Source organism: Tyto alba, unplaced genomic scaffold (assembly GCF_018691265.1).
Source record: "Tyto alba isolate M040663 unplaced genomic scaffold, T.alba_DEE_v4.0 Super-Scaffold_7, whole genome shotgun sequence".
NCBI classification, from domain to species: domain Eukaryota; kingdom Metazoa; phylum Chordata; class Aves; order Strigiformes; family Tytonidae; genus Tyto; species Tyto alba.
In genome coordinates this window covers 29,413,412-29,549,341 of record NW_024881328.1, presented here as the reverse complement: position 1 = coordinate 29,549,341, position 135,930 = coordinate 29,413,412, and the positions used below count along the sequence as shown (strand labels likewise).

General features: G+C 49.7%; 1 protein-coding gene across 1 annotated transcript; it reads right to left on the bottom strand.

The window, feature by feature from the left end:
- Window positions 1-32,408: 32,408 nt before the first annotated feature.
- NRP2 (neuropilin 2) lies at window positions 32,409-123,035 on the bottom strand. Its single transcript, XM_042784050.1, is given in 18 exon segments — window positions 32,409-35,930; window positions 36,554-36,622; window positions 53,172-53,192; window positions 55,645-55,741; window positions 57,665-57,927; window positions 67,694-67,846; window positions 70,387-70,503; window positions 74,284-74,320; window positions 74,322-74,429; window positions 75,553-75,902; window positions 76,190-76,334; window positions 84,812-84,967; window positions 85,999-86,168; window positions 88,019-88,174; window positions 88,743-88,973; window positions 93,217-93,398; window positions 110,428-110,605; window positions 122,621-123,035. Coding segments are annotated over 18 exon segments (2,811 nt in total). The 5' UTR covers window positions 122,694-123,035; the 3' UTR covers window positions 32,409-35,625.
- Between the last annotated feature and the right edge of the window lie 12,895 nt (window positions 123,036-135,930).

The window sequence follows — 135,930 nt, the reverse complement described above, 5'->3', positions numbered from 1 at the left end:
CTGGTTTTGTTGGGTTTTTTGTGTTCCACCCCCCAACCTGTTTAATGCCTTGTTTAATCCTGCAGAATTTAATTTTTCTGTTAACTAGCATTTGCTCAGTGGAGCCAGTCAGTTTCTTCTGTTATTAATCTCATTTTTTCTGCTCTCCCTTGTGTCCTACTGTTTAATTTATTTTGTGTTTTTTTTTTTTTTTTCCTCCTCCTCCTTTTTTTGCCATGTATTTTGCCCATTCCATACAATGTTTTTGTCATGTCTTCTCCATCTACTTTCCCTTCAGGCTGCAACTGAAATTGTTGCTGAAGAGATTCTGGTAAGCAAAACTAGATTCCTAGAACTCAGAATTATTCCTTGTCAGACCTTATCCTCTTCAGTTGGCTCCTTTATCTCTACCAGCTCTGGCCAGGTCCAAGGCCTTGCTTGGCAGAGCTACTTCTAATACCCCTAATTAAGAAATTAGAATCAGTCAAGGTCTTGTACAAATATATATGTTGTCTGAGGTAGGCCCTTTCAAAGATGATAGAGATGAAGAGCTTGACAAATAATCTCTCCCAGAAAAATTCAGCAATGCTGTTGTGATATTTTGCATGCCCTGCAAATCTGGCTCCCTGTAGCAAATTTCCTGTGATGACATGCCAAAAAGATGATGCCTTTATCAGACACCATTTCCCATTAAAAATGCTTAAAAAGCTAGCAGTTCTGCTCGTATTGGTTCCTGGTTTGCTGTGATGTCGGCTGCTTTCACATGGCCCTGTGCTATGGGGAGCAGAGCGTTTCACAAAGTCCGTGCTGTGTCGCTTTGAGCATGTCCCTGCTTTTGGGCAGACTTTGCCCACAGGCAGCACTACTGCCATCTGCCTTTGCCAGGTGACAGAGAGCAGGGCTAGTGGGTGGCAGCTTAAATATTACTCAATTAATTGAATACTTTCAGGCACTCTCTTCCTTAATTTTCCCTCAGTAACATGGGATATTTATCTGCAAGCTTTCTACCTGTCTCTTCCTGCTTCTGGGATTTTATGACCAGTGGTCTTAACCAGTGCCAGAATCTGTATCGAGCTGCTCTAAGCTGAGTCTATAAGAGGCAAACAATGCATGGAGCTTCTAGTGGCTGTAAATGAAATCTAAACTGTACAGAAAATGATGGAGCATACCAGCAGAGAAGTGCAAGTGACTCAGTGTGACTGAATCTGATCAGCATCTGTGGGTGATACAAAAGACACTGTCCTTATCTTTCAGTCATGGTGCCTGCATACATTTTGGAAGCCCATCTCCCAGGCTCGCCATTGTCCCATGCTCTGGCAGCACAGCTGGCTTCACCGTCACCCTGCATACTCTCTGCTCCACATCTTCCTCCTTGTCTGCGTGCTGCCCAGTGGCTCTCTCCTCTGGTGCACGCCCTGCAGATTTTGCTGTCCTACACCCCAACCTTTTCCAGTGGATCCAAGTTCTTACTAGCAGTTCTCTCCGGTCTGCTTTCATCTCTTGTCCAAAGCTCCAGTTTGCAATCCATGGAGCTATGACAGACAGTAATTTTCATCCTCTTGCTGCCTTATCAGCCTCCCCTGCCCATGTTGCTCACCCTGTCCTATATGGGTGAGACTCCCTGGATGGAAAACGGGTGGCTTTTAAACACCATGTTCCCTCCGTGTTACTCTCTGGTTCTGTAATTGAAATGCAGCCTGTGGTGCATAACTTCTTTATCAAAACTACAAACCAAAATCATCTTTTTACTTTGGTCATCTCTAATGCCTTAAAAATAAATCCACTAATTCATATAATTCATTACTCACCCTTGTTTTCCTTCTGCCTCCTGTTTTTCCACTAGCTGTTTGAGACTTGATTTGCAGTGAAAGGGTGTGTTTGATGGAATGGATACACCGATCAGAGCAAGCGGCTTCAACCTCTTGTACTCGGAGTATTAAGTTTTATGGTTTTCCCAGTGCTATAAAACCAACACATGCTATTTTATTTTTCATTTTGGACATCATTCTGTTTATTTTTCTTGCAAGGTTTTATACCAAGATAAGCATTCTCAGAGGTTTTTGTTTACTCTGGGAAAATGGCTTGGCAAAGGAAAGTATTACTGTGCAAGGCTTGCATTGTGAAATTGGTTTAGGGCTGGAATTTTTATGAAGGATGCCAGACTGTTAACAATCAAGAATTAAGTTTTCTACTTCTATTTTCAAACAGGTAATTTGCTAATTATTTACCCAGGGATTGTTCCTTGCTAATGGCCTATCTGAGTCTGAGTCCATGGCATGCTCATAACAATCCTGCTGTCATGATCTATGCAGGAGAGAAATGCCATTCCCTGGGGTAGAAGTGGAGAAGGCAGGCAGTGGTCTGAGATCTGCCCTGCTCTCCTCTGCGATCACCACAGCTGCCTTGCTGGTGGATGCATACAGCATGCAGTGGCCAGGAGAGACACAGTTTCTCTAAAGGACATAAGCTAGTGTTAATGCTGTTAACCAGAGGCCTGTTTGCCCCAGCTGCAGAGCAGGACTCGGGTGGATGCCTGCTGAGTTGCTCTCTGGGTGGAGGCAGCCCGCTTGCGCCCACATGAATGAATGTGCAATGGTAGAAGAGCATTGTCATCACAAATTCAAGTATGGCTAACGCAGGACTATAATATATTGATGCTTGAGATTCAGGCTATCTTCTGCAACCTAAGACCAGGACCTGAAAGCCATGGTTTTGAATAATTTTAATTTTACAGCTGTAGTCCATGCTGAATCTCAGACAGCACCACAACCCAGCAGCTGCCTGTCAAACTCACTCCCTGACGGTGAGAGAGCTCTCTGTTGGATCAGAAATCTTCAAATCAAACGGTTTTAATTTTCTCTTTTCTTCACTGATGAACACTTGCTGGCAGTGCAACACAGCTCCCCCATTTAGTGCCCATGTATCCGAACTACACCCAAACGGAGCTGTGTCCTCCAGACCAGCACTGGTGTTGACACTACCTCTGACCTGTGCCAGGCTGGCAGGGCTGGTTGAAGGGACCTTGGTCAGAAGTGTGGTCCCCAGCAAGCGTGTGGGAACTGCTGAACGTGGTGCCAGGCCCTGGGAAGGAGCAAGCAGCAAGAACCCAGGCAGACAACCAAGGGCAGGGAAAAGGTGCTGCAGCTTGCCGCAGAGGGTGATTTGACCTACTTGGTCCTTCAGCTTTAGTTTTGCATTCCTGGTTTTATTGCATTGCCCAAAGTCTGCAAGGAGCAGCAGGCTCTTGTAAGAGGTTTTTGTAATATAAGTATTGCCTGAGTTTTTAATAATCAACCCAAAGTTGTTTCTGACCTGTGCTGGGTTTATTCTAGAGTGGCCATGATGGCACTGCCGGCACAGTGTGAGCTGTGGGGTCGGGGCAGTGTAGGGGGTGCTGAGGAGCAGGACAGGGACCTCAGTTCCAATTGTTCTTTTCAAACCCAGAAATTACATCCTGCAATATGTGATACAGTCTGTGCAGAGGCTCACATGTGCAGAACCGATGCTCCCCAAGCAGCGTGAGATAAGGGAAAGCGTGGGGAAGTGGAATATCTTTATTACTTTTTTCAAGGGGTGATTCTCTTTCACTTTTCATTTCCTCTTGTGTTTCCTTTCTGTATTTGTGCTTTAACATTAGGTTTGATTCTGTCTTGATAGCATTCAGGTAAAGGCTTACATATTTCATCAGGATTGTCTCTTTTGTTTTCAGGGCTGAAAGTCCCAAACAATATGAAGCAGTCACAGCCACGTACATGTCTGGAGTCCTTTCATCTGCTCCAAACAGGCACTTTCCTTTATTCCTATTCGCCCTCATTACTTAATTTCCTAAAGAGGCTGCACCTCTTTAATGCCTGAGTGATGTATGTCAAAATGTCTCGCTAGGCTCTTCTACTATGTGATAATTCAGTATATCCTGTTTCCAGAGCTGAGGAAATACATTTCCTTCACTTTAGCTCATTACTCTTTAGGAAATTGCTTTTCTTCAATTATCCTGACAACCTGGATTTTGACAGCTCCAGACTCACTGGGTGAAGCTCCTGCAGTCTCTGCAAACACTTTTTTTCCTCGAGACTTCTCTGTCTGTCATCTGTCATGTCCTTCCTAGAAAGGACCTTTTATTTGGGACTTTCCTTACCTCTGCCAATGGAGGCTGTGTGTCAGGACACAATTTACAATGCTGATCCTGAAGGTTTGCAAAAAACTGGTTTACTGTCCCCTCTATGATGAGGTAATGTGTTGCTTTGCAGGCTCATGGAGATCTCCATAGGTAAACTTGTATTACCCATTCCTGTGCTAATGTAACTTTTATGGCCAAGTTTTTATAAAAAGAGCGATCACTTGCGTTGTCTTGAACAGGATCTTAAAGAAAGCATTAGCAAAGATAAACTACAGGGAGCACTCCTCAGCACTTTCTAATCCAAGAGCCACTTAACCTATCCAGAGGAAAAAACAGAGATTATTTTGCAGAGAGCTGTCATGAGAGCTTTCACTTACAACCAAATACAGATGACCCCAAAATTCAATGGTCTGAACAGCTTTTCTTCCTCCTCCACGCTATTGTTTATGCACGTAGGAACATGGGCTTCCCCTTTCCCACACCTCGTGGTCCCCAAGCCCCCTCCCCAACAGCAGCTGGGGGAGCTGGCATGGCTCTCATGGTGCTGGTTTGCTCAGTAACTCCAGCAACTTCTTCCTGGTCCTTTCCCAGTGCTTGGAGATGTCCGCTGGTGTTGTCTTAGGAGGCTCAGGTCCAGAGGAGGGTGGCCTCAAACTGAGACACCTGGCTTCTAGTTTATCTCTTGACTAAATTAGAAATATCCTGTGTTCCTGCACATGCTTCTTGATGCTGTAGGCTGCTAATAGTGCCTTCCTACCTCTCGGGGACATCTTGAAGAGAAAGCATGTGACTGTAAGGAGTTCTGTCATGGTTTGAGCCTGGTAGGCAACCAACCACCGCAGCTGGTCACCGTCCCTTCCCCCTCCCCACCTGGGAATGGGGGCGGGAATTAGAGGGGTGAAGGGAGACTCGCAGGCTGAGATAGGAGCAGTTTAATAAAGGCAATAAAACGAGAACAATGACGATGATAGGGGAAAAAGAAGAATTATATAAACAGGCAATGCACAACGTAATTGCTCACCACCCGCTGACCAATCCCCAGCCCGTTCCCGGCCAGCGACCCCGAGATACCAAGATCCCACAATCACAATCCTGGAAGCGAGAGAGCTCCTTCCCAACCACCCCTCCTCTATACAGTGAGCATGACGTGCCATGATATGGAATATTTCACTGGCCATTTAGGGTCTGGTGCTCTGGCCGTGCTCCCTCCCTGCTCCCTGTGCCCTTGTGCACAGGCAGGACGTGGGGAGTCAGAGAGTCCTTGAAGTCTCGGTAGCAGCTGAAAACATCAGTGTGCTATCGGCATTCTTCTCATACCAAACCCAAAGCTAAATCCAAAACACAGCACTCATCTAGTCCCTGAAAAGGAATATTAACTCTATTTCAGCCCAAACCAGGACAAGTTCCCATGCCATGTGAGGGAGGAGGCAGCACAAATAGAAATCTAGACCAGTTCATAAGAAGAAAACACTATACCAACATCAGGGACTACTTATACTTAATGTGAATTTTGTATTTGAATCCTAGACCTTAGCAAACTTCTTTTTCCTTCAAAACTGTTCCACCCACATGAGGGTCATGACGCAAAATGCCCCATGTTTTTTCTAGGGACCGTCCTGATGCAGTCAGTCGTCTGCCTGCTGCAGAAATCCCATCTGCAAGCAGAGTGCTTCTCCTTGGTTTCTGTTTCCATCAGCTCTAGGTGACAAACTGTAGAATGGCAGTCCATGGCTCCCTCCAGGCTCTCTTGGGAAGTAAGATGTTCCTGGATTTTCCCTTTCACCATACCCCCCCAAGAATGACATGTTTTATGGCAAATTTTCCCCTTCTTTAACCAGCCCTTCACTGGTGACACCGGGTAAGATGCATTTATTGCTGGAGACCTGCAGACACACGTTGATGTTACTCCCTTCTTAACCACTGCTCTAAGCATGTATCTCATTTTCGGGTGTAATGAACCTCTCTAACCTTCTCCTTGTCTTATCTTCAACTCTGCACATTTTTTTGGCAGTTTCTCATGACAATCTGATGGGAAGGAAGCTTTGCCAAATGAGTGTACTGCTTGTTGACTGGTTTTTACCTCTTTTGTGATGAAAAACCTCCTACTGGGTATTCATCACCTGGGCTCTACTTCAGGAAAGAAGATGGACTGACCGGTGGCAGCTTCAGCATTAATGGGCTGTCAGGTAAGTGGGTCTCATGGTGGCACCAGCTGCTCTATTTTGCTGGTGTGGCTCTTCTGCAGGCTTCACCAACTTGCCTTGGTTTGGTTCTGGGTTATGTAGCTGTTCTGTTGATGCTTTTAAGGCAGCTTCAAACTCACAGGTGTGCTTTCTTGTTGACAAATCCATTGCCTGCAGTTAAAACCAAACACCAAACTGTGGCAGAAATTAATGGCACCTACAAATTATGTGTGCTTAAATATTGAGCTGCTTCATTTGCAAGTATAATCAGGTATTTTGGTATCTGAAGCCTGTGCCTCATGCATCTGCATATCTTAAGCACGTAAACAGCTGGAATTTGCTCCACAGACCTACTTGTGTTAGCAGACAGGCACGTTGGCTTGGCTGTGCACCGCGTGGTGGAGACATCTCCTCTGCATGTACAGTGTTGTACACCCAATGTTGGTGATCCCTGCCAAAAAAGCAGCTTCTGACCTTCCCCTGTCATCCAGTGACTTTGGGAATGGCTCTCTGCAGTTCTCTTCAGCACACCCAATTGTTGCTGAGGACCCAAGACTCAGCTGGGACCTCACACCAGCGTACCCTAGCCCAGCTGAGATCCTGCACCACAGCCAGAAGGTGAGATTTAGCTGCCTGGCCTTCACTGAGCCTAGCACAGCCTTGGCCACTTGTGAAGAGGACCCACATGCCCTCAGCCAAGGGTGCAGTTTTCTAGAGCCCACCAGGTCCTCTACACTGCCTCTGCTTTGCAGGACAGTGTGTGTGTGGTGTGCAGTTAAATCGAGCAGGGATGTGCTGCACTTCCTCTTTCTGTTGTTTCCTTTCGGCTAATCTCAAGTCATTTTGAAGGCTCATATTTTGATCTTGCCATATGCAGAAAACATGACAGCTCCAAACCCTCATCCCGGCAGCACCCAGGAATGCCATTGCTGCTCTTGCTGTCAGCACGCACGGCTATCTGTCATGTCTTGGGGCTCAGGGCAGCAGGCAGACCTCTCCCGTGATGCTCCCAGGCTGGCGGCGGGTCAGGCAGCTCCAACACCCTCACAGTCCTTCCAGCAGGACCTCACACTGGGGAATAGTGGTGGAGGTCGCTCCCTGGCCCCATGTGCACCTTGGAGATGGGCAGCAACAACAGCCGCTTCCTTGAGGGGCAGGGAGATGGCAGCGGGGCGGGGAGGGGGTTGCATTGCCAGCCGAGGCAGCAGCTTGGAGCAGCCAAGCCCATGGCAGTCCTGAGCTCTCACCCGTGGGGCTTCTGGGGCAAGGGCACACGGGGACTTCCTGGGGAAATGAAAATGCTGTTCTTTTGATCCAAAATGAGGTTTTAGGCACCTTGTCTGCCAGGTTGCTTTGTGGGTGGCTGGAAAGCCAGAGGATGATGGCAATGTTGGGTCCCTTGGGCTTGCTGCTGGCCTGCCAGGAGCTGGAAGCCCCAGGGACTGTCTCCAGGGCTTCAGCGTGGCGGCCGGCAGGGTGAGGGAACAGCACTGTCTCTTCAGTGTTATGAACGCGTGGAGTGCAGCACACAGCAAATCCTAATTTTAATTCCAACATTTGGTTGCTGGAGCAGCTGCTTGACCCACAAGCCCCTCTGCCCTCCATCCCATATGGGTATGGCCTGCGGTTCCTCCTGCAGCTGAGGCTGGTGATGTTTTCCGAGCAGAGCAACCCTGTGCTTGGCCAGCTGCTCTCCTTCTCCTACCCCATCTTCCTCACCTCTCAGAAAGAACCAAGGCTGCCATATCCTCCATGGTCCTGCTGTGGGCAGTGCCGTGCAAGGTTGGTGTTCACAGCCCGGCCCTTGTGTCGGATAAGAGGGAGATGCATTTCTGAAGCTAAATTGCTGAGAAAACACCAGGCTGAGCACGCAGGTGGGACAGGCAGAGCGAGCTGCTGTGGAGGCAGCTGCCCTGCAGGACAGACGGACCATGTGAAATCATTAGACAGGCGAGTGAGCTGTGATCAAATGGAGCAGAATTACCTGCAAATGCAAAAAAAAATCAAAGCATGTCAGGGAAAGCAGGAACACAGAAGGGATAAAGAGCTCAGCATTAGCCTCCTCTTGGGAAGAGCGTCAGGGCAATAATAACTCGCAGGGCTTTGATTTCTGGTGAACACCTACGACGTGAGTGATTTGTTCGCTGCTGTCAGAAGATTTTGTTGGGGGTGAGGAGACCAGGGTGAGAAGCCCACGCTCATCGGCTCTCTTCAGATAAGGAACCGTTTGATGTTGCAGCGTCTCTGCCATCCGAGCGAGGAGAGCTGATGGGCTGCTCTGCATGGGCACTTCAGTCCAGCCAGCAGCATGCAAAGTCTTTTATTATGGTTTGTTCTTACTATTGTAATTGTTATTATTATTTTCACTATTATTTGTTATTACAGACACCTGCCAAAACACACAGGCCATTTTTTCTGCCTTCCTAAATGCCAGAACCTACTTTGTTAGCCATGAATCTGTGGGCACGTATCTGGGCCACAGCCTACCCTGCCTGTGTGCTGGTGTGGGGGCATTCACAGGGGACTATTCGGTGTACAGTGGGCCAGGTGGGTGGCGGTGCATGTGTACACATCTGTAAGACAGATTGCCATCTCTTAATGGTCTTGCTCTTTCTTCCATACTGCAATGCCCAGACCAAGTAAAATCAAGTTCCAGTACACAGAGAAATACATTTCTCCATACCCCTTTGGATGACCAAGCCTTGGTGTCTCACGGGGCTGTGGGATGGGTGTGTTTGTGTCAAGTTCCTAATATATCTGTGGAAAGTCAGAGCTAAAAGACTGAAGTGGTGATGTTTACAGGTGCAGAAAAACTAAGACCATTTGGCATCCTCTGCATCAAAGGCAGTTTGGGAATCGGGTGCCCAATGCTATTCATAGGGAGAATCAGTGTATGTTTACATCCACGCCCCAGACCACCCAGACAAGGGTAACTGGGGTCAGGCTCTATTAAAAGCAAGGCAAGACATTGCAGTGATTTAGCTGGCATGGGGTTAAGCCTCAGGCCAGAAGAGATGTGTAGGTGGAGGGATCCATGATGCAGCCTCCATAAAACAAGCTCAGAGCCAGTGCTGCTATGGCAGGCGGGCAGCCAAGGCACAGGCAGGAGCACTGCTAGCAAAGCTCTTGCAGACCCTGATAAACGCCTTGCTGCTGTCTTGTCTGGTACGAAGGTGCATGGAGGAGGTGATGATGTCTGGACTCAGCTGATTCAGAAGGTGGAAGCAGCCAGACAAGGTCTCTCTCTGCTAGCACCTTGCTAGCTCGGCCGTCAGCCCTCCCCAGGCCCTTTCCAGGTGCAGGCACTGCATGTGGCACTGGCTCTGAAACACACCACACACGACGGCAGGAGCACGGTGAGGCTGCGGGAGAGCCTGGGTTGTGGATGAGGCTGTTAGTGCTCCTTCAGTCATCTAATATACAAGTCCTTATGAGAAGACTCTGGCTTAATCTCAGCTCAACTGGAAGAATGCCGATGACTGGAAATGTCATCAGCTGCCTGTGGGCCAGGCTGGCCCTGAGCTGATAAGGAGCAATGCAGAATAAAAATGTCAACACAAAATTGGAGGAACAGAGGCTGGTTGCATCTCTTCTTCATCCTGAAGGAAGCAGGTCCCCTCTGCTGCCAGTCCTTCCAGCATATGGGCTTTCCTTAAAGTCTCAGTGAGAAACTCTGCTTTCCCTTAGAAAGGAGAAAAGTGGCTGATCTCAGTGCTGCAGAGAAAAACTGAAACTCTTGCCCCCTAGACTCAAAGAAAGAGGGTAAGTAAACCCAACTTCTGTTGCTTTCTTTAACATTTTAAGGCAAATCTTGTGATGTTCTGGATTGGAAGCTTGTTTTCTTGAAGCTCTGGTAGGTGGTGGGGGAAGGAGGCCCAACCAGAAGGAGCGCTGACTCACCTCCTTCCCTGGCCACCTGGAATGTGGGCTTGGAGCACCACCCCAGCACTAGGTTTGGGCAGCAGCTCCTCTTGACCCACGCAAAGTATGCACTGAGGATCCCATAGGAACACCAAATACTGTGGTCCTTGGGCAAGGAGCAATGCCAGAAGTAACTATGTAACCTTCCCTCTCTGGAAGGAGAGGCATGTTAATTCTCCACAGGGAATAGAGTGCAAAGCTCAAACTTTGCGATTTCTGGAACAGAACAGTGTCTGAAAACCTCACCTGGGTCATGAATCTGTCTGCATCCCTTCTCCAAGTTTACAGAGCAAATAAAATCTAAATAAGTTCAGAGAACTGTACTTGCACAGCCAGCAGATTATAAGTAATTTACGAACTCATGAAAGCAACCTGTGAACATTTCCATCTGTGTTTTAGTGAGGAATCTTTGAAAGAAAGATAGGAGCTGGAGAGAAGAGAGGCAGAGCGATTTACAAAGACAGCAGCTGGCATCAAGGATGGCTTATGTCACCAAAGCACTGGGGTTTAGGAAGGAGGGAAGATGCATACACTCCTCGCCCCGCTGGATTCCTTGGCCAAACTCCGACCCTGGGACTTGCTGTCTCTGCCCAAGGCGCAGGAACCACCCGGGGTTGGTCTCCCCGTGCTCCACCCCACCAGCCCCGATGCCGGCCCTGCCCTGCCAGGGCCCGGGGAGCGGGCAGTGCAGCGCGACTGCGAGCCCCGAGGGTGGCGTGGTGTTTGCGGATGGTCTCCTAGAGGCGACTCCGTCTCCGGCCGGGCACGCGGGGCCAGCCCATCGCCAGCTGAAACAAACGAGTTTCGCCCGGCTCCCTTGTTGACAGCATGGGCTCCCGTGCCTGCATTTACGGGGTCACCTCAAGAGATTAAACCCCGCGACTTCTCCGCCTGCTCCTGGTTTCACCTGCGCAGGCGGGGGCCCCTGTGGGGCGGCTCCCGCTTTCCGGCGGAGCCCGCGGGTGTGGCTGAGGGCGGAGGGCCCCGGCCGCGGCGGTCGGGCGGCTGGGCGCAGGCCGCGGCCCGGCCCCGGCCCCGGCCCCGGCCCCGCTAGGGGGAGCTCGGGGCTCACGCACCGGCCGCGGCCTGCGCGCTCGGCCCGCCGCCACCGGGGGCTGCGGGGGGGGCGGCGGCGGCCCCGCCGAGCCCAGCTCCGGGCCCAGCCAGGGCCAGGCTGCCGCCCGAACGCTCCCGCGGAGCCCCGACAGCCCCTGCTCTCGGGAGCTGAAGACGGAAGCGCGGGGCTTGGGTGGCAGCCACCGAGGAGCGGGCGGAAAGCGGGTGTTGGGACGGCAGAAGGAAACGGTGCGGTGGGGAAGGCCAGCGTGAAAAATGTCACCCTCGCTGTCGGCCTCTGCCGCGCGTCTTTGAGGCGCTGTGGCGGAGGTGGGTTTTAAGGAGAGACGTGAAGGCGCACAGAGAGGTGGCCTGGCAGGCACGGAGCTCCTGGTGTGGGGATGTAGGAGAAAAGAGAAAAGCTTTGCTAGAACGCCTGCTTTTCGAATGGATAATTTAATCAGTGACATTAAGTCCTCCCAATTATTTCTTGCCATGGGTGCTGCCTATTTATTAATTTACTTCCTATAAATCCATCAAGCGGTTGTCACACGGCAAGTAAACAAAAGCACCCCAGAGTTTTGAGGGGACCGCATAAAAGTAATCAAAGAGGTTAATTATTGCTGTTAATTACTCGCTTTGCAGACTCGGCTGTGCACAGCACCACGTGGTGCCCCCGCTGCTGGGGAAGCCGGGGCGATGGGGCTGGAAATGGCAGCAGCAGGGGCCGAGGGCAGGGGAGTCCTGCTGTGGGCAGGACACGCGTGGAGGGACGGACGGTTGGCTGGTGGTAAATCCAAACCGGGACGAGGAGGCTTGTTGGAGGCCTCTGGACATCAGTGGTGTGACCGGGAGCATGTTTCCTTACCTTCCAGAGTGAATTGCTTAATCAGCCTTGACTTCCTGCTCAATCAGCCGGCTCCTCTGGCCGGGCAGCCTGGCCCGAGGGGCTGCGAGGGGCTGCCTGAGGAAAGACGGAGGTTCAGAGGCTGGAAAACTTTCCCTGGAGGGAGCCATGAAGGAAGTTTAAACTAATTTAGCATAACAAAGGAAAGGTTAAGAGGTGACTGGACCATCATCTCTAAATACTTATTTAGGAAAGCGACTTCTGGGAGCAGAGGGCTCTTTAATTTGGAGGACAAAGGCATAACAACATACAATGCCTGAAAGATGAAGGTAGGCAAAAAAAGGGACGTCTCCCTTGTTAATGCTTAAGGTTATCTACTAATGTACTCAGGGATGGTAGACTTTCCATCTTTCAATATCTTTAAATCCAGATTGAAGATCTTTTTAAAAGACATTCCTGGGGTCAGACAGAAATTATGGACTTGTGATTCTGTGGCCTGTGTCTTGCCGGAGTTCATATTAAATTATTTTATCTGATCCTTTGGCCTTAACATCTATACCTCTCCTTGCAGTAGCTAACAGCTGCCACAAACCTGCTAAATCCATCTGGTAGTTTGTAGATGACCGTGACATGATACACTTTGTGTCCACCTCACCCCAAAACACAGTCCTGGTGTACAGCCAGGGCTGCTGTGCCATTGCAGACAGCAGGGTGCCCCTCGAGCCCCCCTTTTCTCTCAAATGGATTTCAGTGATGCAGCTTTTCCCCCACACTAGTTTTCTGTCCAGGGAAGGCTGAAGTCTAGCTGCTGCACAATTTGACGTGATCATGTTTTGCGGTCTGGGCTCTGCAGTTTGCTGAGGACTATGGAGGTATATGGCATCATCTGCAGAAGCTGTATGGCTTTATTTCTGTTGAGCTCTGGCTACTCTGAAAAGTGACCGTACTGAAATAGTGGGAACCAATACCTGCTTTTACAGAAAACTCTACAGTTTGGGAGAAGGAGTCCTCTCTTGCCCCCAAGAAATGTTCAGGTTTCTGTTGGCTAAGTCTAAATTTGCCTGATGGGGGCATGTACCTAAAGCTCTCTGCTGCCAAATCCTCCTGATTTAAGGCTGCTGCATGGTTTGAATTTCTTCTCTTCGGAGTCCTTGAGTTGCTCAGATGAGCATTGTATTAATGCTGGGCTTTGAATTTGATATTCCTCCCTTGAATTGCTATGCTCTGTTGCCCAAGCATGCAGTAGTTCCTCAGCTGATGTAAATCAGTTTAGCCCAGCTGCCTTCACTCCTCTGTCACATACCCCAGCTCACGCCGTCTCCCTGCAGCCTGGCATCCCAAGGCAGCCACCACAGCAACCTCGTTTGCCCCCACAGGCCCTGCACAGGAAGGTTACATTTAGCTGGTGATGCCAATTAAAGCCCAGTCAGCTGGGGCAGAGCTTCAGGGGAGCTGTGCTCTTGTCATCTCAGACCTGGGGCCGGGACTGGGCTCTTTTATCTCCCACAGGCAGGTGAAGCGTTGCTGCCTGTCAGCCCCCTCGGCGCTGGGGGTGTGGAGGATTCGCCCTGGTGAATGTCGCCATGAGCAATACGTAAGAAGGCAGCGTCTCTGCACTAGGTCCTTGACTTCAGCAGGCTTCCTGGTGGATTCAGACTTCCAGCATGACTCAGGGTATTGCAGTGTATCCTTAAGATAACATCTTTTGCTTGCCAACATGTAGGCTGGCTGCCAAAGGTGGGGGAGGAGATCTGTTGTGAGTCTTTTGTATCTAGTCACAGTAAATACATACATGCTAAATTGATTGCACTTGCCATTCTCTTTCTCCACCAGGAATTGAAGGAAGGGAAGAAGTAGTTGCCCGTGGTCTGCCCCAAACCACTGCCCCCCACTGCTTGGTTCCCCGAGTGCCGGCAGCCGCCCGCCACTGCTGCAGCCAGCATGCACCCCATAAGCAACGGCGTCGGGATCCAGGTTTTGCAGCATGGTTCAAGATCTGTGACCTGCCAACCAGGGTGTTCTCCCACTCCGTGTCTGAACATGCTGCTGGATGAAAGAGGTGCTGGTGGCCCTGCTTATGGGTGAAGGCAAAGTGACAGGAGGGTGCTGCTGGGGGGGGTCAGCACTGCCTGCAGCGGGAGGGCACCCTGCCCGCCTCAGCCCGTGTCCTGCAGAGCTGAGCAGTGTGCTGGGCCAGCCCAGCCCCACCTCATGCCCTTGCTTCTTGCCTGCTTGCAAAACCCCAGGACAGCATCAGGTTTTGATCTACTGACTCGTTGCCAAACCATTAACTTTTCCAGTTTAAGCGCTTAATACAGTGGCCTTATTTTGAAGACTGCCAGCTGAGTTGCCTTTGCTTAGGACTATCATTTCCAACTGTTCTCTGGCAAGATGCTTTCTCAAATGATTTAAAAAAAAATAATCAAAGTTGTAACCACATCTGTGGCTGCCTTTATCTCTGGGAGCAGGGAAAATTAGCTCGGAGGCCATGAGGTGCTTTATGAAATGGAAGTCTTCTCCTGCAGACGGCACAGCTCCTGGCGGTGGAGAGACCAGCAGCTCATGTGGGGCTCACTGAAATTTCTGGCACTGGTGTTCTGCGGCTGAGTGAAAAGAGCAGCCTAAAAGCCACCTGATTTTTGCTGTTATCCTAAATCAGCTGTGGGTTCTCTTTATGCACATCATCCAGCTGTGCTAATACATTGGCAGGCCAGCCCAGTAAGGAGATCTATAGTGTTAGTGAGTGGTTTTACTTAAACGCTTCTCTTTTTCTATTAGTTCTTCCTAGGCTGCAATATCAGTCCTCCACCCTTTCCTAGCACAGCTGACAGAGGAGGAAGCAACATAAATTTTTGCCTTGGTGGAAGAGAACGGCAAAGGTACAGAGCATATCTGGAGCTGTCTTTTGTGCATTGCTCTTGAATTAGTGGGTCAAATTGTCCACTGGTGTAAAAAAACCCACTTCAATGGCATACCAATGAGGTTACACCAGTTTACTGCAGCTGAGGCTCTCTCCCCATCATCTGTAGGAAAAGTTGATTAGGTCCAGTGGATTGCTGACTTCTTTTATGAAGAAGCTGTAAAAAGTTCTTTTCTTCTGCTAGTGCTTCTCTCTGGGGAGTTGTTGGCAGAGAGAGGCAAGTCTCTCAGCAATAATACATTTCAAAGTTATTATGCCAGCAGAAAAGAAACACAAGGATTTGAACTTGGTAATATATATTTTTTTATGACAGGCCAGACCACTAAAAGGACCTGCCTCCCCCCCGCCATGCAGACCTCCCCGGGTCTGCATGATGCCTGGCTTGCTGTGCCGTGGGACGGTGGCGGCTGTGACCGGGACCCATTTCAGGGCTAATCCCTCGGAGGAGATCATAAACTTGGCTCTTGGATTCGGTGGCTCGGTCTTGCCACGGACCTGGCTCTTGCGCTGGCTGGGAGGGACAGAGATTTGGATGGAGCTTGCCTGGCCTCTGGGCGTCTCCCTTCTGGCTGCAGACAGACGGACAGGATCACCTTCTTCCCCCACCCCACTGCTATAACAAACCTAATGGTTGCGGTGATGTATATGGCTTGCAAATGATGCAGCCGAGCCCAAATCTTTTGCTGCTGTGGTAATAATAGTGCTTTCACATAGGAAATGAGTGAATTGTCAGCTGAGACCTCCTCTTTTTGTAATGATTAACCCTCTGCTAATGATTTGATATAATATTGGGCGACACTGAGTGCTACGATATTGATGTTTAATGTGGTCCAAAGCACGGGCTCAGGAAGCAATAAAGATTTACTCCAGCTAATGTGCGAGGGCCAGGTTGTCCCTGGGCCCTGTGCTAGCCGATGGCCTGACGTGTTCGCCGTGGTGTGGCAGCCTCGCCTAACAGAAGCTGAATTTCCGGCTAATAATTTAATGAAGGCTTCTCTGTATTTCCAATTACTGGAAAAAGCCATGATTCTTTTTTGCTACGTGTTATAAAATCAGCCCTTCATACTCCATGGAGAGTGGGAGAGTACCTCGTCCCTCTCTTTGAGCTCCTAATCAGTCCTGCAGCAAAGCCTGGCTGCCCCTCAGTGACATGCCAGGCTGTACAGAGGTGCTGCCCACGGGGCCAAGAGGCTGCTCCCAAATGGAGGAGGGTAGCAGAGGGAGAGCACCGTACCAGGGCACCCTCCTTGTCCCACGCACGGCTGAGGTAGGTGGAGCTGGCTCAAACTGGCACCACAAATAAGGTGGCGTGGGAGGAAAACTTGGAAGGACAAATGACTGTGAGTATTGATTCCTCCGGCTGCTTGCAGAGGGATTTCATTTAGCAACACTGCCAATGACATTATGTGCAGGATCTTGTCCATGGCTGGTTCGATGGCATTAAGAGAATTACTTTGGCCTAATGAATAAGAATAAGAATATTTCAGCCTCCTCCCTGGAAAGTAATGGTGGATCATCAAGTGTGCAGCCAAGTTCAGGTCTAGTCACTTGCCAAGTGAATGCAAATGACAGGTTGTTTTATTTAATGGAGACCATGGCATGTTGGCCAAAACTGTTGTATCTTGTCTCTGTGGATTGATTCCCCCTTCCTTCTAAATCAGACTTGTCTCTGCTTCTGACTGCTTTTTTTTTTTTTTTTTTTTCAAGCAGAAGAGATTTTTTTTGCTGACTCTTGCACTGAAATCTCTCTGTAGATTGCACCAAAACTCCTCAATCTGCTGTATTTTGTGCTGTGCTGTGGGAGGAGGCAGGAGCTGGCGTGCTGGCAGTGGTCATCCTGCAGTGGAGCTGGAGCTCCCTGTCTTCTTCCAGCTCGGAGCCAGTGAGATGCTCCATCAATGTCACTGCTGCTCCATCCCACCGAGGCTAAATGGACATTGTGGAGCCCCACACCCTGTCAGTGGGCCCTGGCACAGTGGCATGGGAGCACCTGAGCTATGATGCCCTTGGGTTTGGACAAACAACCACTTGCTTTCACAGCGCACCAACATCTCTGCTGTTTGCTCAGCCGGGTGCCTGCCAGCTGCTTCCCTCCAAAGCCCATCCCTCCTCCTCCAGCCCAGCTCGTGGAAACGCCGCTGCCCTCAGCCGCTGTTGTTAACAAGATGGTTGCAGAGGTAAAAGCCCCTGTGAAGGGCCGGCCCCTCAGTTGCTGTATGCCCACGCAGCTGAAATGCCAGGTGGGTGCACTGGGCCGCAGGGTCTGGGTGGTGCAAGAGCAAGGCTGCACCCCCAGCATGGCGCAGGATCCAGCAAACTGCGGCCAGGGGTGCTGGGGATGGGGCGTCCCATCTGATCAGGGCCTTAATTTCATGCTACACTTACAGTGACTCTTTGAACACAGGCCATTCCTCACCACGGCTCACAAATTAGATCAGCGTGAGACAAAATAATTACCATCGTGAACAAACATTTTCAGATGGGACGCGGCATTTTGCTTCAGACAACAGTGATGATTTGTAACAGTAATGACTGAGGGTGTTTTTTTCCCCAGTTCTTTCATAAAAAACAGAAAGTGTTTGCAAAGTAAACTGACATTTCAGCTACAGACCAGTCACCTTTCAAATGAAATGGCTGTGACTGCTCACCAGCAGTTAATCCTTGCACGGAGATTTTTGCTTAAAGAACTGGAGGGAGGTGGGGTTTTTATTTCTGTGTTCAGAATCAGGGTTCTGTCCTAATTAATTTTTTAGTTGACAGGGAGAACAGGTTTCTGTTTTGTTTCGCCAAGTGTTTTGATGTACGAGCAGAGGTGTCGCACGGGATGTATGTTTGCAAAAGAGGCTGACGGGAAAGATCAAAACTGATTTGTTATGTTTGCAGAGAAAGATGCTCTATATCCAGAAAACAGAGCAGGGAATGACTGAAGGCCCCAGGCACCAGCATTTTGGAGCTGAAATTGTGGCTATAAAATAGTGACCAAAGTCCTGTTGACCTTGCAGAAGCCATGATTTTGTGCCAGGTGTCTGTCATGTCCCAGTCCCAGTCGCTGACCTGCCCCGGACAACATAACTCAGCACAGCTCTGGGCCCTTCTCCTGTGGGATGAGCCCGAGGGCTTCTCCTGCATCAAGGCTGAGCCGAGCAAGGGCTGCTGGGCGATTCAGGAATGAGCTGGTCTGGGAGAGATGCTAGACAAGTCTCCGACCATTTGCAAACAAGCTGCAAAATCATGCTGACAATAGGCCTGCAGAGCAGCCTTTTGGCTGGAACCACGCCTGGAAAATGTATTTCCCCAGCGGGGACTTCAGCAGTTACAAGTCCCTGACTGATGTGGTCGAAGGACATGGCAAACACATGACCCGTTACCATGATCCGACAGGCTGGATCCTGCTAATGTGCTTGTTTAACCCTCTCTGACACCACCCAGAAGCTTCTGCCTCTGAGTGCCTCCAGTGTCAGCCCTTCCTGGTGCAAAACCCCCCATCCCTGCAGGCACGGGTGGATGGGAGCTCCCTGGAGGAGAGCCGGCCCAGCTGCTGGGAAAGCAGCAGTGGAGAGCATGGGAACAGGCGAGGAGCTGGCTGCGCTGCTCCCACAGAGAGCCCGAGAGCGACTGCTTGGCGCAGGGGCTCACCAGGGCGGTGGTACTGATGCTCCTTCCTTCTGAAGGCTGTCAGTCACTCTGGCTCTTTTTTTGCTGCGTAATCCTTCACTTGCAGCCTTTGTCTTTTATGGAAAACACTGCCAGGGTGGGTGGGCAGTGGCGTGGGGTCTATGCTGGGTTGGATGGAGGTACGATGGAGGTTGTGTTTGGGCTCCACAGCCCAGACCTGTGGTTTCTGAGCATGGCAGCGTGGCTCTGGGGATCGTGGGGAGCCCCCGTCCCACCCCGCTGCTTGCTGAGGACATTCACCTTCACAGGCAGGCAGCAGCAGTGAGCTGCCATAGGCCTTCACGAGCTGTCCTAACTTATCTCTGGCAGGTCTCTAAGAGCACAGCCCTCCTGGACAGATTGTCATCCACAGCCACACCATGGCTGGGCCTGAAGTTGGTGCCAGCGGAGGCGCTTCGGCTGAGGTGTACAAATGTGGAGCTGGGTGCTCTTGCCTCTCCGAAGAGCCATGGCACCGTGTCCCGATGTTGACATGACCCAGCACTGTGCCTGGTGAGTTCAGAGATGTTTTTACACAATTGGGGCTGGGAAGGATTGAAAAGGTTTTATTTTTCTTCCCCTTTTTAAACAATAAATAACGGCAAAATCCATCTCCTGCCTCTTTTAAAAACAGCTCCTCTACCTGATGGATAGATAGATATAATGAGATTCTCAAAGTCATAAATCTGCTGTGACTTTATTACCTGCATCTGTTGGAGATGATGTGAAGAGAACTTCATACAGAGAGGACTCTTGAAAGGTTACAAAGGGAACCAGTGGCCTTCAGAGAAATCTTCATCTAGAGAAAACAGCCAAGAAAACCCATGAAGAAAAAAGCACTTGAGCTGGATGAATAGGTGTCAGGGCTGAATGCGCGTGACACCGGCAGCAGAGCACCTTGCTGTGAAAGCGAGCCGAAGCCAGGCCCCTGCATGGGCAGCTCTGGTGCAGGAGCCGGCCTGTGGCTGTCGGGCACAGCCCTCACCCCTCCCAGCACCGGGCGTGCAAGGGGCAGGCTGGCACCCCTGCCCTCGCACACCCGAGGTCCCTGTGCTGGCGAGGGGGGGGGCCACAAACAGTGGCAGTCTCTGGGGCAGGGAGACTGGGGAGGGGTGGCCCGGGGGCTCAGACCCTGCTCTGGGCTGCTGGGTCCACCGCAGTGGGCAGCCTTGCCACAGCCCCACGCTGCCCTACCTTCCCGCTGGGCTCTCACTAGGTCACCAGTGGGTACGTGACATGGGAACGGGGAGGGATGCAGGAGATGGGCACAGAAAATAACCATTTTGTAAGCTGGTCAGTGAATGAGTGGAGATCAGACCAGTTCTCAGGTAAGCTGGTGGCAGCTTTGTGCTTGGGTGTGGAGCCCTGGCCCAGGGACTGGCAAAACTCTGGAAAGATCCTAGTGACTCCTGAGCAGGGTGGCCATTCCTCAGCTGGGACTGGTACCTGCTCGATGCGGCTGTGGGCAAGAAGACAACAGGTAAATGAGGATGTCGCAGCCCATGCCTTGCCCTGGGGCCAGTTGCAGCATTGTCAGGGTGCTGTGATGGCCAGACATGGTGAAAATGGGCTGGAAACGGAGCTGGAAAGTGCAGCCTGCTCCCTGAGCCCAACGAGCTGTCGTGCAAGGTCATGTCTGCAGTGTGATACAATGATGTCTTCATGATGTCGTAATGCAAGCTGGTAGTTATTTTAGTGACAGCAAGTGAGGCTTAAACCTTCCTCTCCCCATCGCAAAGGGGAAAATAAAAGGAGGAGCTTTGCTTGCGGGCTTTCCAGGCCAAAGTAGCCTCTGCTCTCGCTAACACTTCACCCTTCCTTACTGAGCCAGGGAGGCAATCCAGAAAGCAGAACTGCAAGTGAGGCGAGATCAGGCGACATCTTTAAGCTGTGATCATTGAAGACTATTAACTGATCTCGGGCCTTGTGGCTGCCAAAAAGTGATGCTTGAGCAACGTGGCGCCAGGAATCCTGAAGTCATTTTTGTAGCCTTGGAAAATGCAGCTGCTTTGGGATTTCAGCCCAAGACGGCTGTTATTATCCACTGTGCAGAATGAAGCTTCTGTTGGGAGTTTTTACAAAGGCCATCAGTCTTCCCAAATAGTGGTTGTTTTTATCACCTGGCAGTAATGATACTCTCTGGTCCCTTTAATATCTGAGCGTGTTCCCAAAGTGAGACTGGGAAACTCATTTAGGGCTCACCCCCTCCGAGGGAAACAGCTTACAATTTTCTGCCAGGTAGCCCTTGCTGTTGTGAGAATGGGCACAGCTCACCTAATAAAAACCTCGCTGACAGACACGACCTCCTGGAGGTTTATCTAAGTCGTTTGTTGCAGAGCAGAGCAACATATATCATGGCTGAAATACGCGCCAAGCAGCAATCCTAATGCACGCGGTGTCTTTGCTGTAATTGATTCACAGGCAGGACAAATACCCAGCGGAGGGTGCAAGGCGCTCTGCGTACTCTCCTGGCTAAACTGTTATAATGGTGTGTGAAAAGGTATTGCTGAAGCCTGTGGCTAAAATCCAGCTTGTGGGCTGGCTGGCTGTGAAATCCACATCATCCGAAATGTGCCCGTCCCTGCATGTGTTGGCTGGGTCACCCAGGCTCCAGTTCAGAAGGAAACGCATTAAAAACTGGATCAAATGGGATGACTCTTGCCAGTAATGTGTGTGCAGCATCGCACATGCATTGAGTTTCATTTTTTGGCCAATGCCAAGATTTATTGTTCCTCCAGGTAAATGCTGAATGAGGAAAAGCCTTGTTCCAGTTGCTTGTTTCAGTTGGTAAATGCAGCAGGTGCCTGGGGTGGGAGGCAGTGCTGCCTGGGACCCTTGTGTTCTGGCCCCCACTCCCAGGGAGGGGGTGAGCAATGGGACCTATGCCACTTAAAACCACAGTCAGTTGTGAACTTTAGGAATGGCTAAAGTCAATGGAGACTGCTCAGTGTGTCACTGTGGTTCCTCTCCCACCCTGGCTGTAAGGCATGGGGTCGCTCTGGGCGCACCCATGTCCCCTGCTAGGAAATAGTCCTCAATTTTGTTGGCCATCCAGCATCTCATATGAGCAAGTGGGGACAGCTGTGGTACTGCCTCCCCATTGCTCAGTGGGCACGTGGGGCACGGAGGTGCCCAGAGAGATGTGAAACCCCTAAGCAGCCTCCCCCAAAATATGGGCTGGCTGGGGGAATGGGTGGCGGGGAAAGGCTGCTGTCTCCCAGCGAGCTGCTTAATTTCATCAGCTGTGCAGGGCTGCTTTGCCATGCGTCCCCCTGCACGGGATCAGGTGGTATTAGAGACTTGATCCTTGGGAGGTGCTGGGGGAAATGTCTTACAGTGCAAAACCAGAGGAGCTCAGCCTGTTTAGCTTATTAAAAAGAAGATCAAGAGGTGACTTAATTGTGCTGTGTGAGGTACCTTCACGGGCAGAGAAAGGCAGGTATTAAAGGGCTGTTTAATCTAGAGGAGAAAGGCATCACATGAGCTCGCGCCTGGAAGCTGAAGCCAGACAAATTCAAATTGGGAATCAAACAGACCTTTTAAAAAGTGAGTGTTAATAAAGATTAAACTACCCAGGAGAGCAGTGTGTTCCCTTGCCTTTGATATATTTAGACCCAGACAGGATGCATTTCTGCACCACAGACTTTAGTCAAGCAGGGGTTACCAGGCTTGGTACAGGAGTAATTGGATGCTGGACTCGGCCCTGCGTCAGTGAGAGGTCAGGCGAGACGGTCTAATGGTCTCTGCTGGCTGTCGGTCCTCCCGTGCCCAGCGGCTGTGACTTGTGTGCTTGCGGCCGGCTGGCTGACAGGGACACAGCTCTACCGAGAAAAATCGGCGGGGAAACACAAGGAACGTGGCACTGTGTCAGCAGGGACAAGAAGACAGTCAAAGACGGACTGGTATGTGGGGAGAGTCAAAGTATTAGAAAGGAAAGGCTTTTAACCAAGAAATGGGTTTTCATAAAGGAACAGGTCAACTCTGTGGACATTATGTGTACGTTTTTTGTGCGTAGACACCCCTAATTTTTCTGACAATTCCTTAAAAATAAAACACGTGTTAAGTTTTATATTGAACAGAAAATGAAGGTTTGAATACAAAAACCTCATCTGGGGAAAGAAAAAGACAAACCATATCCCAGGCTCGTGTAAGAAAGGTATGATGAAATGGTACCTGAAAACCTCATGAGACCCAGGAGCAGCTCAGGAACCACCGCTCACTTGACAGTGAAGTATGTTGTGAGCGTTTTTTCCTCTTCATGTTTATGAACCACTCCTGAGGGCTGGCAGGTCAGTATGGCTGCAGTGAGGCACTGCCGTGGGTTGCCCCTAGACATCTTTAATAACACTTTGATTCTGCAGAGCTCATCTCCTGCTCAGTTCCAGGAGTCGCTGCCCTGTCGGCATGCCAGGAGTGGGATTTTGAGATGCAGAACAAAAGTGTGGAGGGACTTGCTGAGCCTCAGACAACCCCGGGCTGAGCCACAGGATCCTTCAGCAAAGGACTGAGCCTGCAGAGGGCTCTTGCTGAGAAGTTGTTGTTCAAGGTGCTTTTCATAATATTTAAAAAATGTGTTTGCTTCCTCTTGCAAATGTTCAAACATCTTTAAAGTGTCTGTGGTGCCAAGCTGCTTCTCGCCCTGTTTTAAGAGAAAATAAGCTTTCTTTAAGGAAAAAGAGCCACAAAAAGCACAGCAAGCCCAAAGTTAACAGCAAGCAGACCGAAACTAAATTAACACCAGCAAGATTTCAGCTGCCCCTCCAAAATATTGTGTCTCACGGCAAAGTGTCCAGGAAAAGATGGGAGAACAGATTGTTTTAGTGCATCCTCACGGTGTCTCTGCAGCACAGATGAAGCTCAGGCTGGGTCCCCTTCCCCTTGCCAAACCTGCAGTGGGGGCTCCCAGCACCCCAAAGTGGACAGCCGGGGGTGTGGGCTCAGCAGTGCCACGAGCACCTGTGGGTCCAGCGCTGTGGGGGGATGCTGCAGGACGCTGCAGCTGGCCAGTTTGGAGAAGCACCACTTGCAAAATTGGAGCATGAACCCCCCACAAAAAGGAGCATGGCAGTGAGAAGGAGGCAAGGGACAGGGAAGGAGAGCCTGGTCCTTCTCCACTGCCATAAAGGTGGAGGCGAGAGAGTGGGAGCGTTAGCCATCGGTGGTGGTGTCACAGCTCCGTGTGGATTACGTTGCCCAGCTTCAGCGATGGAAATAGGCAGCTAACAGCGAGTTCCTCTTTGTAACAGATAATAGTCAAAACAGCTTGAAAACTATTCATAATGAGAGCTCTGAGAACAGCCAATGCTACACACACACAGAGCGAATACTGTCATTAAGTGCTCTTTGGATGACAGTCCCAGCAGTTCATTATCCCCCATCACTGCTTGGGGAGGGCAGAGGAGGAGAGAGAGAGGGGGAGAGGGGTGAGGGGTTTTTTTAAATAATGCTTTTTGTTCCTAAATTAATCTCCACTGTAAAACAGCAACAAAGGAGCAGTATAAAGATGGCATCCTGCCTCGCCATTGCCCTCTGAGGCTGGAGCGTGGGGCTTTTGCAAGAACCAGTCAGGAAAATGGGGCATGGACTGGTAGGGGAAGGTGAGCATGGCTGAGCTCATGGTGAGCAGGGCTGCAGCCTGCCCCAGCGGGGCCGAGGGCCCTCTGCAGAGCGGGGTTACGCAGGATGATGCCTGGCACAGGGATCCACTGCCGTGGATGTGAGTTAAAGGCAGGGCTGCGGGGCGGCGGCAGTGGTGCAGGGAGGGGACAGGCCAGGCTGTGGGTTGGACACACGTCTGTGAGTCTGGCCCAGCTAAGTGCAGCCCATGCACCCGGGCAGCAATCTGCCACGCTCGCTCTGCACGGTATTTGTTGTTAATGGTATATTTTGTTAATGTTGTGGTATTGTGGTATATTTTGTTAATGAATTGTATTTATCTCCATGCTTTCTTTTTTTTTTTTTTTTTTTTTGAAAGATATGGCTTCTGGGTGTATTTTTTTCCTCTGGAAGTGCAAACAAAAGTCTACTTTTAAGACCCTGGCTAACATTTCTGACCCACATTAGGCAGTGGCTCCAGCAGACATCAACTCCAGCCCCACCACCCCTTCACAGCGAATGATGCACCCAGCGCCAGGAGCCTCCTTCTCCGTGTGAGGATGCTCGTGAGCAGGTTGTGACTTCCTCACGTGTATGCAGGTGGGTGTCCCGGGCTGCGCCTGCAAAGCCCCTGCATGCACATGGATGCAGTGCCCCCTCCACGTGGGGACTTCAGGGCAGGGGGGCAGCCAGGAGGAGCGGGTCTCCCAGCTCTTGTCCTGCAGTGGCTCAAATCCCCAAATCCCATAGTTACCCCTGCTCAGGGAGGAGCCTGGTGTGGGCACAGGGCTGGCAGCACTGCCTGCGTCTGCAGACCGAGGCAATGTGTATCCTGCCTAGGCTAGATGGGGGCATTGAGTGTTTTATAACTAGCCTCCTTGTTTGAAAAATAAGTGTTTAGTTTTGTCAAGGGCTGCGTTACAGTGCAGCTAGGATGTGAAAAATCCCTGTGTGCCCAGAGGAGACCTCTGTGCCCTGCTGGCCCGGTCGGAGGAGCCGGGCACCCTGCTGCTGCCATCCAAATTCATCAAGGCATCCCTTGGGCATAAGGAGGAATGTGGATGGGGCTTATTAAAAATTGTGCAAACATTTTCCTAGCCTGCCAAGTTGCCTGGGCAGCTGCGAGCATCACTGTGGCTGCGCTGTTGCTCCGTCCCTGCACTTCATCAGCATTATCACCCCTTCATCTCCCGTATCTGGGGACTCATCATCATTTATTCCCGAGTCAGGATGCTGAATCTCTTCAGTTCCAGCAACATCACCACATTCACAAACTTGTCATTATCCCGAGGCTGATAACCTCAGGCGGAGGTGTTCATTTTTTAAGTCATTGAGCAATGTCCTGTTTGTGACACCATGGATATCCAGAAATACAAGATACAGCAGCCCTTTCCACCCTGCCAAATTACCTGCCAAACCCTCCACCGTTTGACCCAGTCTCACTGTCCTGCTTAGCCCTTGAAATAGATCCCGATTTAGAGCAGCTCGGCTGCCGGCCACATTACAGCCCCCTCCTCACGTGCTGTGGCCTGGCATGGCTGCGCGGCAGGGCCTGCCAGGGACTGCAGATCACTGTTTTAATGGTTTTATCATGACACCCAAAGTATTACACCAGCTCATTCCCAAGTGTGGCTCTGCTCTGTTTTAATGAGCTTTGGAGATTGCATCGGCAGCATGGACCTGGCTGTTTGATGACAGTCAACAGGGCTAATTAATCTGGTGTGTGCCCAGAGCCCCGTGCCTGCCTGCAGCCCCGACTGGGGCAATGCTGGTAGCACGGCTGGGCTGCAGCTGAGACGTGAAACTGCCTTAGAAAGTGTGCTTAAAGGGCCTGTTCTTACCCAGCTCTCCCCCTTAAAGTGAGGCTAAAACTGTTTCTAATCTCAAAGTCTAACTTCTTTCTTTGAAAAAAAAAAAAACCCAAAAAATCTTTTTGAAACAGCCTCCAAGTGGGACTCTGTGACTTGCTCCATCGTGCCACCGGGCCCAGATGAGGATGCTCCTTGGTGGTTGCACCTGCACCTGGCCTCTGCAGAGCTGGCAGGGCCGAGGCCGGTGCTCCCCGAGTTCTGAAGGCACACAGCTCCATGGGGGTGCCTGTGGGAAGGGTTAACTGTGCCACCACTTTTGCCTTTGGCTGCTTCAGCCTGTTTCCCTCCTCGTTTCCCCCAGCCCTTCAATATGTGATGCTGTTGAAGCTGGAAGGATCGGCTTGGATGGCACTGTTTGCGTATTTGAAGTTCAGAAAAAACGAGAGTTGCTGAGATGGCTTTTCCTTTCCAGGAGGAAAGCCAGAGCCAGGGCTGGGCTTTTCTTCCTTTTCATTCCCCCTAAACCAAAACAAAAACAAAACGTGAAGGATAGGTGGCCCCAGCGTGGTGCTTGGCTCAGCCTCAGCACAAGGCAGAAGGTGTTTGGGCAGAGCCCCCAGCACCCGGAGAAGCCCCCCCATCAGAAGGTTCGCCTCTTATCACCCCCCCTGCGCGGGTGCAGGAGAGACATGTGGTGTGGATGGGTGCCTGCGAACCCACGGCTCCCGGTCACCCTGTCTGAAATAGCACGTCACCTATAGAAAGCACCAGGCCTGGTTTGCTACGTGCTTGCAGGATGTCTCATCATCCTGCAAAATAAATAAATCAATAAATAAGAATTGCCGGGCGAGACGTGATGGCAGGGTGCCAGTCCCAGCCCAGCCAATTCATTTGCAGTTCTTATTAATTTGGGCTGACCTTTGCTCACATTTCCACCACGAGCACGTTCAAAACAAGTCAGACATTTAACTTTGTTTTGGGCAATGTTACTCTAATGTGGCTTTTTTCTGCGTAGCTCTCTCTTTTATGGTAATCAAACGTACTGCCAACTTTTCTCTTGCTATGAACACCAGCGAAGGGAACCAGATGCTTCATGTTTTCCTCCGAAATGTATCTGAATGTTGTTTTTTGTTTAGTGTTTCAGAGGGAGGGCTGGCTTACAGACAGCATTTCGTAAATCCAGCCCTTGCTGCACCCTGTTTCCCAATTTACGGCGGGTCCTGGCTGTGGCTCCCAGCTGGATTTGCAGTCTCTCCTCAGCACAGTGTGGCCGCAGCCCATGAAGTGCTGTGGGGCTGATGCCCAACTGCCTTGGTCTCTGTGGGTCACAGCTTCCACTGGGGGAGACCCCACGGGAGGAGTCCCTGGTGACGTGGGGATGAAAGATGTGGAGCTGGGCCGGTCCATCCCAGTGGCTTCTTGCACCGCAGAGCATCTGCAGCCTGACCATGTTGTGCAAGTGGCCTCTGCTGTCGGGGAAGCTCTGGGATCAGCCCAGAGCCACGTCTCAGGGGAGCCGACCCCCAGTTCAGCAGCAGGTTGTGCTGCTCGTGGGGAGCAGTGTGTGTGGATTTGCCTTGGCGAGTGCCAGTCTGCCTCTGGAAATGGAGGGGTTTCGCTCCGGCACGCCTGAGGACGCTGGGGTTGTGTGGGGCTCCCTGCGCCCACCCCTCCTTGCTGGGCAGTTTAAAGCTGGTGTTCTGTGTGGTAGGGGCTGCTCCTCCTTATGTCCACGCAGGGTCTAAGTTGTTGAAGCCCACCCAATGAAATCTTGCTTCACAAGGAAAACAAGCGGCGTCGGGCAAGCGTGTCAAAAATACCTGTGCCTCTGGGGCACTTCTGGCCGTTTTTAATAATTTCTCTCCTCTACCTCCATCTCTACTTCTGCTGCTATTTTTATAATCGCTTCTCTGCTTTCAACTCCTTATCTTCTTCAGCTTTCCCTCTCCTTTTCACTCTTTATGCCCTAAAATCTTTTCATCACCTTTTTTTTTTTTTTCTTTTTTGGTTCTGATTGGGCTTTATTTCTTCCCCTCTGCCAGATTTATGTGAGTTGTCAAGTCCAGCAGCCATTTGTCTCTGCCTGATGACAGACTTGCCTTCCCCCCCACCCCCAAATCAGATTCATGGCTGTTCTTTAAGGCCCTTTAATATTTTAATGCTCTGACTATAAATTTAATTTTCTTTAAGCTTCAATCCTTCTGTGGGCCTTCCTGCGGCTGGGTTGGTAGCTGACCCCCCCGTCCCCCCCTGCTCCCTGGCGTGATTTGCAACGTGTCACAGGCAGTGTTTGGGGTGGCTTTGCTCCATGCACGGGCACGGAGGACAGAGGAGGGGCACGTAGCAGGAATTCACTTTTCCTTAAGCTCAGACAGTTCTTCAAAACTTGACAGGAATTGACATTTTTTTTTGCTTCCAAGCCGTGATTTGTTGTGAGTTTGTTGTGCTTTTTATTAAAATGCTCTCGTGGAGTGCTTAGAAAGGTTGGCTTTACACAGCTCCAGCTTCCTTCTTTAATAAATGCAGCCTCGGCTTACAGTTTTTCCCTCTGATGTGTCAGCTGGGGGACTTACTCTCCAACTCAGATACACCCAGACTGCTTAAATCATCCTTATTTCTCTTGGAGGGAGAAAGACTTTTTGCTCTCTGAAACTTTTCACACCCTAAGTTAATAAAACTTCTCTGATGAAAGGGATGGATGTGACACTGTGCTGAGGATTTCATGGCCAAGCGCTGGATTATTGCTGTGGTGTAAAGGGCTCCCCAGCTCTGGTAAGCACATTGAATGTCTTCTTAAAATACGAGGTTGAAATTTATTTGGCAACAGCTGTCCCTGAAGGCTGCTGGAAGATCTCACCCCCCCTTTGCCGGTGTGGTAGAGCAGGACACCTCAGGGGAAGCGCTTTCTAAGGGGCAGCACAGCCCAGGGCTGCCTCGGCGTTGCCCAACAGAACCCATCAGCGAGGTGGTGGGGCGAGAGAGCTGCCCCGTGCCCCTGCTGAAGGCCACCTCTGCTTGGGAACGTGCTTTGAGGGCTGCAAAGAAAGCTGGGCTTAACGCCAGGGCAGAGCTACTCTCTGTATATACCCACAACACCAGGAGGGCAAAAATAGCACTAGAAAATTTTGACAGTGTTTCTGAAGAAGCTAGTCAACGCCATTATGAAGTATGAGATTGGCAACTGATCCGAAGGGTGTCAAAGCAGCCCTGCACCATGCCAGGAGGGACCTGATAGGAAATTATCAGCAACATCTGAGACAGCTATTTCCTCCGGGTTTGTAAACATTTAAACGAGGAAATGTTAGCAGTCTTTTGCAGCAACCAGTCCTGAGCCACCAGCCCACTCTGGCTCATCCCACAGCCCTCCGCCCACAGCAGCAGCACAAGGAAGCAGGGCTATATTTCTTCCCTTGATTTTTGGCACCCAGGCCAAGGCGGGGGTAGAGCTGCTGAGTGTTTAATTCAGTGCTTTCCATTTTGGATATTAGTGGTTCAACTGAGTTATGATACAGGAGCCTAGAGAGGAGTTATTCCCCCTCAACACAATAAGGATTAGTTATTTTCCTATTAAACTGCTTTAGTCATGGTGAGTTTGTTGCCTTAAATGGGTCGCTGCATGTACCAGGCATTGATGGGAAAGCCTAATCCTACCTGATCAGTGCGAGTGACAATAGGGGCTTATTGAATTCAATGCAAATTTTGCTGTGGACGTGTACAGACCAAAACTTGGTGCCATCCTCTGTATTTACATCCACAGGGCTCTGCTGAGCACCCACCAGAGCAGCCAAAGTAAGGCTGAAAGGACACAGATGACATGGCAGGGGTGGCACCGGCTGCACCCCTGCACAGCAAGGTCCCCAGTGCTCAGCTCACTGGGACGCAGCACTTGGGGGTTCACCAGCACCCCTCATGTCCAGGCGGGTTTGACCCATCTGGGGTGTAAAGTGGGAAGGGGTGAACTATTTCAGTGCAGCTACAGTAAACAGAGCAATGAAACTTCCCCAGGGAGGGGCAGTAGGGAGCTGTCTGGCAGGGAGAAAGGTGCCTTTATGGGTGCGGGTCATCATGGTCTGAGCACAGGGAGCCTGACAGGTATGGAGATGTAAAGGCAATCTGCTGCAACAGGCAGGCTCCCCGTGCTGCCGGGGGGAGAGCATGGGAGCACCAGCCTCTGTCCTGCCTGCCAAAGTCACTGTCCCCTGCAAAGCCGGCACCAGGTTTCGCTTAGTCTCCTTGGGTGGTTGGTGATAGCGCCAGGCTCCAGGAGACAGAGAAGCTCTTCAAACAGGAGAGAGAGGCAACTAGAGGCTCCACTTGCACCTGCCTGCAATTAATTAATTACGAATCCACTCATTAGCTCAACCCCATGGCTCCCCCTCACTGCCAAGCCCCCAGCTGTCCAGAGAGCAAGTCATTATTTGAAAAGTTTTCCCATTAAACCCGAAAGCAAAGGAATATTTCAAAGAAGGGGCAAGCGAGACAGCGAGGGTGCGTGCACGATTGCAATCAGCTCTCAAGGACGTGCTGGAGCGGCTGGATCCCCATCTTGGAGCAGCCTGAGAATGGTGAAATCGATTTCATTAGCCCACTCAGCCCCTGATTGCTCTTGTGCCCCGTGAAACGCCCCCACGGCCCCCCTACATTCCAGCCTCGGCTGGCGGCGGGTACCTGGGTGTGCGTGGCAAAGGCACACAGGCACCCCCAGGGCCCACCCCAGCCTGCCGGCCGCAGAGCAGCCCACCCAAATGCAATACCCGCTCGTGCTAAAAAAAAAATAAACAAATGCTAAAGATTTCCATTTCCTGCAGTGGGTGTCTGCCTCCCCTTTGTGCCCAGGAGGCAGCTGCAGCCCAGCTCTCAGGCTTTTAACCCAGCCAGTGCACACATCTGCTTCGCCACCCATTTTTCTATTACCTGCTTTCTGCTCCTTGCTTTAGTGGAGGCGCCTCTTTAACCGCAGTGATTTACAGGCGGTGTTACGGCAGGACAGGTCTGACACTGATTGAGTCGCTTATCTGCCGTCTCCGTCCTGCTCTCTGACAGCCTCTCCCCCAGGTATCAATCTGCACATCAGTTCTTTATTCCTGGGTGAGGGAAGAGCTGTCAAGGTTGCAGCTACACTGTCATCTTCATCCAAGCTGCCAGCTGCCCTTCATCGCTTTAAAGACCCTCTTTAACGCCTGTGCTTTGGGAGGAGGCCACCATGTTGGAGGTAAGGAAACAGCAGCAAAATTTCATTTGCTCTTGAGGTGTCTGGGGCTTGATGGATTGGCTCTCGTTTGTCAGAGCGCCCGTAAATAAACAAGTTTCCATGCCATAAGTTAAGCCCCACTGCATCTCCACACGGCTCCCTGCAGCCCTGCGCTGTCTCCCGACAACCCGGTGAAGGGAGAGCAGCAGGGTGCTGAGACCCCTGCAAAATATGAGGCTCCCCCAGGCCAGGGCCACCATCAGGGCTGTGGGACAGAGCAGAGAGAGGGTGGAGAAGACAAGTGCGTGGGGCCAGGCTTGACTTTGGGGTTTGCTGGGAGTCCCCGCTGCCGGACACCTCTTGTAAGCCGCAAGGACGGGGCTGAAGCCAAACCGCAGAAGACCATAGCGTCCTGCTCACTGCCCGCCATGGCAGGGCGGGGGGACCGGGACAGGGATACATTGGCACCCAGCACCTGCACCCCAGTGGGGTGGCCGAGCTGGGCCAGTCTGGCCCCCTGCATGTCCCCGAGGCTGGCTGGAAGGGGGCTGAGAGGGCGCAGGCAGCTCCCGGTGCCCCACGCTCTGAGAGAGACCCAGCCCTGCGTGCAGCCAGTGTGTCCCCCCCAGCCCTCATCCCCCCGGCTGGCCATTACCACGCTACGTGGTTGCATTGCAAAAGCCTTGACTGCACCTTCTGCTCAGCACTGAGCTGTTTTTGTCCTAAGTGGTGTTTTTCTTAGCCTAAAATCACATTCCCCTCTGGGATGGCCGGCAGCACCGGGCAGCAGCACAGGGTGGCAGGAAGGGACCTGTGCCCACTTTTAGGTATATGCTCAGGTGCTGCTCTCGGGCCAGAGCATCTTCCAGCTGTCTCCAGCTCTGGGAGGAGAGGCCGTGTCCGAGCGGGAGGATGCTTGAGTGCATGGGGGCTGCGTTAAAGCCCCAAGTCACCTGGGGGTGACAGGCAGCTCGGGGTGACCCAAGGGGACGGGCAGCGTGCAGCAAAGGAGGATGGTGGACATGGCCCTGTGCACCTCCAGCTGTGCCTCAGTTTCCCTGAGGTTTCTGGCCAGCCCTCTCTGTTTGGTTTCCTTGTTGCTACTCTTTCATAAATAGAAAAGCCACTGAAACATAATCTCTAACATAATGTTTATTAAATAGTAATTTTAAAAGGTTTTCATACAAATCATATAAACACAGTTTGATTTTTTTTGTTTTGTTTTGTTTGGTTTTTTTTTTTTTTTTACACCGAAGAATCACAGTAAAAGCTCTTTAAGTCCATAAGTCCTGGCTCAGCCAGTGAATGGTCAAATACCTTGAACTGCAAACCTTGGAGAAGTTTCATTTCTGCATATAATTTCTTAATGGTTTAATTCCCATGCTCACTTCCAACACCTTCCCACAAAATGAAATCACCTGGCACTACAGCCCTCCTGTTAGCAACACGTCCTCACCATGAGAAGGGTGTGGAGGCAACAGTCCATTTCAGCAAAGGCATTAACACCAATTTCTTTTTTTTTTTTTTTTTTTTTTTCTGAATTTCACAGAGGGAATTGCAATCATCAAACCTAATCTATTTGCAGAGGAGGATGCAATGAATTGAATGCACTGATGACTTTTTTTTTTTTCCCTGTTGAAGTTACAATCAAACACAGTTTTCTGTAGAAGAACAGTAAAGCACCCAGCAGAGGTAAGTGAGGTATCAGCTTTGCAGCATTATTGGCCTGCTCCTGCCTGGCAAGCGCACGCGTGTGGGCCCTGCCCCGTCTGGAAGGGGAAAGAGGGACACGCAGGGTGGATGCTTTGCTGGGCCCGTCCCAAGTTAGTGCCAAGATCAGCAGTACTCTCCTGCCCCAGATCAAGAGATATATTAACACGAGTCAGTCCCACGGAATAAGTCACATACACGATACATACAGAGAATTCACGTGCGTGTTCAAACACACTATTTCTGAATATATGTATATACGAACTCTTCTCTCTGTACGCCTACTAGACACCATAACGTCACTTTTTAAATTATATATTTCACCTATGGTTTGCCTAAGTCAACTTTTCTACTGTATGGTCCTTTTCCATTCATCCTTCCCCTCTCCTGTGATTTGAAGGGGATAAAATCATCGAGCAGCAGCAATCCAGCTTTGAAATGGTCTGGTACATTTCCTTTTACTGCCTCTGTTTCTTTTGTACAGTAAAATAACACCCCTGTGGAATTTGTCCACGAAGAATGCCAAAAGAAATAAGGTGATTTGAAAGGAGAATCTGAGATACGTTTACTGCTGTTTCTGTTGGGCACACAGTGTGAATTAAAAAAAAGAAGGCCTTTGTGTGCGCGTGTCTCTGCGTGTGCATGTATGAACCGTGGATGTTTTGATGACACAGCTGCTGGTATCTGCTTCCCCAGTAACACAGGTGTCTTTCTTATAGTGGAGAAGTCTTTTTTTTTTTTTTCCCTAAAAACTTAACTGTCTGCTGGAGCTCTTCATGAAACACTAGACAAATGTTCCTATTCCCACCACACCGAGGAGCAGCTGTGGCACTGTCCGTGCTCATCTCCTCTCCAGATGTTGCTCACCTCCCCAAACACCTGGCCTCCAGCAGGATGTGTTTGCAGGGGCTGTGCAAACTGAGCTTCACAGCACATCACACCTTCGGCGCTCTGCGGTTAGTGAGGAAAAAAATATCCATGCCCAAACCAAACTATTTGCTAGGCAAAATGTAAAATCGGAACATATCAGGTATTTGCAAAGAGCCCCTGGAAAAGCAAACCCAAGGTGCTGGAAAGGTTTCTTGCTTATATATGTGCAAACTGATAGGGGCAATCTGTCTGTACTGAATTGAAGATGAAGGCATTGGTTTGGGGCCCAGTGTTTGAACTCTTTTTCTCCAATAAATTGTTTTTATAACACCCCTCTCCCATGGCACAGCGGCAAGTGGAGAGGTATCAGCTGCCAGACAATGTAGCCAGACCACTTGAAAGTAGAAGGACCAGGCTTCTTCAGCTGGGCTCTACCCAGTAGAGAGCAGTGAAGCAGCAGTGTTTTGCTGGGGAAGGATGAAGGCCTCACTTGTTGTTTGATACAGCACTGATCATCAGATGGAGGAAAAATACTTCTTCTAAGGCACTTGTTCAAAGTAAAACAAAACACAGCTCATAAATAAAACTTCAGGTTTTTGCTACTGATCAGGAGCAGCGCAGCTTTGCTCCGAAGGGGATACGGCGGCAGCCGTTTGGTCCAGTTGTGCTGACGGTGCCAGCTCGCGCCCCCAGCTCCAGGGAGAAGGGGAGCACCATGAAGGTGAGGGGGGTCAACAGACTCCGTGGCCAGGCTGCCAGGGCCGTGGGCACAGCTCCAGCCTCCTTTCCTGTTCATTTTCCCTCCCTGGCACTTTGGAGAGGCGTCGGCACTGTGCCTCAAGTCAAACCCCAAGTGAAGCCCCCTTCCCAAAGCCATCACCTGAGCGCTGGCAGCCTGACACACTCTATCTTTTGTTTGCTGAAATCTTCTCATTTTAGCAAAACGAAAAAGGCCAGGATCAAGAGGGGTGGGAGATTCAAAGAAAAGCCTTCCTGATGAAGGCCTCAGCTGTTACAATCCAAGATCTGGATTTAATAAATGGCTCTTATTCACAAATCACTTTAAGGCTCTTCAGATTCTCTCAAAGAGGTGCTTCTACACATAGGGTTTCCTTTCTATTTTATTTCTTAATGATTTCAGAAGGCGCTGTTGTTACCATCGACACTAAAGCCAGTATCGCACCTTTCGCCCCTACCAGGAGAAGAAAAGTTGAAGATAACAACATGCTTCCATTTTCAGGACTGGAAACTGCAGCTTCCTGGACTTAGTGTGAAGTGCACAAATCCCTACAGCCAAAATGGTATCTGAACGGGGTCTAAAATGGACAGGGTCTCCGTGTGTGTGTGTGTGTGTGTGTTATTTCTAAAGACAGGGTGGCCGAAGAAATCCCTCAGCCTTCTCAGCAACTCACCAGAGAAAGGAGGTGGGAAATAACAATCAACATTTAGTTTCTCACATCCAAAAGGTACACCAGTCTCCCTTGCCACGTCTCAGCCACTCACATCAGCAGAAAATGAAGATGAACCAATAAACAAGGGTGTCGGTACCCCCTCGTCCGGCACAGTCTGGTTTGCGGGAAAGCCCGCTCGGTCCTGGCGGAGTGCGACCCGCCGGCGGGACCCGGCGGCAGGAGCAGTGCCTCCCCTTGCTCCTCCCGCACCCCTCGTTCCCCATTATGGCATTCAGTTCCCATAGAAAACAGCAAAAAAGTACCCCCCCACCAGCCCGCCTCACCGGGTGCAACACCGAGGGTGACCCCCAGGGCACCCGTCAGGCCTCTGAGCAGCACTTCTGGTGGTTCATCTTAACCTTGTGCTTGATGCCGTCGTACAGCTCGAAGTTGTAGTTCTCCAGCGTGGTGGAGCTCCGCGAGGACAGCCCAGCGTACGAGCACGTGCAGTAGAGGAGCAGACCAGCGCAGATGGCCCCAAGGAGGACACCGAGAGAGCTCATCGCTATGATGGTCACCAGGATAGGATCCAGGGTGTAGAGCCAGCTTTTTTCTTTGTCCAGCTTCGGGGTTCCTGGAGAGTTAGTAGAGAACAGTGTGTCGTTCCTATCCGATCCAAAGTAATCTGCAGTGGAATGGGCACTTATTATCCAGGGATCACTTTTTTTTTTCCACCACCTTTATGCGCTTCTTACTTGGAGTTGTGATGGCCTTACAAGAGAATAAGCACCCACATGGGTATATCTCAGTAGAATTCATTAACCCAGGTCTAAAAGTAATGCAAAGCACCCAATTACCAAGAAATTTAGGTGCCCTAATTCACTTTTACACCTACAGCTATGGTAATAGCATGCTAGCATTTTACACACACTGAAACTCTGGACCTTCAGGTGCCATTGGGTTCAAAACTATGGAAACAATCTATCACAGCTCCCAGACTTAATTTTCTCCATTTACAAGTCAAAATGCCATGCAAGCAGCAATTAATGCCTGAAAGATCAGTTCCACTTGTCCTAACACAAATGCAATATATTGACTTTGCAAGGTTGCTGGCTGTTGAAAAAGGAAAACAAGAAAAGAAAACTAATGTCTTTGTCCAGACACTAAGCCACCGCTTCAGTGTACGTTCTCAAGCATGTTGTAGCTCCTAACCCCCACTAAAGCTGAGGTCTGTGAGTAACTGTAGCATCTGATACTGAAACACAAGCTCCCCCAGATAAATTGCTCATGAGGAATTTGTGTACTAACCTGGATCATTGTTGTCTTCAAAGTCTTGCTCAGAGATTGGAAAGTCATCCTCCATTCTGGGGAAGTTCACTAGAACAACAAAATGGGAAGCACGATTTGTTTTAAGAGGCCTTTTGGGGACATTATTGCCACTGGTCACTGGATTGCAAGACCAGCCAGAAGAAAGCAATAGTTAAACCACTGCAAGGCTCTTCCTCATGGAAGGAGCAAGAACTCTTCCTTTTCTTCCTTTGGCCAAAGTCAATGAAGACTCTTGCATACTCAAGAGAACAGGATCTTCCCACTACATCACATTTCACGACCACCAAATGACCAGCTTTTAAAAGAGAGTGAGCAAAAAGCAAAGAAACCAGATAACTTGAATAGCACTAAAATATTGTCATTGGTGCCTGCATAATGGCTATAATTCACTTTTAACATGCTCATGGGTATTATCCTTACAACTTTGAATAGGATCTTAGTGCCTATCATTACTTGCCACTAATGCTAGATCCATTTAGCACACTTTACTTATAATTTTTTCCTATATATCTTACTGGACAGAGAGCTTCAATGACCCAGTTTCTCTTTGGGTTTCAGATAAATTCATAGTAATTTGAGGAAGTCATGTATCATCATTATATGTTTTAATGCAAAAGCTGGTTGAAAATGGGCAGAGCGGCAAAAGGGTGTCCATATCTAGGCATTTATGCTAACATTTCTCTGATCCAAATTCCTTTTAGTGGTGACATTTCTTTTTATTCTTCAGAACAGATCAAACACTAGTAACCAAATGTACATGTAGTAATCTGAGAGAAGTTATTTTCCTGTGCAGTCTTCCTTGCATTATCTTTACCTATAGTTACCATGGTCCTTTTTCAGTTTTCCAAAAGAAAACACTCTTTCATTCTGATCTGCTTTTTCAAAGCTGACTGTAACTTGGGGTGCTCAACTGGGAAGCCACCTCAAAATTATCAGGAATGCAGAAAATCAGGGACTACTAGAAAACAGTAGAAATCACATCATTGAAATAGTTGTGGTTGAAAACCAAGGCTACTTTGCACTGTGTGCAAAAATGGCAAGAAGAGTTTAAAGAGGTTACTTATCAACAACCAAAACCAAAGAATGTAACTTGTGCCCAAAAAGCCATGTGTAAAGAAATTAATCAAAACCTTATAAAAGAATATTTGTGTATATTTGCACGGAGATTTAGGACTTCAAAAGGCCTCCTGAATTGTCAAATCCATTTTTTTGCTATCCCAGGCAATGGTATCAGGCAATCCCCACCAGCAACTTTTCAGGGTTCCCTTGGAGATTACGGGGCTCTGCTGAATGTCACGCTGCCTCAGCATCACCTTATGACTGACTGCAATGATCCTCTGTGCTGGTACTAATGATACCTTCCCAAATACTCATTCTTTGGGAAGAACTGTCTTTTGCCCTCAGCACTCAAAGGATTATGAGATTTCTTTGAATTTTCACAAGAACCTGGCAACAGGAACACACAAAACCCAGCACTTGCCCCTCCTGACAATGAGCTCTGCATCTAGTGAGCCAGGTAATTAAGCTGACTCGAGGCTGCTAGTAGCTTGTTGAAGAAACATAGGTGCACACCAGCTTCTGTAAATCCTCACTTTAGCAATGAGTTCACATGATTTCTCAACACTTCCAGAACTGACAGGCCCAGATGGCAACATCTTAGGGCTGGGAGAACTGCCCGAGGGCCTCTTGCAAACATTTAGAGCTGAACATGTGGAAAAGTAACTTGCAAAGCAGTTCACATGCGGAGATGTCTGCTTTGCTAGTCCTCCATCAGAAGACAAACAGTGAAATTTGCCATCCATGTCACCCACACAACCCTAGGAAACTGTAGGTTCCTCAAACACCAGCAAAGGTCAAAACTGGACCATGTCTGCCCAAGGAGCCCATGTGGAGGGAAAGGCCGTTGGAAATCCTTTGCCTTTCCATACTGCAGCTCCTCTAAATTTTGTGTGAGAACAAGCTAGCAATTTCGTGCTTTTTTATTTCCCAGGGTAGCCTTGAGGGAAAAGCCAGAAAAAACAAAGTATTGGTTAATCAACACTTTCAAAAGAACACCAGTTATTTCAGCCTGAAAGGAAGGAGCGCTGGGAAAACTTGAAAAGAGAGAACATTTCTACAAAAATCCCAGCCGAAAATCTATTTACTCTTCTAGCAATTTTCTCAATTCTCCATGCTAATATGACTCCGAGTCCTGCTTAAATGATATCTTCCCCCTCACCCATTCTCCTTCCTCCTTAGGCCTGTGGTAGGTCCTCATTCTTCGGTTCCCCACATGCTGTATTATTGCTATCAGATTATATGTTGTCACACAGGGTTCTATGCTGGCTTTGGAAAAATATAACTCAACGTTTCTTTTTCCATACCGGGGTTTCTTGAGTCATTAACAAAATCAGCTCTGGCTGTGTGGCTTTCTATGGCAACTGAAGCTCATGGTCTCAGTTCAGTTCCTAGTGGAGATGATTTCCTGTCACAGAAATTAGCCTGCTATTTGTCGTCAGTTAGGCTCCTTTGTGACAAGTCTTAGCAATATTGTCACAAGTGGAGCAGGCCATGGAAAGTGACCCCCTTGGAAAGCGGTCCCCAGAAGAGCCCTGCAAGCTGCTGAGCAGAATGGGAGAAGCATGCATTGCTCTGTGCTGTGGAGAGCTGATTCCTTAAAGGGCAGCTTTCAGGTGCAATTTACTTTGTATTTTAAAAGGAAAAAAACACACTGGAGAAGGGTAGGCACGAAAGCTAGTGGAAACTGTATTTAAACATGAAGAATGCTTTCTCCTGAGTGAAAGGACCTTTTTAAAGTGTGTGTGCTGGATGATGGCTGTGAGCACCTAGCCGGTCATGCCCAAAAGATGATGTTAGTGATGCCGTTGGAAACAGCCGGATGCCGAGAAAAGGCTGTTATCTGTTGGATCAGAGAGCACTACCAGCTAAAAGGCTAATTTATGGGACCTGAAAAAAGAAAGATGAGATCCTAATCAAAGACAAGGAGTGACTTAAGTACCACATTTTTATGAACTCACATGGAGGGAGAGCAGGAGAGAATTAGTATTTCCAGAGATTAAGGAGCTTTAATGTACATCTGTTTTAAAATAGTAGCAGGGGCGGGAGGGATTAGGTCAGGGAGGGGGGTTACTGGAAGGGGGGTGACACATGATTGATCTGCCTTGCCAGGGTGGACAGGGGAGGCACAAGAGCAGCCGAGGTTCACCAGTGTCCTGCCACAGACATACACGTACCTCTTGCAGGAAAACGCTCCAAACCCACTTGAAGCAGCTCACCTCTGCAAGGCTGACGTCAGCACATCATATGGACCAGCACATCCTTCCCACCACCACACACACTCAATGCCAGCCTGCCTGTGCGGGCTTATCGGCAGTGCCCACCTTTGCACCAAGCCAAAAGCTATTGCTTTGGAGAGGACACCCAGTCCCAGTTCCTGGAATCTAGACACATTCCTCTAAGGCAAATGACCACCAATGAGAAGAATATTGCTGTTTCTTTCTAGACTGACTGGTTTAAGTCTGCACACCTGCCTCATGCCGGGTCCCTCCATCCCAGGGCAGAGCTCTTTCACCACGCATCTCTCTACACACAGGCATTTGCAGATGGTGGCTGCAACACCTCTTGGGTTCTTTCCAGGTGAACAAAATGAGCCTCACAGCAGAAGATGTCTTTCACAAACGATGTATCAAACTTGCAGCAATCTCCAGCCCTTTTTGTTGACCGCCTACAGCCTCTCTGGCACAAGGGAGCCTGGCCTGGAGAGCGCCCGGGGTGCACTCCCACCATCCCTGTGCTCCTGCTTCCCTCTACCCGCAGGGGTCCGCGGACTCTGGGGCTGGAGGAGACGCACCAGGTGATGGTGGCTTGTGGGCTCTTTCACTTTCCAGTGATATCCGCGGCTGTGCCTCCTGGTACAAAAGAGGGGTAGCTGGCTCCCTCTGGTCCTTTCCACACTGGGGAAACAACTGTGTGCTGCTCACTTCCCTGAAAACAGCAAGTACCCTGTGTGCTCACCTCTCTCTCCCGCTGCTACAACATCCGTCTTGGCCAGTGCTACCCTGCCTGGCAAGGGGAGCACCAGTGGTGCACAGCTGCTCTGCTGCCAAACAGCGCCCACAAGGGCCCAAAACATTAAATCCAGGTAAGCCTAGGAAAACGGGGTCAGAAATTACTGCTCCCCAGCCTTGGCAGAGAGCAGCAGAGCTCCAGCTCCACTCTCATCCTTGCTTTTCTCCCTTTGCTCATTCCCAGGCCTTGACTCTCCGCAGCAATAGCGTGACTCCAACACACATCGTTTTGTTTTGACACAGCAGAGCAGCTGCCGTGGCCTCACCGTGACACCGCTCCTTTTGGCAGCGGTGGCCGCTCCTTCGGCTGGGAGCCCGGGGGGCTCGGGGGTGACACCTCCCACCCTCGGCAAACGGGGAAGTGCTTCACAAAGCAGCAGCCCAGGCACCAGGCAGAAACACTCCCCCTGAATCCCCCACAGCTTATTTCCAGCTGAAAATCCACCTCACTTCTCTCTTCCCCGCTCCTCCAGAAACACAGAACGACTTTAGTTTACAAAAAGGCTAAATCCCTGCCAAATTTCAAATTAAAACAGTGCTTTGGCTACAGCTGAGCATTAAAGAAAGCAAACAAGCAGCCTCTCCCCTGGCCCGGCCACCCTCTGCAGCGCAGGAACCCCTGAGCCTTGTCCTCAGATTGCCTTGGGGCTGCCCCGGCGGCAGTGCACACCACAGCACCATCTTCATACCGGGGGCACCGAGGAGCCTTTTGTGTTCCTTGGGCTTCCCATATGCAGAGAAGATGGGGAAGTGCACTCGGGCAAGTGAAGATGCCCACCGAAAGCACCCAGAGACGTGAAGCCAGGCTGAGAGCTTGGTGTGGGGGTGAACGCGAGCAGGCAGCTATTTCCAGCCCCGGCGCTGCCCTCCGACGCGTGGCACCCTGCCCTCGCTGCACGCGTGGCAGATGGCCAAGGTGGCTGCCCAAAATGGGGACCCTGCCAAACCCTCCCTGCAGCAGCTACATTCCCCGTTGCAGCCTGACCCTTTCCCCGACATGTCTTGCTTTTGCACCTCTGCTTGGTGCCAGCACCAGGCCAGGGAAACTGGTGGCAGTGTGCATGCATACGGCATTACAGTGTCATTATACAGCATGGTTTTCCTCTCCCTCTCCCTTAGCGCGGGGCTACCCGGGTAAGGAGCCGCTGCTCGGGTTCGGTGCTCCGTGCCAGAGCTCACCAGTCCCAAACCGAGCAGCTCCTCGGCACAAGGGCAGCGTTGCCAATCCACCACCGCTGAGCAAAGGCTCAGAGCTGGGGGAGAAACCAGCCACACTGCAGCATCCTGATATGTTATTGCCCTCCCCGTTGTTGCTGTTTGTTTTTACAGTGGCAACGGCTAACGACACCATTCCTCAAACTGGCAGCCATGCCTGCAATCGCTGCTAAGAGCCGCCAAAGCCACTGATGGAGGAGCTGTGGCAGAAAGCCAAGAGTCTGTCCAAGCTCGCCTCGGGGCCCTTGTCTGCTGCCTGCGCACCTCACTGCTGCCCCGGCACAAGGGAAGCAGGGGCTGGCCCCGACAGAGCCAGTAGGTTTTCACAGGGGCAAAAATCCCAACACAGCCCTGCGCGCAATCTGGTTTCTCCCTTATTCCCTTGCATTCACTAGCAGAGGCATTTCAGCCCTGCCCAGGAAGAAGCTGACCTCACCCTTCCAGCCCGGGGGAAGCAGCTTTGGGTTCCCTTCACCAAGTGTCACCTTGCAGGCGCTTGCCCGGGCAGGAGGCTGACCCGGGTGGGTGGGTGGGTGAGCCCTGCACTTTGCAGCCTGCTCCTGAGCCATCCATCACCCATCTCGGGCACGCTGACCTTGCCCGGGCGAGGCACAGCCCAGCCCAGCCCTTCCCACGGCGCCCTTTGCTTTGCCAGGCCATAGCTCCCTCTTTCACACACCCGCTCGCCACCGGCTTTGCCCCATCGCTTACAGAGAGTGAGGGTGGGCCCTCTCCCGCCAACCGCACGGAGTCGTTTTTTCCTATAACATGGCAGCAACTGCAGAGATAAAAAGACCGACACCATGACCCCACTTGCAGCCAGGGGAGCCACATCCAGACCCTCCCCGTGGCACACGGGAGACATCAGGTCTCCGCCCTTCATGCCACTCCCCGAAATATGGAGCCCCTATTGCTATACCACAAAGTTTATTCCTTTTTTTTTAAAAGTAGACTCTTAAAGGCCTGAAGTTACCTGCAGAGGAGGTTGCATCAAAATAACACTAAATTGTATTTATTTTCTTAAAGTGTGCTAATTTTAGCTGCTTTCTTCCCTATGATGAGCCACAGCCTGAGCAGCACCCAACCCTCTGGTCAATCTGGCTGCAGCACACATACAGAATAATTAAACCATGAACAATTCCTCCCTTTTCGTCTGTTTACTTAACAGAATTTTTTTCTTCCTTGCTGGGAAGCCATCAGCCAATCTCTCCTCTGTTTTTCTCATGTGCATATTTGTTTTGAATTTTGCTTGGACAGTCACTGAAGTGTACAAAATGCAAATTACAACTGTATGGGCTTTGCTGTACAATTAGAGGGAAAAAAAAAGCCCCCCACATCCTCCAGAAAAATAGTATGGGCACTCAGCTTTCCTTGTGTTTGAACAGCCAAAGCAAGAGATCACATTTTTGTTGATGGCCTGAATTCCTAGTAAAGCCAGGAAGTTTCGTTGCAAAGCTGAGCTGTATGCCAAGGTAAAGAGCATGATAGAAGGAAAATAAATGCAGGAGGGAAAGAAAAACCTCTCCAACTGGCAACAAAATGTATTTCATGTGAAATGCGATGCTGCCAACTCCTCTGTGGGGGAAAAAGGTGCACCTAGAGAAGGTGAGAAGGAGAAATGCTGCAGCAGAGATCCCTGTAACAAGCTGGGAGGACTTGGGCGAAGGGAAGGCAGGGGATGCACACCCCCAAACCCTTGGTGCTGCGGCACTCAGGCAGCTCCCACGCAGCTCTCCTACACAGTCCAACATGCAAAAGCCCAGCAAGGAATTCACAGAAGAGGAACGCATTGCCGTTTTCATCATTAATTTTGGTAATGGGTTGCCCGATTTTCATTGTGCTCGGGGACGGAGCGCACGGCTCAGCTGAGCTGGCAGCCAAGCCGGCCCCCGGGGCCCTGTGAAGTCGGATGTCCTGTCTCCAGGGGCTCTGGACAGAGAAATTCTGCATAATCACATTGAGCAATTTAGCACTTAAGCAACGTTAGCAAAATCCCCAAACAATCCCAAGTGTCAGTCCAGCCGCCCAAAACTCCCGCTAAGGACTGGTACAAACGTAATGGATCTAAAAGCCGCTATTAACGGCCCGATCCTGAGTGCAGCGAGGCAGGGTGAGCACACCAGCTGCGCTGCCGGGAGCTGGGTCTGCACACAGCAGGAACAGGAGCTTCACTTTGCTAAAGGAAATAGCCCTGATGCTCCAAAAGAAAACCTGGAGTTCTGAAACACCGCTTCACTTCAACTGACAGCAGTCTCGTTGGCAAAGAAAGAAGAAGGAAGAAAAAACCCCAGATATTTGTATAAAAATATCATCATTTTATTACATTCCACACAATACATCTTCAAAGAGTTTCAAATTTCCACAAGATATTTTTCACACACAGGCAACTGGGCAATGCTGGGGATGTCAGGGCTCAAGGAGTGGGGGAGAACTGGGAATAAAAATCTCGAAGTGACCTTCTGTTTTGTCTTTGGTGATTTTGGTTTGAAAGACAGGGTGCCACATTCTCCTCTCTTGACACACCGATGCGTGCTTGCTAAGTCCGTGGGGCTGAACCTGATCAAAGCGAGGGGATCGGCTGACCTAGGGAGACTGAACTGACTTTGGAAACATGACGGTATCATCTGCTGACATGGCTTGGGCTGACCTGAAAAAGCAGCAAGCGCATGCCAATATTTCACATCTGTTTTAATTTGCAGCTGGCTGAGGGGTGGGATTTCACATCACAAACCATATACACCGCAACACCAGTGCTGCGTAACCAGGAGGCTCACGGAGAAAGCACCCTGGCCTTGAAAGCCCCTCTCTGGGGACCTCTAGGCAGCACCACCTGCAAGGTGACAGGAGCTCCCCTGGGTCCCTTTGGGATCTGCTGGGACAGGCACGTCCCTGCTGCCCTCAAAAAGCTGGTGGGAGCCAGGCCCCGGTGGGACGCTGCCCCGAGCACCCACCACGCCTAACGTGCTCACCATGCCAAATCACCCTGGGTTTTTCTGCACTCCCTGCATGTTTTAGATGGTTGCTGCAGCAGCTGCGGGAGCCCTGCTGAAATCTGTTGAGTAATCAGCATGAGGAGCTAAAAGAAGCTGCATGAATAAAGGCATGGAGGGAACGGAGAGAGAGACCCCCATGGACAGAGATCCCCTGGGGAGAGGGCTCCGCTACAGTAGGGGCCAATACCACGTATGCACAGCACCGTTTGTGTTCCCACATTTTCCCCAGATCAGAAGGAAGCTCAAGACTGCAGGGAAGTTAACAGAGCTGCTGTCTCGATTCATTTTATGCAATATTAATGGGCAAAGGAGGGGTGGGGAGCACTAGCAAGTCTAGGATGGGGGAGGGAATCTGATCACTCATCACAAATGAACACAAACAAGATGGAGAACCTTGCTCACTGGAGGTACTTGTTTTGCCTGCAAACAGATTAGAGTTAACGATTCAAACCACTTTTGCATGTCATCATTCAGTAATTTATATAAGGCATTTCCACTACAATACGCTGGGCCATTCAACAGTTGGAGGCATGTTGGAGGCTCCGTCTTGCCTACCCAGTTAAAGCAGCAGCAATGGCTGGGCCCCCCAGGTGCACCTGCTATGTTTTGCTTGCTAGATGTTACTGATGCTTTAAGAAGCAGAACATTAGCAAATGAAAAACTAATTGACATTCTAAAAACTCAACTGTCAATTATTATGATTCAGCAGCTATGAATTGGGCAAAGGAAAAAAAAAAAAACCAAACCCAAAACCCAGAAAGGGGAATTATACTTGTCTCTTGAACATTTCTAGCAGAAAGACAAAGAGGAGCCCTCTCCCCCTTCCCCGTGTAAGAGCAAAACCATCAGCACCCAGAGCGAGGATACTTACAAAATAAATAAACCTTCAATTCTCAAGAAACTGCAGTATTTAGCATCCACCTTAGACCTGCTGAAGTCTATGTGTTACCCTAAGGCTGGCTTTAACAGATACAAACAAAACATTCATTATGAGCTTCTCTGATATAAGGCAACTTTAAATAGATTCACTTGTGGGTGGGGGAAGAGGAGGGTTTCCCCCCCTACTTCCAAACAATGGCTGTGTTATCATGTTGGCTGCAGAAAGAATAAGATGGAGAGATCTTACTTTTTGGACGTCTATGAACCTCTCTGGATTCTTCTAGCCATGAGGTGGACATTCCTACTGTCCAGACTGGCCTCTTCTTCTCATTTTGCACCCAAGACATTAATGCTAGCAAACAAGAAACCCAGCCAAAGCTAGATAAGGCAACAAAAAAGCATTGCGCTCTTCCCCAAGTAAACAAATCAGGGTATTTACCACAAACATGTCCCAGACCTTCCAGAGGGGAGGCGGGAAGGGGGGGGAATTTTAAAAAACAAACAAACGAAAAAAACCCCACCAAAAAAAAAAAAAGCATTCCCTGTGCAAGTAGAAGCAACAACAAGCAAATTAAAAAGGGGCTGTTTCTAAATATACATTCAGTCAGTCAGACGCGTGCACTCCCATGCACACTTGCATACACATATTTAGCACACACGTGCATGAGCCACACACACAAGCTTCCAGGCTCGCCACCAGGTTTCCTTGCAGGTTGCCTACCAGGAGGAGAAAAGAAACCAAACCAAACAAGACTACCAACAAAAAAATATTCCCCAAACAAACACAAGAAAACAAAAAAACCCCACCCGACACCCCAAGAGTCCTTGAAAAGTAATCGAAAGGGAGCGTTCACTTCTGAAGTGAAGGGGCGGTGTGTCTCTTCTGGCAGTCCAAGATGCAGCATTAGTTTAGAGTTTGTAAAAGATTCGGGAAGGGCTTGGGGGATGGAGAAGGGACGGAGATGTCTAAGAGTTCACACGTATGCTAGGTAAGGAAAAAAGTGCAAAACTGAGGCAACGTATTTGAAGTCTTAGTTTCTGTCTGTCTGTCTGTTTTGTGTTTTGTTTGCTCTCTCGTTCCTGTTCGGCTCTCAGCAGCGTGAGCTGGGGTCTTGCTCTAGTTTTATGGTTAGGGTGGGCTCCACGGCCACGGGGGCCCCGTTGGCATAGTGGGAGGTTTTGTAGGTGATGGAGTGATCGCTCTTCTTGGCCGCATAGCGGAACCGGTGGTAGTGGAGCACAAGGGCCAGCGCGACGGAGACCAGCACCACAACAGCACCTCCGGCGGCAATAACGTAATACCAGTAGGCTGGGATGGGCTGCACTGACACCGTGTCCACTGTGGGCTCGGTCCCTGGCAGGAGGGTTGGCCCTGGGGAGGAGACACAGAACAGGGTTGCTAGGTGGGAGGCATGCAGACGCACAAAAAGAAACACACATGCTTTCAAGAGTACAGCATGGAGTAACACAAGTTCCCAGGGCTGCCTCTGGATACGGGGCATGCTCCTGGAGGGGAGCACAGCCTGGCGTTTGCTGAGCCCACATATTCAAGGGCCTTTTTCTTCCCTTTTAATTAACCAGGCTGCCTAGATCGCAGTACAAATTCCATATGCACGCTATTATTACTGTTATTTCTGGCATCAACAAATGTTTTTTTCCCCCTCTGTTTTTTTGGCCTTCTCCAGATCAGCCGCCTGGTTTTGTCTCCACATGGCAGATGTTGTTAAGCAGTGACAAAACACATCACGTTCCTAATTGGAGGAAGAGCGTAATCTCAGATGGCCAAGGAAGTTACCACAGGAGACTGGGAAAGAAATTACAAGGAGAAACATTTGTCGTTCTTATGGAAAAGACAGAGAAGATGATGTCTGTCTGAAAGTGCTTTGCACACAGATTTGGTCTCACTAGGTGCCCCATTCACAGACTTCCTTATTATTTTTTAAAGCAAGGAAGGATGGTTATGATTATTTACACGGCACAGGCTGTGAAATTCAACCCAATGCTCACGCAAGAAACTCACGCTCTCTGCAGCTTAAGCAAGCCAGGACTATGAGTTCATGCTGATAAAGCAAACACACCTAGGGAGGGCTGGAAAAGCACCTGCCTCCCTTGAATTCAGGGGCAGGCAGCTCCCAGGCTCAGCCCAGCGATGGTTAACCTTTCCTAGGGTTGCAGGTGCAGCCTGTCGCAGGGCAGGGCTGCAGGGCACTGCTCTCCCTTCCCAGGTCATCCCGGGACAGCTCGGCACACCTCTGGCGCTCAGAGGCGCGCAGGAGCCCGCTGCCAGCCCGCAGCGGCTCGGACCCACACGCACCTCCGGCCGGCGTCCACGCTCACGCCCACGGCCCCAGAGGGGCTCCGTGAGATTCCTCCTGCTCACGCTGCTCCCAGCTCCGCTCGCGGGGGCGAGCTGTAAGTGGTGTGGGAGAGATGCACTTTTGCACCCCGTTTATTCACTGGCAACTTCAAGGGGGCCAGAGCCTCTGGGGAGACTCTCAGAAGGGTTCGTTCTGCCACTGGATATGTCGACAACCTCCCTGACTCCTCTCGCCCTCTCCTTTTGCCCCGGCCCGCTGGCAGAGGCAGCCCCTTGGCTAGGTGCTGGCAAGCAGAATTTTGGGGGCTCCTGCAGTTTGTCAGCATATTATTGAGCTCTTCACTAACCAAACACCGGCTCGGGTTCCTGAGCAGGCTCAGAGGATGCCAAGGGGAAAAAACAAAACAGTGGAGGATGCAGCAAGGTTTGCTAGCAGCAAGGGCATCTCGCAGCACGGCTTCTGCCCTCCCCTCCAAACACTACCCTGCCAGCAGAGCCACTGGCTGCCAAATTTGGGATGGCAGTGGCTTTTCTGTTGCTGGTGGCACAGGAGATGAGGCAAAATGATGCAGCAAGAGTGGTCACAAGGCTTTCCTCCCCAAAACCCAGGCACAGGGGATAAAAATCAGAAGGAACACTGCACCCAGATGCATAGCTACAACAAAAAAAGCCCTCAAAACCAAGAAAAAAATCCACACAGGCAAGACAAATCCTGCTTTTACAGAGCAGGAGTCTGGGAACCACCCACATATTTGTCATTGTAGGCAAGAAATTCGGATGTCTCCAGAGAAGCCTACCTGCCAGATACGCCGCCCTCACCCCATCTCACCCCAGCCGCCCCTCGCTGCTGGGAATGAGGGTGGCCCTGTCTCTCCTGCCCCCCCCGACAGCGCCAGGGAAAGCGGGGTACAGGCAGTGTGTTGGGGGTGGCAGAGGCAGGGAGCAGGCAGCCCTCCCACCTCCTTCTCTACCTCCACCAGCGGCCACCCTGGTGCGGAGGAATGAAAGCAGCACATCCCTGCACCTCCTCGAGCAGCTGCTGCCCCTCACCCGGCTGCACAGGGGGTGACGGTGTGGGACACCCCATGGGGGGCTGCCACTAGCCCCCCCGCCGGGGTGAGCACGTTCGACACCGCCCTGAGCTTCACTGATAACCTGGCTGCTGTCTCCCACCGCAGATCCAGCCAGCCGAGCCGCCCCAGACCTGCTCGCAGCCCACCGCCATCCCTGAGGGATCAGCAACACCTCGCCGCGCCTGACAGCACCAGGGCGCGGGGCCGACCCCCGGGAAGGTGGCAGGCCTGCTCGCTGTGCAGAGGCCATTTGTGTTTACACTCGGTGACGGTCTCTGCTTACATAGCGCCTTGCTCCAGCAAGAGATTTACAGGCAAACAGCCTCTCGCACCACTGATACGCGCCGGGGCCCACCGGTGGAAACCGGGTTGGGGAGAGGGGGGATCAGGTGTCAGGGATGCTGATGGCTCCTGAGCCTGGAGGGGAGCAGTGCTCCCCCTCCGAAAAACAAGAGGGGCGGAAGGTTTCCGTGGCCTCCCGATGGCTGTACGTTGCCTGGTGCAGGGCCGGGAGTACAAAGTGTGGGTCTGGCCACAGAGGAGCGTGTGCCATGGTGAACAGCCTGTACCCCTTGCCCCTTCCCCATTGTACCTCTGTCCCCTGCCTGCCTGGGGATGGAGGGAGGCAGTACGACGCACCCCAGATGATTCCACTTGTGGGAAGGACCCCTGGGGGATCTTGAGGTGGCTGTGGGTTCAGGACAACCTCTGCTTGGCTCTGACCCGCTTCAGATGTCCCCATGCAGCAGCCAGGGCTGCAAGCATGAGGGGTGGTGCAGAGCCCCTCCTTGGCCCCCGTTTCCGCACCTCGCAGCCCTGCTGAGGAGATAGCAGAAGTCTGGAGAGTTCATTTAGCAACTGAAGTCATTAAGGAATCACACTCCGTTGTCTCCAAGCCCTAACGAAGCCAATTCCCAACATTAATGATTGTTCTTCCTTACACTGCCAGCCACTAAATATAGCTGCCCATCCACTCAGCACACAGCGTTGATGTTATCTTCTCTGTTTTTACTGGCTTTGCTGCTCTCTGGAAGTTTTCTCTTATATCAGTGGAAAAGTTCTCCGCTCAGGGAGATGGAAAAAAAAAATCCATCTTCTTAACTTAATAATTTTTCCACTCCCCTTTGCCTTCCGCCACACACACACACACACACACACACACTCACCCTTCCTCATTTATTTGCTAGGGCTCTTGCCTTAATAAAGAAATGCCTCTCACTGTTGCTGTCAGGTTTGTGGGTCCATACAGGGTGGATGATTTCATGCGGGTGTGCTGCTGCTCTCACTGCTCTCACACCTCCAACCTGGACAGGTACCGCCCCCTCCCCTTCCCAACAGGGAAGACTCTACAGGGACCAGTTTTAAAGCTGTGCAGCAGAAATCAAAACCCAAAAGAAGCAAGAGCAAAAGCCATCTGGGACAAAAAAAGGAGAAAATCCTTTCCAGGGAGCCTCCTAGAGGGCTGCCTGCCATGCTCTGCCACTGCCGTGTCACAGCTCATATTCCTCTCTGAAATCACTGACATTAACTGCTGTGGACAAGCAACAGAGCTGGACATTTCATAGATGGCACAGATGAAAGCGAGTATTACACTCATCTAATCCGAATGCCACAAAACCAGTGTCAGCCTCAACCCCTTAATTGCTGCCTGTCATTTCTCCAGGAAGATATCCCTGTTTTGATTTCAGGATACCCAGTGTGGGAGAATCCACCAGTCCCAAAGGCAAATTCTCCCCATGGTTTGTCTCCACACTCTTTGGAATATGTCTCTTATTTTTAACCTGGTATTTATCTAACTCCTTGCTTCCAGCCACTTGTTATACCTCTTCTTTAAGGGTGAGATGCATCAACTCTCAAATGCAGCACAGTTTAAGCACACTTGACTGGTCTTATGAGATCCCGACCCACTAGCTGAAAGATATTCCACCCACACAATTCTCTTCTTATTATTTGCGTTGTGATCCTGAAGCCTGGAAGGTGCATATTTTCAGCTTTGCTCCCAAGTCAGGAGAGGAAGGAGTTGCTATTATTTTTAATGGCATCTGACTTTTTCAGCTTGTCATGTAATTGCAGGAGCGGGGGCTACAGAACACCTCAGTACTTTCTGCACAGTCTTTCCTTGCCAGCTCCCTTTTTTTCTCCAGCCAGGGATTTCTTCCCCTCCTTTTACTCTCTCCTGCTGTGCATCTCTCTCCCTCATTTTAATTACTATCTTGTGCTCTCCAATCTTCATCTTTTCCCTTTGTGTTTTGCTCTTTCCCTGGTCACTCCATTCCTCTGCCCCATCTATTCCTGCCCATCAGCCAGGGAAACCTTTTCAACCTTTTGCTGTAATTGCTCCCCTGTTGCGACCAGTGCTAGGATGTCCTTGAGGGAGCTAGCAATGGGCAGGAGCCCACTGGCACAGCTGGCAAGATCCTGTGTGAAAGTGAGGTGTGCCTGCACCAGCATCTGCCTGTGCTGCACAGAGACCGCTCTGTGCTGGGCACAGCAAGCACTGTCCTTGCCCAGCCAGTGTGCCCTGGGGAATCCAGTGGTGAAATGGAGGCATAAAAGCAGCAGGGCATGAGTCGAAGAGGAAAAGAAACAACATGAGTTAGAAGGACTTTGGGATAGACTCAATGTGAGGACCCAGAGGGATGTTCAAACTGAAGAGGACACACATGTTAAAAGCTCTAAAAGACAAGGATCATGTCTAGGTACTGGACCAGACCCAGGAGAACACAGAGCGATGGCATAAGTAAGGAAGGGTCGTGAGCCTTTAACTGCCAGCTGAGAATATTGCACAGCTTTTCAGTAACACCATAAGCCTGAGTAGCAGATAAATAGGCAGCCTACAAACAAGAAAACCCAAATTCCCAGTTGTGACGGTATGGGTATGACTGTAAAATACGGTGTTACACCCCGCGCATGTCCCTCCCGTTGGTAACGCTCCACAGCCTGCATCACACCCCAGGGACAGAGCTGCACCCGTGACTTCAGTCTCAGCGTCTGCTTTTCCTTTACTGCCACAGCTCCCAACACAAGTACCCATCAGAGACAGCTTTGCCCCACACAGAAACGCAGCTGTTCCTAGGGTAGAGCCCAGCCGTATCTTACAGCCCACCAGCAGAACAAGGGATGGGAAGAGTACAGACATCCTGTTCAAATGAAAGCAAAGGGCACGTGGATTGAACCAACAAAACAACTTTCAAAGTTAAGGGGAGCCTCAAGTTTGCTCTTCATCACAACACAACCCCCAGACGCGTCCCTGAAGAGACAGTCAGGAAAACAAAATCCAAAAACAAACCATGGGGAAAAAACTTCAAACAGACTAAACTGATCTTCCCCACAAAAGCAGACAGTTTTTCCCACCTCAGAACAAGACAAACAGCATCCCCACTGACTGCTCAAAGAGCGAGACAGTTTTTCAGAGTTCCTCACCTTTTCTCTTACTCTGTAGGTTTGATCAGAGAAATGCCGGTTTCCATCCTCCAGGCTAGTATTAAGCTATTAAATGCACCATTTCACCTTGTTTTCCTTCTATTGACTGTCACCTTCAGAGCTCCTCATGGCAGTTTGCTCTCCCTCTTCTATCTCCCAGCTCTCTTTCCCTTCGAAGCAGACCAGTTCTACCCTCCTTCACCAGCAGCTCAAGCACCACCACTGCCAGATCATCTATAGAGAATAACCTTTCCCCTCACTAATGCAAGTTGTTGCCACCTCATTTCATTTTTAATTAGCTACTGGTGTTTTATTTAAGTCAGTTGATAACTACCCTTCACTCCACAGGAGGCTGGGTACCTCGTGATGACAGGTTTCCTAATGCCAGTCAGTCCCAAGACAGTGGGACTCATCTGTTTGGCGGCTCCCTGTCACCTAGCAGGAGTCAGAGGGTGACACCTCCTGATGCTGTGGTGGCAGAGGTTTAGCACACACTTGCCATTTCACTGCTCAGAACATTTGCTGTTTGTACAAGCACGCACACTGCTTTCCTTCAATGTAAAAGCCCATGCCAGCAGAAAGAAAACACCAAGAGAAGTGCAGTTTTACCTGGAAAGAAGAAGTTCTCACCTGGGAAAGCTGTGATGGGTTCTGCAAAGGAAAAAAATAAACCAAAAAACGGTATTAGAGACGGTAGTACTACACACAAAGCCACAGTTCATGTCTCTGTTGATTTGCAGGAGCCAAGGGAGCAGGCATGCAGCTGTACCCCACAGAAACCACCCTCACCAGGGCGCGGAGAAAGCCTGTCTCAGCTGGAGACCAGCCAGATGCAATAAGCTTTGATTCAGACACAGGCTTCAGAGAAAAAATATGTCCGAGGTTGAGGGTCATTTGGCTTCAGTGGTCTGGCCTGAGTCATCCAGAAAACAAAGCCCCACCTGGCCCAGTGATGAAACCTTGAAACCCCCTAAAATTTCCAAGAGCGGTTTGGTTTCTGGCTCAACTCTGGCATTGTTATTCACATGGGAACTGTGTTACTTCTGGGCATTGATGCCATGCTTCTCTCTGTCTCACAGTGACAAGAAACAAAGGTAAGTGATTTTTTTCTTCTTTCAGGATACTTTGAAGAAGTAATCTATTACAAATTACTGGATCTGAAAAGCAATAATTGGTACTTATTACTGATTACTTTCTCACAGAAGTAATAGACTTCTGATTATTTTTAGATTACTTCTGCATTATGTCTGTGAGTCACTGAAGCAGACTCTGGCTCTACAGAGTGCTATGAAATCATCACTCAAGTTCAGAATGTGAACGACACATTTGTCAAAGGAAAAAGTTATTGTGACTTACTAGAGTTCTTTCACGCTAAAAAGGAATCAGATTACTTCCCAGGATTACATTTGAAAAAACAGTAGCCTGTAATGGAATCAGCTATTCTCATGGCTCTGACAGAGAGAGAACAGCACTATATCTCTACCATTTCATTATTATCTTGGTGACATCGGAAATGACCCATGAGTTATGATAAAGTTTGCATTGGGAGCCCTTTGTTAGAAATTAACTGAAACAAACTATCCTTATCAGTTTTAGGATTCCCATTCAACTTCCTAAAACGGGACAAATAATTTTGTGTAGCAGTTTGGTGTTATTTTTAGGGCTGGCAACACTGGAAACTTTATAATTTATTAATGCTTTTGTTTTGAAATATCAAGCTTTAGATTCATGAGGCCCAAGATGCAGTAACACTGGAGCTAGGTGAATTGCTGAGTTCAAAAGAAGTTAGATAGGAAATGCTATTAGTGTTAATCATCAGTCTTGCTTCTCTTTAATGCCATAGAAGGCAAGGGATTAAAACACCACTGTCAAGCCTTAAATACAGGGAATTTGACATATGGAGTATTAGCTCCTTTGGCAGATGGGAGACCAGCAGAGTTCAAAGCATCAAAGAAACTGGGACCAACGGTGCTCAAGAGCATCTCTGGGGCAGTCTCGGTCCTCTGTTCTATTATTAATGCTGGTTCCTGCACCATCTTCACCGCTGCCTGCTTGCACAGAGAGGCATGCGATGTGACCAGCCCTTCCTAAGCACAATTTGTTCCATGCCTCCTAGTCTGAGTGAGATACACCCTGTGAAAGAGAGCATCCGTCCCACTTGGGTTAGGGAGCATTGGGATCCTCCCCTCCCTTGATGGGGGAGAGGACAGCAGCTTCACCAAATGGGGCCTTTCAGAGCCCAAAGAGCAGAGTGGCTCTGCTCCACCTGACTTTTTCCACTGACTTCAGGATGGGTCAGACACTTTATGGGTGTTTAACAGAGAAACACACCTCCCTCAGGGCAGGCAGAAGAGCAGGGCCTCCCTCTTGTGAGCAGCTCTCAGCACGGATTCCACTAACTGAATACTGTTGGCCCCATGCTCAGCTGAGATGGCTCTAAATCCAAATCCAAGCTAGACAGTGACCAGAGCCATCAGAGTGTGTGCATGGATACACCAGCCAGAGGAAGAGGGCAGGGCAACAGCTCCACCAGCAAACTGCTAAAACACACTTTCACACTTTTTTTGCTCTTTTTTAAAAAAAGTCCTCCCTGTCTTTCACATTGAATGAATCCACCTGGCTTTTGGCCTGGTTTGAGGAGCAGTGAATTCTAGGACAAAAATTTCTTTTGTCATTCTGTTAACATTGCTGTCAAACCCCTCTGCTATTTTATTTCTTATTAGAGAAGATTCCTTTTGAACTCATCGGCCCCTCTAAGTGTGTAATACTGATTGACAGCTGGTTTCTTTTGTCCAGCACTTTCCTTTTAAATTTGGTGTATGTCCTTATCGCATAGAATAGTCCCCAGTAACCCTCAGCTGGTCTCTCAGCTTTGCACTGTAGAGACACGTGCTTCCTGCCTCTCACACCAACACAGCCAGAGCCCCCGTTCCCCAGAGACTGAGTCCCCCTCATTTCTTTCATGGGCCAGGGAAGTCTCAGCTGAAATCCAAAAACTCCTGGTAACTCAAGCAGGAGAGAAGCAGCCCACTGGCAGCCTGTAAGCGAATGTTCTCCAGCCCCAGCCGTGCCCCCCACCACCCCTGGCCCCCATGGCACGTACCCATGCAGTTCTCCAGCGGGATGTCGGTGCCTAGCCGGATGTCATCAAGGGCGAGCTCTCCTGAGTGGCCGTTGCGTATAAATCCCTCAAACACAATCTGTGAGAAATCGAGACAGAAATGTCAGTGCTAAACTGGGAGGCAGAGAGTGGCTGCTGCTCCCGAGGGAAAGGGCAGGAAATCTGCTCCTGGCTTTCCCTAGTCCTGCTTCCTCACCCTGCGTCTGCCACCCCTTGCCCAGGGAAAGCTGCTCTGCAGGGATGGGTTTGGCAGAGAGATCATTACCTGGCCTGGCAACACTTGGCTTGCAATTTGTTCAATTAAATGCCTCTCACGTGGAATAGAGACTCAGTGAATCAATGTTCTGCACCGCAGGCCACCCCCTGGCCCTTGCACAAATGATGCAAGTGGCATAACACTGACTTAACAGTAGCAGCAGATCTGGCCCGGGGTATTAACTGGGCTACGATCAGAAAAAGAAAAGGAAGGACACAAAATGCACAGCTACATTAACTGTAACGTGCTGTTCCCATCAACATTACATAAGAAATATTGAAATGTTAGAGGAGAAGGGTCAATTTATTTCTACTTAATCACAGGCAAAATATATTTACAAGAATAAATAGAGTCGTTAGCTCTAAGAACTGCTGAGTGGAGAGACTTGCATTATTTACATAATGATGCTGTTATTTAGCTAATGCCGGTATATTCACGTTTAACACACAAAGTAGTCAGCCAGTGCCCATCATTCTTATCTGTAGGCATATTGAATTTACTGATATTTTATCAAAAAGCCAAACACACACATGCAAACTATTCACACAGCTGCAGTGCAAACCTTTTGCTTTATCTCTCCCTGTCTACTCTTGAGAGTCCAAATAATTTCCTAGGGCTATGTATTTCACAAACCTCCTCTCCCTGTTTTAGGTGCCCCCTTTCCCATGGGGTGCCTGGGCAGCCCAGACCCACGCCTGCCTGCACGGACACCTCCCTGAAGGGCTGGGCACCTGGCTGTGCTGGGGACAGTGTCAGAGCTGTTGGTCCTGAGATCGGCCCATCAACCCATGTGGGATGCAGCAGTTTGGAGGCGTCAGTGGCCCGAGAGCAGCAGCTCTCTGGGTCAGGGTCGGGGCTGGGAGCCAGCTGGAGCAAGGCTCCCTGACAGGGTGGTCATCGACATGCTGCCTCAAGCCTGCAGATACATGTTTTCTTCTGTTTTGGAGGGTGCTGGATGCTGTGCTGATGCTCATTAACAAGTGACAACAGTAGCCCTGGCTCCCCAGCAAACGGCACGCTTTCCAGAAGGTCTAACCACGCCAAAGGCACTTCTGCAAGCAGCAGCCCCTCTGCGGGGTGCTGGCACAGCTGTGCCAGAGGGGCTCAGGCAGCTGCGGTGAGCAGCGTGGCTCCCTCCAGCTCATCCCTCCTCTTCCACTGATCTCCGGACAGTGGGACAGGGCCTTGTTCCCACAGTGCTGCACCCAGCCCTCTGATCTGATCTAAGGTATCCAAGAAGCAGATTCATGAACAAACCTGCATTCCCTCTTTCTTCTCCCAGGTCAGCACTTGCAGCCGAGGCTGGAGAAGGGTTGTTTGCTGACTACCCTTAAGAGCTGGCCGTGCCCCCTCCCAGCTTCATGCTTTTCCTGCTTTTCCTGGCTGCAGGGTTTGGGTTTGCTCCCTGGAGCTGTGCCCATCTGGTGACCATCAGTTGTGGATGGGAAATGCACAAAATAAAATGAAAAAAAAAAAAAAAAAAAAAAAAAAAGGAGGGAAAATATTTGCAAAGTGGGAGATTTGAGGAATATAAAAGGCAACAGGCTGAACAAAGGCCTAAGTCTGTGAAGAAGACAGGCACTCTCTGAATAACAAACAGTATCGTTTAGTTACTATGGTAACTCAAGAAACACAATGAAAACAGTCACATTCCCTAATGATGAATGGGGCCCTGGCTCTGGAACACTGAAATAAAGATGCTGGAGATGCCTGCCTGGTCCAGCACACCTCCCCTGAACATCTCACCCGGTACTCCATGTCATAGCTCGGCAAGATGATGCGGCCTTCCCTCCACTCTTCTCCTTGGTCCTCCATGATGACCCACAGCGCCTTGTGCTCCTGGCTGGCTTCCCGCCAGACCCGCAGCATCACCCCGTTGCTGCCCCATGCCTGGTACTGGAAGACCATGCAGACAGCGCTCCGGGGTAGATAGATGGTGGGGCTGATGAGCCGGGCTCGCTGGCCTTCTCTCCTTCCACTGCTCTGCAGCTGCAGGTAATTCCTGCCCCCTGTTCAAAGAGGAAAACGCCATTATATTGTTTTCTGTGGCTACTTGCAACAAGTGTCTCATCTCCTACCAGGTGGCCTTGGCAGTGATCTCACACCCGTGCCTGCAGGAATGGGGTCTCGCGCCGGCACCCTCCGGGTGCGCGGCAAGCCGTGCCACTGCTGCGCCCTGGGCAGGGCACTGAGGAGCACGCCTCCCTCACCAGCCACCACCGTCTGGTAGGAGACTGACAGCAAAAGCAGAAAGCGGTAAGCCAAAGATTGACATAATTAGGAGAAGTTAAAGAGTAGTTATTGTCAGAAGTGACACCATGATATTGACATTGGCAGGGGCGCGTGTTTATTCTGCTGGGAGCTTGCTCAGTGAACAAGCCTGAGGTGTGTTTTCTAACTGCCAGTGCTGAAAACTCATCTTGGGATGGGGATCTCAAGCTGTGTTCATCCTGTCTCTTTTCATCCCCAGCAATAAATACTCCACAACCAGGATCCAGCTGACAATTCTGTTTAGAGGATATGTGCGACAAAATGAAAGCCTGGCTCTCGGTTTTTCTGTAATGCAGCAAAACAGCCCCTAAAGCACAGTACTGAGGAAGGACGTGATTCCAGTGAGTGAAGTATGCACAGGTGACAAGTGGGTAGTTGCAAACTTGAAGGTAGCGGAAATACATACAGCAGGGGATTCACTTGCTTTAATATTACATTTAAATTGTGCTATGCTTTTTGTCAATCCTCAGGGAGGAGATTCAGTACATTTGATATCCCAGGAGAAGTTCAAGGCTGAGACTGGAATTGCAGATACTTGATCTGAATACCAATAGCAGCAAAAGCCCAAGGATATAAATCCCTGGGCACAGCTGATCTGATCTGGAATCAGTGGTTTCCAGCCCTCTCTGATGAGAAGCCTCCTCGAGGAGTTTCCCATTTGCAACTTGGATGCCTGAAGTCCCTTAGCACAGACTGAAAGCCAAGTGTGTAGCTGATCTGATCCTCCCCTGCCCCCCCCCATCATGACCAGTGGCAGGACAGAGTCCCTTGGGTTGCTCCGACTGCTGTGTGGGCAGTACAAGGTGACACAGACAGCCCAACGACAGATACTGCTGTATTTCATGTTTCATTCAACAGAGAGACGAATATGCTTGCTCTCAGCTACACAGCGGGCAAGTGTCCCTGGTGCTTCATGCCAGAGCCGTCCTGCAGCCCAGAGGGATTACTTCTGACCCAGGACCACACCGAAAGGTCTGTTGCTTCCTTTCCCCACATCTTAGCCTGATGTACTGGATGGGCAAAGCTCTGAGCAGCAGCTTGCCTCCTGTTTTCCCTGCTCCCTCTGCGGCTTCAGTGCCCACAGCAATGGCGGAAGAGTAGCGTCTGCCCTGAGAATGGATGCAAAGTACACCCAAAACACTTCCAAAACTTAAACCAGAGAGACTTGAACTTAGAGCCCAGTTCCTTTCCTGAGCATCGAAAGACAGATTGCACCCAGAAAACAGCAGCTGACCTCGCTGCCGCTCAGCAATCCAGCGACATCCCAGCTCAAGGGAGACATATCGGTGGCTGCACAGCCACTGGCCCTGCTACAAGTTTGTTACTGGCTGAGAGCTGGGCTGAAACCAACCACTGTGAGCTATGCTGCTTTCTAAAATAAATTTAGGACAAGACAGCAGAGAGATTTGCCATCACTCTACTCCTGGGATGTATGATCAAAATATTTCAAAAGCGTATCCACTCCATATGAACTTTCACTGATTTTGCTGCGTGAAGGACAAATCTGTCCCTGACCGGTCACACAAAGAAAGAGCAACATTTTCCAGCAATATTTTCTACCACCTATGAAATATACTTGGGCAGCTTGGCACTTTATGCTAACAAACCGTAGCAGAAAAAAAGATGAAAGCATGTTTGCCCACTCCTGCTTGAGTGAATCACTTGAAAAAGTACCATGCCGTTCTCTAATGGAGGAGTGTTCTTATGATTTACCTCAGAGTGGTAGTAGTGATGGAGGAGATGTGGGAGATAAACAAGTGGAGGAAGAAAAAAAAAAAAAAAGAACAAGCTGTACTCCATGCTTAAGGAGCAATAAGGCATAATAAGTCATCAAGGTCTCCTGAATTAAAATCCTCTTTTTGTAATTCACTACAAGCCTCTTCAAAGAAAAAAGCAACAACAACAAGAAAAAAGCAGCAACAACAAACAAGGTGGAAGAGCAAATCAGACTGCGATCATACAATTATCTCACAGCTGAAATGGTCTCACAGGCAAATCTTTAATAAAAGCACCAGCCAGGCATAAGAGTGATCAAATCCAGAGCCTCAAAGTTCAGAACTGACCTTTGATGCCAGTATCTAGGCAGCCTGACTGAGTGCAGGGATGCAAGCCATCCTTGGATCTGCCCAAAGCCCACAGCTGACCACAAAGGACTATGTTAATTGTGTGGCTGGACACCCCCCACGATCTGCACCCCTCCCTGGGAGCCGGTGGTACCCAGCGTTGCTGCCTTCTCTGCTTCAGCAAAAGAGCCTGCGTGCCTCTGAGTCACATCCCTCCTGCCAGGGATAACACCGACCTCCTGTTTGTTCCCATTCCTATCAAGCTGTTAAATCAAAGAAACAAACTGCAGCCAAAACCAATGCACCCCTCAACCACAGAGGCTCTTCCAAAGCCCTCCTAAGCCCTGCATCTCCTGTGCTCCCTGCCCAGCACTTGCTGGGGCCCACAGAGCTCTCCAGGACCTACTGGCAGTCCCAAGAGCTGCGGGGGGGCCTTGGTCTTTGGGTAATTAACCTAGCTGCTCCCCTGCAAGTAGCGGTGGGTTTGGGTACCACGCACTCCCACTCCTGGTACCAGTTTCTGGAGTGGAGAGATGAGCGCGAGCAGACACGACTTTCTGTGTCATTTGAAGATGAAATGGCTGGATCACTCTAATGGCTAGTTGGACCTTCTGAAAAGCCCCGCGAATTTGCTGAGACTGACTGAAAAAGGGCACTGTGGCGCTAATTGTTGGAACAGCATGTGGGAGCCCTGGTGGTTCCAGCAGTAGCTCTGTTTGATACAGTAAATGGAAGCCTTTGGCACAGAAAGCACCTGAAAGGCTGATTTCCCCTGCTAAAACACTTGAAGGGAGCCTTGCAACAATGAGCTGATCAATTCTTCCAGGATCAGAAATGCATTTTAATCTCTTTCCCAGAACTTTGCTTTGCAGCCTCTATTCCAGCTAACACAGCAGCTACATCCCCCACCTAACTGGCACTGGTAGTTCAAAGCACCAGCTCAAAAAAGGCAGGACAAATCTGCTCAGGCATTTTAACCTACTGCTGTTTTTGCAACCGATGCTATGGCACAAACCTCATGGAAGATTTATGGGATCATCTGGATGTAGGGGAGCCAGAGGAGCGTGAACACGCAACCATCCCCAGCCAGACGATGGCAGAGTCGCTAGAATGTGCAAGGCAGTGAGTCCCAGATAAATCACCAGCAGGGCCCTGCAAACAAACCATCTGGCCCACACGGTTTCCTCTTGGCGCACCCGTCCCCTCCTGCTAGCAAGCCATCTGAGAGGACATTAGGAGCAGCAGGGGATGAAGCCCCACGGTTTGGGTCAGGCTGCAAGCATGAGCCATGGCAGCCGCCCACTCTGCAAGGTCAGACTGCCTGTGCTTGGGTCCTGCACGTCTCACCCCCTCTCCCAAGAAAAGCACCTTCCCTCATCGGTCTCAGCAGCACATCTGGAGGCTTTCCAGCAAAACATGTCGGGCAGGATGTACACAAGCAATTACTGAGATTTCGCATTCCCTTCACATTTCTCCCTTGCTGGATATTGTTGAGTTACAGCTGCTGCTCCTAAAGAGTATCCACGCTGAGTTGCCTTTACTTACGTCCCTCCAAAGGTCACTGCACTCTTCTTCATCGCAGAGCTTGTTTCTCAGTGTGTTTTAGTGGCAGGACCACAGCCCATCGGCAGCCACCTCTTGTTTGCCAAATCCCATAGGTGACACCTCTGTTCTGTGCCCTGACTGCTGCCTGCACAGCCCCAAATGCCACCACAACTATGCTGTGTCGGGGCCAAGGGGACATCCCAATGGGGCCTGATCGTGCCATTCTTCTGGGGCATGTGAGCTGGAGCTTGCATCAGCCCCTGCCTTTCCCGGCGAGCGGATCAGCTCAGCTCCCCTCACAACTGCAGGGTGCTCTGGTAGCAGGGGGATGGCAGCTGCATGAATATGCAGATTGAAATTGGATAGTTATTATGTTTTACATTTTTTTGGCACATCATGTAAATTCACCTCAAAAGGCTGCTGCTGTAATTTCAGTGACAGGCTTCTCAATGACAGACTTTCATTTATGAAGGGAAATCAATCCTCCATAAAACTAATATTTATATTAACTAGATCACTGCGTCTGCTGGAAAATCCCCTCAATTTTGATTATGTGTTAATTAGCTTGCCAAGTCCTTGCCATTTCAGTCTCTAAATCAGTCCGTGAAAAGGCATAAAACCCCATACCTGCCCAGAATCAAGCCCTCCATCTGCTCTCCAGGGCCCTTCTAATGGATGGGCCATTACATCCTCTCTCTTAATTAAGCCTCACGTCCGCAACAGCATGGTGCAACTGTGAGTCCTACTGCCTCCCCCCAGGAGCGTAGGGAGGGCACAGTGTCCCTGACAAACCAAATGCCAATTAGAGCCTGACATTTATGCTAAGTGAGCTGCTTGCCACCGCACCGCATCCACCGCCAGCCTGGCAGGCACCCTGCATGCCCCTACACGAAAGGGTGTGCGCAGACCCACCCACGCCCAGCGTTTGTGCATGCACAATTAAAGGCATTAACCGAGCCGGGGCTTCCACTGCCCAGGCTGCACATTGTGGCTTGCTCGTGCGTGCACACGCTTTCCCAAATCGGGCTCTGTGACTCACAGGCTGCTAAGTCACTGCTGCGAAAGTGATGGAGTGATGCATGCACTAGGATTTGAGAGACAGTGTCTTGCTTCCCAGAGAGTATTCCAGCCCGGTTTTATAGGCAGCATGTGTCACTGGTGTTTGGGTCCAAAAAGTGACTAAGGACTCAGACAGGCAAGCAGCAAAGAAATGGGTGAGCCCCAGAGAAGTGGTTTCTTCTCCTCTGTCTCCAGGCTAGCACAAGAGAGTGGGAGCTTTGCTGGGAATGCAGGGACAGACTGTGGCCAGGCCCCTTCTCTTAATGTGGGCACGAGGACGGGACAGCCTGGCCTCAGTTTGCAGTCAGGGCACTCACACAGCCCAGCCAATGCTCAACAAACCTCCAGTGATCTGGGTGCCAGGGTGTCCCAGCTCCACCACGTTGGTATGGGCTGCCAAGGCACAAATGACTTTTTAGGGTTTGCTGCCTTCACTGTGCAAATGAGGGTCAGGAGAGCTGCATATACTTTGCTGAGAGGCAATCTGTACCACGCATGGGGGGAGCAAGGAGAGACAGAGCTGGGTATGTATTCTCCTTCCCACAGCGTGCAGCTGCTCACTCATTGCACAGAAGTGTTTGACTTTCGCACCACTCCATGTGCAAAACTCCTTCCTACTTCAAAGGGGATGGGATTGACCCTAGAGGTCAAAAAATGTCTCCGAGGCACAAGCCCTAAGAGTAAGTCTAATGAGAGTAAATGCAGACTCAGTTCAGCCCAGCCCTGCTCTATTAACACCATGAAAACCTTTCTGCTGGTTTGGACAGAGCAGGATCAAGGCCTTCAGGAAGAAGTTCTCATGGATTGCAGGAAAAAATATGAAACTTTCCCTTTTAAATATCCCATGGGAAAAACACAGGAATGATAAAGGGTCACCATCAGCTTAAAAACAGCTCAATATTTGTTTTCCTTAAAAAATAAGCTCTTAGGAAACTTCAGAGCACTACAAACATTCCTCTGTTGGAAACACTTTGAAACAAATAAACCTTTCCCTGCAGCGACTGCAACCCAAATGAGCAGCATTCCTGACCCTCAAAGACTGCAAGGCCACAGCCCACAACAGAAGCTCTGGGTCTGTTTTTGCAGCCCAGCCCAAGAGCTACATGGTCAGGAGAGCTGCAAGGTTAAAATTACATCCTTTTCTGCATGCATGTACAGCTGCCAACATCTGAACAACGCGGGGTTCACAATGCCGCCAGAGCTCTGACTCTGATGCCACGCTCATCTAAATGAGCAGCAGTGTGTGGTAGAGGTGCAGACCCCACAGTGGTCTTCTAGGACCACAAGGCATTTACCTAATGACTGCAAGAAAAGGAGAGGGGAAAAATAATGGGCAAAACACACCAATTTCAGCTTTTCAGTGCTGGCTTATTAGTGTAGCATCACTGAGAGCAATGCAACCACACTTACCAGCTACGGATACAACTGAGGGTCTTTACACCCTTCAGGATCAAGATCCCAGTGAAATTCAAAGATGGTGAAGAGCTGAGCTGTCCAACTTATCAACCCAGATTTATTGTCAGGTCTTAAGACCTCTATCTTGACATCAATGGCATATTGCCATTGTGTGCAGCAGGAGGGGGGATGAAACCTCACTGAAACCTGAACTTGTTGCTCCTTGAAGCATGCTAGGTGCTGCTAAGGGGAATCTTTTTACAGATGGGAAGCATCTGAAAATCCACAGAGGGAAAAATTCTGGCAATCTCTTGTACTGGGCATGAAGAAGGGAGCAACAGTATTTTCTAACAGCTGGAACCATGCTGGGTTTCTGCTGAGTTGAGCACTCTGGGTCCACTTTCACCAACGGGGTCCCCAAATGTGTAACGGGAGCCTGAAGGAGAGGACGTGGAGCTAATCCATGGTGTGAAGAGCCCAAGGAACACGGGGCTAAAAAAAGAAATGCAGAGCTGCCTGAAAGAGTATCTTGGAAATAAAAATAGTGGAATGAGAGCAGTGGGTGTCTTGTCAGTCTCGAGAAGTTCTCCGCGCCAAAGACGAGGAGGAATTGCATGCAGCGCACAGAATGAAATTCGGGAGATATCTGAAGAATTCAGGCCTGTCTCAGCAGACTTTTCTAATCAAGTGCCTCACAGAGGATATTTCACCATGGTCATTTCCTTCCCTCTCTCTCTCATGCAGATTGAGCCAGGGCTCCTCCTTTCATTATTATTTTTTTCCCTTCTAATTTTAATTTTTGTTTTGCCATTTTCAGAAGAAATAGAAACACATCTCACATGGCTCTTAAAGGCACAGCATATTTCCTTGCTACCGTGGAGCAGCCACAGCCTCTAGCTCCGGCCAGCACCTTTAAATCAGAGTAAATTGGGCTCCAGCAGCTTTGCGTTCCCATTAGCTTTTGCCCTGCCCCTAAACCAAGCACAGCTGCTCTGCTTCACCCAACTGCTCACCCCAGGGTGGGGAATTCACAAGAAAAGACCACCCCGAACAAGGGCTTTTCATTCTTTGCTCCCTGGAGTCTGAGGATGAATTTTTTAAGTAGAAACAAAGTGCTGGAGGGAGCACGAGGGAAAGGCAGGGGAAGAATGGGGGAGTGTGAACCAAACAATGCTTCGATTCTGTCCCCAACGAGGGGCCAGCATCGCCTCTTTTTCATGTTTCTCAAGTTGCTTTTAAAAGCTGTGCAGGGAGGAAAAAAGCAAATAGCTGTTTCCTTTTGTGTCATGTCTTCTTAATTTCTAAGAGCAGGACCAAAGCAAGGCCGTTGCACTGCCAGCCCCTCTGCGACCCTGCGCTGCGTGGGCAAGGCAGCGGCACGGCTGCTGGGAGGGCACATCCCTGCCTGACCCAGCCGGGATGCTGACCCCGTGGCAGTGCCAACAGCCATCCCTCAGCCTATGCCTGGTGTCTGCTGCTGACTTCCTCGGCCGCCGTGGGCAAGTCGCTTCGGCCCTCTGGAGCAGCTGCCCCCTCCTCCTCCTCCTCCTCCTCCTCCTCCTCTGCCTGCACAGCCCGCGACTTGCCGGGCAGGGTCTGAGCGTGAGCCTGCACCTCATCGGTGCTCAGCTCGGCACAGCACCGCGAGAGAGAGCTCCCCACACTGACACAAAACCAGATCAGCGAGCCCAGTAGGAAAACGATCCCCTGGTCGCAGTGATGAAGTTTTGCAATCCATAACTAAGAAAGAGAAGAAAGGGTAGAAGAAGGGTGAAAACCAGAACTACGTGCCAAGCTGTCTGAGGCAGCACCAGCCTCTCCCAGGCTGTGCATGCGCGCACACACATACGCGCATACATACAACAGAGTCTTCTAAGAAACTATGGCCAGCTAATTGTAGAGAGACTCGGGGGAGAGGAAATGAAATGAAAAATTGAGTCTGAGTTATAAAAATAAGTAATTTTTATCCTACTTGCAGGAGGCTTATATTAATTAAACATTATTACAGCGAATGAGATGGGGAGGGTTATTAAGTCTGGGGCTGGCTGTAAGTGTTCTCTCCTGTTGCCCGAGGCTCTGCTGAGCTCCAGATATTAATCTTTTAAAGCACTCAAACACTGAAGATATAAACACTTGAAATAAGAAAATGTTTTTCTCCATAGCAGACACTGTGACCCTATGTCATGCCAAAGAATTTGTCAGTTGTCCATATAGGCTGTATTTACAGCATTACAGTGTCTCTTAGTAAAATGCCGAGCACCTCAGGAGCTGAAGAAAGAAATGATGTGTGCATTTGTGTGGGGGTGATTTGTGTGTGGAGATGTAGCAGATTCTCCTCTTCCCATATGTTTCTGGAATACATATTTTCCTCTTTAGCACTGCCTACCAGGTGTTGGCTGCATGGCTTTCCAACTGGCTGGCGGCACTGCCAATCTGGCCAGCGCCTCTGCCAGGTGGCTAACAGGTTCGCCTGAATGTTTGCATCTCAAGACTCAACCTTACTGAGGGGAGGGTGGGGAGGGACCCAAAGCATGCATGGCTCCCTGGGCACGTGGCATGCAGACACTGGAGTCACTGGGCATCAGGGCAGAGCCAAAGACAGGTAAGATCAGTCAGCTCTCTCTGGAGGAGCCTAGAGTTTCATAAGCAGTGACTGATAGTGAAGAGAAGTGATGCTATGGTGACACAGTCTACTGTTATAAGGAAACTGGCAAACATTCTTCATAGCCACCCATGCCACAAAGTCAATGAGGGAAAGGAAAGGGCACTAGTCCTGGGGCAAGTTCCAAGATGTGAAGCTGAAGAACTTGACCAACCACACTGCCAGTGGCAGTCTCCCTTCCAATGCAGGCCAGCACATCTCAGTGAGGTCAACCATAAATTAGGCTCTGCCATACTTGTGCAAATCTTCTGCTTCCAAAGCACAGAAGAGAAAAAGAGCAAAAGTCAAACAGCAAGAAGCTGACATATTTCAGCATTCTTTGGGCTTAGCTCATCCTTCACTTGGAGGAGGCTGAAATCTAGCAGGTTAGGTGCAGAATAGCTCAAGACTAGACAATCTGAGCAATGTATGGGAGGAAGAAATGCATCTCTAACAAAAGAGAAAATGCATTCTTGGGAAAAAGCATTGGGTCCTACAGAGGACATTTGTCTCAGGATGTGGAACAAAGCCCAGGCTAACCTTCATGGTCACAGGGGATTCAAAGCCCACTGTCTGATTCAAGACTATCTCAAGAGGGTAGTTAGTATAATTCAGTGACAGTGGTCAGAGTCCTATAAATAAATCATGAATCATACAGCAAAGCATGTGAAAGCTTCCACAAAAGAAAACATTCAGCTCTGCAGGTCTTGATAGCTGTGCAACATTCAGTCATACTGTCCACACAGAGAAAGCCCCACCACCTCCCTCTTCCCTGCTTTGGTGTGGTATTAACCGTCTTACCAGGCGCAGTCTCAGGGCTTGGTTCAGAGTTGCCAATCCAGGTTCTTGTAGGCTGAAAAGACCACGTATAACCTGTTGCCAAGTCATGTGACCAACCACACAGGTCTTCAGGGAGATCAAAGTTGCAGTTGAAGTTTACAGGGAGGTGAAAATCTTATAAAAAGAAATAGAAGCAAAATAAAGGTGGATTAAAAAGTGACCTACCCATGAAGGGTTGCTATTAAAAAACAGCCCAAAAGCTAAAATAGCTTGCAAGCCATGAATACTGAAGAAAACATGAAATCTCACTCACACTGATGCTTTTAACCTATCTCACATTTTGTCAGCTCCAGGGATCAGCCTTAAATTCTGCATCATCAAAATGCTCACACCACATCCTGCAGCTAATCCACCAAACTAAGCAAATATAAAAGCAAGTACCAAATGCTTCCAGACTCTAATCAGCACCTTCTCGTCATCCCCTAGAGCAGTCAAATATTAAATACCTTCTTAAATGTCAGGGAAGAGCGCTTCCTGAGTGCCCTGTGCTCATCAGTTCCTGCTCTGGCTCCAAAAGGAGAATCTCAAGTGCTCCAGAAACCCAGCTCCTCAGTGACAGATCTAGCCACTTGCACCAGACGGGAGCTGTCTGTCAACGTGGTGAGCTGTCACTCACCGCTTCCTACCTTCTCGTGGAAATGCTACCAGGGGAAACGTGGGGCCACCATGAGCTCAAGCTTTTGGATTCTGAGTGAAAGGAGCCAGCCTCTATTTCTAGCTCTGCTATGGACCCACCACATGGTCTTTGGGAGAGTCATTTAACTTTTCATCTGTGAAACAGGAGCAGAGCTAATTCTCCTGTGTCAACAGCTTTAAAAGCTCTGGAGAACCTTCCTGCAGAGACAGGTCTGTGGGCAGGAGGGCACATGCCAGGGGCTGCATGTAGCAGCGAGGCAGCTGCTGGGGGAAGCAGCCATAAGGCACGGAGGTCTGAGACCATCTCAAGCACTCAGCAGACATCCACGTCAGAGCCCAATTATAGGCTGGGTTTTTCCTGAGCAAAGAGGAAGTTTTAAATCACAGTGCCCACAAAGTGAGCGATAGCCAGAAGGAGGTGAGTGACTCAAGTGATAGGCATCAGAGGAACTTTGCTGTGAGGGGCAGAGGGCTTTCTTTACGTGCTTCCACTCCAAAATAAAACAATGCAGATCATGGATCCTTTTATTCCAATCTGATCTCATACCCTGCAGAGCAACATTGTTTCTATTTGGCTGTCATAAATCTGATTGTCCAGAGAAACACACTCATTGTTTGTGGAGTATGAGAATGAAAATTGTTGCTAAATCTGAGGGAAGCTGATGGGGAGGCTGGTTCCACGGCATACTCTGCTAGCTCTCTTGCCCTGGACGGCACCCAGGAATAGTGTTGCTGCAGAGACTATTACTGGACTAAATCTCCTCTCAGCAGTTTCCCAAGTGCCTCAATGGTAGCAAGGTTGCACAGGCTTACCACTGAGGCAAAGCAATGAGAATCAGGCTCTTTGAGCTACTTCTGCAACATGCATTTCGAGAAGTGAACCATGGCAGAATCCCAATGGGAGGTGTGAAAAAGCCAATTAATGTTCTTTTTTTAATTTATTTATTTTAAAACCCATTAATTCTTTCTCTGGGACTGTAAGCTGAAGTGACAGAATTCCTAGGAGCTGTCTCAAAGGATAGATATTCCTCATGAGATTTCTTGTTTAAGTCTTTGTGTAAATGCCCCAGCCCCAGCACTAAGGCGCAGGATCCACTGTCGTGCCGAGGGGCATGCATCTCCTGCACACTGCACTCTACAACCAACCCTGCACAGCTCTGTCAAGCCCTCTCCCCTTAATCTGGACATTTATTTCACAAGATTTACATGCTCACACCCCCCTTGCAAGGAGCAGAAGAATATGACATCTGCTTTTATAGGAAGGTATCTGAGGCAGAGAAGATTAGTCCCCCCCAGCACAGGCTCTTAACAACCACAGCATGTGGTCTAAACTAACATTCAGTCTCTTCTACAGTCAGAAGAGGCAGGCAAGCACCACAGATACCAAACCATTCCCTCTGCATCTGACAGCCATCTAAGACTGGGAGAACAAACTCCTGCCTGGAGTTAGTGTTCCCCTCTGCTGCCTGCACAAGGAGCCCAGGCTGTCCTCCTAAGTTTTAAGCAGCTGATATTAGGGAATATGATCCTTAACAGACAGGTGTTCAGGACATCAGCCTTCCCTACATGTCATGATTTACTCCCACAGTTGTGACCTCTGAAAAAGGAGCCCTGCATACAAGGCAGTCTGAATAGCTCCCCTGCATCACCTTCTGAATTCATGACACCTAGCCAAGGGGATCTGGAACGGAGATGGCTCTAAACAGGGCACTAAATGAGTTTCTTCAGGTCATGTAAGGAAGCTGGGATTACAGCTCTTGAAGTCTCATACCCTAGGGACTGAATTAGCTGCTATCTCTTGCTCATGCATCCTTTTTTGATATAACTTATCAGATTCTGGCAGGTTTTGTTTTTGTTGGGTATTTTTTTTTTTTTAATCCTGGCCTATCACTAATAATATTACTCTAAGCTTTCCAGGAATCAGCCCCATGTATAGGAGCTAATGGGAAGATAAGAGTATTTACTTAGCTCTTAACCCATCATTTATTGACATAAAGATGTGCTGCTCTGATACATACCCTCCTCTTCTCCACAGCTATCACCACACTCAGTTGTCTCCTCATCAGTTGGGTATGGGGTGGTGGTCTCTTCGCTCTTCAAAGTGGGCACCAGTGTCTCTGCAGTGGGCTTTACATCTAAAAAAATGGAAGTAGAGATGCTATTTGCAATAAACAGTACAAAAATCCCAGGTAGGAGGAAAATAAGCAAAAATTATTTTTTTCCTGTTCTTATAATGGCAGGGAGAGATAGAACGAGAATACCATGAAATTTCCACGTGCTACAAATATCAGCATGGTTTGAACTTCAAGTGAACTGGCTGTTTCCATATGGGAGTTCCTCTGATTTAGAGTTTCCCTTGGACAAGGCTCTCCTCTAGACATACATGCTACTTTTTCTCTTAATTTTTTAATCTGCACTTGTGTTGGCAATCTGCTTAGCTGTCATTACTGGATAAGAGAGATTGCAGGCAGAATGTCTTTTTCTTTCATAAAGGCATATGACACATTAAAAAAACACACATAACATTCCCACCAATGGTGCCAATTTATAAAACAAGTCACTCAAACCCACAAATGACGTAACCACAAATGGACCCAGAGGATCCCCTAGTGCGCTCTGGCTCACTGCAGAAAGCATCTGGTTTCACACTCCAGGCTCCTGACTAGGCTTTCAAAGGGTCTCTCTCCAATTTCCCTCTCTCCAACATGGCCCATGTGAATCAACCTTCAAGCAGGTGTCAGGGGAAATTTATGCAAGAAAAGGAAGGATATTAAGAGCAACAGTAAACGACATTAGGTTCCAGCAGTCTCTCCTTTTATGGGTGCGTTAACTGGAATACAGCAGGCTTGATTCCTTCTAATTTTAAAAAGAGGCTGCTTTGCTCAGTTATGTGTGCTTGTGTTTCTTTGTCAGCACCCTTCAGGATATCATTTAATAAAGCCAGAAACAGGAGGAAATAGCTAAATACATTGAATATTTTCCATAGGCTCCTTTCTGTCCTTTTATTTTCCTGTTATTAAACATGTTGCACATAAACTCTCAGGGTTTTTTTACTTTTTTTTTTTTTTCTCCCAGTGGCTGTCTTTTGTTCAGGATAAAATACCAAACAACCTCAAAGGCTTTTAATTTGTAAGTTCAAATTTGTTACAACCCCATAAAACTCCAAATGCAACCAAGAAGCAAATTGCAAGCAGCCAGGCACAGAAAAATATCATAAAAAAAGAAAAGAAAGAAAAAAAAAAAAAAAAAAAGGCAGCAGGTGAAGGCAACATATCGAAAACTGCAAGTTATTTAGAGCTGATACATTTTTTTTTTTTAGGTTGTTGTTCTTGTATATTACGATTTATAGCTGAAATGTGACAATATGGAAGGACCTTGAAAGCCAGATCCCATACGGGACACAGATGCTGAGCGGATGTAAATCAACTGAGTTGCATTGCCCTGGACGAGCCGCAGAAATATATCTTGAAAAATCAGTTACCATGGCAGAGCCGAAACATGATGGTTACAAGAGATAATGAAAATAGCAGGGAGGACAATGTGATGTGTGAAATGGAAAGTGAAAAAGAGGTCTTGCTTGCTCGCTTTCTCTGTCGCTGACCCAGCAAGTGTCTGTGCAACTGGTGGTAACTGCTGATCAAAATGCAAAGTCACTGAGCAATTGAAACCAGATGTTTGGAACTTCAAAGGAGAGAAAACCAGCTGCAAGTGAGTGTTCATCAATCTCCACTCTTCAGAGGAAAAATTTTGGCAGGTCTTTGAAAGAAGCCAATTGCTGACTGCCTGCTTCCCAATTTTTGAGTTACTAGACAACTAGTTTGTGAGCACAATCGCTGTTAAGTTACCTGTTTGACTCAGTAATTAAGATGCCTGTTGCTGATAAGAAATAGAAACAGCTGGGCAGGGTATACATGGGCTTAGGCTCTCACTTGAAAATATTTTCAATCACCTTGTTTTAATCCATCTCTTAATCTTGTTCCCAAGCAAGTGCAATTCCCTTGTTTTTCACAGCCCATTCTGTAATGTGCCTGGGTCCTCCCAGCAAAGGAGGGCTGTATCTTGGCATTGTCGAGGACTGCTGCATGTAGCCAGCCTGGATTTAGCATGCAGATAATGCCATGGGCTATCTCTGCTCCCCAGGTTGCATCAGGGATATAAATGCTTTATATAACATGGTGAATCCACAAGATTACAAGCCTTGCTCTGATTACAAAGCTGGATGCCTGTAGATCAATAAAGCTACGAATATTTATGACTTGGCAGCTGAGTTTTAAACATTACAATGTGCAAATGATTAGACAGCCACACTGGGAAATGACCATAAAGCACCCTGCCTGGAAAAAACACGGGCTGTTGCTGCTGATATTGAAACTGAGCGTGGACATAGCTGTAAAAGAAAATTTGGACCAAAAATAGCACAAGAAGTTGAGGATGCCAAACCCCTCTTATTCTCTCATTTGGAGGAGTGGAGTGGAGGGGCTGGCACGTACGCGGTTGGACATGTTGTGCGACTGCCTCCCTTTGCAGCAGTGATGCAGCGCCGTGAGGCACCAGCCAGCAGTGGTCTGCAGAGATCTGGCAGCTGGAGACTCCCAGCAGCTGCAGGAAGCAGAGATGTGGGAGCTGCCCGGCTTCTGCACGGAGCCTCAGCTCCTGCTGCTCCCATGAAAGCCACAGCGTCTGCTTCTCCTACAACATCCCAAAGATGTTGTAAGATTTAAATTAAGATCTAATCTTGATTTAAAGTTTGGATCGTTTACAATGGGTTCCCGGTCCAGGGGGAGATTTGCCATCGACTTCAAAGGTGACAAATGATCATTATTAATTGTGTGTACGTCAGTTGTGTGATTTGCTGTGAAGTGTTTGTAATGCATCTCACAGCACAACACAGGAGGAAAGACTTCACAAAGGGGTGGAAAAAAGGTCTGTGTCTTTTAAGGTTATTAGAATGGGAATTCTTACAAGAAATTTCCTTCTACAGATCTGTTTATAAAATGAAAATCATACCTCTTTATCATGGACATCTGGACACCAGATTAAGATCTACGCAGATTATTAAAAAATAAAATAGATTACAAAAAGGGACAACTAGCCCCTGAAGCCAAAAAGCTAGCATAAGACCCAGTGAGCTGTTGGGTGCATTTTTGGTTTTGGGGATAAAACTATAGAGTAATCAATCACCACTGAGCCTCAGAGGGTCCGAGGCACAACCTCTACTGATTCCAGCAAGTGTGTCAGACAGTTTTCACCTCTGTATTAAAAAACAATGGTGGCTGCAAGGCATACCACTTGTGAAAAACGGGTGGCCAAAAGTGAACAAACTTCCCCGGCCTTAGGGATGTTGTAGAGACTTCATAGAATTAAATCCCCAACCTTGTCTGCAAAAGGATTTCCACATGGGGTTCAATGAGAGAGGGACGGTTGCCTTTACAGCAAGGTCTTATTGTGGCAGCTCAAGATATCTGTACTGGTCACTGCACCCCTTTTCTGCACCTCTGCTTCTCTTCCGACTTTTTGTCTTATCCATTTGGATTAAAAAGCCCAAATTTTATCTAACACAGAGACTGGGAAAGCCTGCACAACATCCCACATAAAAGATCTGAAAGGAGGGAGAAGGGAGTTGGAGACAAATCCTGGGGTCAAGCCTGCATGGGGCTCTTTGTGAAAGCTTGGATTGTGGTCCAAACATTGCTGCTACATCCTGCATCAAGGCCAGTTCTTTTTAAGGTGGAAGTAAAAAGATGGGGTCAGGCCATCCTGCAGGTCTTGCTTGCCTTCATGGCTGAAGTCTCTGCTACAGCATGGCCCTGAGGTGGGACAGCAAGGAAAGAAATAACCTTACACTTGCACCTTGCTGGTTTAGTGCCTGCCGTGGCCCCGAGAGAGCCAGTGGGCAGAGGTGCAGGGGCTCCTACCTGTCCAGTCGCAGCCCAGCACCTCCAGGCGCATTCCTAATTCCTGCTGGGGACCACCTCTCTGGGTGCACTCGGACGTATTGGGCAGGAACAGGGTCAAACCTCCGGATTTCAGGAATATCATAGTGGATGTTGCCTTCAAAAAGCTGGAGAGAGAAAGAGAGATAGAGAGAAAGAGAGAGAGAAAAGGCAAGTGATGTGTGCATCCCACATGTTCTCTACCAGACTCAATAATTTGGGTCTGGCAGGATGCAGCCACAGTTTGAAATAGTTCAACTGTCCGACTCTGGGCCATTGAGTCCAGCTGAGCAGAAATTGGGCTGTTCCTCCTCAGCTTCAAGAGGACCAGACAGGCTGTTTCTAAGAAACTTGCACAATCTCTCTTGGCCTCTGCTTTATATCCAGGGGTCAGATTCTGATCCAAGCCACGCAGGGGAAGCCTGGGGAATATCTACTAGCTTCACGTACAAATAAGATCAGATTTGTCCTTTGGCAAATAAAGAAGCTACTGCATGTTCTAGGATAGTGTAAACGCTCAGTTTTCCTCACAGTCCAAGTACTGCTGCTTTTCAGCTTACATGCACGAACTCAAGTCTGTGGGGAATAAACAGGGGGCTATAGATAGCATTAGGTCTTCTAAGACTCATTTGTAGGATCAGGGGAAAATAAAACTTACTCAAATTTGCAGAAGCAGATGAGTTTGCATAAAAACAGAACAGGCAGTAGCAGATAATTAATTTATTCCTCAAGCCCCATGCCATTCCCATGCTGCTAAGCAGAAAGATTATGGGGAACTCCAACTATACGAGAAAAACACAAGGAATTTCAGGGTCATACCAGTGTGGCAAAAGGGACTTCAGATATAGCAAATTTTCCAAAGAGAAGTTGTGATTCATCTTCCTCTTCTAGAGGTGCAAGCCACAACGGCAACACCTTTCCCCTTAAAATACGTAATTAGCTTGTGTCAAACATAATCAAACACAGCATCTTGTGGGCTCTAACCTGCAGGAGCTGGGAGGACCAGAAGGTGATGTCCACATCCCCAGGCCTGGTCCACAATAAGAAATGAAGGGAAATTGCCATCCCTGGGACAAGGTGAAACCTACAGCTTAGGAGCAGCACCAGCGGACACAACCTGGGATTTCAAGATGAATCTAAACTCCCAAGGTCTCTGTGGGGAGAGACACCTAATTTCCCAAGACCCTATCAGGCAGACTGAAGATAGCCAGAAACATATCTTGTTTTGTAGCTCCTCCAGGTAGTGCCTACCTTGGCCTGCGTTGTTTTGGGGTCCTGAATGAAATCCCAGTCCTTTCCATTCATGCTGTAGGCCACCTTAAACTTCTTCACGAAGGAGCGGGACTCAGTGGTGGTCACGCTGTCCCCTCCTCGAGCCCCCTGGATAATGACGCCTTTGACATTCTTCGGGACGCCAAGGTCCACCTGCAGCCACTCCTCCCCAGGCTGGGCTTGGGGGACACGGGGAAACCAGCCTGAGCGGCTGCTCACCAGGCGGGCCATGCTGGGAGACCAGTCATAGCCTCTGATGGAAGAGGCCGAGATCTGTGAGTCGGGGATGAGGCCGGAAAGCATTCCCAGCAAGTTGGAGCAGGGTGAATCTGCAGGGAAGGAAAAGGGCAGTTGAAGGGAGTGCTCATGGTTTTCCCCACAGGTTTAAGCTCTGGGCACTAAACCAGCACCAGCACTGGGTGCTTCCCCCTTGCCTCTGGGGTTTGGGTGCCTGTCCCTGCAAGCACATCCCTTGGGATGGGTGCCTCCATGCTACTCACAGGGTCACTGTTCCCACCCCAAGCAGCCATGACAGCTGCAGGGGACAGCACCCCAGGACATGCTGTCAGAGGGACAGAGAGGAGGGCTGGGGCGAAGGGGAGGAAGGGACCCTCACCGGTGATGCGGCAGCCATACAGCTCCAGCCTCAGGGCAATGCCGTTGTGCCAGCTCTGGGGACGGATGCGCACAAAGCGTGTGAGCACCGGGCTGTGGATCTTGTTGAGAACCACCTCCGTGGCATCCTCGTTGGCCTGAAATGTCTGCAAGGGAGAGGGGGCAAAAATACGGTTACGTCCTCTCTAGGCAGAAAGAAATAACCAGATCAGCAGTAGAAATAATCTCAGCAAGGAAAAGTGAGGAGAGACTTTCCGGGCAAAGCAAGCACCCAGGAGCAGGCAGGGAGAGCTGAGCCACTGGCAGGACAGTGTGGTAGATGGACTTGCTCACCATGCAGAAGACCCAGGAGCTTGCTCTCACAGCACCTTTGAGGCACCTCGGACTATCAGGCCACAGCTGGTTTGTGCTTGCCCCCAAACCTAGAGCCGCTCCAATGCAAAATGCCAGATGTCCCTGAATGTTGCATGAGACCTTGCCACCCCTCCGCAGGTAAACAGGCTGACATCCTGCCGCTTCCTCGCACCGGTCTCCACCAGGAAACATCACATGCAAGCAGTGGCGTGAGCAAGGAGGGTGCCACCTCTTCCTGGGGTGGGCGACAAGCTGCGGTCCCAGTCAGCCCCTCACTGCTGTCTCTCCAGCGCACATGCAGCCTGCCACACAGAGAGCCTTTCGGAAGAGTTTATGATCTGACATGATATGAAAAGGCTGCTGCCTTACCAGATGGCCGTAATCAATAACTACCAGATGGATATTAGATCCACCCCTCCTGCCCATTCTTTTAATAGGCTGGACAAGGACTAGATACTTGTGTTTCTGTTTAAGGCTGTGGAGCCATAGCGGGGAAGAAAAGGGGAAAAAGAGGAAATACCCAACCTGAGGGTAATTTTCAACCCTTTCTCTGCCCCCAGCATAAAGCACTAAAGTTCACAGATCAAGGCTGCAGGCATTGCCTGCTTCCCCTCAGTGCACAGGCTCTCAGGACAAGGCTAGAACATCATCCAATCTCAGCCAGCAGCCACATCCACACTGAGATGGTGCCTGGGCTCTTCTGCAGGCTCCTACCCTGCATATGCCATGCTAAGCACAGGAGAGCCTGGCTAAGTTTATCTCGGAGTGAGGCAGGAGACTGTAATCTCCGGCACCAATCTCCTTCCATCAGAGGCAGGAGTCAACTGATTCAACTGCAGATCCCTGTGATCCTGGAGAGAAAAAGGCGTGAGGCTTTACCCTGGCCTCTCGCCTTGAGCAGTGGTTAAGAAGCATTTTATAAGCCTCCCATCACTTTAGGCCTCTGGGCAGCACATGTAACTGCTCTCCTCCCAGGACCCAGCACGCCAGGGTGTGCAGAGGGTGCCTGCGGAGAGGGACAGCGGCTGTTCGCAGCACCACAGCCAGCTCTGGGCTGCCCCTGCGCATCACCATCCAGCCTGGGATAGTGGCACTCCTGCCAGAGCAGGGAGCAGCAACCCCATGGGGGGCCTTGGTTGCAAATCTGGCTGGTAATTGGGATTTGCAGTTGATGTGAACTTGAGCAGAAATGCTAATCTGGAGAATATATATCATGCTGCTACCGTTTAGCAACACAGCATGGTTTATGTGTTTTTAATATCCTGTTTTATCCTGTCTGACCCCACTTCCCATCCTTTTCCTTGCTCAGCAGACACCAAATACCCTTTTTTCCAGCAGGAGGGCTATAAGAAGAGTGGTTACTCTGAAGCACTCTCCAGGCATGCGTGTGTGTGTGTGTGTCTTGTAAACCTGTGGGAACACACACACACAGGCTGAAAGGATACATTTCCACACCACAACAAAGCCTCCAGCTTTATGTCAACACAGAAGCTGACACGCAACACCTTACCTCCGAACCTAACACTGGATGACAGGAAATGTTTATCTGAGCCGGTGCAACTATTTTAGCATGAGGAGCAGCACATCAGGTCAGCCCCAAAGGTCACTCTGTCCCAGGGGGCAGCTCCTGATGGTGGCCCCAGCAGATGCCTGGGGGCAGCAAGCCCGGGGGAGTCTTCTCCTGGCAACCTCTCTTCACTTCCCACAATCAGCAGTTTGAAGACTCCACGAGCCAAAGGTTGCATATGGACCAGCATGTTTAACAGTCACTGACGAGGTTTGCTGCTCTTTTTGGTTTAACATATTTCCAGTTTTGTTCTTTTTTAGCTCACTTCACACATACGAGCATCAGGGGCCAGAATCCAAATTTACACCAGCATAATTTGTTGCTGACTTCTGCAAAGTCAAGCCTGACAGAAAGCAGAAGCAGGACTGAGCCCAAAAACTTTATCACTACCACATGCATTGCTGAAAGAATCTCTTACACGACCTTAGTCCCAACCACCTGCTTCCAAGGAGAGCAACCTCAATTCTGCTTTAGATTTGGGGCCCAGTAATTTCCTCAGACTAGATCACATTCAACAAGCTACATAACTCTGAGGCCTTGACACTCCAGACTGACAGTTTATGGGAGCAGAAACGGCACCTGACTTCCAGCTCTAGTATCAGCTGCACTGGCAGGATCAGCCCCACTGAACCTAGTTTCTGAAAAGCCCCAACTGATCATAGCAAGACATTGCTTTGCAGCCTGTTCAGCATAACAGAAAGAGGCCATTTTCAGAGGGCAGGTGCTTAAAGCCCTTCGAAAAGTGAGGTCCTCCCGTGTGACTGGCCTTTCAGCCTCCCCCCCAAGTGGAAATGCATCACGAGCCTGCAGGTCCCAATGCTGCTGACCAGGGTCTGACCCTGAGTGTACAGTTTCTCTCCACTGAAAATGCTGACCCCAGAGCCTGAGCACACTGTGGAGAGAGTCCCATTGACTTGAACAGGCTCTACATCCTGCCTCAAATTAGCACTCACGGCATGGGAAGAACTAGCAGGAAAATGTGTGAAATTGGGAGCGCCAAGAAAGCAAAGATTTCTTCCCCCTTACCAAAATAGAACATTGCTATTCCTCCCATCTTATCTGCTTCCCATCCCACTCAGCACATATTTTGAGCCAAGTCTTCGAATGGTGTAAATCAACATATCGCCATCGAAGTATAAGAAGTCACAGTAATTTACACCAGCAGAAAAAAAAAAAAAAATCTGGCTGTGATCTAGGGAGATAGATAGATACACCCTCAGCAAAGAGCACACATGCGCAGGCACACACACTGAAGGGTGACGGAGCCAAAAGACAAATGGGAAAACGATTAACAAATTAAATGCACCTTCCAAGAAGCAGTCAAGGGAACTCCTTTTCACTGCTGCATCAAAAAGCTGCCCATCGCCTCCCCATATACTTTATGTTTATTTCCATTTTAGTCCAGTCGACAGGTCTACATGTAAAACTAAATTGATAATCAATGCGATCTGACCTGCTTAATTAATTTGCTGCAGAAAGGAAGTGGTGGGAGGTGATGTCTAGGCTAGAGGAGGATTGGGCAAGTTTTCCATGTGCACACACATGCAAGCTCCGCACCAACACTTACAAGTTGTATTTCTGACACGTTGGAACCGCTGTGGGGCAATGGGGGGGGATTTCTGAAGCTGCATTAGTTCCAGTGGGTATAGGAATTGTGCCAACAGCAGTTTGGAGTGAAGGGAGTGAAGGACAGGGAGACAAAAAGTGCCATGAAGCTGAAGTGGCAGTGAGTCAGGGAGGGGGCAGGAGGTAACCTCTCTCCCACTTTATTTATTGTGCTGCTGGGCCACTACGCAATTTCTTGGGGAGCTAAAGAAAGCGGCTGGGGGAGGCAGAGGAGAAGGCCAAGGATGGCAGCAGCCCGGCTTTTGTCTGTATGTATGTGTCTCTCTGGACCCACTAGATTTACTGCAGGATTATGTTACTCCCGTGGAGACAGAGCCCTGGAACAGAGTATGCTAACAGGATTAGGGCTTCAGGATTTAGACAGAGAAGCATGAAGGAGAAAAGTAGGGGAGATTATTTTCCTTGTCAGATAGGGAAGGCATAAAATGGGGCATGTTTGATGGTGGGAGGATTCTGGCTCGAGTGGAAGGTGGATAGTTCTGGATTTATTAAATCCAGGAACAAGGAGGTAAAAGAAAAATGATACTTGGCAACACTCAATGAAGCACAGACGTCTGGGCAAGGCACAGTGTGCTGGGTTGGGCTTGCCAGTGCCGTGTCTTTGAGAGGCTCCACTCAGATCCAGGAATCACCAGGGACACGAGGAGTGGCAGTCTGTTAGCCTGCAAAGGAGATATCAGGCCCAGAAGTACAAAGCTACAGCCTTGCTAGGAAAGCCAGGGCTGTAATTCTCCCCTGGTACTGCACCAAGGGGGATGTCTTTCCCAAAGCCTGATGTCTTTGTCCTGCCTGCAAAAGCAGCAGAAGCAGACTGGGTCCTGGGGATGCTTCTGGGCAAACCCTCTGCACCATGATGTCTCTGTGCAGAAGCACTTGTGGCCTTCTGGCTTATCACGCAAGCCTTTCCTGAATTTTCCAGATAAAGAAGCCATAGGACTGAAAGCTTTTCTCTCCGTCCTCAAGTGAATGAATGCAGGAGACCTCATTAAGAACTGAAAGGACAGAGGAATGCTCCTAAGGGAAAGGGCATTTGGAGACAAGTGTGTCCAAAGAGTCATCCTCAATATCCCCAGCCAGCACCAAACACCTCTGACATACCCAGCTCCATGCACTGCTGAGGTATTCAGTTCTTTGCAGCAATTTAACCTGCCTTCTTGCATCCACCTGAAATACCTCCCACAAAGGTAAGCTGATAACAAGCACAAAGCCATCAAAATTAGTAGGAAATAGAAAATGCACATCAGCTGGATCTCACTGCCATTTCTCATCCATTGGCTTCTATAGATTCTCAAAGCAAATATTTCAGTTGCATCCTTCCATTTTATACATAGAGCAATGGAGGCAGCAAGAGCGCTCATCAGAGCCCCAGCCCCCCCCGAACCCCATCCTGTCCCCCAGCCCATTGCCACACTAGATGATGCCTGTGAGCGGATCTCCACAGTTACTAAGATGGAGCCAGCTCAGACCACACGGGAGATGGAACCTGAGACGCTACACAGAAGGAAGTGGATCAGAATGGATGAGCACTTTGTTTTCTGATTAAATCCTCATAGTTGAATCTGTCTGAAGAAAATGGCAAAAAAACAAAAGGTCAAATCCTGCCAGGTGCTCTTTTCCTTCCTTGGGTTCAAGAATGAGTTGTTGTTTTCTAAAGACATTTGCAAACCGCTAGATAAGATCTCTGTGTGCACACCAGGGTCAGTGCCTGGAAGATAACCTCTGGGGCCATCACGCCCGGATGATGCAGAGGCAAATGCAATAGGGAGGGCAAGAGCCAGAGCAGCCTTTCTGGAGCAGGGGTTGTTTGGTCCTGTCCCGTGGGGATGTGCTGGTGGGTCGTAAGGGGCAAGTGTGGGGCACCACGTGATGGTGGCTGCTTTCCACCTCATCTCCTCTCTTGGGGGACACACAGGAAGACAGCTCTGCACCTTCAGCCAGGTTGCTGGGTTAGCCTCTCCCCCTGGTCCCATGTCCTGGGCAAAAACAGAGCATCACCCGGTAGACAGGGGGATGTCTGGGGTGTGCTGGGCTGGGCTTTGTAGGGATTGGGCTGCCAGGCAGGGGGAAAGCCTGGCAGGGATGGGGTGGGAAGGGGAAGGCCTGAGTGTGGGGCTCCTCTCCTGCCGGCTGCAGTCCTGCCGCTGCATTTCCACTGCCTCCCCACCCCAGAAATGCAGCAGTGCTCAGCACGGAAACAGCCCAGCCTGTCTGCTGTGAACATGTATTAATCTTGTTTTCCTCTGCTTCATCCTGCCTTTCCCGTTTCCCTCGCTGTGAGTGCCAGCAGCTGGGGACTCAAAGGTGAGCCATCACATTTCACAGGGAAACACCCTGGCCCCACTCTTCTCTGAAACACCGGAGGGAGGGGAAGCGGGGGGCGAAAGAGAGGAGGTCAGAACTCCCTCCCCATCCTCTGCAGAGAGCATCATCCCCTCCCCACCCCTCCTGTTCTCGCTGGTTTCCTCTTGCTTTAGTTCCCTGATGAAGATGTAAATGTTAGCTGACCTGCCTGTAACATGGCAGTTCTTTGCTTTTGGCCCACACAGCCGGCAGAAATTCAGAGCAGTGTTTGATACACCCCATATGCCTATGTGTGCATGTGCATATATATATATATATATCTGGATGTGTATATATATATCTGGATGTGTATATATATATATACACATATATATCTGCATGTATATAGAGGAATAGAGAGTCCCTGTCTGTCCACCCCTTCCCCTCCCTCCCCGCTCCTCATGGCACCAAATCAAGCTGCGGCAGACTTGACAAATCTATTTGGCATGGTTCACTCCACTGTTGCAGCCTGAACCATGCGGAGCGCCTCACTGACGCAGGGAGGAATCTGCACCTTGAATACAGACATCTGGGAGCTTGCCTAACGCGGGAACGGCAGAGATTAACATGGGTGTGGAATGCAGGGCCAGAGCCCCCCAGCACCAGGCCTGTGAGCAAGGGGCTTTGCCCTGGCCCCACTGCGCCTCGGTGGCTGGCAGCCAGTTGTTCAGTGGGGAGGGAAAGCAGTCACCCGGATGCAAGGGGCAGGCGAGCCACCAAAAAGCAATTACTTATCCTCCAGCCTTGGGAGGTGTCTGCTCAACTGAGGCCAGAACATGGAAATGAAGTGAGATTAGAATAGAGGAGTAAAAAAGGAGAGGTTTGATTTTTCCTCTTTTTTTATGAAGAGAGAAAACAGAGCAGAAAAAAGCTGATAGGACTGAAGGGCCAAATTCTGAAATAGTGGCAATTCATGTGGTCATGGGACTGCTTTGGGTCGACACCAGCCAGGCTTTAGGGTCTTGCTGGAATGATGTAAATTGGCCCAGCAGCACTGAAACCAACCATACTGTCCTGCTCCACCCTGGCTGGGGATCCAGTGTCCAATGCTCAGGACTGCAAGGATGGGACATCTACTCTATCCTGCGACTAAAACCACCCTCCGGGCCAGATTCCCACCCCAGTTAGACTGAAAGGTAAATTTATTGCCAGTGGTTATTTGAAATGCTGAGCTGTGTATTTAGCCCATCTCTGCCTGACAGGTTGCCAATCTCCCGTTTGCCTCAGCTTGCAGAAACAGTCCCAGCGAGACCTCAAACTCAGCCATGTACCCAGGGTGAGGAGAGATGGCCCTGGTTCACAGAAAGGTCTGCCGCAGCTGGTGGGTCCTGGGGGTGCACAGAGCCTCCACACCAGCACACAGCCACTGTGTTAGGGTTATACTTGAGCTCTGCCATGAGCTGCAGCCCCAGAGCCAGCACGCCTGAGGTCTGGGGGAGCCCAGTGGCTGACTCTCTTATGGGGTGCTGGGATGCCCTGTGCCTCCACTTTCCTGCCTCTAAAATAGGACTAACACCACCCCACTGGTATGCAAGGAGCTTAAATACTCCAAATATTGGAGGTATGAGACCCTGCTAGGGGCCTCCGCACAGAGAGGACTCATTCTGGGAAGCAGAGTGAATTTGAACTGTGAGACACACTTGTGGGGAAGGGGAAATCACACGGCCCGGAAGGGGAGGAAATGTCTGGATGAATCCTGGACAAGGCAGGCTACTGCATTTCATGCCAGCAGTGCCTGTGCCAGCAAATGGAGGGGACAGCTAATTTAACAGAAGCGCTGAGCAAGCAGAAATCGCTGGAACGTGCGTGCAGGGGGAGGTGTGTGGGACCCCAGCCACTGAGTTCACACGTACAGATTATGGCACATCAATGGGGAGGTCCTGAGCTGCGGCAGCAGTGCTGGTGGGCACCCCAGAAAAGCAGGGAAGGGCTTTCCCGAGGTGCCCTTAACCAGGGGACAACAACGCGACCAAGGCAAGTGACAGAGCAGGACCAGCCCAGCACCAAGGCTGCCTTAACCCCCTCAACCATACCACAAATGTCCTATGTGGACCATCTCAAGCTTGCTTCGCCTGGCCATGCAGCAGCACCCACAAAGCTTGAGAGGGCTAAATACCCATATTTACCTTCCCTCCCCCTCATTCCCATCTCTGTGCGCCTTCCAGAAACACAGCGAGAGCGTGCAGCAGCTCCCAGGGCTCAGTGCAGCCTTGCCAACCATGCCTGCTAGTGCAGATCCCACAGCTCTGGCAGCCTGAATTGCTCCTCATTATTTATTGCTCATTTTGTTCTCTGGGACGGTGCAATCCCCTCTTAGGATTTGTGCCCTTTCATTTCCAGGCCTCAGTAACTCCTGAACTACAGTTTCATGTGGTTTTGTGATTGTTAACCCAGCATGAGGACAGGGCTATGGCCATAAAAGCTCAATGAATCTTGTAGGGCAAAAGACAGGCTGTGAAAGCATTTTCTCCTTCATTTGCAGTCAAAGAACATGTTCTCACCACCACGAAAGATGCAACAGCAGCCAGGTTTTCCAAGGAATAGTGTTTCCTCATTGCTGTGCAGAGGAGAAAGGACTGTTTCTGCTCAGAGCATGCATCACCAGTCTCTTAGCCCTCATCAGAAAAAGGGTCCCTCACAGATTAAACCCTCCAGGCCTTCAAAATCTGTTCTATTCCCTTCTGCTGGCTGTAAGACTCACAAAGATGCTTGCAAAAGAGACAAAAAGGCCTTTACCTTGTGGTTTTTCCCGTGTCGGTACATCATCCAGTCCTCCCCATTGGTGCTGACCTCCAGCTTGTAGGTACGGACATAGTAGCCATTCTGGGTTTCTCTGGAGATGGCACCCTGTGTGGCAATGGCTGTGAGCACAGTCAGGAAGTGGAGGTCCACCTTTCCAAGGGAAAAAGGGACAAGAGAGAGTGGTGACCACCTGAGAGCCCAGGCTGACTAGTTAGTTCCTCCCTCTGTCTCTGAAAAATTAAAAGGTGTGAATTCAGTCTGTCTCACTCCATCTGTGGGCACACATTTCAACAGGCACAACCCCCCGAGGCTGACTTCAGCAGGATGCTTGCAGATGGGACCATAGGACAAGACTAACTAAGGATCTTGATGTCTGTCCATATGGGACCAGCACAAAGCCTTCTTTCTGCCTCAGAGTAAGCAACAGGATCTGCACAGAAGCTCATGTCCCTTAAAGCAGGACTGAGGTTGATTTTTTCCATATAAAATAAAAGCATGATGTCCAATTAGCAAGTGCTGCAGTTCTCAGTTTTTCCTTGTGTTTTTTTGGGTTTTTTTTTTTTTACAATTTGTGTTGAGAAAGGTCAGCAGGGCTGGCTTGATGAGATGCCTGCTAGAGGCAATGACACTCACCACCTCTGGTTCCTAGTGCTCTCCAGCAAGCAGTGTCTCATGGCAATGTGACACAGCCAGAAGTCCTGTGCAGACAGAGTCTGTGGCTCTAACCAGCTCCCAGGGAAAGCCTTTGCTCTGTCAGCCCCCTACCTGACATTAGCCCACTCAGGCTCCCTGCCTCACTGATGAGATAAATATTATTCTAGTTGTTTTTCCATGCACCTCCTGGAGACTTTGGTCATCAGGCCAGTGGCAGAGTCAGTGGCCTTGGAAGTGGCAGAGGTCCCTCGGCCTCTGTCAATGTTCTGGAAAGTCCATCAAGGTTTTAGGCAGGGAGGAGGGGGTGGGAGAAGGACAGTGAGTCGAGTCAGCCCTCATGCAGGCATGCAAATGGGAGAGCCAGTCCATCACATTTCAAGGAAGCACTGCAGCTCCCCTGCTGCTTGCTCCCCATGAGCTACAGAGGCAATAAAAAATTCAACAAGCTTTATGGTCAAGGATCAGTTTAACAGCACGACACTCGATTTGGTGGGGGAAGAGGTGAGGGGGCTGGAAAGCGTGCTTACCTGGAGGTACTCTTTGTTGCTGTCTACATTGGGGGTCCAGCCATTGTCATCACTGTTGAGCCGGCTTTGTTGAGGGGTCCATCGCCCATCTGAGTAGGTGGAGGAGGCACTGATCTGCATGTTGGAGATCCTGCCGGACTCCATTCCCAGAGGCACATTGCACTGGAAGTCTGGACCAGATACACACACACACAGATCAGCATACAGTCTCTGTACTTCGCTCCCAAGTGGAAGGCAGCCCTGAACTATCCTCCCCAGCTAACTCTGAGCAAAGCTGCCTGCCTGGAAAGATGAACAGACCTGCACCATCTTGCAGGTTGTGTGTGTTCACGGGTGGCACTGAAAAATTAAACATGGGGCAGCTTTATGATTGCATGGCCCTCTAATCTTTCTCCCTTTATCTTCTTCACCTTTGCACAGTTTTGACACAATTCTGTCTCTTCCCTCCCTCCACCCCCACCAAGATGTCCCAAGTCCCCTTGCCACAAAGTTCCCCATCTTCTTTAAGACTGGAGGTGAAATCTAAGCATTGACAAGGCAAGAAGCATGGGCAGGCACAACAGGAGGGTGCTCACTGCTGTACCACCAGCAGGAACGTCAAGGCCTGGAATGGGCAGGTCTAAAGCTTTTGTGTGCATGAGAGAGTATGGATGCATGTGTGTATGTGTACGTGTATACGTGCATGCACTATATGTGATATCAGGCCCATAGGAATTAACCAGCCAAGAATATGAAAGACTTTCTGGTATGCTTTCATTTGGATTTCCTCACTTCTGAGACTTTAAAAGTCACAATTAGCTCAGTTTTATTGCACATCTCATATATTTTATGGCAGCTGTCCTGTAAACACAATAGCAAAGAAAACGTTGATAGGAAATACCACGTGGGCCCAAGCATGCTGCTGCTGTAAACCAATGGGGCTCCACCAAATTGCCTGTGTTTTTAATGTGGCCAAGTCAACCCCAGGTGGAAATGATGGGGCCAAGTTAAGATCTCAGTAGTATTATTAAAGTTTCAATTTACACCAGAATAAATAAGAACAGGCCTTGTGCTTGATTTCTTACGCTCTGTGTGTCATTAACATTTTATTTCCCAATCCTTTTAAAAGTAGAATAGAAAGAGGATTAAAGAACAGATCATCTGAGCGTGGAGATAGGTGATGGTGGTGAAGAGTTCATGCTTGTCTGTATCTCTCACAGCCTCAGCAGAACATCCCTAACTCAGAGAGCAAGAGCCTGTAACCCAGCTGCCCTAGTGCTGCACAACCCCTGCTCTGCACTGCTCTCCATCACAGGCTTTCAGTGTCAAGTCAGGGGCCCCCTCTCTTTCTCTGGGACTGAGGGGTGTCCTAAAGGCGTCTTCTGTTGTATCACAGGTTCACTGCAAACAGAGGTCAAGAACTGTAGATGTGATGTAAAAATACCATGGGAAAATAAATCGAATCTTTCCTCGCCTGCAAGTGTTATCAAAAAGAATCAAAATGCACTTTATTTTCAAAACACACAACTTACTTCCTCATTCCACATCAATTTACTTCCCTTAATAAGAGATCTAAACCAAATTTTGGTTTTAAATTCTTAGAGCTTTAGGCATTTTTTAATTAAACAGCCAAGAAGTTCCAATTTGTAGTTTGGGCCTGTGAATTTCTAGAAAACCAGAGAGAGGCAGAAAGTGTTTTCCCCCGTGCTTTAATGAATCTGCTGCACCCGCTGGGCTGAAGTCTTCCACTAAATCCTTTGGGCTGAGCACATACATGAAGGATTCTATCCCAAAAGGTATTGAGAAGACTTCATGAGCAAGTGAAAAGTCAAAGAAAGGTCAGAAAGTGTGATTCTTACTGAAATCTCACTTCTATGAGAAACAGAGAACACATCTAGTGTAACTGCTGTCTCCACTGCTAGTGGGGGATTGGCCCCTGGACACAATCCTGCCTGACTCACTCTCACATGTGCCCAGTGCAAGACTTGGGAAAAAAATGCAGCACGACTGCCTAAGTCATACACAGACGTTTCCAACTTACTTTCTGGGACTTCCTGCTGGAGCAAGTAGTACTGAGCAGAGAAACCATCTTTAGCCACTGCCAGGTCCGTGTGGAAGGTGAGTGAGAGGACGCCGGTGGTTGAACGGATGTCCGACGGCATCTTAGTGCCACAGTACCTGCCTATCAAGGGGCCAACTGCAAAAGAAAGACCAGCAAAGTTAACGCGTGGCTTTTCCACTGGCCTTCCGGGTCGCCAGCCGATTGGGATCACCCAACAGAGATGCCCTAGCAAGACTGATCAGAATGAAAAAAAGACAGGCTTCGGGGATGGGCTATTTTTTACATCTGCTGGCCTGGTGTCATGCAGTATATCATGCAGAAATATCCACCGCAGCAGGCGTTGCCCTGCAGTTGCTGGGAAATGCTCCAAACTGCTCTGTTTCTCAGTGTTGGTACAGGGTAGAGAAGTTCTCCCACCACTGCACGAACCCACTGCCCTTCCCTGAGGGAGGGACCAGTGGTATCTTGAAGTGTCCCATGGGGCATTTCAGACCAGTGGTTACAACAGAGCAGTAGTTTGGGGTTTAATGCATGCAACCTTCTGCAAGCGCACCGTCCCCACAGCTGGACATGGAGCGCCCTGATGGCAGGCTGGTGTCTGAGGTTACACACCTTTGGTGTTCAGATACAGACTGCACAGTTTTGGAGCTTTGTGAGACATCAAGAGAGACTGAGGGCAGCAGCACAGCACCCCATGGCTTACCCTGAGGGATGCCATCCCAGATATCCAGCCAGTCGTACTTGCAGTCTCCTTCCCCTGCCTGCAGCGGGTCGTGCTCGAGATCGAAGAGCAGAAAGTGGAGGAGGATTTCTGTCTTTGGCTTGGCTATGATGGTGAAGACACAGTCCAGGTTGTGTGGATACTTGTCAGGGAAACCTGGAGACTCAATAGTGCCATTGGAGGCAGTGAAGTTTCTGGAGCAGTCCTCAGAACCTGTAGTGGCAGGAAAAAACCCACAGCCTTAGCTACAATGCAGCTTAATGCCAACAGCTTGACACTGTGGAAACCCCATTTTGAGCTTAGAGGGGTTGTGTATTCACTTCTGGTAACATCCTGTAACCCAAGAGCTGTGTGAATCCCTGCAAAGACCAAGAAGGGGATTTTCAAAGCTTCCCACAGGTGGAGAGACAAGGTCCATGTGTTCACTGGAGTGGGCAGCGTGGTTCTAAATCCCTCAGAGAGCTCTGAAAATGTAATCTGTATACCACTGCTGATCCCCTTGACAATTACTCCAAAAACAGGACTAGAAGAGTGATCCCACCCAAAGCCACGGCTGTGATATGGCAAGCCAGCACCCCACCATGTCCCTGACACTGGTAGTGATGGCCTTGGTGGGGAAGGGAAGCCATACCAAGCTGGGCTGGGCTTTGGTCCTATCCACTGTAAGCTGGCTCCCAAACAGAAACTTGCCAGGAGACCTGTGTCTGCCACTCCAAATCCCAGGGAAGGGCCAGTCAGCACTCAGGGGGCTGCCGTACGTGGCCCTCACCGCCACGGCTGCCACCCGCTGCAGCAGCTCCAGGTCTGATGCAGGAGTCCCCATTCAGGGAGGGGGCTGCCTGGGAAGGGGCAGAGAGGGGTAACAGGAATGTTGTCTCTTTGGAAAAGCTGTCCCCAGGGGCTGGTCTCCTGCAGTCTCTACCCCTCCAGCACAGACATCTGTGCCTCAGTTTCCTTTTGAGAAAATCAGTAAGCACAAATATTTACACAGTGAAAGGGCCCAGGGGAAGGTGCCAACGTCTCCACTGTTAGCTGGCAACCCTCAGCAAGTGCACAGCTAGCCTGCGGCCCCCCGAGACACATTCAAGGGACGAGGGCCAGCTCCAGCATACATCTGCACAGCATGGCCATGGCAAGAGAGGGGGTAACAGGGCCCATGGCAGGGGGGTCTCTGCCGAGAGGAGGAACAGAGGCCTCTTTCTCACAGACTGAGCTGTCCACACCAGAAATGCAAGTTATTTCTATCCTTAAGGAAGATCTTTGCATGGCGAGAAGGGCAGACAATGTTGCCTCTTATTTATTGCTGACCTCGGCACTGGCCTCGGCTGCAGCCAGGCCAGCTCGGTGCCCCCTCTCACACAGCCAAGGTGCCTCGGGGTGGCCAGGGAAAGGGGAATTTGTGTCGTATTCATACCACGGTGACTTTGAAACTGCTGCACTGTGGAGAGAGGACAATAGGCAACAGAAAACTGCAGCCTGGAGCTATCAGAGGCAAAAGGGGATGTTAGAGAGGCTGCCAGTCAATGCTGCAACCCGACATTAGCATTTGCAAAGGTTTCTGCTTAGGTTTTACCGGGAGACCCTTCTTCTCCTCTACAAACCCTTCTGCTCTGGTTCTTCCAGCCAGCATGAGCCTTCCCAGGACTAATGGGAGACTTGTTATTCAATTCAGCATTAACCTACAGGAGTCAGGCCAGCAGCCCGCAGTAATAGCAGGATCCCAGCACTGCATTATGCAGTGCCTAGCTGGAGAGCTACTCAGGAGAGGCTCTTAATTGACTACCTAATGAAGCAGCCAGCTTTTCTGGTGTGAACCTGTGGGGTAAAATGCAGAGGCAAAAAATAAGGCCAAACACAAATCACAGCATAATGCTGCAAACAGGGATAAGGGTGTACTTCATTCCAAACAGACTGAAAGACAAATAGATAAATAGGGAAAATAACATAAGCTCCAAGCTAGGGGGAAAATCAAAGACTAAACCCAGAGTCAGAGTCTGTCCTCTAGAGACAGAAGAGACTTAACTGTGTCACTGCATTAGACAGCAAGTTTCCTCATGTGGGGCTCTTATCGCATTTGGCATCTTTGTCTACAGTTTGGCTGATAGCAGCAAACACAATGATCAGCTTTTTATAAGGAAGCTGCAGATAATCAACGGGAGTCATGCTGGCTTCAGCAGCACCGACCAGCCTGAGAGGAGACTTTGATGCCCTGCAATGGAGAGCTCAGGCCAGCCTTGCCAAACTGACTCACAAAGTGAGCAGCAGGGAGGCTGGACCAGCTAGGGCAGGCGGCTCTTTTGTCAGCCCACAGACCGCTGACTGATACCCATCAGGGGATTCAAAGACTGGTATGCAGTTGTTTGTATGCATATTGCTCCCCTCTCACACTGCGATAAGGGAAATTTAGCACAAGGTGTGGAAATAAATGCTCAGTTGAAAAGAGTTGTTTTTTTAGGTCACCTTTAAGAAAGAAAAAAACTGCAGCCACCCTGCCTTTACTGATGCAGACAATTGCAATCCGATGACCTTTAAAGCTGGTGGTGACACCCTTGCTGGCTACCCTGACAGCTCAGACGGAAACTGGCACTGCCCCCCCGCCCTCCCTGGGAGCCCCGGGCAGGGGGACAGGGGCTGGGCAGATGAGGTGGGCTGGCAGTGCTCCCAGATCACAGGCTCATCCCCACTCCTATGCCAAAACCTGCCTTGCCAGGCTGGATTTCGTGGGCTGTGGCTGGAAGAAAGTGTGACTATTTCTGGAGAGGATAGCTGCCTGTGGGGAGTGGTGGTGGTGAAAGGAGCCCCAACACCACCTCAGACCTCAGGGCAGCTCTGCAGGGACCTACAACAAGAGACACAAACTCAGTTCCAACCTCCATTCAACATCTGCTCTCTCTCAGATCAGCCCTTGCTTCCTCTCCCTCCCTACCAGTAGCAACAAAATCTCCTTTTCCCATGAATTTGGCCCCTTACTGGCTCCCACCCAGGCAGACAGGGTGTCTTCCCACAGCCACACTCAGCCTGGCCTGGCCACCTCAGCCAGCTAGACCACCCCACATTTTGCCCCATGCCCTGACTCATGGCACGGACCCGATGTGAGGACAGGGACCACCCAGCACAGTCTGCTGGGCTCAGGGTACGGGGAGCAAAAGGTAAGGGAGGCTGAGGTGGGTCAACAGTCTTCCCACCCGAACACAGGCATTCTTTGCCATCCTCCATGCTGGCAACCGGCCCCAGCAAACCCCAATAGCCAGATGAACCCCTAAACTCTTGAAGGACTAATCTGCAACCTAGCCATTAGCAAACAGCAGTGGCGAGCTAGCTGTACCACAACAGCTCAATGGCCAGTTATACAGCCCAGGCAACCACCAGCATCCACCTAAATGTCCAGACACCTCCTGTCCTCACCATTTCACAATTAATTTGGGGAGTCTTATTCCCATCCTCTTGCAGCAGAGTCTCTACATTCACATCTACCTGTATCTAGGTTGTGGGCTGCCTGTGCACCTCTGCCCACTGCAGAGCTGGGCCAGGGCCCCGGGGCACTGGTGCCAGTGCTCCCTGCCTTCCCTTTGAAGAGCCTGGGTAAGCGATGCTGTTGTGCTCCTTTGTGGTTCTTCACCAGGCGTGGGAATTCTTTTTCATGCTGGATGAGATGACGTGAAAGCCGCACATGTGTTTTCTTCCAATGCACCACTGAAAGAATGTGGGCACAGGGCAGGCGCCCGCATCCTCATGCAAAACACACACTTGTTCCCTCAGCGTGAGGGCACACCTCTTTCACCCGCACACACTGAGTGGGTTTTATTTTCTCAAGCCTCCTTCTTCCCGGGCACACAATTCTGGCAAATATTTAGACAGAAACACTATTACAAGGCCTTTGAGCAGCTTCTCTTTTCCTCAATAATAGTTCAGTATTAAACAGAATTATGAGTAGTTCCTCTTATATCTGCCTGGAAAGGCACTGCCTCAGCCCTTGACAGCACTGCTGACAGCAGTCCCTTGAAAACCAGAGCTCCCCAGTTACAAAACCCCACTTCCAGTCAGAGAAAACACAGCGTCATTCATCAGCCCTGAATTGCAACTCCACAGGAGGGGGAGCTCCATGCACTCCTAACAGAGGGACAATCCCCTCTTAGCCCTAACAAGCTCCACACGTGCCAGAGAGAAAAGATACGTGTTTCTAGTCCTCAAATGCAAGACAGCATTTAAGAAGGAACCCTGCTTTTGATGCCACACTGTGATCTAAAAATGCACTATCGCGCACCACTAAGATCTTTACCTTCTTGGGAATGTGATGCAACAGACTTTCTTAAATCAAAAAAGAACAAAAACAAAAGAGCCCTTTATATCTGGAGAGCATGCTAAAAATCATATGGAAAAGGTGGCCAGAAGACATCTCCTATGAAGATCACTGTGGCAAACAGCCTGGGCGACAGGCACCAACTCAGACACTCACCTGTCTTGTAGATCTCATAGCGCAGGGAGAAGCCAGCACCTTGCCGTGCGTAGTCCGAGGTGAACTTAATATAGAGAGAGCGGCCAGAAGAGATGATGGTTGGAGGTGCTATGTTCCCACAGTGCTTGCCCAGCAGGTCTGCCACTTCACTGTCCCCATCTCGTATCTCAATGTAGTCGTACCTGTGGAGGCAGGTGAAATGGCAGTAAAGCCATCTGTCAGGGAGACGCTTCAGGATGCCAGGAGCAAACACTAATTACTTCTTTCTATCTGAGTATTTCATAGAACATCTTCCATACAGGTACCTGGGATTCTGTCTGTCACTCACTCACTCACTCACTCACTCACTCACACCACACCACACCACACCACACCACACCCCCACCCCCCCCCCAGTATATTTTTTCCCTTTTATCTGTCTGGCTACATTAAGTCCCTTCCTCTGTTGCTCGTCACATCATTAATTTATTGCACCTGCATCCACTTCAACTTCTGAGCCAACATGCAATATTTAGGACACAATTTTCCTCCATTTCCACATGATGCCTTTGACATGGTAGAAGCGGAGATACAACTCTTCCAGGGCTGCTCTTACCTCTCCTCAAGTGCCATTGTGCTACTTAACACAGCTCAGTTTATTCCACTATTCAGATGGGATTTGGTCAAGCACGCACCAAGCACTAAACAAACAGTCAATGTTCAATCCATGTGAGCAGGTAACATGTTTTGTGCACTGTCTGACACTACACTGGTCCTCTAACAAGTGTGACCAGTACACTTACTTAGCACTTGGAGAGTAAGACTGATCCTCTTCTATTAAGTGCTAACAAAGATTTCCTGTGGATGACAAGTGCTGCATAAGAGCTGGGTAATCACATTCACTACTGCCTGATCCTTCTACACCCCCTTAAAGGCAACCTGCCTTCGCTAAACCCTACCTGGAGGTGTCCCACCTGCCCACTGGCATGGCTCCCGGGTAACTGAATGGTCTGGGGGAGGGATGGATAGGGTTGGATTGCCTCCTGGTGCAGAGACAAAAGCTTGTTGCAAAGCCTGGCTGGAAGGGGAAACTCCCACAGATTCCTTCGTATTTTCTAGGCCATGACTAATGGCAAGGTAGTATCAGGCTCTGCATGCTGTGAAGAAACAAACAGCTTTTACGTGAACATCTTGTTCTTCAGCTGCTTTCTAACACCCACGTTCTCCCACCCCTCTTTCTCCTCTTCTCTGGCCAGCACGCTGCTATTTACAGAAGCTGCCCATCTCCCTTGGACTGTTTATTCACTTTGTATCAACCTGTTTGAACAACATGCTACAGCTCTTCTCACTGGGCCAGGGAAGGAAAAAGCATTTCCAGGCTGCCAGGAATCTGCCTTTCTTCTTTGTCACAAGATCTCCTGTTTGGGAATGGAGAGTTGAAAGGAGAAGTAGCTTGCTGGATACAGAATGATTCTCATGTGACTCATTCCTGTTCTGCAAAGCACACTTCGGCAGGCAACAACCTCAGAACAAACTTAAAGGGACTCAGTGTGCTCCTCCTCAAAGAAAGATGGCCCAGACAGCTTTGGTTTCACTCCTTTCTGGGACTATATTAGGCTAAGAGCCAGAAGGAAAATGCCTGCAGATAAAATCCTATCTACACTGGACCAAGCACTCAGCTAGCTACAGCCACCCAGCCTTTAACTTCATTACAGACTCAACTGGCTTGGCCAAGGTGAAAGCCAAACAGTCTTGAGAAGAAGCACTCGCACAGGAAGAGCATTTGGCTTAGCTGGTGGGTGGACACAGAGTGATGTAAATGAAAATCTGTTCCCTCTGCTCTCTCCTCAGCTCTGTGTAGCTCCGTATCACCTCCTGACCCCTTATTACCCTGACACTGTCCAGCAGCACCCTGTGTGACCCCACTAATGTCCATCATGTGTGGCTTGATCCCATTGTCTCTCCAGGGAGAAGGAACATAGAGGACAGTGTTAGTGCTTCTTTTAAGTAGAATTTTTTCCTCCTTGTTTGTCTATTTGTTTAAAGTAGTGCTGAGCAAACAGTGAGGACATTTTGTTCTCTAAATAACTCTTGCTTTCAGTGTGCTTGCAGCCCTTCCACATCTGAAGTACACATCTGTGCTGCAGGACTACTGGCTACTAGTGAAATTGTGAATATGTGGCAAAAAATTAATTTGGCGAAAACATGCATGTTGGCAAAACACAGCTAATGGAGCGGATTGTAAAAGCTGCCATTTACATGGCACAGGCAGAGGTTAGCTGCATCCCAGGGAAGCACATCTGTTTGTGTCCTCGTGGGGTTACAACTTGCCAACACAGTACACAACTTCAACAACTTTACTGTAATGATCATGGCTTCTGCTGTAGCCAACACACCAAACATCCGAGTGCTGTCCACATGGCGCCTCAAACCACCCAGTGCTGCAGGGGCCCTGGCAATTTCAGAAGCAAATTCTGGACCAAGAAATATTTGCTTATTGAATGCGTGAATAACTTCCAATAATACATACAATTTGGGAATATTGCAATCTGCTCATGGGCAATCTGCAAATGGAAAATTAAAAGAATGAATCTAGTAAGTAAATCATCAGGAAATATTTGCCTCTCTGAATTAAACCCTGTTTGGCTTCATCCAAGCATCTAACTGAGCTTTCTCCTACTGGAGCTAATCCTTAATAAATCAAATGTTACAAACAACTAAAAAAAGCCCCTAGGAGAAGGTCAGGTAATCATTTTTGCCAAATGTAAAATGAATATAAATGCATAAGAGTTTTCTTCCCTAGTTAAAAAATCTTGGCCCAAGCCCTCTGCTTCTCATGAGGCAAAACACTCTTCAGGTCATGTAAACAGAGCGTGAATTGGGAGAGTATTACACTCAGGAGGTAAACTCCTGCCCAGATGAGCAGCAGCACCTACTTCCTCTCCAACATAGCAATTAAGCTTTAGGCTTTCAAAATGAAACACCAAAGATGTCTGGTCCAAACTGTGAAACTTTCAAACTTCAGCAAGAACACTGGCTAATCACCAACACAAACTCTTTTGGCATCATGTGCTTCAGTCATGTCCACGCCTTGACCCACAATCAAACAAGCTGATAAACCCCATTCTCCTCACGTTGGGTCACTTGGCCATGTTAAAATCTAGTTTGGCCAGACCTTTGCTTCTGGTTAAGCTTAAGCATGGTTTCCAGACTTTTTTCTTCCCGTGTGAAAAAGAAGAAAAATTGAAAAGAAGAAACACCAACCCTGGGGATGCTTTCTACTCTAACCATTTAATTTCCAGATAATTACAGACTAGGGCACAGCTGGGTGGGACACATTTATGCAGTGATGGCATCCAGACTGTCTTGACCATCACCCAGCAATTTGCATTTTCACTCATAGAACCAAATACATTGTTTCAGCCAATGTGCACCAACATCCTTGTGGGCTGACCTCTCCTGCATTACCTCCGCTGGGCAAGCTGCCATCTCCAAGCACATTTCATGGCCACTTCTCCCTATCTAGGCATTGCTCCAATGAGCCAACCATAAATATGTGAGGGCAGGGTGCAGCATCTGTAACCCACAAGTACAGTCAATGGATTAACCAACTCTTCTTGCAGGGAAGGTGACCGCAGTTGGCTGCTCCTCCAGTGGCAGGATATTTTCAGCTGTTGTTTGAGTGGGAAGGCCAACCAGTTGGTTTGAAACCACCTCAAAGAGGTTTCTACCAGGGAATTTGAAAGCAGGGAAGCAAAGCTAAAATGCTTTTAACTGCCCAGACAATGGGGGGTCGAGAAAGGAGGGAAATGCTTTGCTTAGACGCTCTTCTTGGAGCTGTTTAACAGAATTAAACAGAAAATGTACAATGCTTACAAATATTGCTACATTTTTATTAAAGATTTTTAGTAGAAAGTGCTTTGCTGATGTTAAGAGAGCTTTTATGAACTAATTATAAAGCACTTCTAATGCCTGTATTACACATGCTTGCTTGCTTGCTTTTTCCTCCAGTCAAACCTCTCTGCTTCCCAGTCTTTCCTTTCTGTTTTCCCTAAGTCACTTTGCTGCTGGCTTTCCAAACAAGTCTACAAGGCACAATAAAGGCAAACAAGCCCCAGTTGCAGTGATTACGAGAAGACCTCCCTCCACCTTTTTCAGTCCTTTTCTGCTGTGAAATGGCTAATCTGGTCCCTGGCCATTCAGCTGTGCTCCTCACCGTGCCCTGAGGCCAGCCCAGATCTCCCAGGCGCCCACCCTGGCACTGGTGAGCTCCAGAAGCCCTGTGACCCACCTGTGGAGGAGCACCAGAAAGCCTCCACCATTCCTCTGGGTGCTCCTCTCCTGAGGCACACAGCTCAGCACAAAGCACAGTTTTGGGACTCCTACTGCTCCACAGATAATCAACAAACCTATTGCCCCTCAGCCCCAGGTCATAAGAGATGCTGAGTCCTTCCCCACTGAAACATGCTTCAAGGACATTACAGGGACATTGTCTTAGGATGGAGAGAAACACAAACAATAAATCATTTATATGTTCGCAGCCGTAATGTGAGTCCTCCCAAAACATAAACTTGTGCAAGCCTTGCTTGAAAGCCCAAGGAGGGCTGGCTCCCCAGACCAAGCTCTGACCTAGCTGGCACCTTTCTCAATCTCTTCCTAGAGCTATGATTTGAGGTAGGTGAGGGCTTGCACACAGCTAAGTCCAGTTTACAGTGCTTGCCAGGGCTGGAGAGAGTTGCAAGGCTCTAACCTGAACTTCCCCAATGTTTAATTTGGAGCTGTTATTTATAGGCATTTCCACAGGGCTCATGACTGCACCTGGCAAACAGTACTGATGGGATCCTCAAGAGACCCTGGGAGGTAGGAAGGCAGAGAGGAGCAGTGGCTGGCCCAAGGTCACACAGGAAGTTTGCAGCACAGCCAGGAATAGAAGCCAGCCTTGATTAGATAGATTATATTATATTGGAGGAGTCTGGCCTGGATAGACAGAGAGACAAATAGGTGCTGACTGCATGCCAACAGCCCCAAATTTGGGAATGCCCAGTGTTGACTTGAGCCTTCAAGACTCGTGGTATGCTTGAACCGTATGTCATGGTATCTTGAGTGCATCTGCTGAGAATAGGAAGAGAAACTGCAATTCTACTAAAATTCAGCAGGTGTTAATACTCTGCAGGTATCTGGGGGAAGGCATAGGGCACCTGCTAGCCTACAATGGCAGCTAGTAAATTCAATTGTTCCCTTTGAAAAGGTGGCATGTGGTTTGTTTCTCAGAAACTGTTATAAAAAGCATAAGGTTTTTTAAACATCCTGTAAGAAAAATCTGTTTCTTAGAAATTAAATAGCAGCTGCAGTATAGAGATGGTTAAGAAATGGTAAACCAGCAGCTTTGTGCTTGTTTTGCAATCAAGGAGCGGCTAGAATTAATGTCCATTACATGCTAGCCGGCTTAGTCAATTTTTCTGTGTCACCACCCATCTTCATGCTCTTTCTTATTTCACCTTTAAACCAAATCCTTATTTCATGGGTGGTCACGTTATGAAAGACAATAAAACTTTTCTGTGATGTTTGTACAATCTTGAGCCACTGCAGGATGTACCCTTCAAAGGTTAAATTGCTGCAGAACCTACCGGGGACTTTTAAAGGATATTTTTTTTATAGCCATGATAGCAGAGGCAAGCACCACTGCTGTCTGATGAAACAAGAGCAATGAAGTTTGATCTTAGCTGCCAGCTCTTAATCAGAGTAATTAATTATAAATACAGCAGATGAATTGGATTCTCTTTTGACTTGAACTGGGTTTACACATGTGTAAATCATCATTTTAAGGGTAATCACTCCTAATTCATCCTGGGGTGAGAGGAGAATCAGTCCTCATAGACACAGATCCTGATATAGATTTGTGCACAGACCTAAAAATCTTGTATCATATCTAGCTTTATCCAACTAAACATCCCCTGCTCTCAGTGGAAGCAGACTCCTCACACCCAGCTGCTTTGACAACAGAGGTAGTTTAAATCACTCTTGCTGACTGGACCTGGACTTTGGGTGGCTGAATGTCGGAGAGACAAATCTGGTCTCAGTCTGCAGCTTGTGGAGCCATTTTTGCCCATGCTGAGGCAAAAGATGCTCACAGAGCAGGCAGAGCTTGCCCTTGTTTCGCCCTGATGGAAATAACTACCCCTGGCAACAATAGAGAGAAGTAGGCTACCATTGCTCTGAATCTGAAGGGGTTTCACTGGATTCAGTGACTAAAATGACAAAAGTCTAATGGCAGCAGGGGGAGAGCCAGGCCCAGGGGAGCATAATTTCTTAGGATTTCTCAGAACTTTGGTTTGAATTTGTTGCATCCAGTTACATCTTGTGTAATCACAGTATTGTGGGATTTTGTAAACATTCCACTGTGCCTTGGATTATTTTCTTATCTCCCCAAAAATCTCACCAGAATTTCTGAGAAATGAGAAAAATCCAGTCATCCACTCAAAAAAAAAAAAAAAAAAAAAAAAAGAAATAAAAAAAGAGACAGAGAGGGAGAGAAAATAACCCTAACAGATTGGAAAACTTCTTCAAAAATGCCTTGAAGACAAAAAATGGAAACTACAAATAGCCTCTATTTATACTCCTTGGGTTGTTTTCACCCCCGTACAAGCAGCACTGATGGGAAGAGCCTTTCAGCAGTTACTGTTAACTTATGTGGCAAAAAAAAACCCCAAAAAATAAAAAAATAAGGTAGCCAAAATACATCTTGCAAAGGGAAGAATAAAACATAACTGCAAACTGCTCCTGTGGCAAGTTCTGATTCAGGAGGGAATTTCAGCTCCTAGCACGCTGCATGCTGCTGCCCCCCCTGAGACAGGAGAGCAAAGGCTCCCCTGCACTTTGCCGTTCATCCTCAGGCTGACTTCTTCAAGCTGTGTTGCCAGATCACTGCGGAAAGGCGCGTTGGAGTAGAGAAGTGCTCTCATCTGGGGCATGTCTGGAAAACCGTTCATTATATAAGAAAACAAGATGTGCTAATGTGCACTTTAGGGGTTTTCTGCAGGCTGTTGTTCAGGAGTTACGCATGGCTGTTTAATGTTATTTCTGTCTCCAAAACCATCTCTATAAATTCCTCACCCTTCTATCTTTAGCTACAGGGGTCTTTTGTTGCAAGATGTTTTTGGTATTCTTTTGGGGGGGAAAAATCATGGTGAAACCAGGAATAAAATATATAAAGCATGTTAAGAATTAGCCCCCTTTCCATGGCATTCTGCCTTCTGTTGCTGCTCTAAGGGAACTGAAGCAACTCACAACCCTTTCATACCCCAAAATGCAGGACACTTGAGAAACTGCATTTGCACTTTCCTCCTTCTGCCACAATCCATCTGTGGAAAAAATTAGACTTTGGTTTCTATGTCATTTTACTGTCACCACTCACAGGCACTTGATCACTAACAGAAAGAAAGAAAAAAAAATGTATATAATAAAAGATAACAACCATGAGAGGAAAATTTACTGCCAAAAAGCAGCAGAGCAAGCAGTACACAGAGGGCAAATGCTCGTTTTGCTTGATTTGCAGCGGGGGCAACAGGTGAACAGGCTCCCATCTCCTGATGGGATCCAGTGCCTGACAGCCCAGGCTATAGATGGAGACCAGCCTGGGCCAGGCTGGCCCTGGAGACTGGCTGGCAAGTGTTAACGAGGATTAGGGGATGCTCGGACGCTCTGCTGTGCCAGCCCTGTTCCCAGAGGAAAACACCCTCCACAGAGTCATCGTGAGCGATGTTCCATCACACCTTGCCAGCACAGTATCAGTCATGGCCTTAGACACAACATGCCCTGAAGAATGAAAGAACTGGTAATAACTGGGATCAGATGAGAGCTTTGCAGCTCGGCTTTCCACATATCACTTATTTGCACTGGCTTTTTTCAGCACAAAACCAAAACAAACACCTCATTAAGCACCAATTGTATAAAGGAGGTTGCAAGAACAGAGCCCTGACCAGCCCACCCTCACGCTCCTGGCTGGCTACAACCCTTGTTAATGAAGAATGGTCACCCCAGGACCAGCCCACCACAGGACAGCTTTCTGACCCTGCTGTTTCTCAGACACATTCTGTTCACAGCCCAGCTCCTGTGTTAGCTGATGCACAAGTAGGCAAAACTTTGTTGCCAAGGCTGGCCGGCAGCCTCTGCTATTTGGGCACTTCCACAACATCCCGACTGTGCCAGCTTGTAGTAAGAGCGGTTTCTGGGGCAAACAGCACACCAAACCTGCCTGATCCCACCCTGCATGCTGTGTAGGTAGCACAGCATCTCTTACCCCGTTGTTCCATGAAAATAAGGGCACTTGCAGCTCAACAGCCATCTGAAACAAGACTTGTTGAATTTCTGAGCACACCCAGTCAATGCCTGGATGAGGGCAAGTGCTCTGCCACGCACACATCACACCTTGCTGTGCGTTCACAGCAGCAGTGGCCTCCCACCCGGGTCTCTGGGGCATCAGTATCTATCTGAGGGTGTGGGAGGAATTAGCCACTTGCAGGGGCTGGTTGGTATCCCTGAGGTGAGTTCAGCCCTGCTGGGACAGCAGGTTGGAGAGGCAGTCACACCGAGGCAGAGACGAGGGGCTGCTGCATGAAGCTGGTTGGTAACTTTTCTCTTTAATGCACTCTGGGAACAGGGGGATGGGAGCATCCCTGTTTCTCCCACAAACAAGGCCCCCGCCACTGCTTTGTTCAGGAAGATTTTCTTTGAAGCAACTCTTTGTGTCACCCTCTCACTCAGCTCGGCGGTGCATCTGCTTTGTCCTGCCAGCTCAGCCATGGAGTGTTTACAAGTCTCCCTCACCCTTCCAGGCTGTGGTTCAGCTCCATTGACACTGAAGGCAACAGGCTCCTCTCTCGGCGTGTGATGAATCAATTACTTCCTCTGACACTCTATTACTATAGCCCTTACATCTCCAGATTGCAGATGAAAAGACAGGCTGAGAAGGGGGACAGGGAAGGGGAGAGGTCTCCCGAGGTCTCCTTCAATTGAGTTGTTGGACATCTGAAGAAATCCCCATCTGCCATACTTAAAGACACAGAGAGATGTTTACTCCTGAACAGCAGAAAAATCAGAGGGTTTTCACAAAAGAAAACCTAAGAAATCAAATGGGTCAAAAAACTTCAACAAGATGCAGTGAACATAGATCAATGGTGAGTCAGACCCCTCTGCTGATGGAGATTCCAGACCTTGTTCCCGTCCATGATGATCAGCCAAACATCAGCATTACCGAAGGCACAACATGCGAAAGCCAGGCATTACACCTTCCCTTTTCACTGCAAAACAACAATGTAAATGAAACCTCACACCAACACCCACAAAAGAGGAAGGAAGCTGAGCACATGCCTCAGACTCTCGTGCTGCCGGCGGTCTTACTCCTTGTTGGGCATCCGTCAACAACCCCAGCTCCAAGGGTTCCCTGGAGGTTTCTAATACGCTGAGCGCTTCCCATGAAAACACCCTGCACGCGACACAGCCTCGGCAGGCATGGGGCTGAGCACAGGGGCTCTCCCGCCGGCGAGTGCTGCCTCGCTCAACAAAGGGGGACCCCACCTCAAAAATAGGGGCATGCCCTTCCTCACACCGACCACAATGTCTTCTGTACCTCTACAAGAAGTGACATTTGGGGCAGCCACAGCACACACACAGAGCAGCTGCCCTGCCAGTTTCTGTGCCATGTGTAACAGGACTATGTCTCTGGCATAGGATTTCTGCAATCAGACCCCACTGCTTCAGGCTCTGCTTCTAGCAATTTATTAAACAGTAATATCTCTATGTCTGACCCAGTGCTGCTTTAAAACCACCACCATATGACTGGACTGTGACTGCTCCACAACGCTGTACATAAATCTCAAGAATCCCTTGGGATTCAGGGCGGGGGGGGAGGGGTGGTGGGGGGAAACCAACCAAAAAAAACCCCGGGTTACTCACTGATTCTAATGATCTACTAGCTAAACCAGCATAAGGAAAGCTTTCTATGGTGTGTTTGAACTGATATATCAAAGACAGTTGCTTAAAACATCCTAGCTGTGATTAGTGGACCATGACTGCTATTAACTTATAAGGAATTCCAGGATCACCAGACTGTGGTTTGCAACATATTATTACATTGCCATTCAACAGTGGTGTGCAGCCGCTTGATTTAAAGAAAACGGAGAACTAGTCTCAGACTAAAAACTAACCTCCCCCAATTCTTTCAAATAAGCTCTGTGCTGAGCTCTGGCCAAAAGCAACCAGAAATTTCTTCTGTTTTCAGTCTGCTCTTTGCAGTCTGTTCTTTTTATTTTGCATTCATATTTAATTGCAGAATTCACACCCGGCCAGAAAAGGCTGGGAACAAATCAGTCATCATCTGCAGTGCTCTGACCTGCTCCTGTGTGATGCTGCTACGCAGCAGCCTTTGGAGGGGAGTGTGCAATGCACTGTTGCTATCTAGACTGGTTTTTATGCCTGCAGATGCCCAGGCCTTCTCTCCTTTATAAGGCAGGGAATTTAAAGTGATTTGCCAAAGCAGGAACAGTAAATCGATAGCAGGGAAGGGGAAGAACCCAAATCTCACAACTCTCAGACCCGATATTGCTGGCGAGTCTGCCACTCCTCTGTTACAGCCTGACAATAGGCATGATATCCATTAAAAAGGCTGCATGAAGCTAAGGCAAACAGTTGCTCATTAAAAGCCCAAACCAGTTCCTATGGAAATCAAGGTAAAACCTCCTGCTGCCTTTATTGGGTTTTGCGTCTGGTCCTCAGCAAAAAAAAGTATAGCTTTTTTAATGTCATTCTGGCACTCTCCTTACATTCACTAAACCTTCCACCTCCAGCATCCAGACAGCAAAGGCGTGACATGGAAAAGCACCGGTAACCCCACTGCGATGCAAAAAAAGTGACCGAGACTCATATTCCCACAGACATTTAGGCTCCTGAGACCCACCTGTTTGGGATGAGCCTCTGTGAATAGTGTCATCTAGTGTCAACCACTCAGCCAGAGCACTGTTGCAAAGACAGCCAAAGGCCTTGGGCTCTTTGCTGAGAGCACGAGCATCTCAGCACTAGGGTTATCACCGGGCCGTTTCAGTGGGGTTGCTCTATTCCTGTCCTATGGCATCTGCGCTAAGCGGGGTCAGGAAAGACGCAAGAGGCTTAGAGCTGGAGTGTGGCTTGAACTGCACACTCACAAAAGGCACACATTTCTGACACTTTTAGCTGGATCCTGAACCCAGTTAGCAAAGAGTCACCGCAGCCAGCCCTGTGCTTGCTCAGTTGCTGTGCTGAACGTTCCTTCCCTCGCCGGCCAGAGAGACCGAGTACACCACCACCACCTCCTCCTCCTCCTCCTCCTCCTCCTCCTCCTCCTCCTCCTCCTCGCTAGCAGGAAGGTGGGAGAGAGGTCTCTATCTCTAATGCTATTGTTCCCAGTGTCACCATCTGGCCCTCAATTTGTCATTACGCCAACAGGAAACAAGGTGCAAAACCAGATCTGACTCCTACGCACCGGATGACGGTGAGCTGGTGGGACATAGAAGACCCCACGAGAGTGCCTTTGGGGCCATCACCTCCTGCAGAGCCTGGACTTGGTCTCTCCCTCTGAGGAGAGGCTCTGGGACATGGGGAAGCACAGCCGCTGAGCAAGCAGAGCTCTCACAGCTCTGCAGATGGGCAGCAAAGAAAAGAGATGTGAAGAACCTTGAGCTGTTAACTCATGCGCTGGTCTAATGCTGTCACAGCTAACTCATTCATTGATGTTTCATTTTGGAAAATGACCAGGGCTTGATGGAAATTGTTAACCATACAGCGGATGCTAGATGGAGTTAAAAAACAGCAGAAGTTCATTTGAAGACAAGTTGAGCTGCAGCGTCATGTTACCCAGACTGAATTATTTCCTGTATGTTATAAATGTTGCTTCTGGCTAACCATGCCACAAATGTATGAGCAAGCAAATGCCTTCCTTAACATCTCATCTTTGACTTCCCCTCTCTGCAAAATTAAAGCTCAACTTCCCCAGTGTTGCAGGAGATGCAGTCACTTCCCCTTGCATCCCAGTGAGGAACCGCCCCCCCCAACCCCCGGCGTTCTGTAGTGCTTCAAATGTATTGCTCCTCTCAAAGCATCTTCCCAATCTCAAGATGAACTGTATTGTTTCTAAAATGTTTACTAACAAGATAATTATGCATACTTTTCAAAGCATTTACTAATTAGCTGTCCATAATTGCTGCCTTATCTACTCATAACCTTTGCTGATGGAAAGATGGCTTCTTGCAATATTAAGCTCTTGTTTGCAGGAGATGGTCAAGAGAGCCATGCTGAATACTGCAGCCACCAGCTGCCTGCCTGTCTGTGGGCACTGGGGCTGGCTGCAGCTCCCCTTGCTGCCTGAGCAAGGGACTTGGGCCAGCGTCTCTGCTGCTCTCTAGGAAGGATGCAGAGCTGTTTTGTTCCAGTGCCCAGCTTCCTGGAAGCACAGGAGATGGCCATGCTGCCATAGGAAGCCTTCACTGGCTAGCTGAGCCCACGTGCCTCACCCTTTGTACTGTGGCCTGGGAACACCAGCCTGTTACTGCCAGTGTCCCTTGGCAGGCAGTGCTCCACGAGATGGGCTCTGGGAGCGTGCTGTCTTCCCTTGCCAAATCTTGGTCACCTCTGCCCTTCAGGCTGGGAGCAGGGGCATCTCCTGCCATGCCTGCCCATATCCAGCATACACCAGGATGCTGAACTCGGTTCAACTCTCTTCACATTACCGTGGCACTTAAGGTCACAGTGACAACTGCATAAATTTCCTCATTACGGGGTGGTCCCAGTTCCCGTTTTTGGAAACTGTCAGGGTTTGACATGGGGGGCCAAAGTCAGGAGGAAGAACCTGACTGTGCAGCTTCAGGCTGTCTCCAATTTGCCAGCTCCTGCCTGGTTTTGGAGACCCGGGCCCCTGTCTCCAGAAACCTTTACCAGCATTTGGCATATGCCACCAGAGGGGGCTGCGAGCCACAGCAGCAGTCCCCCAAATCCTGCCCAGGCAGGGATACCACCGATCACAAGCCAGTTGCAGCATGTGTTGGAAAGAGCTACAGTAAAAACCCATTGGCATGGTCTGATTATGAGTTACGCTTTTTTAAAAAACAACATTCCTCTGGTGCAGATATTATGACTCAGCTGAAAGGTCTTCTGCTTGCAGATGGAGCACAAGCCTGTCCTCTGCATTCTAGAGGGAGCGTGCCAGTGCCGTGAGTGTACCGCAGTGTCCCGGCACTCAACGACGGCTCTGCCCAGCCCAATCCTCTGGCAGAGTCAGCCAAGAGTGGCTGGGGATGGCAGAGTCTGTAGCCAGTCTCAGGAGGGAGCTTTTAATGGTCCAAAGGGAAGACCAGCAGTAGGAGGGAGGCACAAATGGAAAAAGTGATTGGTTACAAATGCAGTGATTCACTCAGAGCTGAGGTTTCTGACTTGGATTTTCCAAGCAAGCAATGCAAATAAAACAGCAAAACGGCAATTAGGAAGGAGCGGGCAGCTCGGCTACGTGACTGAACAAACTTGGGGACAGCCATCCCTGTTGCACACCTATTGCAAATGGTTCGTGTAGCTCCTAGGATCACAAATAAACCCTGGCATGCACAAGGCTGTCCAGCTCCTGCCATGCCATGAGGGGAGTGGAAACATTTCACCACTGCAGCAGCAATGTGCTCTTTTCCACTGGATGCCACTTCCCTGTTCAGAGAGCAGATACCAATGGCGTGGGGCCGCAGTGCCTGAGCAACAGCTGCACTCTCAGCACAGAGAGGAAGAAATGGCGAGCAGACAGGCTATTACAATTATTTCCAAATAGTTTGGCAGGTCTTTTATCAGAGCATCAAACTTCCCTTTTGGCTCTGCCATTTCTAGTGTGGCCCCACAGCTGCAGGACAGCGTGAGCAACGGCCTGGGTCCCAAACTCCCTGTCACAGCGTGCCCACCCTCCAGCTGGCACACCAGAGCCACAACAGCAGGAGGAGGCCAATTCATGTAACCTGAAATGCCTTCCCAAAGTAAAGTGCTTCCTCGGAGGATGGATAAGGGAGGGAGGGTGGGAGAGGGGGGGATATATGTTCTGGGGCTTCAATTACACTAAATCACTCCTTTCATGTTGTTGGTGGTGGAGGTGCAGTTACTACTTAAAGCAGCTGGACACAGCTAAAGAATAAAAGCCCAGATGTGCCTCCAGAAAAACAATAGCAACAACCAGCATGGAGCAGCTGCCCCTGGCTGCCACCTCTGGGCACCCGTCCCTGGCTGATGCTCCCGCCCTCCAGGCAGGGAGGGCCGGCGGCTGCCCAGGCTGCTCTCAGCAAGCAGCTCTGGCGTCCGGGCAGCACCAGGTACACAGACCCTTTCCGGCCAGCTGCCTGGCGAGGGGAAATCACTGACCTTTCCACAAATGTCCCCAGGGTGCCAGGCACTGTACAAAACACAGGAGGAAATGCCTCCCGTCCCAAAGGGAAATCTAAAGCAGATACAAGGAAGGCCAGAAAGGACACAGTGAAACTAAAAAGACTTTTGCAGATATTTTTGTAGGCCTTAGAGTGGGTTTGAGGAATGTAAATGTTATGTTTTATGAGGGAGAAACTTTAGCCTAATAAGGTAAAATGAAGTGTGGAAGGAAGAAGCAACAGAGGCAGGGGTTACGGTGTTTACCTCTGGCAGCTGGAAGCACAGACCAGACCGGCTCCCACTCCAATAGCTGCCAGGTAGCAACACCAGAGTAGGAGGAACCTTCTCTGCCCTGAGACAGAGTGCCACGATGGGGTTCATCAGCCTGTCACCCTTGTGTGAACGTGCTCTATATTAATGATCACATGTCAAAAGAAGGGCTCTGCTCTGAGACCGCTTCTTTGATGCTGAACTCCTGTTCCTGTTAAGGTTCCCACCTGCAGCTGCAATGAGGCCTTTGCTTCTTCATAAAATAGCCTCTGACTTGGATGAGATTTATTACCAGATGGTCACCTATTAGTACTGCTTAATGCTCAAGCATTACACAATGTTAATACTTGTCTCCTTCTGGTAGGTCACTTCAAAAAAAATTTAAAACCTCCCTCCTATCAATTTCTTTCAGGTAGTTTATCATGCACTGTTTTCATTTGTTTTGTTATGCTTTCTATCAAGCACTGTCCATGAAGTTCTTTCAAACCCATTCCTTTGCAGTGCTGGCTCTGGGGAGCAGGCACCCAAAGTCAGCTTGGCTCCCAGCTCACACCTGTGGCCAGCAGAAGCCCAAGTGTGCTTTGTATGAACCCTGTTTCACCTGCACACAAGTGGCAGCTGAGGGGATAGAGGTGCAGGCAAACTTCACTTTCAGGAGAGGTTTGATGTTCGTTTCCAGAGAACAATGTTGCTGCAGGAGCTGAACTGAATCAGAGACCCAGAGAAACCCTCCACCACTCATGTCCCACATAGGGGGACCAAAACCCTCCAACTCAAATCTTTCTGCTTTAACTGAAGGCTCCCTCATGGAAGTACACACAGAAAGGGCGAGACCACGTAGCAGCCACTCAGATCCTCAACAGTAGAACAGAAAGCAGCAAAGGGACATCTCCAGCATCCAGGCAGCCCCTCCAGCGCACAACACCTACAGCTTGGGACCAGACCCTGCTCTCTCACAGGCAGCAAAACATGGCAAAAGTTGCCCAAGGTCCTCAGAGCTAAAATTGACAACTTCCTACATGTGGAGGAAAAGCCAGGTGCCCGTGGGGGTTCTTGGCTCTCTGACCAGCCTGGCTTTGCTTGCCTGAGACCTTGGAGAGGCAGAAGCTGGAGTTCCTCCTGCCCAGCTCAACACCTGCCCTGCACACAACATTGCCCTGCCTGATACATATCACATACTTTGTAGACTACAAATACAGGCCTATAAAGCTTTTATTACTGTGAATTTGGGGCAACTGCATTGGCAACTGCATTAGCTAGGAGAAGGCTATACAGTTCAGCCTGTGCAAGCAATAATAAAATATGATAGCAACCATCATTCTCGCACATACTGCCGAGGCCTTGTTGTGTTCATCTATGCCTACATTAAGCCCTTTATCCTCTCCCCTCTCTAAATACATGCCTGATCCTGCAAAGTGCTAAATGCCTTGCACAAACAGTGACTTCAGGCAGAGCCCATGGTGCTCAAAGCCTTATTAGCCTAGGCTTTATCTGTAGGGGGTGATGGGGTCCCCAATTACATCAATCAGCACACCTTCATTAGAGTTAGAGGAGCTACACTGATTTATGGTAGCTGAGAATCCAGCTCTACACTTCATAACCTTCAGTACATCATCAAACCCATGCTGAATTCTTTGTTCTCCACAGGACTGATTCTCCAGCCCCATAAATGCTTCCCCTGTCCCTCTGTCCTTTTTGCAAACAGAGTTCCCCTCTCCATATATAACCCCCTTTTAATCAACAGGACCAGCATGTCTGGCAAGGCTGCTGTGTCAGGCCCATTTTAGGAGATCCCAAGCTCTTTCACAGTTCAGGCACCCCTGTAGCTGGCTGTGGATTCCAGATTAAACACACAGGTTTATATGTCTGCTGAGACCATGTTATTAACTCAGCCTTTTATGGTGCCCTTTGATGCCATTAATTATTCTTTACTAGTTGTTAATTGTTTTTCCTGGACATCTCGTTTCCAAGTCCCTTCTTAAAAGAAAAGAGACAAAAAAGCAAATAAAATCAAACCCCAGTTTACCAAACACAGCAGAATAAGCACTGTGGAAAGTCAGATTGAGCCCAAACAGCTCAGACTCCCCAGGCCCCAGCCTCACATGGCCTGAGCCTGAGTCTCCAGCCCTAGGGCTCTCTATGCCATGCCTCTGCCCAGCTATATGCCAGGAAATTGCTCTGCTCTCCCAGCACAGTTTAAAAGGACAGTGAGGCCACTTCAACACTGAGAAAAACAAGCTGCCTTTTAAACAAAGCCAAATTTAGGTTGAAAGCCAGTTAGCTTTTGTTTTCAGGTGATACCAGGCTGAGTTAAGAACCACCAGTTCAATGCAGAGTAGGCTCATCCTATGTGTCCAAAGTAGCATCTTATAACCACCCAGTCAGTAGAGGCACACTTGCCCCTGAAAGGCAACGAGATACAGCGCTATGGGGGCTCAGGACGAAGCTTGTTTTCACACACAAGGAAGCATGAGGCCCGTACAGCTAAGCAAAAGCAGGAAGAGGAGGTGACAATGTACTAGAGAGGAAGAGGAAGGCTCTTACTTGCAGTCATGCTTTTCGATTTCAAAGTGAGGGTTGAAGTTGAGGATAATCTTCTGGTTGGATTCAGGGGCGTAGATGACCCACTCGCAGTTCTGGTGGGAGGGGTAGTCATTGGGGTACCCCGGGGAGGTGATGTACCCGGCATCCTTGGAGTTCAGGCGGCCCCCACACGGCTGAGCTGCAGAGACACAGAAGGGAACAAGGCATTGAAATGGGCCCTGGGCACTGGTTGCGCACAGCCAGCCCCTCCGGACCACTGCTAGAGGTGGTCTGATAAAGGCCATTCTCCAGGCTGTTGACATCCGTTTGGTACTCTAATATTTCATATTAATCTCCGTGTGAGGGCAATTATTCTACACAGCAAACATACTCCTTTTTCCCTCTACCTCCTGCCACACTTAAATACCACATTTCACACAGACCAGAAAAGAGAAATAAATGCTCTTGCCAAGGCAATTACAGAACCATAAAGTAAGAGACAGATTGATATCAGATCATCTGGAGCTGCCTCGTTTTATCCCTTCTTTTGCCTCCTTTGCAAGCTGCTCTGTGGCAGTCTCCCACAGCTGCCTCGGGAGACACCAAAATTTGGATGCTACAAATTCAATGCAGCTGCATGAGTGCAGGGGGCTTTGAGGTTCCCGAGGAAGAAAACTGAGTCATGGTGCCCAGGCCCACCTGTGTGGCCAATGGCAGAACTGAGGACAGTGTCCAGCCCTCCTGGCCCTGGCCTGCAGCCCCACGATTGCCCTTCTCCACTTGCTGTGCTCTCTCCCTTCCCCAAACCTACCTGCCCCCATGACCCCATTTTGGCAGATTGGTCTCCCACCTCCCCGTAACCTTTCAGGCTAACCCAGCCATCGCTATTGCAGACTCAGATAAGCAGCAGTGGCGGTTTTGTGGGGCTAGCCCACAAATGACTGGCAACAGCTTCATGGTGAGCGGAGGAAGCACTCTCAGCTTTGGGTTAGAACAGGCCCTAGAGGGTGATTTCATCTTCAAAAAACACATTTAATCTCATGAACACTGCAAATCAAATTTATTACTGCATTACTTACTGGGAGGAAAATCTGCATCACAGGGTCAATTGATAACTCACTACAAATCCCAACAAAGTCCCTTTCTTCACAAAGCCCATACTGCGTGCCTCTTGCTGCCCCTCCACCACCATGGCCCCACAGGCTGCCACAGCTGTCCCCAGAAGACAGCATTGCCTCTTCGCACCCAGCGAAACGGGAAAAAAAACCCGCAAAATGGGCAAAACCCAGCAAAACCCCAAGCCCCTCCACAGGGCAGGCTGGCAGACACACAGGGTGACCCCAGTCCCGGTGTTGCAGAAAGGCTTTCCCCTCTCTGATGATAAGCAAAGGACTACCACATGGCACCCAAACCCTTGTGGGTTGTCCCCACTGCGAGGCTGTCCCAACAGCCTCCCCACAGCCCTGGTGGGTTCCAGTCCCATAGGAGGATGTGCATGGACATTCCTGGGACCCACATGCGTACACCCTGCGATGGGGCCTGAGGCACATCCCATGCTCCCGGGGGAGCAGAGGCACAGGAGGAGCATCACCCTCAGTGTAGGAGAGTAACAACACATCCCACACCCCATCGGCTCGGTGGGCAGAGGGACTCTGTGGGGCTCCCCGCTGCCCCGGCCCCGAGGGCTGTTCCTGTCCCTCCTGCAGCAGCACCCACTGCAAAGCCCTGGGACTGCCCGGGAGAAGCAAAGCAGCGCAGACTCGCGTGGGCTCAACCCCACGCTGCAGGTCTGGCTCTGTCCCTCTGCCATGGGGTCCGTCAGGCCTCAGGAGTGTCCCCTGACAGGCTGTCACGAGTCTGCCCACTCTCGGTGGGGACATCCCAGCCCGCCTTCAAACTGCCCTCTTGCCAGAGCCAACGTGAGCAGCGGGAGTGAGGCAGGACCCCTCGGCGGTAATGCTTCCTGGGAAAAAAGCACTTTGAATAAACAACCTGCTGCCTGCACACTGCCTGTACGCTGCCTGCAGAAAACGCATGTTCCCTGTGCAGGAACAAGGGCAGCAGGAGGGCCCTTCGCGGGGGAGCGAGGCTTCTTTTGCCATAAAAAAGAATTGTCTCAGTTTCCCCCATGTTTTTCATGCCCTCTAACACATTCATTCTTCAAAATAACTTTCTTCTCACACACCCAAAGGCAGCTCTGCAGCCTTGCCTTTTTTCTTAAAATAATCCTGTAAGTATCCTGAAAAATACGAGGGGAAAAATCGCAACACTGCCACGGAAGAGCTGAGAATACCAAAAAACATCTGGTTTTGTTCCACAGGAGAGAGCTTGCTCAACACACAAAACATTTACAAACCTACGTTCTTGCACAAATCTCTTCTCTCAGCAAGACATATTTGCCCACACACGTGTCTATGTGGGTTTGGGGGGAGAGAGAGAAAGAGAGACATTCACGTGGAAGGAAGAAATTCATGGACTTGTTGACATCAATGTACAAATAGACGTGTAATTCACACTTCACTCATGTACGCACTTTCACACCTTCTCATAAAAATCCACACCTCGTTTGCACACATGTCCACCCCCTCCAGCAAAGAGAAATATTCAAGCTGCAGATTATTTTTCTTGGAAAGGGCAAAGTCTCGAAGCAATGAAAATACAGTCAATCCTTCCACACCTCATCATCCCGTCCCCGTCTCTCCAGCTTTCACACACATGCTACCCGCTAGGCTGATACCACCAACATCACCCACCACTCAGAAGCTGCTAGCCCCTTACTCGCACTGGATACTATGAATACTCTGGGAGCCGTTGCAACTCAACCAGTTGGAGGGGAACTGCAATGTGAACAGGGGTGTCAGGCTCCCGCTTGCTCCGGCTCTTCCCTGACAAATGGAAATCAGCAGCAGAAACTCAGGTTTACCCTGATCTTAAAACTTTTCCTTTGCCCTGTGAGACCACCACAGGTCAGCAAGACCAAGCTAAGGAAGTCCCTGGGCTTGATCCTAATTTCAGATCAGCTTGGTGCCCAAGTTAAACAGCTGGTGCTGGTGAGGACAGTCTGAGAAAGAGGGGCCGGAGCCCAGCTCTCTGTAGCAAAAGGGGAGAAGCAGGTGAAACCACTGAGCAGGCAGGAGCACCAGCCACATCCCTCAGGTGTTCAGATAGCACTAGGAAAATTTCACCATCCTTCTGCAGCTGGGAAAGTCTTCCACCTGCAGAAAAGCTTCTCTGTGTGTCTCAGAGGAACAGATTTTGCCCTCTTGTTCATGCCTCCCCAAGAAGGTCCAGCAAAATGAGGGGGGCTACTTCAGTACAGTGCTGCCTTGTCCATGCATGGCACCAGGCCACATGGTGGGCAATAGCATACCAGGGAAAACAGGGCTTCTTAGAGTTATCTGAAGAGACAAAATAATACATTTGAAATTGTTCTGTTGGGTTTTTTCTCTTTTGATTCACTGATATTTAGCAGATAAACACTTGCAACAAAAAAAATCCATCACTGCGCCCACTGACGGGCAAAGGGTTTGCGGCAGCAGACACGGCAACCACTAGCTTTCTGCATCAAATCGGGCCTGTTTCCTACACAGTAGAGGGTTGAGCTTCTGCATAAATATGTCTTTTCAAACTGATGCATTGAATCCACACAAAAATAAAGCAAAAAAGAAAAAAGGTGAGTGGCATGGCTATTGCCCAGGCTGTATGCTTTGGAAGCAAGACATGCTCCACAGCTAATGGGCTCTGGCAGCTTTTGCCACCCCTGAATTCACTTAATAAAATTAAAATTAAATTCTGAAGTATAAGCCAAGTCTGCCAGGTGTGTGGGACATCCCGTTGCTCAGTAAGCAAAATGCAGACATTGAAAGCAAACTGCTAGAGCTCCTGCCAGACCACATGGTGCAGGGGCCAGTGGAGCTCTGTGCCGACAGTGAGGCCACAGGAGAGCAGCCGGGCTCCTCAGCGGAGGCTACAAAGGTCGGCACCCCCAGGCAGTGTCAGAGCAGGCTGTGTTCAGGATAGGAAATCCCTAGATCCCCCTCTTTGTTAAGGTTCACCACACGACTTACATTATCACAGCAACCCTCTCCTTGCAGGAGAACTACAGCAGAGGACAACCACCAAGCCATAGGGATGGGAAAGAAAGACCTGAAGAAGCTCACAAGGGAAGACTCCTGCAAATGCCACATCATACAGTGGGCAACTCCAAAGTTTCCCACGGAGATGGGTATCAGCAGCTGAGCTCTTCACCCTTTGTGAGGGGCAGACCCCTCTTTCCCTGCTCGGACCTGCTGAAGACATCCAGGCTGATGAAGTTTCCCCCTGCCTCCCCCAGGCTTCAACTAGCAATCATCACTCAGGGGACCCAAAAATAACAGCCAGACCCCAGGAACCTCCACCCACGCTTGGGGTTTTTCAGCTCTGCAGCTCATCAGCACACACTGAAACCTTAGGCCAGAAGCAGAACGTTCTCCTACTTGAATTTCCTGCCGATTAAACCCCTCTGGATTTCCCTCACCCCAGGAGAGCAGGGCTCACTGTTATTGTTGGACCTTCAACACAGAAACTAAAGCCAACTCTGCCTGTAACAAAAATAATCATCACCAGAGAGGCCAGTTTCACAACAAACACACACACTACAGCCTCTCAGAGCTTGTAGCATCCAGCAGAAAACTATCACGTGCTTTGATCTAGTGGGTTCAGTTTACTTTGGGGATGTAATTCAGGGCTGCGCACAACATTCAAGGCGTTCTTGTTGCCTTAGAAGCAAGCAGCAGCATTGCTGTTTGTGCTGCTCAGAAAGAACAGCCTTCAAGGCCCGCAAGGGAGCAAGAGAGATCCTGGGAGTTCCACAGCAGAGGGATGCAATGCCTAGTCTTGTCACTTATTTCTCCTCCTCTCATGAGGCCCACACAGCCCAGCTCCACACCCTCACGTCCAACCACTGCAGAAGATTTCTACATCCTGGAATTCAGCTCTGAGCAGAGATTTGCCCTGCCCACCCTCTGACAGTGCAGCAAAATATGGGTCCTAGCACACAGAGCCTACTGCTCTCAGAGCTGCTGAACTTGATGTAAGGCCTTGTGCAGCAGACCCTGAATTTCAGTCCCGTTAGAGTCAAACAGCTCTTCAAGAAGCAAGGTCCATGTGCGTCTAAGCACTTTGCTGAATCCTGGTATGGAGGGGACAAACAGATCTCCTCTGCCAAAGATTCATTATCATTAATATTCATGCTACCTCATTCCCCCAGCTCTGGGGAGTCTAAGCATGGCTAACGTGACAAGGGCTCTTACCCCACACCATACAGCACAACTTTCGCAGCAGGCAGGCACACAAATGCGAACTCTTGGATTTAAATGATACAGCTTAGCCATTGGCCAAGGAGAGAGACACAGTGCAAAGGAAGCCAAAAAGATTATGTGTTTTATCCCCAGTAGCATAGATCATTTTAGCAGAAGTGTGTTTGCTTTGGATTGCAAGATAAAGCTTCAAAGGTTTCCTGAACAAATTAATGGACAAACACACCCAAACAATACAAAGCACTTAAACGCACATCATCCCAGAGCAGTACCCACATCCATGTCTTGGGATTTCACACAACCAGGGAAAGTCCCCTGAACATTTCATCAAGTGCCTGTACCAGTTTAAGTAAAATTTCAATTAAAAATAGAGGCACAGCAAAGCAGAATGTAAAGACTGCTTTTGTGATCTGAACTACGATTTTGATTCAAAGTGTCTCAAGCCTGTCACGAGACAGGCTCATAAAAACGCTGTCTGGGCTCAAGCAAGAAAGGAACGCGCCAATCCATCAGTTGAGGAATGCAGCTGTTTGACCACTTCCTAAGGCAACTGGGAGGGATGCAATATATTCACTTTATAGCGCTGGACAGCAGTGAGAGGGGAACGCCGGAAAGCTCAGCAAATGGAACATTTTAGCTGTGAGCCTTTGCAAAAAGAGATCATTTTAAATTATTTTTAAATAAGAAGGGAGTGTTGGAGGGAGGAAGAGGGTTAAGGAGATTTGGAGATTTCTGATACCTGTGCTTTCTTTGCCATGTTAATCCACAGAAGAATTAAGTGCAAGCCTGAAATAGAGACCTACTCAAGCTTCACTGTGGAAAATGAGAGGGTCAAATCCTGCATGCAAATCCAGCTAATTTGCTTTGAAATCACTGGAGTTCAGCTTATTTCCACCACCGTGGTTCTGGATAGCTGCCTTCCAGGGGCTGGCATCGCTTTGTACCACTTGAGTCAGTGGCAACCTGGACTTTTAGATGTTGCCGCTTTGGGGTTTTGGTGGTTCTGCCCACCCTGCTCAAAACCTTGTATCTTTGACAAGCTTTTATATCCTGGTTTTACATGGTACCATCTCCGCTAACTGTTAATTTGTCATCTTATATCACAGACAAATGCAATTCCAACTGGGCAACCCGCTTAATAGTGTTAGCCTTTATATAGATATGTGTGCACACATTTCTCCCATCTTGTCTGCGAATGTAATCGGTGGGTCTGGAATTACAACTCCTGGCTACTCCGGTAATCATTTGGGAGAGTGAGTGAGTGCATATGCAAGGGAGGGGGATAATTGCATATTGAACTTGCAGGAATCATGCCTGTTTATCCTGCCTCTGTTAGGTTCCCAAAGGTTTGAAGTCTCATGGAAACACACTGCCATCTCCCAGGAACAGGTGGCAGCTTCAGGAGACCTTCAAGCTGCAGACTGGGCAGTTTCTGAGGAAATCTTGCTGGTACCGCAGGCAGGGAAACAGAGACTCAGGGCAGCCTGAAGGCTCAGAGCAGAGGCAGAAATAAAGGAGAGGCTTCCTGCATGGTAGCCTGACACCTTACCTATAGGCTACACTAGGAAATAATGTGAGGATGAAACAATTTGCTGAGCCACCCCTGTGAATGCTATCAATAACAGGGTGGTTTGAGGGCCACACATTGAAAAAAAAAGAGAGGATTCACCTAGGATTCCTCTCTAAAGAGCTTCAGGCTTCATGAAAGGTGTTCAGTGCCTCTGAAATACTAATTAGTATTGTTACTGTGACAATTCCAAGAAGACAAAAAAGCCTATCTCATCTCTCATATCCCCCACCCCACACACCCACCCACCCTCCCAGCTTCCTCACACCTTTCAAGGCCATCTGTCAGGGTCCGTTCTGAAACTGAATCCTGGCTTTCCCCACTGGGCAATGGCAGTTCACTCCTGCCTCTGGCAGAGCCTCTCCGAATCCCGCAACACCCCTGGCTCAGCCCTTCCTCCCAGGGGCCCTGTTGGAGCCACGGAGCAAAACCCAGCGCTTTGGCAGCAGGCAGCCCCACGGACGGGGCGGGATGGGATGGGATGGGATGGGAAGGGAAGCAGCACCTCCCGAGCCGTGCAGGCGGAAGCCTCACCACAGCTCCCTCCGAGCACACAGCCGAGCAGCAGCGGCTTCAGCTTTTACAACGGCTCGCTCAAAGGCAGCTACTGCTGAGTCTCACTACTAGCGCCGAAGTTATTACACATTCTGGCGAGTGTCTTAAACACATTGTTTCCTGCTGAGCACATATTCAGAGGTCAAACAGACAAGAGAGGAAAGCAGGAGCAAGCCTGGGGATGTGCATGGGGGAGAAAGTTGCCAAGGGGCTCTGGGTGTGTGAGGGAGAGGACGGGGAAGGGAAGGACGCAGGAAGGTGTGTGTGGCAGGCAGCAAGGTGGGGGGACCGGAGGGGCTCTGTGCACAAGAGAAAAGGTAGAGATTTGTGTGCTTGTGAAGGGAGAGAAGGAACCAGGGAGACAGTAACTGTGTGTGTGTCAACATGCACAAGCGGTTAAGGCTTTCCTCCTTCTTCTTCCCACAGCTATCCCCTAAAAAACAGCGTCCAAAGGAGCCTTTCAACAAAACATAAGCAGAGTGAAAGGACGGTGTCCTTTTGGCTTCACCATCTTCCTAGGAGGCATGTAGAGAAAGGCAGGCGTTCAAGCCCCACACAGACAGCACTTCACAGCGAGGGGTGACCCGCCAGAACAGCTGGGGCAGATGTCTTGCCTTTGTCTCAAATGCACAGGGAAAAATTAGGACAGGTTTCAAAGACCCAGAGCCCAGCATTTCATCTCTGGAGCCCATTTTCTTTGACTCATCAAGTATGAAGAGAGGGGGAGAAGCATTCAGACAGAAAGTCTCTGCAGCCATCCATCCCTGCAAGTAATACACCGCATGTCGACTCACCGCTTGTACCCCTTTCCCAAACCTGTTTGGGAAGAGGCTGCCTCAGCCCTGGCCCCCCAGCGTTACACCCTAGCTGTCCTCCCCCACGCGATCCCAGGCACCGCTTGCACATAGAAAGGGTTACAGATCTGAGTTGTGATTTCGAGTGTTTGGCCCTGTGCCTGCCGACCTCGTGCTGACAAACCTCTCCTCCGTGTCTGCGCCTGGGTCTGTTCACTGCGCAGGCATTAAGCCTGGCTCAGGATCTGGCCTTCTGAGATTGCGATTTGGCTCAGGCAGGGAGAAGGCTGACCCTTTGATTCTGAGTATGATTAAAACCATGCTACTGTAGCGCTAAGCCGTGTGCAACACTGCTAGCAACAGCCCTGATTTATGTTGTTGCTAGTATTGCGGTTTCCACCAGGGTGTAGACAGGGATTTCGAAAATAGCCCAGCTACCTCTTTGTCTGTGTGTGTATTATAATTAGAAATGTGTCAAAGGGCTGTTAGAGAGCGAGGGTAGAGCTGGAAATGTTCACACCCCGCTTCTGCCCCCACCTCCGTGCCGACACCGTCGGCCCCAGCTTGGGTGTGCGCAGGCACATCAGCTCTCCACACTTCCCGGATTAGACAACTGTATTCCCGAGACCCCATGGGGACGCGGTGGCGGTGACTTCACCGCACAATGGAGAGCAAGTTTAGCAGCTTCCAGTTTGCTCTCAGGCTGCTGCAATCTGCCCCCACCATCGCGGCTAAATGCCGCCTTTTTCTATTTCGATTTCAGATAGGATCACGGGTCTCAGATATAGACAATTTATTTTCCTAGCACAGCTGGTCTGTCAGAGGTCATATAATTTGGCAGCAATCCCAGTGCTTAAAAATTAATTTTTCCTTATTAATACAACTGGGGGTCCCACAGGATAGGATCCCAGCCTTATCTGAACCTGACAGCTTCCTAAACCCCATGAAGGATGCTCTCTCCTCTCAGGCTATCTGCGACACAAGGCCACCATGTCCCGGAGCCCAGTGGCACTGGAGGTTTCTGCTAAGAAACCAACCCACCTGCCTGCCTGGAGCAGCACGCTGCTGGGATGGGGAGCGCTGCCTTCTCCAGCCCAGCAAAGGGAGTTGCTTTCTCATTTTAACCTTCTAAGCCAAGCACGAGGTACCAAGCCCAGAGTAAATACTGGGAAGGGGGCTGGAGGGGAGAAGGAGCAGGGCAGGGAGATGGGAAGCACCTCCACAGAGCCCCATGGGACCAGTGTGCCTGCCTGCCACTCCAGACACCACACACCCCGATTTTTCTGCGGCAGGAAAGTTAAGAAAACAAAATGCAGCATCCTAACCTGGGTCAGAGCCCCCCACTGAGCTTGTATCAGTCGTTTTCAGTGATGCTCCTGACAACTGTCTGATTCCTAGGCTAAAAAAGCTTTTGTTCCCAGTAAGAGACGAGTTAACAGCACAACGGGCAAAATGCATTACATTCAACGCTTGCACGGGTGTGTGTGCGCAGCCGCGTGCCTGCTTGGCAGCAATTTGTTTTGGTCCCCCTCCTCACCTTGCTACATCTCCCAAGTCATTACTAAAAATACTAGCTTTTAAGGAAACTATTTGGAAGGCTTCAAGAGTGAGCTTTGCTCTGAGCTGCATAAACATCATCTGAACGGCTCAGTACTTGGGTCACTCAAATCTGTTACTTTCTTACTTGATTGGTTTTTACGGGAAGATGAAAAACACACAGCCATCCAGCCTTCAGATTTATCTTCCAGGGTCTCCCACCCACTCCCCTCCATGGTTATCTCAGGGTTTGCTTGGCTACATACAAATTGGCAGCTGCACTGTTTATCTCTGACTGTAGAAATATTGCACGAGGGTTTTTTCCATGTGGATTATCATATTATTGTCTATTAAAAACATCTCCCCTCTCTACTAACCTCCCTTAGGGAATCTTAAGAGGGACTTTCATAATGGGGGAAGGCTTTCAGATACACCAGACTGAAACATAAATCCATCTACCTCTGGCATGTTTTTCTTACTAGGCTGGCTAATTTACTGGAGCCGAGTGTAGCTCGACCAAGGTTCACATCCCGTTACCCCATACCTTTTCTCGCTGGGCTAGCAATTAAGTCATTTGACTGGGTTTGCAGCACCACAACATCTCAGCAAACAGCCGCTGGTGTCAGCCGCAGGAGACAACTTCCTCGCTGGCTCCAACACCATGTGATGTTCCTGCTTAGCCGGGAAAACCCCGCGTTCAAATAAACATTTCTTACAGTGACTGGATGGCCTCAGAAACACGGTTGGCTCATAAACCCCTTCCCAGTTAGAAGTCCTGACCCCGAGCCCACTCAAGGGTAGAAGGAGGTGCACATGCAGATGCAGGCACACGCAGGGGCTCAGCAGCCGCAGGGATCACAGCCAGCCCGGCCAGGGCACCCTCAGGAGCGAGCCTCGGGTTACAGCCCCATCTGCCTCAGCACAATCCCCACTCCGGGAGATCAGACACTGCCCCTGCAACAGGGACCATCGGAAAAGACTGTTGCACTCAGCAGGGGCTTCCCAGGACTTTGCCCTTTCTCTTCACTCCATCGAGTGCCTATTCATTTGGTATTCTATTTGAACAAAAGATGGTGGGTTTCGGTGGTTTGGGTTGTTTTTTTTTTGGTTTTTTTTTTTTTTTCCCCTTGCCTTTATAACCATAAGGAAGGAGGCGATGCCAACCGGCAACTGAATGTACGCGGAGCGTGTTTGCCGGGAACGTCTGTGCTTCGCTGCTGCTGCAAAAAAGGGACTTTCTGAGGCAGCAGAGAGTCTCCCACTTCCCTTTCCAAGGGGGAGCTGGTGGCCACGCCGCTGCGGGGCAGGGGGAAAGGCAGGGAGCGACGCCGGCACACTGCGCCTTGCCCTCTAACGCTGCCCAGCACAGACCGCGGCTCAGGACCCGCGTCCCCTCGGGCTCTCCGGGGCACGTCCCGAGGCTCCGAGTACCGGGGAGGGAAACCCACGGCTCAGCCGCCGCTGGCTTGGCACCACCGTCCTGCCAGGCAGCTCCTGAGCTGCCGGCCGCAGAAGGAGCCCCGAGACAGCGGTGGATGGCCGGGTGAGGCGCATCCTCTTCCTCCGCTGGCTGCTCCAGGTGGGGACCCTGATGCCCCCCGTTAGCCAGCCCCAAAGCCAGCGGCCGGGGAGCACTGGGCCCTGCCTCAGCCCTCCCCTGCCCCTCTCCTCTCCCCGAGCCGAAGCAAGGCAAGCACCGGGGTTTCATCCCAGCGTCTCCTGAGAGCCCAGCCTAGTTCTTAAGCGAAGACCAGAAAAAACACCCTCGCGCCTCAAAACCTGCCACGAACCCGCCAGGTCCCGGGACACCCCGGCGTTTGCGAAGTACGTGCGGGTCCCGCGCGGACCGTGGACGGGCTTCCCCGCGGGGCTGCCCGGGGGCCGCCTCCGGCGGGTGGGGGTCGCCACCGCCGCTGAGCCTCGCCTGCTCCCCCAGCGCCGCCCTGCGCGGCTCCCGGCTGCCCGCTCCCTGCCAGATGATTTTAATTTCTCACCTAAAGTTTCCCGAGGTTACAACCGGCCACGGAGCAGCGGGCATCCGGATGCGGGTGTCCGGGATGCGGTTGGTCCCTAGCGCTTCCCCCCCTTTCCCCGTCACCCCCCTCTCCAAAAAAAAAAAAAATACCAAGACAGCACTCAACTTTCCCGTGCGGCTCCGTCCCCTCGCCCCTTCACGCCGGGCGGTGGGGGCCGCGCTGTTACACTCGCTGCGCGCCTTGCCGCGGGGGCTGCGCCATCCCCGCCCCGCCACACGCACGACCCCCCCCCCCCCCCCAAAAAAAAAAAAAAACCGTACTGCGAAAGCTGCGCGGCGCCGCCGATCCCTCGCTTATTCCCTACGCGAAGCCTCCGTGCGTGAGCCCGGGACCGCGCCCGGGCACCCGAAAGTTGGGCGGGCGGTGCGGGCTCCCTCGCCCAAGCGCGGCCGCGGGGGGGACCGTCCCCCGCCCCGGGGGCCGCCTTACCTGTCTCCGCCGTGCCTCCGGAGCCGGGCAAGCACAGCCCTAGAAATCCCCACGCGAGAAGAAACGTATCCATCCTTCGGAAGAAATTAAAAACAAAAGCAAAACAAAACCCCAAACACCCGAGGCTGCGGAGCCGGGCTTCGCCTCCCTACCCCGGGGCGCGCCGCGCCGCGCCCCGCGTGGGCGCCCCACTCGCGAGCGGCTCCGGCGGGGCTCAACGGCGGGCGGCGGCGGCGGCGGCGGCGGCCTCCCCCGGGCCGGGGCTGCGGGGCGGGCGGTGCCGGCGGAGCGCCTCTCCCCTAGGGCGACCCGCGGGGCCGGCGCCTCGGCATCCCCCGGGGCGCGGCGGCGGCGGTGCGGGCTGGGGCGCCGTCTGCGCCTCCTCTCCCTCCCCGCCGGCGCCTCGCAGCCTTTTCAGGCAGGGCGGCATGTGGCTGTCAGCGCCGAGCGCGGCGCCGCCCCCCGCGCCCCCCCCCCACCCCCCCCACCCCGTCCGCCCGCCCGCGCACCGCCCCGCGCCCGCGCACCGCCCCGCGCACCGCCCCGCCCGCCGCCGCGGGGAGACGCGGAGGATCCCGCGGCGCCGGGGCGCGGAGGGGAAGGGGAGAGAGAGGGGAGGGAGTGGGGGGGGGGTGTGGGGTGTGGGTGACCGTGGGGGGTGCGCAGCGCGGTGCGCGGAGCGGGTCCGCGGTGCCGGGCGCATCCCCGGCCGCGCCGCCGTGCCGCGGGGGCCGGCCCGCCCCTTTTCCCCGAGGGCTCACGGCCTCGCAGCGCGGGCGGGGATCAAACACCCCCCCCCCCCCCCCCCCCCCGCGATCGAAGGAATTGCGAAAGAGCAGGAGGGAGACACCCAGAAATTGTCAGATGGGGGAGCATCAGGACAAGGATTGTCCCTGCTCGCGGGCCGCCGCCGCGGCCGGCCGGCCCCCAGAAGCGCCGTGCCCCGGCGGGGAGCGGGAGCGGGCGGCACACGCTGCCTCGCTTCTCACACCCGGCCTGCGGCGTGAAGGCAAGGGACAAACGCGAAACCCCTCCGGGGCTGCACCACAGCTGGCTTCCACGCTCCCGACCGGTTTTCTCCGAGACGCGCCTTTAAAAGCGCAAGCCGAGAGCCGCCGTCGCACACGCTGCCACCTCAGAAAGTTTGCTCGCCTCTGCCCCTGAGAAGTGAGGAGTCCCTGGCCCGGGTTGGGACGGCCGGGACCTTGGCCGCTTAAATTCACAGACCGCAACAGGTTTAGAAGCCGGTACCCGACCAACTGGGGCTAACTCACACCTCCATCCTGTTTGAGAGGTGAAATTTCAAAGCACGCAAGTGAAACGAGTCCTAAAACCCCGCACCAAAAAGCTACTTAAAACCAGATTATTTATGTTGCTGATCAGTCCCTAGATTATAGACTCCAGCTTCCAAATATACTGTAGACAAAGGGACCAAAACTACATTACCTCAGTTTTTTTAAGTTGGTAATTAGTGCAGAGATACTGGCATGTGGCAGAAGTGAGATACATCACTGTGTGGGTGAGAGGGAAAGTACGAACGTTTCACTGGTATTCGTTTAGGGTGATGAGACTAATTATTTTGTACTCTGCTGTCTGTCAGTTACGGGTAGCATCACCAGCTCACGTCAATAAAATCACGATGCCAACCTGTTTGAGCGCATTCACACAACACGAACACACCGAGTTCCTCCGAGGCCAGTGGAAGTTCATTGACAGCAACAGATTTGGCCTGACAGACAGATCTGATATTTCAGCCATTACCCCGAGGGCTGCAGCATCCCTCTTCCTTCTCTGTGTTTTGATACCTGATTTCACATCTCCTGTGGCTTAAATGTGCTCCGACACCTGTTGAAATCAACGCAAAGCCAGTGGCAACTGCGTCTACTGCCTTATTTTTTGTATTTTGATGCGGAATTACGCAACTATTATTTACTACTTGCTTGTAGTTAGACTACTATCAAGCCAGCGAAGTGTGATTTTTTGTGTGTATAAATAGCCCTTGCAAACCATAACACAGATATCAGAGTGTAATATAAACCCACAACATGAATCATTCCTCACTTGAGATGTGCATGGAAAAGGAAGAGGTTACCAAGCCCTAATCAGAGATGGCCCCATCTCACACACCATACAGCACAGAGACAATTTTCCTCCCATTACATTCAGGCAGAGTTTCCCCTGGTTAAGGTCAACAGAAGAGTGCAAACACAACCTGGAACTGATATCAGCTCTGATCTGCTACCAAGTGAAGAGAAGATAACCCTGGGAAAGAAAATGGTGATGGGAAATGAAGTTACCTGCTGCTTCACAGAGGTTTCTCTCAGCTGATTTTCAATGGCTCTCCACAAATCCAGCCCTGTGTTTAGTGCCAGATCTCAAGGCTCCTCTCCACAACATGCCACTGTCGGGAAAGGAAAGGCACAACTATAATACCAGGCAGCACTGCCGCAGTTTCTACTGCTGCAGGTGTTCAGGACAGGGTGACAACCAAGCTGGTGACACCTGCTAGTCCAGCTCAGGCACAAAAGAGTCAAATGTACTTCTTTTGGGAGCATTTAAGACTCAGATCCTCTCTCAGGTTTGATGGAACTGGGCACAGGTGATGCTACGCACCTTGAACTTACCTCTGCCCGTTTCCAGGGGCAGCTGCTGCTGCTGCTGCGGGCCGTGCTCCGTGCCCCGAGCAAGGCTGGACCTCATCAGCTCTCCATGCCAGGGAAGTCCCACTTCTGCCAAAGGGCTCAGGGCTCTGCTCTCTGTTCAGTCCTCCTGTGGGTATTTAAAACCCACGAGTAAGTACCCGCCAAACCCATTGGGAACTACAGCATTTTTCCATATCCGTATGTCAGAAACTTCCACAAAACCTCACTGAAAATGAGACAATATGTAATTTAATGGTACTGTAATATTTAATGTGCCATCTGCATTAAATTTGGTTGAAGGAATTTTGCAGCCCAAGCGTTAGTCAGAGCTGTGATGCAGTGAAATTTCCCCCATCTCCAGCAGAAAGCCTTCGCCTCCTCAAACACTGCCTAGTTCCCTGCTGCTGACCCGAGGGCCCGCGTACCTAGGGTTTTCCCTGGCACTCTTCCTCTCTGCTCTTCTCTTCCCTCTGATTGCAGCTCCTTTTCAACATTGATCATACAGCCTCATTTATTTTCAATCACAGCTTCCTCTTTCTAAATGAGTCCTTCTCACCCCATGAACTGACCATAAGGAGGTGTCTGTAAAGCAGGAAACCCCCCAGCTTTTCCTCAGAGCCTTTCTCAATCCTGATTTAAAAGAAAATAAAATTAAAACCAAAGTGTGATGTATTCTAGTAACCTTCTCTGGGCTCCAGAGTAGCTGGACAAACAGGGTCTCTCCCCAGTTTTATGTCAAAGCACACTATTTCCAACACAGAACTTGACAGCCTTCCAGAGGAAACAACACTGAAGCAGGACTGAAACAGGGTTAGGAATGAGAGCAGGGAAAAATGATACCCGGCCTAGATAAAACCATAAGTATTGTCAGTCAGCAGGAGAGCAGGGACTCAAACATTTTTGGCAGGATACCCGAGGAGCGGGAGCGTGGGGCACGGGGGCAGACGGCATGGGTTGTCTCCCTGACTCCTCACAGGAGCTCAGACTTCTTGCTACAGTTTTCCAGCTCCAGACAGTGCTCTGAGATCCTCAGCTAAAAAGCTCCAAGTACATCATATAAAGTGTTTTTATTAGTCTATCAGGTGCATAATTACGAGATCTCATTTTATAGCCACAAATAGCCAATAATTACCTTAGAATCCCATTAGCCCTAGTTTTCAGCCAGACTATTTGCTTGGAAATTTGTCCATATTCAAAAAACAGGCCAATACCCCAACTTGGAGAAAGCAGTTTGGCATATTGCATTCAAGTTCATAAACGTCCCAGTGTAGAGGTGGCTTAATTAGCAAGCTGCCCAGTTAATTTTTCATGGGGGGCTGCTAATCTGCAGTTGAAAGCAGCGGCTGCAGGGCGAGCCCAGAGCCTGCCCCTTCCACCCTGCAGGTGCTGCAGCAGGTCAGTGCTTGCCCACCCCATTACTGCCCACCCACCCCGTTACTGCTCGCCTACTTCTAAAATGCCACCCCCACCCCATTTTTCCAGCTGCCAGCCCAACAGCAGGGCAGCAGGGAGCTGCTTATCCCCCCCGCCTCCCCCGCTCACAGATATTTTGTACAGGAGGAGCGTTGCTGATGTGCAGAGGCTACTCCAGCGTTCATGCTGCCTGCCCGCGGTGTGGCCTGAAGCTCGGGTGGCCACTGCAGGCCCTGGGCCAGTATGGCCCTGCTGTGGTGCCAGGAGCTGGCCAGGACTGTAGGGAGAGCTGGGGAGCAACACCACTGCAGGGGAAATGAAGGGAGTGCTGAGGCAGCCTGGAAAGGAGAAATTAAAAGAAGGGAGGAAAAAGAGGAAAAAGGAGAGAAGACCAAAGGGAGGTGGTGAAAGAAACAAAGAAACAGAACAAGGGGCCGGAGGAAAATGAATAAACGGCAGAAAACAGGGAAGAGAACAGAGGAAGCAAACTAATGGAGTTAAAATCCATCATTGGATTAGCGGAGAGAGGGAGAGCGATTCCTCGCGGCTCAGGAGGTGCTCAGCCGCGGGAGGGGGCAGGCATGCTGCTGGGGGCTGGCTCGGAGAAGCAGCCCGTGCGGGGGGGGTCGGTGGTGCTGGCTAGGGGGAGGATAGCCCCTGCATCTTCAGAGTTAATAAAAAAAAGCTTTCAGACTTCAGCAGGCTGACTAAATTAGGCTGAATACAAAGGTGCTATATTATTTCTCAATACGGCAGCGGTATGAAAGGAGGCAATGGGTTTCTTTTGAAGCAGCTGCTGTGTAATCCAGGGCTTTCAGGTGTACTTCAACCAAACGCTCTCCTGGTTTCAGCAGGTTAACTTCATTAAAGGCTCCAGCTAGAGCTTTAATGTTCACTGAAATCCCACTGGGTGGGTACATTAGGCAGAAATAACCCCCACAAGATGATTGCATGCTGTTGTTTGGCACAGCGAATGGACCTGGAACGGGAAATGGAGGAGGGGAGGGGGTCACAGAGTGACCCAGGCCGGAGACGACAGATTCTGAACCACTGTAACACACCAGTGGGCCTGGCCCTTTGCTAACGACAGCAGAAGCCGCTGCAGCAAAACCCCAAGCCTGCGGGGAGCCAACCCTCCTGACCCCGTCTTTCGAATAACCTGCTGGTTCCTGCTTCGCTTTGGCATCCTGCTTCTCCACGCAGCCACTGCTGCTGGCTCCCAGCTCATGAAGAAGGCGCGATACCCCCACAGCTTCTCCTCATCTGCAAAGAAGAGACCAAGGAGCTGGAAAGGCCATCCGTCCCTCCAGCAGGCCCTGGTAATTCTGGTTTTGCCTTGCTACTGAGCGCTTTGAGTCAGGCTTGAGTTTCTTACCCCACTGTAACCGTGGGGTGCAATTAAGACCCTTGAAAAATCAAATAACCTCTAGGCTAGTGTGAGGTGACCCAAGCTCTGTGCTTTCATCTGCTAAAAGCACCCAAAATGGCCCACTGATCATGGTCTCTGCAGGTCCTACCCACAGAGTAGCATTGGTCAGCTTCACGCTGGAGAAGCTCCAGTTGGACCACGCTCCAGGTAGGCTCAACAGCAATTTTTCCACAGACATTTGTGGACCCTTACTCAGTTACAGTCACAAAACAAGGGCCTAATTTAAAGTCTGCTGAAGCTGGTGGGAGTTCATCCATCAACTTCACTGACGCCTGGATGTGACCCAAGTGGCTGAGCCCTGCAAAGCCAGCATGACGTCTTTAACTGTAAGTGCTGCCATTGACTTCCGCCAGGCTGGCTTCCACGGTGTAAGTGTCGTGCTCTGTAGTAAGTACTTACAGGGCTGTGTGCTTGGTGTTATAAAGAGCCATGCCAGCAATCTTATTAAAACACCTCCTTAAAAATACACAAATTCTTAAACCAACAACCCCTCTCGCCTGAAACTTGGCAAAAACATTCTTAGGCTAGAAGCGATTTCTTTTTCCTTACAAACAAAATGCCACTGCTGTGCTTTGGCTCTTGGCTTGATAGAGCCTGGCAAGAAAATGCGTGTGTATATTTTAAAGGGTCTTCTCCTTTGCTTATCATGCTTTAGCTTTTGACCTCTCCTCTCTCCCCCTGTGCCCAGGTGCATTCCGGCGTTGGCTCCCATGGTGGTACGTCGCACAGCTCTCCCAGCAACTGGGGTTAGACACTCCCTCCAGCAGATAGCACATTTTTCTGGAGCTCTGTCATGGGGGGAAGCCTTGAGCTATGAAAGGTTTTCTTTCCCTTTTAATCTTTTATTTTCTTTGATGTTCATGTTAAAATAAATTATTATTTGTATTATGGTACCTGGCTCTGCAAGGACTGGGACCCCTCTGCTGTCCAAACACAGAGTCAAAGACAGTTCTTGCCTCAAACAGTTTACAATCTGAAGAGACAAAGCAGACAAAAACCAAGAGCCAGATACAATGTGGATGACAAGCCTGTGGATTACTTTTGCATTTAGTTAAGTTATAAACTGTTGAGAGAGGTATTGCCATTTGACTACGCCTGTGCAATATCAGAGGTAGGAACTTTCTTCTGATGCTGCTGGATACACAGTGGTTTGGGCGTGGGTTTTCAACATGGAGCACTTTGGTGAGGATGTCCCAGAAAGCCAGTGATATCCAAGGGAGCCTCTGCTTTTCACCTGACGTCACCAAGCATGTGTCAGTGACCCCAAAGTACAAACTCATAACAGAAAAAGCCATGTATGTTCTGCTAATAAAAGACAGATGAGGACAGGAAAGGGAACAGAGCTAGAGGATCCCAGCTGATAGTTGGAAACGAGGCCAAGCTGTGTTTTCATCATAGCCAAACACTCCTGTGTTTTGAGAACATTTCAAAGCATGTTTGGCACAGAACTTACGTACACGCTTACCTTTCTAAAAACTCCACAGTGGTGCTATGATCTTCCTGGAGACAGCTCTGCTGGACCTATCAGGCTGAAAATTGTCTTCATAATCCTCCCTTTGACATGTGTGCACATCTCAAGTCAGAGCTCACATTTATGTTGCTTCCTAGACAAGAAATCCATTATCTCGCAGGAGCTCTACCTTGCTCTCTTTCCTTTTCTGTGAACATTCTGAGTCACAGTCATCACCCTTTCCCTCTGGAGATGGAGCTGCTTCCTTATTGTTGCGGAGTAGCTCTTTTCCCCAAGAGGTGTCTTCCCTCTCTCCCCAGGATCCTGCACACAGACCCCATTGATTTTTCACTGTAGATTCTCATGGAAATCAATGGTGCTAAGGCTGCTTCACAGTCAATAGGACGGCACCGAGACCCATGCCTCAAATAACTACACTGGATGGTCCTCCAGGGAACTGGGAGCCGCAGAGCAATAGTCAGGAATCTTCCTGTTTTCTGGGCAGTTCCCACGGCAGGGCAGCGTTTCCACTCTCGTGCTCAGCTGCCTTCACAGGACACGAGGAGTATGTGGCCCTCTGCAAATTCTCAGAAGTTCAAACTTTGGCCATAGCACTGAGAATTTGCTGAAGTAGGGATGCACTAGAATAACGACTATCAAGCACTCTGAAATGAGGGGTGCTTTCGTGGCCGTGCAGCTGCAGATTAGGAGAATCAGTAGGGTCTTTGGGCCTGGCTGAGCCACACAAGTGACTCAGGACCCAACGCAGTGTGAGTCTGTGGGCAGTACTGGACCTTTCCCATACTTCATCTTGTTTCTACGTTAGCAAAATGGGACTGCTCATATCTTTTCTCCCCCACCCCTTGTCCGACTTCTCTGCTCGATTTTGAACTCCTGAATGGTCTCTCCCCATGCGCAGCACAGTGGGTCCAGTGGCTACTGTAATACAAACAATTCTCAGTTGCAGGTTTTCCTTTTTCCTCCTCAGTATGCTACATTTATCAGCATCAACCATGAGCCCAGCACAGTCAGGCTTTCCCTTGCTCTCAGCACCTCAGAGCATTCGGGTTCGCAAATCTTGCTATTAATAATACATTGTGCAAAGTTGGTACAGAGCTCAAAGTTTTCCATGTGTGTGCTGGAGTTTGATTGTAACTGTGGGTATCATTATCATCAAAGAGACTGAGGAATGGCAGCTTTTAGTTAAACAAATGGAAAGCTGTATTTAGTCTCTTTTGCCACATTGTGATAGGAAAGAATAAAGGCTTTTAAATATATTTTACAGCTGCCGTTTCTTAGGTTTTTCTGCTTTACAATAGTCTCCGTGGTTCTGACTGGGAAGTTGTTGCAAGAGCTTTTTGTTTTTAAGCTTCCTATTGAAATAATACATATTAATTGCCTCATTCCTGAGTTTTTGTTGTGGTGGAAATTTCAGATGGGGGGTGGAGGGATGAGCTGTAAAGCACCAACAGCTGAGAGGGGGTGCCCTGGGTGAGTAATGAGAGAGGGGACTTAGATGACACACTGCTAGCAGAGTGCAAAGAAGAAATGTCTCCCTGGAAAGTGAGAAGGCAATTGGCAGAGGAACCCAGGGCTCTTTGGGGGGAGCAGGGCAGGGGCAGAGCTGAGAAGGGGGAGCTGAAAGTGCTCAGCAAGGAAGCCAGGTGGGAGCAGGGACAATGCTAGAAAGGAGCAGCATGGGAGCATACTCTTTGAAGCAAAAAAAAGAGCTGGATTTGTCATACTGTGGCCACCAAAAAATGAATATCAATGAAGCAATTAGCTCTGTGAGCAATGAGACAAATGAACGCTGCTTTCCTAGAGGTGCTTAGCATGTGGTTGCATCCACGGGTGTGTAATAAAGGTTGAGCCCAGGTTTTTCCTGTCGTGATGGCACTAACACGGTCTCTCTGTCCTACCTCCCCGACTGTTTTTACAAACCTTGCAGGAGATCTGTGTTTCAGATGAAATTGCCCAATAGTTCAAAAGTTATTGTGGTAGCAGAAGAGAAACAGATGGTCATATACTATATACAAGCCTCTTCTTTTCCTTACAAACTTAAGCTAAAACTATATATTTATATCCTAATTCTTGCAACACAGTGCTATCCCAAAGGGCCACAGGTAGTTTAGGAACGCCACAGTGATTGCAATTACCTCCATTTTACATGGCACAACACAGAGTTGCTAGACCCATTCCAGGCAGAGCAGAAGCCTCTGCGCTCCTCACCACCACTCACCTCTTTGCTCTAAGAAACATTCTGGCCTTTCACCTGCTGAGAAATACGGTGGCAGTGGCTTTCTCTTCAAAGTCCTGCAACATGTCTTGAGCGCAGGTGCCCAGGGATGGCAATGTGAGCTCCCTCCTTCCCTCAGCTCAGTCCCACCACACAGCCACGGCTCCCATGCGCGCCCGGTCCTGGGTGGCCGTCACCCAGAAGAGACCGGTTACAGTGCTGATGCCAAACAGAAGGTGAGCAGCACAAAAAGCCCCATCTGTTAAACACATGAAAGGTGAATTGACGGGACTTCAAGCCAAGTACTAAAATGTAGCTGTGAATCTGAAATCTTTGTTCCAAAGAAACAAAGTCCCACTTTAAAACAAGTCCAAAAAATCCCATCCTGCTTTCATTGAAGTCAGTGGCAAAATTCCCACTGGTTTAACCAGGAACAGGATCAGGCCACTTCCAGACAGATTTACAGCCAACACATGCTGTAATGCTCGCATGCTGCATGCGCTTACTTCTATTTCCAGCCATGTTAAAAAATTATAGCAAATGCCTACGGATTTGTGTGTATGAGTTATTGTGCAGCTAATGAGAGGAAGAATTATCTGAACATGGTTTAGATGGTCATCCATTGCCAACACAGATGAAATTGCTGGGTCATTCACTGGCTTCATATCGCTGTTCATCCCATTAGCATTTCCATTAGAATTATTGCAAAATGTAACTCAATTTCTCCTTTTTTTTTTTTTTTTGACGGATGTGGGGAGGAACACAGGCTGTGTTTGCAATTAGAGCTGCTAAGGAACTGGAACTGAAGCTGTAGGCACACTCTTGTGCCACACTGCAGCCACTAACGGGACATTCCCCGAACAGAACCGCTTCTGCTTAACTGGGGGCATAGGAGTTTCTAGGTAATGAAACAAACCAAAATGACTTCTTACAGCTGAAGGCCTCTACACATAATCCGTGTGTGCTCATGCACTAGACAGCTTTGCCTAATTCATTCCCACATGCTCCTTGCTTTGGGCAGCTGAGTCCATCCCTCTTAAATTTTAAGAAGTTTGCAGTCTAGACCCCACATGGATCTTGTTTTTCAAAAGTGCTGCTGGGAGGCAGCAACCAGCGTGGTTTCCCAGAAGCCACTGTTTGCCAGTCCCTTCAGTAACCAGGCCCAATGTTCTCTGCAGCTATCACTACCAAAAAAAAGGAAGAAAATCATCTCATGACTGAAGTCTCCCTCCCCTCACTCCTCCCACTTGGAAAAAAACCCCATCTATTGTTTTCCTGTAATTGATGAAGCATAAACATTCAGCTCTACAGTTTTACGACTAATCACTCTACTTCTAAGACACGTGTTCGCAGCTATGCAAGGCACCAGCTGCTGTCATTCCAATGGATATTAATTTATATTGTCTCCCACTCCTGTCCTCCCTGTGCTGATACACAAAGGGAGTGGGGTGGCGGCGGGAGCTTTAGATGAAGACATCTGCTTGAAAGGCAGACAGTAGCTGTGCTGCCGAGATTGCACCTGGACTTTCACTGGAAAATCAGACACACCAGTTGCTTCCTGGCACTCCAGGCTCTGGTACACACACAGGGTTTTGACTACCGTTATTTACTTATTTACCTCGCTCCAAGGGAAATGAAATGTCAGGACAGAGGGAGGGAGGCAGATTTCAGGAGCAAAACTGAGCTGACTGAAATAAAATATCACAGACATGAGGCGCACTGTGGGAGTAGGGGGGTGAGGAGGGGGAAGTGGAAAGCTGGAGCGTCTAATTTTGCCCCCTAAAAAGGTTCTTTCATGATGGTTGGCTATGCTCAGCTCCTCTCTGGAAAGGATGGCAGCTGCCTGGGATTGTGTGCAGGATGAACCCAGCCACCTACAGCCTTAGGAGGGGGAGGCAGAGGAGAAGACAACTTGCTGGTTGTCCCTCTGTGAGATCCCGCAGAGACAGCCAGAGCTCGACGCCGGTGGCTCGAGCCTGTGACCCCGCTGCAGCACACAAAGTTGGTCTCCCCCAACCACTGAACTTAACCAAACTTAAAAGCATCACACACAAATTCACAAGCTCTCCCTATCCACGGTGTGACGGCCACAGCCCTGCACACAGCGGGCACACCAGAGGCTTACAGACCACCACAGAGTCTGCCACAGATCTCCTCTGGGACCGCAGCAAGCCACTTCTCCTTCAGCCGGCACCTCCAGAGGAAAGTCCTGTGCAGAGGGGCATACAAGGACTAACGTGCTCTGGTAGAACAGCCTGTTCTGCTAAAGCTTTCAGATACCATCTCCCAGATAAAACAAAGCTGAGGGCTTGACTATAGGGGATATGAAAGATTTCTTTCTCCTAAGAGCAGGGCTGTTTCCCGATCCCTTTGCGTTCGCTAATCAAATACCAATGTGACTGAGGTCACATTACATTATGGCTGTCAGCACTAAGCGCATGCTGTATTTTTCATGTTGGGTCCTGGTCTGCTGTGTTGTGTTGCTGTTTCACCCCCAGAGGCAGTACTAGAAGACTTTTCCTTATTACTCACCTCGTGGTTTTGCTTGGATGCCCTGATCCAGGCTTGGGCTCAGTACTGCTACATCCAATGCAAATGACTAGTGAAAAGTGCTAAGCAAAGAAGTTGTTTAAGCAGTAGCTCTGTGGCGTTTAACTACACTGGTAAAGAGCTGAGGGATGGTAATGTGCAATTCAGATGTGAGGTGCTGTTTGTACACGTTTCCTGCAGCAATTTTTCAAAATAAAGAACTAGGCTCAAACCAGGGACATATTTCACTCTTTTTAAGACTCAGATGGACATAAAGGTTTGGGATTCTTTTTTATAATGTCTGAGCTAGCAGGGTTCCTGAGACAAATCTAAAAATCCTTTCTTGTTATTACATTACATGCCTGAATTCCCACTGCTGTGTACCACATGAAGTCACCCTCTGCGAGTGAGTATAAAATACTGCTTCTGGTGGAGAATTCATATCTAGGCATGTTTTATTTTGCTTTTTGCCCAAGGTAAATGAGAATGTGGGTGCAGGTTGGGGAGGGTATCCTTCTTCCCTGTTTTTTTCATTAGCTTAAGCTGAACCTATTGATTCTTTTGATAATCGCCTCAGAGCCTGTAGTTATGGGAAGGTGACACAAACATCTCTTTTTGCTCCGCAAAATTTTCCCTGTTCCCTGAGCACATGGTTTCTCTCATCTACTCTCCTCACAGGTCTCCAGAGAGCTCTGCTTCCCCAGGGATGCGCAGGTTGCAGGGCACCAGCCATGTGAAATATTAGCGCTCCCTCTATACATACACCCTTGAATAAGTCAAGATATTTTGGGACAAAAATGTTATTTTTAGCATCCCTGTCCCTCTGCCACAGCCACCGCGAGGAAGAAGCTGAGGAGCAGTGACCGTTGTGCTATTAGACAGTTTTGGCTGACTAGTCCCACTAAAATATATAACTCCTCAAAGATGACGTCGGGAAGTAATACATTTTAACAGTTGCTCTCCACCCCCTTCTTTTCTGTAAACAGAGACGACATCTCAAAGGGGCAGGCTGCAGATGGCATTGTTTGTCTCTTAGTGACACACATACCCCAGGTTGAAGTTTCATGGGGAATTGTACCTAGGCCACTGGTAAGTCAATATCTCTGAAGTAGTGTCCATTTAAAGGGCTGCTTTCTAGCTGCACTCTTAGCAGAGACCTAAGGTCTCGAGGCAGATCAGGGAAGAGTCTTATCTTACGGTCTCATGTTCCCCAAAACTCTCCCGTTGGATTTCCCAGCCCATTACACACACTCTCTGTCAAGGTTGTCCAGATTCCTAGGAGCTCTGAGCCAGATGATATTGGGGTGATTTACTGACAGTGTGGGATGACAAACAGACTGTGGCAAACCTTTCTTTGTGGCCTTGGCTGCTCAGACAGCTTGGAAAGAGCTTGGGGAGTGAGAGAGGCTATGAAGCAGGCACTGCACAAACTTCCACTGCCCCAGCCTATTCCACTCCATGTCCACATGGAAATTCTCACAGAGCACACATGTATCAGATTTTTTTTTTTTTTTTTGGTATTAGATAAACTATTAGATGTAACCTGGGATCAAAATCTCAGGGCTTGTCCACACATTTATCTGTATACTGCACCTATGCAATACAACTCCG